At 44.3% G+C, this 107453-nt stretch overlaps 1 protein-coding gene across 6 annotated transcripts; it reads left to right on the top strand.

Moving 5' to 3' along the window:
* Positions 1-23062: 23062 nt before the first annotated feature.
* Positions 23063-102277, top strand: UACA (uveal autoantigen with coiled-coil domains and ankyrin repeats). 6 transcript variants are annotated; one of them, XM_070953775.1, is made up of 19 exons: positions 23063-23159; positions 35652-35785; positions 37453-37541; positions 38477-38541; positions 39091-39148; positions 39491-39561; positions 41004-41110; positions 47965-48146; positions 49570-49610; positions 49904-49993; positions 53298-53405; positions 74935-74967; positions 75290-75388; positions 89060-89096; positions 93028-93077; positions 94336-97044; positions 98081-98227; positions 99830-99895; positions 100076-102277. In XM_070953775.1, exons 1-19 carry the CDS (start codon positions 23094-23096, stop codon positions 100145-100147), a joined length of 4224 nt encoding a protein of 1407 aa, XP_070809876.1. In that variant the 5' UTR covers positions 23063-23093; the 3' UTR covers positions 100148-102277. The 6 variants fall into 6 exon arrangements, with proteins under 6 accessions (XP_070809876.1, XP_070809877.1, XP_070809880.1 ...); XM_070953776.1 differs by having other exon boundaries at positions 49573-49610; XM_070953778.1 differs by having other exon boundaries at positions 23159-23212.
* Positions 102278-107453: the final 5176 nt, after the last annotated feature.

Below are 107453 nucleotides of genomic sequence, written 5' to 3' on the forward strand. Positions count from 1 at the left end.
CTGGTTGGCTCTCTCTATTACCCGTTCTGTTGCCAGAAATCCATTGCTGGAAGCCTGGCTACCCCCTTGCCCACACTCTGAAAGGCAGGGACACTTCAGGGCTGAAGCACAGAGTGGAGCTGCTGGGGTGCCAAAAGCCTTGGTGTGATGAGCCCGTCTCAGCTTCCAGGCAGTTGGGGCTAATGTTTGTTCTAATTCTTCTGGGAGATGGGAAGAGACCAGCGAGCACACAGAGCTGCCTCTTTTCCTGGCTCAAACTGTAGGAGCAGAGAAGGAGGAGGGCCTCATTTTCCAACTCTCTCTGACTTTTCCCCTTAAACAGAGGCTAGCTGGGTTGTCCTCCAGTTGAAAGGAAGCCTCGAGGCAGTGCAGAAGCTTTGACCCCCAAAGAAGGATGCCTGGGATGGTTGTGGTTGTGTGTCACCGGCAGGTTAGGTTGCAGCATTTCACAGACTGCCTTATTTGTATTCTCCCCATCCTGGATCAGCATATCAGGAGAAGAAAAACAAACAACCCGAGAGACTGGAGGAGGCTGTCTGGTATGCCCCACTCTGGCTCCACTACAAATAGCCCACAAGGCATATCAGCTACCAGCAGGATGCTACTTTTAAAATGATAAATATCACGTCTGTAACCTGCTATAATTTTAGGTCATTCACAAGCATAGCCGGAATGCCTCGCCTGAAGGCATCACTGCAGGTATAAAATTAGAGGCATTATTTTTCAACTCCTTTGGGGCTGTAGAATATGGTTTTATTCTTAATAGCTACTGCTCAACTGGCAAAATTCTTAAGAATCTATTTGTAACCAAGGCATTTTCTGCTACAGAGAGAGAGAGAAAGAGATTTGCACAGAGTAGTTTGCAGGAAAGGGGATGGAAATCTGGGCCTCCCAGGCCAAAGCCTTCTTCCCCCAAGTGTACACTGCAAATCACACAGTTAGAAGACCTTATGAGGTTAACCAGTCTAGCCTCTTGCTCATTCTGGAAGATGACTGTGGATCGGGGACAGAGCAGGCAGAGGCGTGATGATGATGGTGGGCAGGGGGAGATATGATGGGAGATGAGGGTGGTTCCCTCTCAGGGAAGTGACTTCAGCGTTAAGCAGCAATGCTGCATTCCTGAGTCCTGTGCTCAGACCCAAGGCCCAGTCTTCAGACTTTCAGTGGTCTTACTCCATGTCTGCTGCTCCTGGACACAAGTCTGGCCTGTAATAGAGTCACCTCCTCTATGATCTAGTCATGGATATTCTCCGCTACTGAAATCTGGTTGAGCCCAGTTGGAGGGAGGCTCTCCTCTTGCAATTGTGATGTCAGCCATGACCCAAGCACAAGGGAGGAGGTGTAAGCAATTGTCATCCAGAAAATTCAAGTGGCTTTCAGGGCTGCTGTGCTGGACATAAAGCCATTTGTAGCTAAGAGTGGCACAAAGAGCCATGGGAAGTGTTGCATATTAAATAGGAGTGAAGCATAGGCTCCACTCAGGTCCACCAAACCGGCGGGAAAATACTTGAAGCTCATTGGCCAAGCTGTCTGACAGCTCCCTATAAAAAGGGAAGCTGTCCGATGAGCTGGCTGCTGGGTTACTGATCTTCTAATAAAGAGCTGTTGTTACTTTGAGAGCTGCATCCTGTCTCTTCTATCGTCTGATCCAACACTGGCAATGAAGGTGGGATTGGAATAACAAGAGGACGGACAAGAGCATAATTAGCAGATAATAGTCCCAGCGGAGGAGGGGACCACTGGGCGGCATCTACAGGCTGTCTCTGCAGCGAACAAGACCTGCATCAGCCTGCATGATGACAGCCCATGCCCCGCCAACTCCATTCAACCCAGCCATGGACAATTGGGACTCATACAGAAGGGGCTCGCAATCTGGGAGTCCTCCTGGATAGGCAGCTGTCTTTGGAGGAACATCTGACAGCTGTAATCAGGAGGACCTTTTGTCAGGTTCGCCTGATTCGCCAGTTGCGGCCCTTTCTTGATCGGGATTCCCTGTGCACAGTCACTCATGACCTCGTCACCTCTCGCCTTGACTACTGCAACGCTCTCTACATGGAGCACCCGGAGGCTCCAACTGGTCCAGAATGCAGCAGCGCGGGTAGTGATGGGAGCAGCATGGCGCTCCCATGTAACACCGCTCCTGCGCGAGCTGCACTGGCTCCCAGTGGTCTTCCGGGTGCGCTTCAAGGTGCTGGTTATCACCTTTAAAGCGCTCCATGGCATCGGGCCTAGCTATCTTCGAGACCGCCTGCTGCTACCATCGTCCCGTGCGCTCCCACAGAGAGGGCCTCCTCAGGGTGCCATCAGCCAATCAATGCAGGCTGGTGACCCCCAGGGGGAAGGCCTTCTCTGTGGGGACACCTACCCTCTGGAATCAGTTGCCCCCAGAGATAAGGAGAATCCAAGACCTTAGCGCCTTCCACCGTGCCCTTAAAACCCACTTTTTCCAGCAAGCCGGGCTGGCTTAAGAAAAAATTTTAAATGTTTTAATTGGTTTGTATTTTTAATTTTGGGCCAAATTTATATATATTTTAATTGTTTTTAATATTTGTATTCCATGTTTTTTTAATTCTGGCTGTACACCGCCCTGAGTCCTCAGGGAGAAGGGCGGTATATAAATTTAAAATAAAAAAAAATGATTCGGTTTGAGTGCTTCATGGAGGCCAACAATCTCCTTAGACTATCGGACAACAGAAAGCGAGTGCTGTTTCTCAGCTATTGTGGAACTGAGGTGTTTGATATGACCAAGGCACTCATAGCGCCAGCCGCAGTGCAAACTCTGCCCTGGGCCAATCTTCAAAATGCACTATAAGCACAGTGCAATCCAAATTTGTAAGAAGGCGGGGAGTTCCACAGCAGAATGCAGGAGGAAGGTGAAACAGTGAACAATAGTAATAACGTAGCAGCACTTAGAAAGGCCGCTGCATATTGCGAGTTTAGAGAGCTGGAGGACGTGCTGTTGGAACAGTTAATCAGCGGAGTGAGGGATGTTAGCTTGCAAACATTACATACGGAATATCCCTGATCTCCGTGCTTTCCGCCATGCCCTCAAGACCCTGATGTTCCAACAGGCGGGGCTAAACATACGAACATGTGAATGATTTTTTAAATGTTATCTAATTCTGGGTTTTATTTGATTGACCAAACTAAGTAATAATTTTAATTAGCAATTTTATGATGTTTGTGTGTCTATATTTTTCTTGACTGTACACCGCCTTGAGTCCTACAGGAGAAAGGCGGTATAGAAATATAATAAATAAATAAATAAATAAATAAATAAATAAATAAATAAATAAATAAATATACGTAACCGTGCAGATAGAGGGCTCAAACTGCGAGATGGAAATAGACACGGGGTCGTCCCTAACAATAGTTTCATGGGAAACGATAAAAAAGACTGGACCCGGCATCAAGAAGAGAGATCTAAGCAGTAGTGGGATTCAATTTTTTTAACAACTGGTTCTGTGGGCGTGGCTTAGTTGGCGGTGTGGCTTGGTGGTCATGTGACTGGGTGGGTATGGCTAGCTGGTCGTGTGATTGGGTAGGCGTGGTTAGTTGATCATGTGACCGGGTGGGCGTGCCTATGTGCAGAGGAACGAAAAAAGTCATTTCTGACTGATCCTCGCACTTTTGACCGGTCCTCGCACTTATGACCATCCTCACATTTATGCCCATTGTGGCATTCTTAACAACCGTGTCAATCATTTCACCACTACTTCTCTTCACCACCATGACAAGATAGGGCACAAAACGTAAAATGTGAGGACAGTTGTAAGTTCAAGGACTGGTCAAAAGTGCGAGGACCGGTTAAAAATAACTTTTTCAGCCCTCTGAGTAGTCCATATGCACATAGGGACTACCCAGAGGGCTGAAAAAAGTGATTTCTGACAGGTCCTCGCACTTTTGACCGGTCATCATTTATGCCATCATTTATCTTCTAGTCCAGAGATCTCCAACCTTGGCAACTTTAAGCCTGGAAGACTTCGACTCCCAGAATTCCCCAGCCAGCTATGCTGGCTAGAGAATCCTGGGAGTGGAAGTCCACAAGTCTTAAAGCTGCCAAGTTTGAAGACCTCTGAGCTAGGGCTTTGGGGCCAGCCTTTTGGGGAGGGGGTCCCATTCGGAGAGACCCCCTGCCTCTCAGGAAGCATCAGGCCCAGGCAGAGAAAGTTGCCAAGGTTGGAGATCTCTGGACTAGAAGACCTCCAAAGGTCCCTTCCAACTCTGTAATTCTGGTATTGGCAAGCAAGCACAGTTAAGCTACTTAAATCCTCCAGAGCAGGGGTCCCCAACCTTTTGGACCTCAGGGACCACCAAGTTCATAATTTTAAATTTTGCGGACCATTAATACGAATCCAGCGCGCCGCTTGCTGAAGCACCTGGACTCCCAGTGACGGGATAGGGTCCTTCAGGCACTCTCCCCCCTCTTTCTCTCTCTCTCTCTCTCATTCTCTTTCTCTCCTCCCTTTCTCTCTCCCCCACTCTTTCTCTCTCTCTCTCCCTCTTTCTCTCTCCCACTCTTTCTCATTCTTTCTCTCCCATCTCTCTCTCCCCTTTCTCTCTCCCCCTTTCTCTCCCCCTCTCTCATTCTCTCTCTCTTCCCCACTCTTTCTCTCTCTTTCTCTCTCCAATTCTTTCTCTCATTCTCTTTCTCTCCCCCTCATTCTTTCTTTCTCCCTCTTTCTCTTCCCCCTCTCTCCCACTCTTTCCCTCTTATTCTCTCTCTCCCCCCTCTTTCTCTCCCTCTCTCCCCCTTCTCATTCTCTTCCTTTTCTCTCTCCCTCTCTCCCCACTCTCTCATTCTTTCTCTCCCTTTCTCTCTCTCCCCCTCTCATTCTTTCTCTCCCCTTCTCTCCCCTACTCTTTCTTTCTCTCCCTCCTCTCTCTCTCCCCCTCTCTCTCTCCCCCTTTCTCTCATTCTTTCTCTCCCCTTCTCTCTCTCCCCCTTTCTCTTCCCCCTCTTTCTCTCTCTCCCTCTATTTCTCTCATTCTCTTTCTCTCTCCCCCCTCTTTCTCTTTCTCTCTCTCTCCCCCACTCTCCCCCACTTTCTCTCTCTCAACAGACTGAGTCTCAACAGACTCAGGCTCAACCCGTCCAAGACCGAGTGGCTGTGGTTTCCGGCATCCCGATATAGCCAGTTGGTGCCATCACTGACATTGGGGGCGAGTCGTTGGCCCCCACGGAGAGGGCTCGCAACTTGGGCGTCCTCCTGGATACATGGCTGTCCTTAGAAGAACATCTGACGGCTGTGACCAGGAGGACTTTCTATCAGGTTCGCCTGATTCACCAGTTGCATCCCTCTCTGGATTGGGACTCCTTATGCACGGTCACTCACGCCCTCGTCACTTCCCGCCTGGACTACTGTAATGCTCTCTACATGGGGCTCCCCTTGAGGAGCACCCGGAGGCTCCAATTGGTCCAGAATGCAGCCGCGCAGGTGGTTATGGGAGTGACATGGCATTCCCACGTAACACCTCTCCTGCGCGAACTGCACTGGCTCCTGGTGGTCTTCCGGGTGTGCTTCAAGGTATTGGTTACCACCTTTAGAGCGCTCCATGGCTCAGGACCTGGGTACTTACGAGACCGCCTTCTGCCACCGGTAGCCTCTCACCGGCCAGAACGCTCCCACAGAGAGGGGCTCCTCCGGGTGCCGTTGGCCAAATAGTGTCGACTGGCGGCCCCCAGGGGGAGAGCCTTCTCTGTGGGGGCATCTGCCCTTTGGAACGAGCTCCCTCCGGAGATACAGAGGATCCCAGATTTACGCACTTTCCGCCGTGCCCTCAAGACTTTTTTATTCCAACAAGCAGGGCTGGCCTAACTCTTTTTAATTGTTTAATTTTAATTCAAATTTGTTTTTAAAAATAGGGGTGTTTTTTAATTAGTATGGGCCAAATTTATTTAATATGCTTTTTAAATTGTTTTTTAAATTTTATATTGTATCTGTTTTATCTATGGCTGTTCACCGCCCTGAGTCCTTCGGGAGTAGGGCGGTATATAAAACTAAATAAACTCAAACTCAAACTCATTCTCTTGCAGGGGGCCGATCTGGTGTCTGCAATGGAGAGCAAAATCCAGCTTCTTCTCTCTGTTGTAAGTGCAGCATCAGGATTCCGCCTTGGTATATTTGCGGCGCAAGGCAGCCCTCATTTCCTGCCGACTTGGAGCGGTGAACAGCGTCTGGTTTGGGGAGCAGCCGGATTTTGCTCTCCATTGCTCTCTTGGCCCCCTGCAAGCTCTCATTTCTCGAGAAGCCCAACCAAAGTTTCCTGCACCACTTCAGGGAGCACTCCTTGAGAGACGAGAGCTTGCAGGGGGCCAAGACAGCGGAGAGAAGAAGCCGGATTTTGCTCTCTATTGCAGACACCAGATCGTATTGCACCACCTGCAAAAATTTCCAAATGTAGCCCTGCCCTCTAACAAATAATAATAAAGGACTTCCTGTTGGCGCCGCCGTCGTTGCTAGACGGTCTCTTTAAGACCGCCAGCCCCGCCGCCCGTAAAGAGCCACCCTTACAGCTGAGAGGCGGCTTGAAAAACTCCACGTTCTTGAGGAAACGGGAGGAGAGCCAGCAAGAGCAGGTAGAGCCCCCTGCGAAGTCCCCAGATTGTCTTTTTTGCTTCTGGGGAGGAAGCAGGGTGAGGCTTCCTATCCAGCTTGCCGAGGCTCCGGACTCCGGGGACAACTCTGCATCCAGCAGAGCCAGATGACGCGACCAACATAACCAGCGAAATCTAAGAGAATTATCAAAAATAAACAGGGTGGAATCTGGACTTGAAACTCAAAACTGCAAGTATTTGTATTAGCCCTGTGATTGAATTTAAGAACGGAGAAAAAGTGAAAGTTTGCTAAAATGGCATCCGGCTTCAGTGGTAGGAAAAAAGCTGAAAGCGAAAGTGGATTTGCCTGAGTGTTTTAATATGTTACAAAGTATCTAAAGCAACAGCGCTGGCTAGAAGAAAAGGGAAAAGTTTTGTTATTTTGGAAAAATAACAGAGAAGATTTGAGAAGGGTTTATGCTGATGCTCTGGCTGTGATGCTAAAGGTTAGCCCTGAGGAGATTTTGTGCAAGATGGACAAGGTCTATAGAGTGAATTCTTGGGTGGCAAGGGAGAGGCAATTGCCTAGAGATGTGGTGATCTACTTTACAGATAGAAGAATAAGAAATGATATTTTGCAAAAGTCTTTTGTTTCTACTATTCAAGTGGATGGAAGGGAGATTGGGATTTACAAAGAGTTGCCGCCTAAGATGCTAAGAGATAGAAAGAACTTTAGATTTTTGGTGACTGAATTAAAGAAACAACAAATTCCATTCAGATGGGATGCTCCAGTTGGCATAATATTGAGGTATCAAGGAGAGAGATATCGATTAAATACTATTGAAAAAGCGGAAGATTTTTACTTCAATGTTTTTAAAACTGGCGCAACATCTCCACATACATCCTCAGTGTTAGGTATAGAGGAGGGTGAGAAAGAGAAGCAATTTGAACAAGAGCTTGAAGAGCAGCGGAAACAGATGGAGGTGGAGGCAATGGAAACTCAAGGAGCAACAGGGTTTTTTTTTGGATGAACCTTTGCTGGATCTTCCTTTAGAGGCTTTAGGTGGACCACCCAAAAATACAAGAGAAGTGGCAGTGGATCTCGAGTTGATGTCGTATAAAGCTAAAGACCAGCGTATAACTCGAGCAGCTTATAAACAAATTCTAGAGAAACAACAACAACAGAGATCTAAGCTATTGCAAGATAAGAAGGGAGTCAATGGTAAAGCACAAAAATCCGAAGTTATGGGAGGAGCTAAGCTGAAGACTACCAGTCTGGAACAGAAACTTCAGCAAATGCTCTTAACGCTTCAGGAGACTACAAATGACAATTAAGTTTTTATCTTGGAACGTGAATGGATTGAATTCACCACAGAAAAGAAGGAAGATATTTCATTATCTGAGACAATTTAATAATGATGTTATTTGCCTACAAGAAACTCAAATTAGAATACAGGATCAAAAATATTTGATAAATCCTAGATTAGGAGCGCAGTTTATAGCCTCAAATTCGGAGAAAAAGAATGGTGTAGTGATTTATATAAATAAAAGATTGCCAGCAAAAATTTTAGAAGCAGATGACTGTGGAAGATATATAGCAATTGAACTTTCTACAGATAATGGTCCAATTTTGGTGATTGGAATTTATGCTCCTAATCAGCAACAAGAAAATTTTTATAAAATCTTGTACTCTAAAATATTACAATGGGACTACAGATCTATTTTACTTATGGGAGATTGGAATGGAGTAATAGATCCCAAAAAAGATAAGAAGAGTTTGGCAAAGTCATGTGTTAAATTACCACAGATTTTTTTTTATATGAAAGAAGATTTTGAATTGAAAGATATATGGAGAGTGCATAACCCAAAAGAATTGGACTTTACTTTTTTCTCAGACAGACATAGATCCTTCTCTAGGATTGATTTTATTCTACTTACGGCTGACTTACTCTTAAAAACAAAGAAAACAAAGATATTTCCGAGGACTTTAACTGACCATAGCCCGGTATGGATAGAAATAGAAATGGGAAAGAATGAGAGAAGATCGTGGCGAGCAAATGAAAACTTGTTTAGATATGAAAAGAACGTAAATGAACTTAAAAAACAAATGAAGTAATTTTTTGAAATGAACTTGAATAAGGGTACCCCTATTGAAATTGTTTGGGATGCGAGTAAGGCGTATATGCGGGGGGTACTGATCCATATGAATTCTAAACATAAATCAAATTGACAAAGAAAAAGATTAGAATTGGAAGGAGAGATAAAGAAAAAAGAACAATTGCTCATAAAAAACCCAACAGATGAAAAATTACAAGGAATTATAAAACTTTTGAAAGACCAATTTCAAATGCTCACAGCGGAACAAGCAGCAACTAATTTACAATTTGCGAAACATAATACATTTTGCAACGCTAATAAGCCGGGCAGGTGGTTAGCTTACATACTGAGGAAACAACAGAGTACTCGGACTATTGGCAGTATTGAGTATGGAGGGAAGGAAGTTTTTCAACAAAGACTAATCAAAGACTAATAATCTTAGATTATTATACTAAATTATATGCCAAAGATGATATACAGAATGAACTTATAAATAAATAACTAGAAGAAAGGAGAGTTATGAAAATTTCTAGTGACCAAAAGGAAAGAACGAGCTTACCAATAACAGCTGAGGAGATTATTGTTGCTATTAAACAATTGAAAACAGCTAAAGCTCCAGGAACGGATGGTTTAACTGCAGTGTATTATAAAACTTTACAAGCAGAAATGATTGAACATCTTAAAGACTTATTTTGTAGCATACAAGGGGGTAAAATACCCCCTTCATGGAAAGCAGCTTTTGTTTCTTTGATACCGAAAGAGGAAGTAGGTTCTATAAAACCAGAAAATTTATATCTCTCCTGAATACGGATTATAAAATTTTTGCAAAAGTATTAGCCAACAGATTAATGCCAGTTATTCAAGAGGTGATTCATCATGATCAAGCAGGATTTATAGAAGGCAGATACATGAAGGATAATGTGAGGCAAATTATAGATTTATTGGAATATCTTGAGAAGAATAAACAGATCTCTGCAGTGCTGGTGTTTCTGGATGCGGAGAAGGCCTTTGATCGAGTGAACTGGAACTTTCTATTAAAGACTTTAAGAAAGATGGACTTTGGGGATCAGTTCGTGCAGGCGGTTTCAGCAATTTATCAAGAGCAAACAGCATAAATTATCATTAATGGAAGCTTAACTACAAACTTCAGTATAGAAAAAGGCACAAGACAAGGTTGTCCGTTATCCCCGTTGTTGTTTATTCTAACTTTAGAAGTCTTGTTGAACACAATACGGGACTCGAGCACTCTGAATGGAATAGTTATAAGGCAAGAGGATTACAGAACAAGGGCATTTGCAGATGATCTGGTTGTTACCCTAACACAGCTGATGGAATCAATAATTCAGATGAAAGACATTATAGAAGAGTATGGTATGGTATCAGGATTTAGATTGAATCAGAAAAAAACAAGATGATAGTTAAAAATATGACAATTGATCAAAAGAAGGAACTTGAAAGGAAGGCAGGCTTTGAAATAGTACCAAAGGTGAGATATCTAGGAGTTCAAGTTGCAGATTCAAATATAAAACTGTTCCAAAACAATTATGAGGTGTTGTGGCGAAAGGTACAAAAGGATATGGAAACCTGGAAAAAACTGCAGCTGTCTCTACTTGGAAGAATAGCAGCAGTTAAAATGAATGTTCTACCTAGATTTTTATTTTTGTTTCAAATGATTCCAGTGCTTAAAAGTGATAAACAGCTGATGGAATGGCAAAAAGGAGTGAATAAGTTTGTTTGGAATGAGAAAAAGCCAAGAGTTAAATTGAAAATTATGCAAGATGTTTGTGAAAGGGGTGGTCTTAAACTTCCAAACCTACGACTGTACTATGAAGCAGCAGCGTTGACACAAGCAAGTGATTGGTTTGGAAAGACAAAGACTGGAATATTGAATATAGAGAGTTATGATCTTGAATTGGGTTGGCATGCATATTTATTCTACGAAAATAAAGTGGATAAAGTATTCAACAGCCATATGCTTAGAAACTCCTTGATGAGAGTATGGAAGAAGCACCGGTTCAAATGGGATTATAAAATACCATTGTGGTTGGATCTTGGTCATATTATACGGAATATAAATATAAAGTCACTCGGGGGGTTTTTATACAAAGAAGTACTTTTTAATGATGGGGCAGATGGCAACTAAAGACATTAAATACACTGTTGGAAGAAGGGATTAATTTAACTTGGTTACAGTATAATCAACTTCAACTGAGATGGAGAGAAGATCAAAAAACTGGTTTAATGTTGCATGAAGAAGAATTGGTTAGACAGATAAAAGAGAAAGGCCCAATGCATATTAAGAGGGTTTATAATGTTTTGTTAGAAAGAGACTCAGAAAATGAATTGGTTAAAGATTGTATGATAAAATGGGCACAAAATTTTGCAGAACCAGTTATGATGGAAACGTGGGAAAAAATATGGGTTCAGAATGTTAAATTTACACAGTCACAGAATTTGAGGGAAAATTTTTATAAAATGTTTTATAGGTGGCATTTAGATCCTAAGAAATTGTCATGCATGTATCCTAATGTTCAACCAAAATGTTGGAGATGTGATTGTTTGGATGCTACATATTATCATATATGGTGGACTTGCAAGAAAGTGAAGGCTTTCTGGATAAAAATTTGGTGGGTTATGCAAAATGTTCTGAAGAAAAAACTCCAATTTTCTCCTCAATTGTTTTTATTGGGCATAGTTAAGGGCTTTTCAATGGGTGAAACAAAATTGATATTGTATATGGTGACAGCAGCTAGGTTACTGATTGGTCAATATTGGAAAAGGGATGTTTTGCCTACTATTAAAGAATGGACTTTGAAGGTGGCCAGTTTTGCAGAAATGGCGAAGAGATCAGCATACTTAAAAGACTGGACTCAAGAGACTTATGTATGGGAGTGGAAGAAATGGATAGATTATGTGCAGAATAAATACCAAACTAGGAAGTACCAGATAGCTTTTAGTTGAATGTTGTGTAGAAATGTATAATATATAGGGGTTAGAATAGTTCAATGTCATGTAGAAATGTATAGTACACAGGGGGGAGAATAGAAGGGCAGTAAAGTATGATAACATATGATTTGGATTTGGATTTCATCTTGGGGAAGTCATGGGAGGAGGGGAGGGTTAGGGAGGGAAAGGGGGGGAAATGGAAAAATTTGTATTTGTAAAACTTTTTCAATAAAAAAAACCAAATAATAATAATAATAATAATAATAATAATAATAATAATAATAATAATTATTATATTATTATTATTATTTTATTTCTATACTGCCCTTCTCCCAAAGGACTCAGGGCGGCGTACAGCCTATTAAAAGCACAAGGACAAACAACAATTAAAATAATTTAAAATTATTAAATAATTTCGGCTCAATATTAAAACCCCCCAAAATTTAAAACATCCAATTTAAAACCATTACATTGATAGCCTGGCCTGGAGGAACAGCAGGGTCTTAAGGGCACAGCGAAATACCCTGAGGTCAGAGATCTTACGCATTTCTGGGGGCAGTTCATTCCACAGGGCTGGGACTCCCACAGAGAAGGCCTTCCCCCTGGGTGTCGCCAGCCGACATATCTTGGCCAATGGCACCCTGAGGAGACCGTCTCTGTGGGAGCGAACTAACCAGTGGGAGGCTACTGGTGGCAGAAGTCTGTCTCGAAGGTACCCGGGTCCTATGCCATGGAGCGCTTTAAAGGTGGTAACCAACACCTTGAATCGCACCCGGAAGTCCACTGGGAGCCAGTGCAACTCGCGCAGGAGGGGTGTCACGTGGGCACAACGGGTTGCACCCATAACCACCTGTGCAGCCACATTCTGGACCAGTTGGAGCCTCCGAGTGCTCTTCAAGGGGAGCCCCATGTAGAGAGCATTACAATAGTCCAGCCAGGAGGTGAAAAGGGCATGAGTGACCGTGCGCAAGGTGTCCCGGTCCAGAAAGGGCTGCAACTGGCGAATCAGGCGAACTTGATAAAAAGCCCCCCTGGCAATGGCCATCATATGCTCTTCAAAAGACAGCTGTGCATCCAGGAGGACACCCAAATTGTGAGCCCTCTCTGTGGGGGGGCAGCGATTCACCCCCAATAGTCAGCGATGGCACCAGCTGACTATATCGGGACGCCCTCCTGATGTTCAACTGTTGTCTCTCAAGGAGGATACTTGGCCATCTTCATGCTTGAAAGGATTCTATAGTGTAACAGCAGATGTCTCCCACCTTGGCAGCTTTAAGACTTGTGGACTTCAACTCCCAGAATTCTCCACAATTCCCCAGAATGGGCTAGGTGGGAGTTGAAGTCCACAGGTTGTAAAAGAGCCACAATTGCCCAGCCCTGGGCTAGGGTAGGCTGATGCCGCGGGGGTGGGAGGCGGGGCAGGGCAAGGGGCGGGCGAGCCAGCAATTTAACAAACGGTTCGGTGTGCTGCAAGGCCAATAAATTGCAAAAAAACACCAAACCATTTGTTAAATTACTGGCTCACCCGCCCCTTGCCCCCGCCCTGCCCCCACTATTTATTGGCAAGGGGCGGGGCGAGCCAGCAATTTAACAAACGGTTTGGCCGAACCGCCTAGAACCGGCAGAATCCCACCACTGGATCTAAGGCCCAGAGGGTGCACCTCAAAGACTACCAAGGAAACCGCATCCCTGTTCTAGGGAGTGGAATCTTTCAGGTCCAGTTTAGGGAGTTCTCAGTGCCCCTGAAAATAACTGTGGTCAGTGGGGCATTACCAAGCCTGCTCAGTTTGGATTGGATCGAGGCCCTGGGCATGGGAGTCACCAGAATCAATGCCATCGCCAATAACAGCACGGACGACCTGATCCGAGAGTTTGAGGACGTTTTCAGGAATAGCCTAGGCAAGTATAAAGGAATGCCTGTTTCCTTCAGCCTAGATCCCAAAATTGTCCCAATTAGATTAAAACCGCGGAGGGTTCCTCTTGCCCTTAAGCCTAAAATCGACAAAGAATTGGATGAACTAATTGGCCAGGGAATCCTTGAACCGGTTGATCATGCCCGTTGGGAGACCCCTATTGTCACGCCTGTCAAGGCTGACTGCTCAGTCCGCGTTTGTACGGACTATAAGTGTACACTCAATAAGGCCCTACAACAGAGTGCCTATCCTGTCCCCATCGTTCAGCACCTACTGCACTCGTTGGGGAAACTATATTGCTGAAACACCTCCCAACTCAACAGGGAAAATCTGGTCATTTGAAATAGGAGCCAAAGTTTATGCTCACAACTATGCCGGGGGAGCTCTCTAGATTCCAGCCACTGTGGTGGAACTGTCAGGTCCTCTCTCATACAAAGTAGAGCTAGAGGATGGGAGAAAATGGCAACGGCACTTGGACCAACTCTGAGGCCGTCTTGAAAGCTCACCGCTAAGACTACCAGAGATAGCTCAAACAGACAAGAGGCTGATCTCTGAAGACTCTCGCTAACAAAACAAACAAATATCTAACCATAACTCAAACCCAATTGTACAGCGGGAACACCCACCTGAAAAACCGAGACTCCAGCGCAGATTCCGGGAAGGGTTGGGCCTAGAAACTCCAGCCATGCCCCATGACGAAATCCAGATGGTTCCATTGGTGAGCACTGAGCCAGCAACAGGTCCACCCGCTCAGGCCGATGCCCAGGAACCAACTGAGCTGCGCAGGTCAACTAGAGCTCGACAACGCCCCGCCTATCTACGTAACTACGTTTGTAAATAAGTTACCTGATTGGACAATGTCTTATCCAGGAGGGGAGGAGTGTTGTATATTAAATAGGAGTGAAGCATAGGCTCTACTCAGGTCTGCCAAACTCGTAGGAAAATACTTGAACCTCATTGGCCGAGCTGTCTGACAGCTCCCTATAAAAAGGGAAGTTGTCTGATGAGCTGGCTGCTGGGTTACTGATCTTCTAATAAAGAGCTGTTGTTACTTTGAGAGCTGCATTCTATCTCTTCTATCACCCGATCCAACAGGAAGATACAATAGATGCTCAGCATCACAAGACAAGATGGAAAGACTCGCACATGGATTAGAGAACAAATGCAAGCATACGCCATAAAGAGAGTCAAAGAATTGCAATTGAAATGGGCTGGTTACAAAGCAAGAAGAACTGAGGCAGGTGGACCAAGGCAGTCATAGAATGGATCCCACTTGATATAAAGTGTTCACAATAGAGACCTAAAACAAGATGGATCGAGGACATCAACAAGTATTACGGGCCCAATTGGCAAAAGAAAGCTCAGGACTGTATTGGTTGGAAACGTGCGGAAGAGGCATTCATCCTGCAGTGGATAGACAATGGTTAAGATGATGATGATGAAAGCCATTCATGAAACTGTTCCATAAAGATCAGTTGGGATTACTGCTGTACTCTCTCTCCTGCACACTGGCTTCCCTGCCTGTGCTCGTTGACTGTGGGGCTCCTTGACATGGGGTTCCCTTGGCTTATGGTTCTGGGACACTTAAACCTGCCTTCTGTGGCTCCAGAGCAGAGGTGGTTTGGGAGTTCATTATTACCATGGACCTGCTCCACAATACTGCCCCCACCTCATGGTGCGGGTGTTTGGCATGCTCTAGATGTAGTTTTTGTTTTGGTCACCCAGAGCTATTTGCTTAAGGTCACGATTTTTTTTCTGAATAAATAAATGGATTACAATCTATATTCACTCAAGGAAGTTTTCTATCAACTGTGTATTGTCCTTCTCTATTTAAATTCAATTCTCCCTCCTGTTAATATTGCATCCTGTTTTTGTGTCAAATTCTCTTAAAGATCTTAAGATGATCTGGAATCTCACCTGGCCTAAAAGAAAGCAATTGGTGACTAACTGGGGCTTTTTGTCAGCTCAGTAGCTCCCAGTCAGTTTCTAGTCTGTTGCCGAGCTTTAAAAACATTAATAGTTGGATGCAAAAAGATTTATATCTGAGCAGATCCTTAGATCATGTTGGAGACCATCTAGAAGTCCAGACTGGTCCACCACTGGCAAAGTGCTCCTTTTCCCAGAGTTCCTTGCTTTTATCTCTACCAGTTGTCCCATCTTTTAGAACAGCCTGCCTCAACATGAAACCTCAGGCTTGTCAGACTAAAACACCCATAATTTCAGTCAATATAGCCTTAAGAGACACCAGCTGGAGGACAGCTGCCTTATGAGACCATTTCTCAACCTCTGCAAAAGTCTTTGTTTTAAAATCACTTGGCTCAGATACCACATAGGTAAAGATAGACAGGCTCCATAAATGAGCCACGTTAATGACTCCAAGTGCATTTTAACAGCTCCTAGCCAATTAATTCTTATTTGTCAGCAGCAACTTCTGGGATATTTGAGAAAGAGGAAGGCCAGGTGGATAAAACACTCTCGGCCAAGCAAGTTCTTCTTTTTGCTAGATGTTCAACCCTTTTCCTGCTAGTGCTTCTGCAGCTTGGAGAAGGTTAACTTGCTTTCCTCAGGAAACTGTCTTAATGTGAAAGACCATCCTGGCATGCAGAAAAAAGATTCTGCACTTTGAATATTTCCTTGATCTGGGATAGGTCCCTGGTTGCCCCATTCCCCAGCTGAAGAAAGTGCTCATATCTAGAGAAAGTTACTGGCATACCTCTCTCAGAGAGATAAAGGCTATATTCACACAACCCCATAAATAAGATAATCATATTTTAACCCATGGTGTTGTATGAATCCAGTGCATGTGTTTAAGTGTATGGTTAAATCAGGTATCCAATTTAATTATGCATGGGAGATTAGTTCAATGTATACAACGCATAGAGTATGCGGAGATAAATTTTGCAAAATTTTGTAAAAATCCTATTTACAAAAAACCACACCAAGCAATAATATTTGTTCTGTCTTTGGCTCTTTCCTCTCATCTACCACTATCCAAAATAGAACCTTTGCCCAATGAAGGCCACATTTCTTTGAATGATGGGATTGGAGGAGGTCTTGGAGGACTTCAAGTCCAAGTCCCTGCTCACATCAGGAATTCCCCTACCATTCTGGACAAATGGTATCCTGTTTTTTTCCTGGAAAGCTCCTGTGATAAGAGACAAGCTGCTCTATTGTTCATAACTCTCACAGTTAGAAAATTTCTCCTTATTTCAAGTTTAAATCACTCTCTTTAAAGCTGCCAATCATTTGTTCTTGGACAATCCACATCCTCTTAACCTTAATCTGTGGTCTTTGGGGACAAGATCTATCTAACAATCTATCCAACGATGCAGTTCAATGGTGATAAAGTTAAGTCCTGCACTTAGGCAAGAAAAACCAAATGCACAGGTACAGAATGGGTGGTATCTGGCTCAACAGCAGTAACTGTGAAAGGGATATAGTAGCCCTAGTGGACAATCATTTAAATATGAGCCAGAATTGTGCTGCAGCTGCCAAAAAAACCCCAATGCAATCTTAGACTGAATCAACAGAGGGATAGCATCAAGTACCATTTTATACAGCACTAGTGAGACCACCCTTGGAATACGGCATCCAGTTTTGTTCACCACGATACAAAAAAAGACCCTATAAGGTAGAGAAGAGCAACAAAGATAGTAAGGGGTTTGGGGTTAAATCATAAGATGAGTGGTTGAGGGAACTAGTATGATCAGCCTACCAAAGAGGAGGATTAGGACTGATGTGATAGCAGTCTTCCAGTTCTTGAGGGACTTAGAGAAGGGATTGACTTGTTCTCCAAAGCACCAGAGGGCAGGACAAGAAGCAATGGGTGGAAACTTGTTAAAGAAAGATCCAACCTTAAAGAGAAAATGAGAACAATTAATCAGTGGAATAGTTTGCTTCCTAGAATTGTGAGTGCTCCTTCTCTGCAGGTTTTCAAAAATAGACCGGACAACCATTATATGAGATTATATGAGGCTCCTGCTATGAACAGGGAGTTGGACTAGAACAACACCATGGGCCCTTCCAGCCCTATGATACTATGTTCTATGACATCCCTTCCTTTTCACAAGGACTTTGTGAGATTGGTGTAGTCAAGTGGTGTATCCCTCATGTTGATCTTACTCCTAAACTACAAAGCATGTTGTAATGCTGCCTACTGCAAGGGGTCTGTTGTGGCTTAATTTCATGGGTGTTCATTCTATCCCACAAGAAAAAAAAATGCTTCCAAAGAGGTCAGTTGTAAACTGTCCAATTGGTGAATTCCAGGAATTCTTGGAACATTATTTTACCAAGAGTATAAAACTTTACTGAATAAACCACATTGGCACAGAAGAAATGAAACCCCCGTCATTGCAACTGAGCGTCAATCCAAAGACAAAGATGGACCAGCGTATTGAGGTTTGGAGGAACATCAACATGATCCAGCTCGTCTTGCAACTCCTCCGACAACCCGTCTTGGAAAGCGTCCATAAGGGCAGCCTCGTTCCAGGCCGAATCTTGGCTAAGCAGCCTAAACTCACTTATATACACATGTAGAGGGCACCAGCCCTGCTTCAGGGTTTTCAGGCATTGGGTAGTGGTCTGAGTCTTAATGGGGTCCTCATACATGAGCCTCAGGTGGTCACAAAACCACCTGCAAAGGGCTAGCCTGGACCAGCAGGGGCATGGCACAGCGGGCCACAGCATCAGAAAGAAGGCTAATCATAAACCCGAGTTTATCCCAGTCAGTGGGGAAGTCTTCAGCTCTCAGGCTGATAAAGAGCTGGCATTGTCCCAAAAATGCTGGAAACATAGCTTGGTTGCAAATTTATCAGGCACTGATACTGGGCATTTCCTCCAGGAAGGTGGAGCAGCGTGAGCTTGAAGCTGCGCAACCTGTGCTGCCAGCAAGGCCACCTATTGGGTGAGCTGAGTGTTCTCTGCATGAAGCTGCTCCATTTTAGTAGAGGGTTGTTGAGGTAGGAGACAAACTATTCTGACCCAGCCTTAGCAGAAGCAAAAAGCAGACTCTTTGTCACAAAACAATCTTCTTTATTTACCTCTTGTGAATTAATTGCATTCACCCACCAAAAAGTCCAGGCAATAGTCCTTCAAGGATTTAACTGCAGTAAGAGACCTTATCAGTTCCTTGCAATAATTGCAAGGCAGTGAGCTCCCAGCTGCAAATTAAGTTCTGGCAAGCAGTCTTTGTGGCACGAAACACAATGAGCAAAATCTTCAGAAATATGAACTGTTGTCTCCTATGACAACCATTCCCATTTCCTTCTATTTATTCCCCAGCCAGGGAGGGGCCATTCAGCGTCCACGTGTGCTTTGCTTCCTGAGTTGACTCCTTGTCCTCTGTTGTTCACCTCTCCTAACTGCTCTGCACATACATGCATCTGGAACAGGCCCCAGCTGTTCTTCCTCCTCACTCATATCAGCCTCCAAAGGCAACTGCCTGGCAGGGAAATGTTGGACGGCCCTGGCTCTATCTCTGCATTGGACGCAGAGCATCCATCAGAGCCTTCCCCAGACTCCAAAACTGGCCCAAGTTCCTCCCCAACCTCCTTATCGTCCGAGTCTGCTGCCAGCTCCGTTGGCAGCTGGTGGGCCACAACAGGAATTTACTAACTTCTAAAAACTGCCTCCATGTCAGAAGGACCCATCAGACTGCATAAGCCTCCTTCTCCCAGATGGCCCAATGTCTCTCTGTGTCAGATAATTTGCGAGATGTATAGGCACAGGGTTGCAACTCCCCCTTTTCATTCATCTGGAGTAAAACCGCCCAAACTGCCACATCACTGGCATCTGCCTGGATCACAAAAGGCTCATCTGGGTTTGGGTGTTTCAAAACTGGCTCTGCAGCAGTGCTTCAGGTTTTTGGTACTCCATCAGGTCGAGATCCACATTCATGGCTAACTGGTACCACACTCGAAGGTCGTGGGGTATCCCCTGGGGTAGGCAGTTGTGATACAGCTCCTTCTTCAACCCCTCCTGGAATTGGTAGACCAGCCAATCTTTCAGATGAGCCACCAGGTTCTGAAAGTCTTACATGTACTCTGCCACTGTCCGCCTGCCCTGCTGTAGGGTGTGGATGCAGATCTCTGCTCACTGGGCTGCTGTGGGGTCTTCGAATCTGTCCCACAATGCCTACATGAAAGCGTCCAGGTCTTGCAGCTCTGGAGCCTCATTGTGGACAGATACCAGCCATCCCGTGGCACTCTAGGTTAGATGTAACAGCATTGACCTGGGCATGCTCATCCGATTACATTGCTCCTTGATGCTTCATTTAATTCCAGACCTGATCAGGAAATAGGCCAAGTTGTTGGGTTGCCCAATGAATCTGACCGCTAGGGGAGATGGCGGTTGGTATTCTTGCACCAAGACATATCCAGGTGGCAACCCCACTGCTGCCACCCCTGCCTGATTGGGGATGCCAGCTGCTGCTGGGTCTGCGTATTCTGGCCACTGCCCCACCAGTGGGGAGGTGGCAGGGATGGGAACCACTGTCCTTGGTGGAGGGCTCCCACTGCCCTGAGTGGGGTCAGCACCATCGGCTGCAGGAGGGGGGGGGGCCCGGGAAGGCAGCAATTTCATGGCACTCATCCCGGTTCCCGTGGTCATTGCCCTCTGTGAGGTGGCTCCTTGGACTTCCAGCCCACCAAACTTCTCCCTCAGCTGTTCCATTGACGGACTGTGAATTGAGGCTGGGAACTTCCTAGCTTCCATTTGCTCTCCTGGGTTACCGTGACCCCAGGGGGGATTGGTTGATTTTCTGATTCTGCTGCCTTCCTCATGTGACTGACTCACCGGCCTTTGGGGACTGGATAGGGTCCCTCTATTGCTCTCTCCCCCTTGAGCTTGGGCTGTTGGTCCAGCTTCTCCGCTTTCTGTTTGGGGCATGCGCTGGCTGCCCTCATCCCAGCTTTGACTTGAGCTGCCACCAGGACCTCTTGGGAGGGGGTTTCCCCTGGCTTGCACCCCCCCCCATCCATTTCTTTGTTGGCTGCCAACATCTCAAAGCTGCCAACCTCCTGGTGGAGTCCAGGTAGGCTCATAAAGCCTACATAGAGAGCTGGTTTAATGTCAATTGTCCAGTTGGCAAATCCAGAAAAAGGAACTCCTGGGACATTATTTTACCAAAAATAAAAAATAAAAACTTTACTGTATAAACCACTTTGGCACAGAAGAAAACCAGCTCTGGGTTTCCAATGCAAAAGCAAGTGTAGTTAATTCCCCCTTTTCCCTACAGGCCACCCATGGTCCAATATGTTTACCAATCACACATGTTCATTTTGTTATGGGAAATAGCCAGCCACACCGGGACATCTGCTCAGTGTGTCCTTGAGATGCCAGCAATGTCTCACGGAAGCCAACAAATCAGTGGTGAAATTCAATTTTTTTACTACCAGTTCTGTGGGCGTGGCTTGGTGGGCATGGCCCACTCCAGGGGAAGGATACTGCAAAATCTCCATTCCCACCCCCCTCCAGGGGAAGGATACTGCAAAATCCCCATTCCCACCCCACTCTGGGACCAGCCAGAGGTGGTATTTGCCGGTTCACCGAACTACTCAAAATTTCCACTACCGGTTCTCCAGAACCGGCTGGATTCCACCCCTGCAACAAATGCTTGATTACCATTCTCCCACCCCTATATTCTATCCACCCCCTTCTGTTATTGTCAAGCTACGAGTGAAGGAAGAATGTATATAAAAGTGCAAATCAGTCTTGATACCAGTCCTCCTATATTGGCACAGATCTGGTGATTTTTAGATTAGATTTTATTATCTGAAGTTACTATAAAAAAAACTTCTATGGATCAAAAATGACTGTAGCAGATGTTAGTAAGTTTTAATGAAAAGCATCATAAAACCAGAGCTCTGGTGCACTGATCCAGCACAGCCACTGGTAAAAATGGTGGAATGGGTTCTCATTGCACCTCATGGGCAATGAAGGTTTTTATGCAGGCTTCAGTTGAAACACGCAGAGATGCCATCCACTGATCCAAACATGAAACTGATATTCATGCAGAGGGGTATGTCACCATGGGTTAAGTAGGTGGTGATTTACCCCCTCTGTCAGAAGACATTATTGGACCCACCATGTTAAGAGAATGTCTGTCCTGTCTCCAATTTTTCCTTTTTAGGGAAGGATGTTGAAAAGATGGTTGCACTGCCATTTCAGAGAACCCTGGAGGAAGCAGATTATTCAGAACCCTTTGGTCCAGCATCAGGTCTGGATATGGGCCTCAAGCAGCATTGATCTCACATGCATTTACCTCTGGCAGGAGCTGGGTTTGGCACCTCTAACCTGGCTCTCCTTGATCTCTCAATTACTTTTGATATCCTTAACCATGATATCTTTCTGGGCCAGGTTTGGGAGTTAAGAATGGAGATATGGTGCTGTGCTGTGCTGTTCTCTTCCTTCCTTTGGACTAGGTTCCAGGTGGTGCTGATTGCAGAGAAGAGGTCTCACCTACAGGCGCCCTGCAGGATGTCTCAGGGCTTGACATTCTCTTCATCAAGGTTTTATTTTTATTAATTCAATTTGTATGCCACCCCTCTCCGAAGACTCAGGGTGTATGCCAGGGTGGCATACAAAAGTCACTCCATAGGCTCAATGTCACCCTCTTACCTCAGGCTGATCAAGTGATGTCAATTGATATTCCGTCTCAGTGTCTGTGAGGGTTTGGATGGGGAAGAACCAGTTTTAGCTCAATTCTAGGAAGACTGAATGGCTGTAGGTTTTAAGATTCCCTGGGTCCAATGATTTTCCACCCATAGTTTTGGACTGGCATTACTGCTAACAGAAGCAGCATGCAAACCGGGGAGTCCCCCTGAGCTCCTGTTCCATGAACACATGGCAGCTGCGGTCAAGAGGACTTCTGCAGTCTCATTTCCTGTGTCCACTCTGCCTTTTGAGAGATTGGGAGGCAGCGTTCATGGTCAAGCATGTCTTGGCCAGCTTCAGAGTGGATGACTGCAATGTGTGGCACACGGGCTGCCCTTGAAGAACACCCTGAAGCTGCAGATGGACGATGGGACCCTGCCGTTCGTTATGCACATATATATTTCTGCTCTGTGAACTGCAATAGTTCCCTGTGGAATTTGGAGTCTGGGTTGCCACAAACCCTTCCTCGCATGGAGTTGCAAGGCCACCGCTCTCAGGCTGATCCCCAGGCTGAGAGGAGCGGTGAGCTCCAGGTCTCCCCTACTAGCGTCGCCAGATGGGACTCGGCAAGCAGGCAGTTCCGGTCGCAGCGCTCCAGGCCCCCCGGAGCCCCCCGCTTAGTTGGTCCTGATCCTGCCGGCTTCTGGTTTAGAAGCTGGGAGAGCTCCCTGGGCCGCGAGTCAGGGCTGCCAGCTGCGGTTATTGGTGGTGGGTCCTCTGCCGTTGGAAGCGGCCGACGAGGCGCTTTCGAGCCCCGCTTCTCCCAAGCCCGCGGGGGGGGGGGGGGAGGGAGGGGCCGGCTCCGCCCGCAGACCAGCCAAGGAAGTTCCGCCCCCTTCGTGGCCCGATTGGCCGAGGCTGCCTGACACGGCGCCTGCGCTCCTCCCGCGCGGCTGAGGCAAGCGGTGGTGCTTGTCCCGCCGGGCGGCGGCACCGGCACCGGCACCATGAAGAGCCTGAAGTCGCGTCTGAGGAAGCCAGAGGCCTCGCCCTCCGGGAGCGGCCTCGGAGGGGTGAGCAGGGAAGGACGGGCGGGGATCGTTCTCGGAGCCCGGCGGCGTTCCCGGTACGGCTCGGCCGCCGGGGGTCCCTGGACAGGCGGGGGGTTGTCTCCGTGGCTGCCAAGAAGCGGTGCGCCCGCTTAGTCTGCTGCGCCGGAGGCCAGGCCTCCCCCCTTTCTTGGGGGGGCCAAGAAAGCCCGGCCGGGCTGGCGCGAAGGGGTCCGGGCGGCTCCTGCGGGTCGAGCAAAACGGCCGGGATCGCGGCGACGGGCGAGGCGAGGCAACGCGGCTCTCCTGGCAGCGGCGAAGCCTCTTCAGCCCGCCCCAGCGGAGGTTCCCCGGAGACCGCGGCCGAAGAGAGCCGGGCGGCGGGAAGGTCGGGTGGGGGAGGCGCCTTCTTTCCTCCAGGAGCCCCCTTCGTCTGCAGCCCGAAGGTCCCGCCTTTCAAGGAAGGGAGGCCGGGAAAGCGCTTCGCACAGCGGCAGCGAAGCTGTCTGTCCGAAGGAATTCTTCCTGTGAAACTTAGGCAGCCGAGCGGCTCCTCTTCCTCTGCGCGCCGGGGGGAAGCAGGCAAGGAAGAGGCCGGCTGGCTTCTGCTTTCCAGAAGTGCCTCCTCTTCCCGGCGGGAGGTTTCGCTGCAGCCCGTGTTGTGTTTCTGCCGTTTCTGAACTTTGGACTGACCGCTTAGCAGCTTTTATTTCTTAACTGTTGTCTGGTCAAGGCTGGATTTTAAACTCTTCTGTCTGGTGAAAAAGGGAGTTTGAGACTGTTTTTGAAACTTTTTTCTTAGGGTCTCTTGGTGTATGAGCTTTTTCTATTGTTATTGATCAAACTATCTCTATTACCTTTGCCCTAATCTTATCCATTATCGCGTGTGCCAATTGAAGGGAATCCAAAATCAAGTTTGGAACTTTTACATCTGGCTTCTTTGGAATGCCAGAATGTCTGTTTTTCATTCTACATCCCCTGTGCTTTAGCAGATTAGGGCTACATCTCGGGATGCCACCTTGTCAGGTGTGGATTAGAATGTTGCATGCGAATGTTGAATCTTCTCTAAGCAATGTCAACTGTTGTAAGCTGCCCATGGGATACAGCAGAATCTGAACGCTGATCACATCTGTTTCTCCCATGTAGAACTCTGGCCCATGAAGTTGAATTAGGCCGCAAAGTCCTCAGCACAATAAAGGGAGTATTTTTTGTTTTGTATTCAGTAGCCACGTAAATATTGCTGATGCTTGGCATACTGAATGAACAGGACAGGTACACCTTGGATGCATACTCAAAGTCTGATGTAAGAGCAAAGACAAGATTAACTCCCCAACTTGTCGTGTTCTACATTTGGTTAGCAGATGGCTGTACTGCCCAGAGTGTGTGGTTTTAATATTTTTGGAAGGTAGGAGTGCTGAGGTGTGTTTGTTGAGTTTTAGCTCATGTGCAGTAGATTCATTATTATACTCAGTAATCTTTGTCACAATTGATAGTGGGGTTTTTCCCCATGGCATTTAGGTTAGTAATGTTGGAGGTTTGTAAAATTTGTTAAATAACATCAATGTAGGGAAATTGGCTAATGCCTTAAAGGACAAAATCACAATTCAAATTGACCTTATAAATGTTTGAACATTATGACCAGTCCACTTTCACCTGTAAAGTGTGGGGGCTTGCCCCTGAATAGGAAAAACCAAATACATAGAGACTTGGGAAAAATGGTTTGATAACACACGTGAGAAAGATCGAAGAGTCCTTGCGAACTAGTGGATGAATTTTTCCGACTGATACATTCCATGCATTCTGTAAAAAGAGTACTCCAGCAAAGACATTGAACTTTTTCTTGTTGATGTTGATATAAAATTGCTTATTTTATTGGAATAACTATCTGAAATATGTAATCTTGCAAGGAGGTTCTGTACTACACTTGTAGAGTAGTATTTGCACCTAGGTTTATTCTTAGTACCTTCTGTGCACGTTGTGTAATAAATTGTCTTGTGTTGTCTGATATTTTAAATTATATTGCACTTTGTGCATAAAACATTCTTCTTGTATATTTTTAAAGTTCTATCTGGAATCTAGTGACTGGCCTGCAAGTGCTAGTTATTATAGATTTTCTGGAATTAAAAATGCCAACAAAAAGAATATAGGAAAAGTGAACTACAGGTGGCCCTGTTTTTAATGAGCAACAGTTATTCAGCAGTTGAACAAATGGTAATTGTGACTCGTCCTTATATCCTTATGGAGTATCCTACCTCATCTGTGATCTCTATTTGCTACGAGATTTGCTCGATTGGGGAAGCCATCAGGAGGTTGCGAATGGGGATCACAATCCCCAGTTGCCATCGTTATGTGAGGATTACATGTAGTTATGATTAATTACATTAAATTTCCTTTGAAATGTTTCTGTTCAGTTTGGGGACATAGTACTTCTGTATGTGTGGTTATATTAGTCTTTTTGATCAGTTATGTCACAATTTGAGTCTGGTTCTGAATGTGGCCAAACTATGACTGTAATTCCAAATTCTATAATATTCTGGTATATTTGGGGAAAATGAATTTAGCAATTCATGAGAAAGATTAGAATTTTAGTTTGCTTATAAGATGAACAAAAGGTGTGTCCATTTAATCAGCACAATATCTTGGTTGAGGATTATTTGTTGGAGAGTGCAATTGAATACATTACAAGCTCATTTTTTCAAGGAGTTTTTGGCTATAGGTGTTGCAGCTTTGAAATAGCTTCAAAGAGTCTTCTGTGAATAATTAGTTTCTTTTTAGAAGGCAGTCTTACTGGGTTGTTTACCTTTTTTTAATACAAAGAGTACATGTTCATCCACTAATTTATCCATTAATAATACTTCATAGTAGGTGTTCAGTTTTCTAACAGAGTTGCATAATTAGTGGATAAATGAGTTAGGACTTGCCTGTATTAATTACAAGGTGGTAAAGGAGGCTCATTCTAAAACCTGCTGTTCTAAAGTTCTGTTCAAGAATTTCAAAATTTTTCCCCTCCCCAGATGAAGAGCTATACTCTATAAGGAGAAGCCCTTTGCACCAGAAAGGCTTAATCCTTAAAAGGCTGTATCAGGGTGGCCCATTATTTCAGTCTGGGGTTTAGCAAGGGAGTGAAGCCATTTGTTGTGGGGGGGAAGGCTTTAAGCCTACCTCTCAACAGTCTCAGTGAAGAAAGATGGAGGAAATGGGGACAATTGTTTTCTTGATTGCAATAGGCAGGAAAAGAAACAATGGGTTATTCATCACGATCCTTTTAGCCATTGTCTATCCATTGCAGGATGAATGCCTCTTCCGCATGTTTCCAACCAATACAGTCCTGAGCTTTCTTTTGCCAATTGGGCCTGTAATACTTGTTGATGTCCTCAATCCATCTTGTTTTAGGTCTCTTGTGGATGCTTTTTATCAAGTGGGATCCATTCTATGACTGCCTTGGTACACCTCAGTTCTTCTTGCTATGTGACCAGCCCATTTCCATTGCAATTCTTTGACTCTCTTTATGGCCTCGTATGCTTGTGTTTGTTCTCTAATCCATGTGCAGGTCTTTCTATCTTGTCTTTCTAGGAAGTAAATTTCGCTTGGACTTCAGGAAAGATGTTTTACCACTAAGTGCTATTCAGTAATGGATAGTACACTGATAGTACACAAAGGAGATAGTACACTGTCCTTTGCGAAGAGCTTTAAAGAGAGGCGTTCTTGACTGGCTATTGTAGTCAATTCCTATCCTGCGCAGGGGCTTGGGACAACTCTCTTTGGCTAGCTCGCCACCACCAACTCGCCTCTGCCAAGTCACTATCACTAAGTCACCGCAGGACAATTCCTCATGGCCAACTTGCCACAGGCAGGTGGAGGGAGAACCAGGTGGGTGAGCAAGTAGGTGGGCAGAACACAGGGCGGGGTGGACGATGGGGAGGTGGTGGCTGAGGGCTTCCCATTTTCACACCCATCACTGCTGCTGCCACACTAGGCTGCTAGGGGAAGAGGCCCGGATGGTGGTGATGGCAGTTGTGGTGGGCAGCAGGGAGGCAGTGGAGGGCTTCCCATTTTCACACTCACTGTCATTGCTGCTGCAGCTGCTGCAGAGCTGCCGCTTCACCGAACTCACACAGCAGCAGCATTGGTGGCGGCTTTGAGCCTGGCACGGCTGTAGCATCAACAGTGGTTCTGAGCCCTCTGGCTGCCCAGGGTGAGTTGTCCCTGCGGCAAGTTGGCTGCATGGAATTGTCCTGTGGTGAATTAGTGGCAGGGACTTGGTGGCCACTGTGAGTTATCCCATTCTGTTTGGCAATGGGTTGGACTACCATAGTTGACACCCAAAATCTTTTCTAACTTTCAGAATCAGTAGAGAATAACCAGGAATCAAGATAATCAGAACAAGGTGTAAAGCTTACCCCTCCCCCCCCATTTTTAATGAAAATTATATAGGAAAAATTAGGTAACAAGGAAAGTTTTGATTTTGATTGTTTGCATAGAAGGTTCAGTTCTATCAAGTGAGACCGGGAAGCAGGATTAATTGCATTTGACTAGCAGAAAACTTTCTCAGTTGGGCAAAACACACACTTCCAAGTCCATTTGCCAGTAATCATCTTCTTAAAGGAATAGACACTCCTTTTGTATTTTGATTTATAGCCAAAAAGAAAGTTTTCATATAATCACAAGTGATGGTATATAACTATCAAGTGGATTTAGTTTTTCTTGTTCCTCAGAGTCAATGGGTGTGTTATCTGGTATGTGTTTGGAGGGTGTGTCGTTGTTTTTGGAAATAGATTGTAACTTTTCCGGTATACAGAATTGCCTAACTTCTAACTCCCTTTTCCTGAAGAAGTATGTAAAGCTATTTAGGCTCATGGGAATGCATTCCGCTCTCAAGCCATCTCTAATTGACTTCAAAAAAAATTTGTATAAAATAACAGTACTTTCCTTGTTCATAAACTTTTTTCTCAGTGGCATAGTTATGAAATTGGCAAAACACATGCTTAAAAGAGTCAAATAATAAATGGAAAAAGCTATCAACAGACCAGTATGTGTTGGTTGCTCTTGATCCCTCCTTTTCCTTACATGAGAGAGAATGATATTTATGTGTTAGGGATGCTTTTATAACTTCTAGAATGGGAAAGTAGCTTCACTGAAAAAATGATACTATGCCAGGCATGACAAGTCAAAGTGTTCACTTAAGTAGAGCAAACTTTGCCACCCTTCCGTCCTTCCAGAATATTTTCTCCCATCTCTACTTAATTTTGATTTTTTTCTGGATATATCATTACATCTCTAAATCTGATTAGCTGGATACATTTCAATCGGGTTCATCCGGGAAATGATCTTGAGACTGTTTTGTTCACTTGGTGGATGATCTACATTGGAAAATTGATGATGGGAGTGCATGTCAAGGCTCAGCCCAAGAATGACAGAGAGCAATACATCCAAGCTTCCGTTTGTATTTGCTCACATCCAATAGAAGACTAAATCTTTCCTACTCTCAGCCTAATAAGCCCTTTGAGATTCTTAGGGAGTGGCTATCCTAACACACTTCCTCTCCAGTTCCAGGCTGTGTTGTGTCTTGTCTGCTCCCTGCCTTGGAATGTGCTCCCTCTTTCCTAGGAAAGTGCTGCTTTACTATACTCCATCACAGTGCAGCTGTGTTAGTTCTGGACCTCTTCACTGCCTTTCCTATCATCAACTATGGTGTCCTTCTAGGTTGTCTGGTGGAGTTGAAGCGAATAGATATTTTTGCAGTGATTCCATCCATTCCTATTGGGACATACCCAGAAGGTGGTGCAGGGTGGGGGAACTCATGTTCATCCCCTTGATCATTGATTGGTGCTATCCCATAGATCTCTGTCATGTCCCTGGCCTGACATCTGTCCAAAACAATCTCAACAACTGCAAGAGGGCTTCCCTTGTAAAGTGGCCAAAATTGTATTTGGTGCAAAAGGCGGTGACCAGATTGGTGCAAGAAATGGGGATCATATAGCACCTATGCTGAGAGATTGGCAGAGGTTGCTGGCTCCTAAGATGCTGGTCTTTACCAGCATCTTACACATGCTTTACACATGCTGTGTGGCCCCATGGTTTCCCATGAAGCTGTCCATTTACTTGGATCAACATAAGAGGCCCTTCCAAAGACGACCCCATTGCCAGAAGCTCTTCTCTTGCCAATGAGAAGAAAATCCTCTCCTGTGTGGCTCCCAGGCTGTGGAATCATTCCTCAAAGAAGTATGTTTGGAACCACTTTTTGAATATTCAGGACAGAGACTGCAAAGCCAAGTCTTAACTGGTAACTGAACAATATAATGAGACCGATTTTAATTTTATTTTTGGCTTCTATTTTTGGATTCTTGTAAGGCCCCTTTGAGAACTAGTATGGTGCAATTGTTAAGATATCAGGCTAGAAGCTGGGAGACTGGGAGTTCTAGTCCTACTTGAGGCACAAAAGCAGCTGGGTGATCCTGTGCCAGTCCTGTTTTCTACCATCTCTTCTATCCTCTCTGTCTTTTTGTTATCTGCAAAATTGGTACTCACATTTTCTATTCTCTTAACCGTCTTTATAAATACAACAAATAGCCCAGGGCCTAGATGAGAGCTTAATGTTCTCCTCCTGGAACTTTCTTCCAGCTTGATCAGAAGCTATTGACACATGCTCATAGTTGGTATCCTCTAATGGTAGCATAGACAATCCATTTTTGCAATATTCCATGATAGGTTGTCATAGGGCTTTTGAATGCTTTGCTGAAATTAAAGTACACTGGGTCCACCATGTTTCTATGGTTAGTAAACTGGACACTCTTGTCAAAAAGGAACAGCAGCAGGTTAGTTTGCCATAATCTATTCTTGATAAACCCATGCTGGCTCTTGCCAAATTATCTATTGTTCTCTAAAGTGCTGAAAAAAATGACAATTTAATCTGTTATAAAGTTCTTCCTGTTATTGATGTCAAACTGACCAGGCTATAATTAGTCATTTTCTTTTTCTCCACTATTTGAAGACAGGAACATAATTTGCCCTTCTCCAATTACCTGATGCTTCATCCATTCTCCATATTTTTAAAATAACGCAAAAAGAGGCTCTGAGATAACATAAGTGGCGCAGTGGTTAGAGTGCAGTATTGCAGGCTATTTCTGCTGACTGTCGGCTGCCTGCAATTTGGCAGTTTGAATCTCACCAGGCTTAAGGTTGATTCAGCCTTCCATCCTTCTGAGGTTGGTAAAATGAGGATCCAGATTGTTGGAGGCAATATGCTGACTTTGCAAACCGCTTAGAGAGGGCTGTAAAAGCACTGTGAAACGGTATATAAGTCTAAGTGCTATTGCTATCCATAAGCTCCGTCTTGGATGGAATTAGTCCATTTCTGGCAATTTAACATTCATTCCCCTTTACTTTCATTGGTTCCCATTCCTTTCTTTGCCAGTTGTTCTGCTAAGTTTGATCTGAACTCTATTCCCCTTAGGAAAAAAACATAAAAGTTAATTAGGAGTTGATGGGATCTATTATTTTGGTATGTAGAATGCAGTGGATAAGAACAAGAATCAGTTATGTCAAAAAAGAGAATTCTTGTTACTTTCAGGAAGGGAGCTGATGAGCAAAAGGTGATGGTGATTGTGTTCTCCCATTGTGTAAGACTGTTGTGTGCTTAATGCAGCCAATGACTTTGGCCCAGTCTTTTCTGAAGTTCATCATTCCTAAAGTGTATTTTACTTTAACTGGAGACTGTATGCATGCAATTTTTTTTGACTCACAGACAGTTACTGAAAGGAAAGGTAAAAGGAGAGGAAGTAGGATAGGATGCTTTTAAACTTCTGAAGAAAAGCGAAGAGCACAGAAAGCGAGAAGCAGGGTGCCCTCAGTAATAAGGATCATTGATAAAGTCTGGAGTTTTCTCATTCTCATTCCTCAATTATCATGCAGCTCTTCATTGAGTCCATTTTTTTCATTTTGCAGATCTCAGAATCTGTACATTAAATTTTGACTAGAAATAACTATTTCATTCCAAGAAAAGTACCCCGTTTTCCTGAAAATAAGACACTGTCTTGTATTTTTTTGAACCCTGAAATAAGCACTTGGCCTTATTGCCATGCGCTGAAAAACCCAATTGGGCTTATTATCAGGGGATGTCTTATTTTGGGGGAAACAGGGTAATAGTACACCCTATTTTGCAAGATGTACCCCTCTTCAGCTATCAATACTGGCTGCTCAGAGGACAATCAGATACCATCTATCTGCAGATCCGTGAAAAATCCTAGAGAACAAGTGACAGTTGATCCGACAAGAGGAACGTTTTTTTAAAGACAGAAAAGAGGAGAGTCCTATCAGTCTGACATAAACACCTAGGAAGACTCTAGAACAGATAATAAAGCAATTTGATCCTATAAATAATGCAGTCATTCCAATAGTCAGTAAGCATTTACCAGTAACAAATCTCAGATTAACCTTATTAATTGTTTGACTGCTAATTTCCTAAGTAAGTTGTGGGGATTCTGTGGACATTATATACTTCAATTTCAGAAAAGCACCTTGAAATATTCCATGATAATCAAATTACAAGCCATTTAATACAGTTTAGATGGCATGTCTATTAGGTGGAAGTTCACCATTATGAGAGAGAGGAGAGAGAAGGGCTCCTGCATTTTTTACATTGAGTATTTTCACAAGCCTTTTCAACAAGTCTATAGAAAACTGCAACAGTATTTAGCTGAACTTTTCTTTCTGAATGGAAAGTCCTATGGAAACTTCTTTTTATTTTTTTAAAGGCAAAGGGACCTGGTACATTTTCTAAGTAAATTTCTGAGAAGTTTTTTCCAAAATAGATTTGTAGATTCCTTCTGTTAGATCAGAGGTGTCAAACTCAAGGCCCGCGGCCTGCTTAGATCTGGCCTGCGGGACTGCCCTGGAAACAGCAAAGGATCAGCCCATGGTGCCTCTGCCAGTGAAAAGATAGCTCTGGAGGGTCGTGGGTAGCCCTCCCGAGCTCCGTTTTTGCTGGCAGAGGGTTGCAGGAGGCCATTGCAGCCGAATACGAAGCTCGGGAGCCCATTTTCACAGGCAAAGCACTCGGGCCACCACAGGAGCCCCCGACATGAGTGATGTCAAGCTGGCCACACCCACCCGGTCACACCCGGCCCTCCAAGATCAGACATAACCCTGATGCGGCCCTCAATGAAATCAAGTTTGACACCCCTCTGTTAGATAGTCATAAGCCACTTTTTTCAGCTCTGTTGTAATTTGAATGGTCACTAAACGAATGGTTGGAAGTCAAGGGCTACCTATACCTGAAGGCCGTGCTGTGCAGGCCATCTGTCTGGTATTTAGAAAGCCAGTGGCTTCCCTTGGAGCTGCTCCTGTTCAAAGCTATTCAGAGGACTGACACAGCATCCCCTGTTTTTGGAGAACGTCGCCCACTTGTGGCGGAAGCAACATATGCATTCTTGCCTTACTAGTTGACACATTACTCACTGGTTGAGCATGCACTGAATATATTATTAGCCTTTTTTTTTTCTATCGTCCTATCAAGTACCAGGAGAATCAGAAAATAGCACTGGACCCATGTGAGACTGTCTGCATATTGTTTACAGGATATTTTGGACCAGGGTAATACTTACTATGTCAGAATTGCTGCAGCAATAGTTGGTACCACTGCCCAAAGGCTGCAAAAGAAAGCCAGACCCTCCACGTAGGTTTCCTTCCCCAGTGCCAGGCAGGACATGCTGGGGAGACTGTTGGGCTTGGCAGAGTTCTGGAGCCTTTTCAGTCATGAGGTCTGAAGAAGAACCTGGGGATGAAGAGAGCCTGGCTGAGGATCCAAGTTAAGAAAAGCATGGCCAGGATGCTTGCAGCAGGGCAGCAAAGTCCCAGATGACATCGTGTCTCCTCCTTGGACTCAGGCGGGCTGTTTGGGTTCTGTAGTGGGTGTATTGTTTGCTCTTGGCTTCAAGAATTTGGAATTCTAGGATGAGTTGCTGGTTTTCATGTGCTTTTAAAAACGTAGTAGGTACCATGTATTTGATAATAAACCAAGCAATTTTTGGCAGTGCAATCTTAAATTTGTTCCAATATGTATTATCCCTTTTTAATTTTGGTTGACTTACACTGTTATAAAGTTTTTGTTTATAATTTTCTTCAATTATTGCTTAATTTACAGCTACTTTTACATCAAAGATTCTGGATACATTTACATAATAAGCTATTTAGTGTAGAAAAAAAATGATTTTATAGACATGTGCTTCCAAGTGCTTGTAGAAAGTGTAATTTTTAAATGTATTCTAACTATAAACAGTTACTGTTACTGTGACAAACCCTCCAGAATATTTTTTTAAATGTTACTTTTGACATAACTGCAATTTTTTTTGAAAAGTTAGATCATTGGAACACTTATGAACTGTTGCAAAGTTAACTAAAGGAAGCATTTATTCCCCTAAGATTGAAACTCCAAGACACATTTTTGGAAGAAGCCAATATATGTGTTTAAGTCTGGAATATGTAGATAATATGAAGAGGAAAGTGGCTGAAATAACATCTTTCTTAGATTCAAAATGTCCTTGCCTTGCTGGGACTCCCCTATCTTGGAAGGATTGTGCTAGTGATTTCCCAGTCCAATTCAGCTATATATTTGCTGCAAGTGTTTAGTCCATGCTCAAAGCTACTGAGGCATTTTGGGATAAGCAGTGATTGGAAAACATAATTTTTCCTGTAGATGCTTGGTTTCTTTGAAGATTTGCTTTCAGAATTTGGCTGCAGTTTGAAAGGAATGGAAGGCAACCTGAAGGACAGTTTGGGAAGGCTCGTCTAAGTGCTGCGTTTTCCATCATTTCCTTGGTGCTGTGAGGAAGTGCGCATGACTTCCAGTCTCATGTTTGTGATGCTCTTGCAGTATCTGGTTTGGTTTTGAAAGGGTGATTTCAGATAACAGATTAACAGAGTTGGAAGGGATCTTGTAGGTCATCTAGTCCAATACCCACCCACCCTCGCCCAAGCAGGAGACCCTACACCATTTGATTTGATTTGGTTTGGCTTGGAAAGGATGCAAATGGATCTGAATGGTCTGTTTGGCAAGCAGGAAAGACCCTTTGAAAAGTGCTAGAAGGAGAAGGTTTAGAGAGCAAGAGGGCCGGGAGATGGAGTGACCCCAGGCTACCCTAGTCCAATAAAGGCCACCACTAGTTGTGAGATCATGCATCAGTTTTGCTTATTGATTTTGAGCAGGGGAAATTGAGCAGGCTCTTGCCTGAGTCTAAAGGGACTGTTGATCAACTTTTTATGCAGCAGCAACCACAGCCTCCCAGACACCGTTCAGAGAGATGTACTGTTTTCCTTCACCATAAATCTCCCATTTAAGAACCCACAAATTCTCAATAGGGTTTAGGTCAGGTGAGGAAGAGGGGCATGTCATTATTCTGTCATCTTTAAGACTTTTACTGACTAGCCACACAGTGGAGTATGTTGATGCATGTGATGGAGCATTGTCCTGCATAAAAATCATGGTCTTCTTGAAAGATACAGACTTTTTCCTGTACCACTGCTTGAAGAAAGAGTCTTCTAAAAACTGGCAGTAGGTTTGGAAGTTGATTTTGAGTCCATCTTCAACCCAAAAAGGTCCAGCTAGCTTATCTTCAATTATACCAGCCCATACTTGGTGGCATCCTGAGTAGAAGTAGAGCTCTGTGCCCCTTACTGATCCAGCCACGGGCCCTTCCATCTTGTCCATCAAGAGTCACTTTCATCTCATCAGTCCCTAAAACCTTTGAAAAATCTGTCTTCAGATATTTCTTGGCCCATTCCTGCCATTTCAACTTATGTGTCTTGTTCAGTGGTGGTCAGGTTTCAGCCTTCCTTACCTTGGCCATGTCTCTGGGCACTGAACACTTTGTACTTCTGGGCACTCCAGGTAGGTTGCAATTGTGGAGTATGACAGCACTGGAGGATAATGGATTCCTAGTACTTTCACATTTGATTCTTCTCAAATCTTTGGCAGTTAATTCGCGTCTTTTTTTCTCAACACATTTCTTTTGGTCCTGATTATCATTTGCAACAAAACATTTGATGGTTCTGTGATCATGCCCCAATATCTTAGCAAAAAGTGCTGCATCCCTCTGAAAGACTTTTTTACAATTTTTGACTTATCAGAGTCAGTTAAATCTCTTTTTTGGCCCATTTTGCCTGAGGAAAAGAAGCTAAACTAACAATAATACTAAATAGTACTAAAAGAAATAATATTAATAAACTAAAATAATAATCAGTTTAAGGTGGCTGCTAAAAATGTAATTGAGTAGATTTATTTCTTGTATTCTTAGACCAGAGTAACACCTCCTCCAGGGAGTTTCCCTGCAGAAGTGCTTACAACCTGACTTTTCAAGTGGTTTCTCCTTTTAGCAATGTGCCAGATGAGCAACAATTATTTTAGCTCATTCATTTTTATTGGAGACATTCAATACTTGCTTATAACAAATATTTTCTGGAATTCCTGCTAGATTTTCCAATACTGACATTTATTATATTTTTTCTGCATTTTTCAAACAGTTGACTGCAGATTGGAACAAATATGATGATCGTTTGATGAAAGCAGCTGAAAGGGGTGATTTGGAGAAGATTTTGTCTGTCCTTGCTAAAAAAGGAGTGAACCCCACAAAACTTGATCTGGAAGGGAGATCTGCGTAAGTAAAAGGATAAGTTTGATTGCCACTATCCCCCCAACCCTGGGTGATTTTTGAGGAAACCTACATGGGCAGCTCTTCATCTTAACTAGATTTTAGATGGATGTTTAGATGGAATAACAGAGGAATGTTATTCCTAATAGTCCTTAATATAAACTTGATTTAGTGTTTATTTCTTAGGAAACCTCCTTAACCCTTACAAAAAATGCAGTATATTTTTTAAAAAAATAAATAGGAAGTTGTTGGGGCTTTTATCTTGGAAAAAGAATTTCATATCTATAACTCATGTTGTGTTTTGGAATAACCAGCTTTATTTGAAATTCTGAAATTTAGAAATATTTAGAAAAGCATTGGAGGGAATCACTTTTGCAAATATTCTATTAAAGGCTGACAAAATTGATTAGCCTTAAAACTTTCTCTTTAAGCAACATCTGGAAATTCAAATGTTCTTTTATTTAAGCCAAACTCCTATTTCACAATATGAAAAGTTCTCTGAAAAAACCTCAGATGTTATGCAATGAAGGATACCTGACATGATATTGTGGATGAAAAGAATTTCAGGTTGAAATGAAGCAGAAAATGAGTAAAATGTTTTACAGGTAGTTCTCAGTTTATGTCCATTTGGTCAACCATGGCAGACCTGAAAATAGGAATGTATGACCGGCTGTGAGATTCCAGCTGTTGCAGCACCCACAAAGATGCTTGATCCTGATTTGGGTGCCCAGCTCATGATTACAACGTCATAGAGAGCCACAGTAACCTTTGCAACCTTCCCTGCTGACTCTCCACAGCCAAAGTCAATAGGGAAGTCCACAAGAAGTTTGCAAGTCCCTCCAGATTTTTCTCTCACCTGCTCTCCCTCCCCCAGGATTCCCAGGCAACCTGTGCCAGCCCTGCAGGCCCTCCCCTGAGACTCTCACTAAAAAAGGAAAGATTTTGGTAATTTCCAAATCTTCTAACACCCAAAGAATATCAGCTGTAAATGATTCCACAGAATGGCTTTCTCTCTGAAGTTGACAAGGGTGAGAATGATGATTGCTTGGAATATTCTATGCAAGGTTTCTTGAACCCTTTGTGGCAAGTGAGCCTAGGAGCCAGAGTTGGTTGGAATGGACTTGAGGGTAGCATCTCTTGGTAACATCAAGCCTTAGGGGGCTCAAGGGCCGTGGCAACTATTCAAAACTAAACAAGGTAGGAAAGGAAGTAAAACGTGACCACACTGCTCTGGGAAGACTCTAGGTCTGTGCGAGGATTCTGGCGCATCTTTTGCCCCCTGCGGTAAACAGAGCAACATCTCACAGGGCCACTTTTTGGTTGGTATTGGGCACTTCAGTGACATTCCCCTCCTTAATCTGTTGGGGTTGATCAGTCAATCCTAGCCAACACCATAAGCTTTACAAGCATGTTGTTGCACATATTAGTGCAGGATTTAGTTCTACTTTAGCTGGAGCTCAGGAAGGTCATGTTCTAAAGTCCAGCAGCTACTGGAAGGTTATTCATTTGGATATTTTTCTTGTAAATGTTTATCTCTTCCAATTCACATGTTGGAATAATTTCAGCTGTAGAACTGGGAGCAAATTCTCTTGGACTCGGTAAGATTTATTTGTACAGAATGAAATTGTGCAGATGATCAAGACATTATTTTTTTCCCCTTTTGTTTCACTCAGATTCCACGTTGTAGCCTCAAAGGGTAACCTCGATTGTCTGAATGCTCTCCTTGTTCATGGAATTGACATTGTCGCCACTGATATAGCAGGTATGATTTCCTTGTTTAAAATAGAACAATTGCATGTTGTTACTTAAATAGCTTTAAAAGACCTACTAATGCAGTGGTGAAATGCACTTAACTTCACTATTGGTTCGGGAATGTGAATGCGCGTGTCTCTTCTGCGCATGCGCAGAGGGTAAAAAATGTGATGTAATGACATCCCAGTGGGTGGGCGGAGCGTCCCGCCACCGGCGCTACCGGTTCACGCGAGCTGGATAGATCTGACCGGATTTCTCCACTAAACTACTGTATTGTGTATCTGGCCCTGTAAGCCTGTTGGGTTCCATGATGCTTGTTTTGTTGCTTTGAACTATAGTATCTTATTGACCAGCACCCCCCACCCCACCCCAAAAAAGAGAGGTGTGGAACTAAAAGAGCCTTGGTGGTGCAGCAGACTAAAGCACTGTTAAGTAACACCAGCTGCCTGCAATTATTGCAAGTTCAAATCTCACCAGGCTCAGGGTTGACTCAGCCTTCCATCCTTTCGAGGTAGGTAAAATGAAGACCCGGTTTGTGGGGGCAATAAGCTGACTTTGTATAAAAAAGAACACCACTTGGGGGGGGGCAAAGCCCGACTAAGCAGGTATATACAAAAGTATGAAGGCTTAACGCATTGTAAGCTGCCCTGAGTCTCCAGAAAAGGGCGGCATATAAATCGAACCAATAAATAAATAAATATTTATTCTGCACTACAAATCAATTTAAATTAATAAAAAAGCCCAGTTTTCTTTCTTTTCTTTGAGGTATATAATTCAGTTAAAGTACAGCGACCAACTTAATCTGCAATTGGAGCTACACAGGGTTATTATATATGTATAAATCTGGGGGTGTTTGGGGAGGGGGAATAGGCATTTCTTTGCGTATGTATGTAGCATATATATTCTGGCTATGTTCAGAATTTCCTTGTTAATTCTTCTCTTCAGGAAGGACTGCTCTACACTTAGCAGCAAAATATGGACATGCGCTTTGTCTACAAAAACTGTTGCAGGTATTAAATAGTTGACAAATTGTTAAATGTTATGTCGAAAAGAAAGCATGATAGGGAATTTTGTTTCTTTGAATGGGGAACATTCAGGACATTGATTAGCTATTTATAGTAGTTATCAAATGTCCAGTGGGATTTCAAAAAAATGTAAAAAAATTAAGCAGAAGCTGAACAACTAGAGGCTCTTTCTCTGCAGATGCAAGGTTCTTTTTCTTTAGGAGGTTAGTGGAGGTCAGTGCAGGTTTTATAGGTGGCAAATCTGTCCATGGGGTGGGAGGGAAAACGCTTAGAAAGGAAGCCCTGCAGATCAAGAGACTTGTGGACTGATTTTGTAGAAAGCTGCATTATTAGAGTAGGTAGGATGTTACCTAATAACATCTTAAATGAGCGTTCCTGATCCATGTATGTAACATTTTTGAATGAAAATGTATTTGAAGTGCCGCTTGAAGTGTTGCCAGGTTTAGATTCTGTTATTATTAAAATGTAATGGTAAATATTGAAGGTATTAAATCTCAACACAATGGTAATAAGATACACTTGGCTCTTCTATAGTACAACTGCTCAACAGAAAATGTGGATTTGCAAGGACGGACTGCTCTTCATGATGCAGGTAAGGGACAGGCTATATGTGCAACCAGGATTCCTAATGTAATGCGAAAACCAGCAGAGCTACTAACAACATGGAAAAACCAATGATTAATGCAAATGCTGCTTGTGTTTCACCAAAAGATGGATGACAATTGTTAAGGAACTTTTTTTTATTACCTCAGTACTTTGAAACGGATGCATTTTGATTGAGAAATTGACTATTAGATATTAGTAGCTTAATACTGTTTAATAATTTAAAACAGTCCAGAGACTTGTTCCATGGATCCTGCAGCCAATAAATAACCTGCCAGTAGTTAAACTTTGAATTTTCCACTAGTAATATCTGTTGTTTTGCTTCCCAAAGCAATGTCGGATTGTACATCCAGCATACAGTTGCTATGTGACCACGGAGCCTTGGTGAATGCCAAAGATGCTGTAAGTTCTTTCAGAGTCTTCTTTCAGGAATGGCCAAGTTCCTGGTGCTTTTTCTTTCTTTTTTAATAAAATTTTATTAAACAGTACAATTACAGTGGTACCTTGGTACTCATCGTTATAAGATTCTGGGAGGTGCGATGAGTACCAAAAACGATGAGTAACAAACAATTTTTTCCTATAAGGAATAATGTAGTGAGTCACAAGGCAGCCGATACTAGTTTGTGCATTGAGTATCAAATGAACAATGAGTACTGGAACAAGATTTTCATGTCAACATGCATCAAGTACCAAATTCGATGAGCTTCAAAGCAGTTGAGTACCAAGGTACCACTGTACATCAATAAAAACAAACATAAGCCAAAAAAAAAGAATAAAAAGAAAAAATAGGACATGTGAAAAAGAAAACAAAAATAGAACAGAAAGAAATAAGAATATAATAAAGGAATGAAGTAAATGAAAAAGAGACTCCTGCATTACATTATAAAAAATATAATTGTAGTAACTTAAATACAACAAATGATCTTTTCCTGTATTCCATCTTTTGTCTAAACAAATCCATAAAACCTCATTTCAGTCCTGATGTCAGCAAAAGTCCATTAAGGATTACTGGCGATAACAACTTGCCTATTTAACTTTGATCAAATAAACCAAATTATATTTCTTCCTTTTACTTCTAACAGTCTTAACCTTCAAATAATGTTGTTAAACTTGATTTCTTTTAATTTTTTCTTTGTCCATGCTCACCAAATTCTTCAAAATGTTAACAAGCTTATCTTGTAAATCCAATATAAGAAAATTTAAATCACTTTCTTGATCTGTTACTTATACAAGTATACAAGTATACTTATACAAATTTACAAGTAAATTTCTTTTTAAAGAAATTCAAAACAAAAGCATTTTCCCATGGGAAGGATTCTTTTATAATGAATTTCAAAATCTTATTTCAAATTTATCTGGACCATTTGCAACTTTCTAAAATTGAAGCCTTGCTTTTGCTGTTTGTTCCCAAAAGTCTTTTTTAAAAAAGTTCTTACTTGTAGTTAAAACTTTTTTCATTAAGGATTGAAGGAAAATCATCACTGTAAAACCTGTCAATGCAAAGACTCCCAATAGCTGAAAAGCAGTTAACAAACAGTTTCTGAAGGAAGTGTTGTATGTGTACTTAGTGATGTTTCAAAGGCACCAATTGTGCTTCAAGCAAGATGGCTTTCACTTTTCTCCTGGAGCTCTAAACGCACTGGAGATGGCTGTCCTGCATTTTCCTTGTGAGCTTTCTGGAGCACTTGTGGGTGATCTCAAGTCCACTACTTATCTGTGGAGGAATTCTCGAAGAACAGGTCTACTTGCCAGCACTTCATTCTGCCACAGGCATCAGCTCTCCTTTTCATGAAGCTGCCTGCCATTTCTTACCCAGAAGTCCAAGTTTCTTGTTCTTTTGCCAGGATGGAAGGACACCATTGGTGCTGGCCACTCAGATGTGCCGTCCAACTATATGCCAGTTTCTGCTAGATAGAGGTGCTGAAGTTAATGCAAGAGATAAGCAAAATCGGTAAGATATCTTCCTGCAAGTCATCTGCAGATAATTACCTATATGTTTCTGGAAGATGTTAGAGTTAGTTTCTCTGAAGTAAAACCCTACTGAGACCAAGAAATTGTGAGTTTTGGGCCCCATGGATTCTGTAACTGGAAATATTTCATACTTGACTCAGAAAGATCTTGACTTGCCTTCCTTGAATTTGGTGTCCAGTTTGGAGGTTCTCCTGGATTTACGGCTCCTGCTTAGAAGAGCAAGCTGGCAGCTGTGGCCAGAGGGGACTTTGTGTATTCCATCATATGTGCCACTTCTGCCTGTTCCTGGGATGGGGGCCCTGTTCTTAGCCATTAATGTCTTATTCTTGACATTAACACTATTTGTGGACTGCCCTTGAAGACTGTCTGGAAGTTACAATTGGTTCAAAATGCATTGATCAGGGTAGTTTTGGGTATCTTTTGTAATAGCCATGTGGCACCTGTATTCTATGACCTGCACTGGCTTTCAGTGGGCTTCTAAGAACAATCCAAGGTGATAATTACATCACTAAAGCCCTGTATGGCATATGACTAGGGCTTTTGTGGGGCCACATGCCCGGAAGCATATCTGAATGTCCCACACAATCCTTCCATGAATCAGGGCCACCTTACAGGGCCCAGGAGGAATGTCTCACTGGCAGCTTCTGCCTTGACCTATTAGCAGGCGGTCAAGATCTGGCTTGTTCCCTGGCCCTGTGGGGCAGGAAGAGCAGAATCCCCACTTTGAGCAGTCACAATTGATTTCTGCTCTAATTTCTGATAGTTTTTAGTAGTTCTAAGGATATCTGTTGTTTCTTTTTATAGTTGTTGGTTTGGCTTTTTTCCATTTTTGTACACTACCTAGAATCACATTGTCTGAGTTGGGAAGCCATATGAATGATATACGATAAAAGAGTGTTGGTCTTACCTGAACGCTTCTTCTCGTCGTGCTGAAGGATAATACAATTCATGGGTTGTTCCTCTACTTCCTTGCTTGAAGCTGAGTCAATCATTTCTTTAGTCCCACTTCCTTCTCCTGCACCTCCCCAGTTTTGACGAAGGCTGATTGATTGACTTATGGAGTTCTTCGGTGCTGTTGCTGATCACTTCCAGACCTAGGACCTGACAGTCTTCAGGATGGGATTGTATTATCCTTCAGCACAATGAGAAGAAGCATTCAGGTAAGACCAACACTCTTTCTCTGTCGTGCTGATTGGATAATACAATTCATGGGACATACCAAAGCTGGCTGTCCTAAGGGTGGGGCAAAGTCTGGTCCTGGGTCCCTGCCACTGTATGTACTCTCTGAAGTACTCTTCTGCCAAAGGCTGCCTCTGCTGATGCGAAAGCGTCCAGCTTGTAGTGTCTGATGAATGGTGACAGAGAAGATCACGTTGCTGCTCTACAGATGTCCTCGATGGAAGCCTGAGTATTCCATGCCACCGTTGTAGCTGCAGTCCTCATTGAATGGGCCATCACTTGTCTGGGCAGTGGCAACGACTGTAGTTTATAGATCTTAGTAATGCGTGCTCAAATCCACCAACCTATTGGTGAAATCTTGTTGCCCAATGAGCTTGGCCTAATTGAAACAAACATTGATTCTATCTTCCTGATAGAAGCCATTCTCTTTAGATAGATGTGTATCGCCCTTCTAACGTCCAAGGAGTGCCACTTCTTTTCTAATTCGTGCACCGGCTTAGGATAGAAATCCGACAGTACTATCTCCTGTGCCCTGTGGAAGGTGGAGTTCACCTTCGGTAGGAAAGTGGGATCTAGTCTCAACACTATTTATTTATTTATTTTTATTTTTATTTAATTTGTATACCGCCCTTCTCCCAAAAGGGACTCAGGGCGGTGAACAGCCAAAATTAAAATACATACAATACAAAAGTTAAGATAATTAAAAGAGATTAAATCAATCGGCTCCCAATTTAAAACCCCAAATCTATAAAATTTAAAAATCTCATTAAAAACCATTTAGGCTAGGCCAGCTTGCTGGAATAAATAAGTCTTCAGGGCCTTACGGAAGGTACGGAGGTCCAGGATCAGTCGTATTCCAGGAGGTAGCTCATTCCACAGGGCGGGTGCCCCCACAGAGAAGGCTCTCCCCCTGGGGGCCGCCAGCTGACATTGTTTGACCGACGGCACCCTGAGGAGGCCCCCTCTGTGAGAGCGTATTGACTGGTGGGAGGTTATCGGTAGCAGCAAGTGGTCTCGTAAGTACCCTGGCCCTAAGCCATGGAGCGCTTTAAAGATGAGAACCAACACCAACACTACCCTCTTTAGGTGAAAAATACATAGGTCCTCTCTTATGGACAGGGCTGCCAGTTCAGATATTTGTCTGGCGGAAGTAATTGCCACGGGGAAGACCACCTTCCATCTTCCATCGTAGATCCTGTTGGTTGAAAGCCTTCTAGAGGCTTTCTGTATTGTCTGAATAACCCTGATGGGGCACTTGAGTTGACCTAATCTAACCCGTTCAAGTGCCAGATGGTCAGTTGAAGCCACTGCGGTTCTGGGTGTAGTAGAGCCCCCTGGCTGAGGGATACTCTGTCCATGGGGATCCTCTATGGTCTGGCCACCGACAGGTTGACCAGATCTGCGAACCATGGCTGTCTAGGCTAGTGTGGCATTATGAGCAGGACCTCTGCCCTCTCCTCCATTACCTTTCTGATCACTTTTGGGAACGATGGGAGTGGTGGGAATGAATATAACAGTCCCCTTGGCCATGGGCTGTGGAGAGCGTTGGCTCTTTCCACTCCCGGAGTTGGGAATCTTGCGTAGAACCTTGGTAGGTGCATGTTCGCTTTGGATGTAAAAAGATCCAGGACTGGACTCCCGAATCTTTCTGCCAACTCCTTGAATAGGTTGGGATGTAGACGCCACTCAGCAGTCGAGTCTTTACTGTGTTCAGGACCCAGGCATCCTCTGTTACTGTTACCCATCGGTCGGCAAATGGGCCCAGTCTTCCACCGATGGGTGGATTGCTCTTGCTGTCACTTTTTGCGTCAGAAAGGCCTACTGGTTGAGCCCCGGAATGAACCTCTCCTAGGAAACCATTGTCCTGTCTTGTCTTTAAATCTGGTTCTGTCCGATTGACGGCTCATATGTGGAGCCTCTGATTCTGCTGGTGACCAAAACTGGCATCTGTGGCCAGAAAGGGCTGCCTGCATGTATAGGGTGAGAAGTGCTGCTGGGTGTGCCAATCAATGTAGGCTGGTGAACCCCAGGGGGAGGGCCTTCTCTGTGGGGGCACCTACCCTCTGGAATCAGTTGCCCCCAGAGATAAGGAGAATCCAAGACCTTAGTGCCTTCCGCCGTGCCCTTAAAACCCACTTTTTCCAGCAAGCCGGGCTGGCTTAAGAAGAAATTTTAAATGTTTTAATTGGTTTGTATTTTTAATTTTGGGCCAAATTTATATATATTTTAATTGTTTTTTAATATTTGTATTTTATGTTTTTTAATTCTGGCTGTACACCGCCCTGAGTCCTCAGGGAGAAGGGCGGTATATAAATTTATAAATAAATAAATAAATAAATAAATAAATAAATAAATAAATAAATAAATAAATAAATAAATAAATAAATATTTTAGGCAAAAAAAAATTCTTTTTTTCCTTTTAAAAAAGTTTTTTATTAATAATACAAAATTTAAAAAACATTGGACATAGATATGACATCACTGGTTCCATACATCTTCCGTCACTTTACAATAATATTAGTACTCATATAAACATATAGTTCTTTAGTTTTGTTCATTATTTAAACATAATATGATAATACTTTTCGCCTTATTTCTGTATATTTATTCATCTCTTAATCACCCATTTATCTATAATATCTATATTTTTGTTCTAACACTATACATTTGTCTTGGCTATCCTCTTGTTATCTATCCAGTCATAAAATTGTTCCCAGATTTTGTAGTACTTAGTTTCGCTTTTATCCATGAGTTCCAAAGTGAGTCTGTCCATTTTTGTGCAGTTAAAGATTTTCAGTAATATTTCTTACTGGGAATTATTTTATTTTTATTTTATTTTTATCATACTTATAGAAAGAAAGAATTAGAAACAAAATATAGGAAAGATACAAATTATTTATTACTGCATATATTCACAGCGGCATGAATAGCCTTTGCTCAAAAATGGAAAGAGAAAAATATTCCAACTGAAGAGGAAAAAAAAATTCTTGTCCCTGGTTTCCACCGATATAGATTCTATGGATTCCCCAAATAGCTTGTTCCCCTTGACTGGGGCAGAAGCTAGCTTCCATTTATGTTTTACATCCGCCTGCCAATGGTGGAGCCAAACCAAGCGTTTACAACTACTGATGCTGCAATGGCTTTGGAAGTGTACTTAGCGCCATTGAGAGTGGCGTCTGCTGTAAGTTCCAGTGTAGCTATTACTTTGTTAAAATCCTGTTGTGATCGGAGATCACCAGGTGGTGCCTTGTCCTGCATCTCCCGAAGCCAGATCAGAGCAGCTCTGCTGAAAAATGAGGCGGATGTGGTAGCTTTGACTGCCCATGCTGCCGCTTGGTGAACCTTATGAAGGGTCTGCTCCACCTTCTTGTCCTCTCCTCCTCTGCCTAAGATGGTTGAGGATGTTGAGGCAGCCACTGGGCCATCAATTGTTGGAGGTTTTAGAGACTGCAAATTCTGGCTCTACGTTATACATCTTCTTTTCGTTCCCACTTGGCATTGGGAAAATCACTGGTTGGACCATTTGCCCATGCACCATCTCTCTGAACACATTGGAAGAAGGAACCGTCTCACATTCCACCGTTGGGCTTGCAAAGAGCCTATCCTTTGGGTCTGTCACAGATAATTTTACCCTAGATGTCATCGGGTCAGTGCCCATGCCAGTTGTTGCTTTGGCCTTGCTTAGCAGTAGCTTAAACAGACTTGTTCGAAACAGACCATTAAATGCTGGGGTATCTTCCATAGTTTCCTCTTCATCAGAGAATTCTGTCTCCTTTTGTTCTTCCTCTCCTGAAAATGACACCTCACTAGGAGTGGATGAGATGCAGGAGTTAAATCTTTGTAACGCCAGGCCCCTTTTTTGCCTCCTTGCTGGCAAGGGGCGATCCTGGTCTGATATTCTCTCCACGTTTATAGGGCTGGTCTGATCCTCTTGCTCAGACATGACCTGCATTAAAGTCTCTGATATTAGAGCCTTCATCTTACTCATAAGTGCAGGAGATCTAGCTCCTGCAGTTATGGGAATGTATGTTGTCTCTGGTGCCAGTCTCATCCTCTGGATGAGGTTGCCACTGATTTCCAAAGTCCTGAAACTTTCCTTGCAATCCAAGCAATGATTCATCCTCTCTCAAACAAAGGATTGTTTGGTTTGATTGCTCACCAGCTCCCTCTGGTGTTGCAGCTCTGGCACTAATGCCTTGCTGCTCCATCTCTATTGGTTGAAATACTGAAGAGTGGGAAATCCCTTTTGCTCTGCCTCCTTTTCAGCTGTAGCAAAACTTTTCTCAATGGCTTTCTGCCTCCTCAAAGCCTCTTTCTCCTCAGCTTTGGAGTACTCACTGGAAAATGGAGACTTTCTTCTTATCTCTAGTGTAGCTGCTTCTGCAGCAGCTCTGGGCCCTTCTGAGCTCATTTCTTGGGCTGGGCTTAGCAGGGAATCCCTGCTCCTCCCCACTTGCCCCTGTCTCGGAGTTATCCTCCATGTTTGTCCCTTTTGTTCCTGAGAAACAGGCAGACTCACCCACTCAGGGGCTTTGCTGCATGGCTTTTTCTTTGGCTGTTAACTGAGCAGAGACTCTAGGTCCTTTATTATTTAAATGATGTCCTGGGGCCTTGGCTTTTCAATTTAAAGCCGCAGCAGGCAGAAAGCTGATGCTTTCAAGGGATTGCTGTCGGACATGCTGCTGGACAACTCCCCCCCCCCACCAAGGCTGCAGAGACAGCCCAGCTTCTATTAGTTGGATCCTGGTCTAAAACTTTTTTCCTTCTGAAGCACCTCTCCTTGTTGCTTCTTGAATGAAAGCTGAGTCAAAAGTGGGGAGACGCAGTGGAAGGAGGCAGGACTAAAGAAATGATTGACTCAGCTTCAAGCAAGGAAGTGGAGGAACAACCCATGAATTGTATTATTCAATCAGCACGATGGAGAATAAATAACAAGGTGCTTAATATAATTAAATATAATTAAAAAATTACATGAAAAGCCCACCTTCTGGACAGTCACCTGACCTGGGGGGCCAATAAGGGGGAAGAAGACTGTAGTCAGGAGTTGACGAAGGAGGCCTCGCCTCAGGCAGGTTAGTTGAGTTAGTGAGGGTCTTTTGTATTTAAACGGCATTTAAATTTCTGCAGATTTCTGTGTTTCTGTAAGCCGCTCGGCATCATTGTGGGCGGCCACATAGATTTTCTTAATTAATAAATAATACATCAATGATGTGTGCACGGGAAGCCTTTGGATTTTGGTTGACCAGATTGAGCTCTCAACTCCCACAGTTGCTGCTGACTTTGGGAATTTTTTCAGGTTTCTCCAGCTCCTAAAGTGGGGAAGCGAGGAGAAGCAGCAGCGGCACTTGAGGGCCCCAGGTGCCAGGTGCTCTCTCTTCCCCCCCCCCTCCATATATAGGGAACTCAATCCAAAGGGGCATCTGCCTCTGGAGCACTTCCCCCTCCCATTACAATATTGAAATTTTCTTTCATAGTTTTTTCATAGTTTTATTTCTTCCAGTTCTGTTTGTTTAGCGACCACTCAAAGCTACAGTGGCACTGAAAAAAGTGATCCTCACTCTTAGGACTATCATAGCAACCTCATGGTCACATGTTCAAAATTCAGGGACTTGGCAACCTGTATTGTATTTGCATGCTTTCTTCTTTCTTCTGCAGGACCGCTCTGATGTTGGGCTGTGAATATGGCTGTAAGGATGCTGTAGAAGTTTTGCTCAAAAATGGAGCCGATGTTACTTTGGTTGATGCGCTAGGCCATGACGGTTTTTATTATGCACGAATTGGGGACAGTGCTGAAATCCTGTCTCTAATAAAGGCTGCCTTTGAAGAATCCAGCAAAGGTGCATCAGCTTTCTTTATATTTTCAGGGGAAATTTCTTCTTTGCTCATGATACTGCCATCTCTTGGTTGTTTCTGCCCATCTAATAAGATCTGGTGGGAGAGGTTACCATTCGGTCCTTTTGTTCATTGTCAGAGGCTCAGAGGTTGTTTTTTTTAGTCGTTGCCCTCCTTTTTTGAAAGTGCTCTTGCCCTAAGATCCCAAAAGCCACCAAAACTGTTTTTTTTCAGGAGTTAAGTGACAAAAACTTGGTGACTCTTGTAATTTGGGGGGTTAATTGATATAGAGCTTGTCAAGATTGAAAAACACTTAAGCTTCCTGTGACTATTATTGCTTTTCAGCTTGCCAAAGAACTGGCGGGAGGGAAGGGTGAGATGGAATGTGGAGGCTACAGTCTTCAACTCTGAGAGCCAAGGACACTTCTGCAGGTGTTGGGCAAGATGTGGAACAAAAGGCTGATTCCTAATTGGACAATGTGACCTGTTCCATGGGAGGAGGGAATGAAACTCATTTTTAACTATGCAGGGTTGTGCGGGAAAATTTAGAGTTGGTTTTGCTTTCTTCAATGCCGAAATTATGTACTCAATAAAGTTTTGCTTTTGGGATTTTAAAGTGCCTGCTTTTATTGGGTCTCTTAATCAGATGGTTGACAGAGCTATTTTCTTTCTTTCTGCCATGAAACTTTGTAATTATTTGCTTAATGATTTTGTGTTTTATGGTTCTATCATTTTATTGTTGCTCTGAGCCGCCAAGACTTTAAAATACACAAATGAAATTAAGCAAGCAAGCTGGTGGTTTATATATGTAAACAGGGTTTGTAAGCTGCTCACAGGGCACCTTGTGATGGAAGCAGGAGTTAAATGATATGCTTTTAATGCAAAGAGTCCAAGAAGAAGGCATTCTGCCTTGAGGAACTCACTAATCAAAGACAACTGGAATCTCCTATTACATTTTTCAATTTTTCATTATTACAAGTTCCTCAAGGCAGAATGTCTTCTTGGACTCTTTCCAAGCCAGGCTCTACTGATACTTTTGAGATGAACTACTAATTAACTTCTTTATCATTTGCACATTGTTTATGTCTAATATTTCTCCAGTTCCTCTTGAGCTTTAGAGGCATTGTTGATGTGAGGGGCACATAAGCCCTTTAAATAAACCAGCATATGTTCTTTTCTTGTTTGCCCTTCAGGCTTTACTCTCAACATATTCAGCTCATGTGGCTAGTGGGTATATAATCCATTGAATCCCAAAGGGTTTCAGTTTGAGGCAGCTATTCTAAATCATCTTTAGAATTGATGTTCTGTATTGTTGGATATAAAACATTAATGAAGATGCAGACTAGTAGCTTCTAAAGAATAAGTTTGTTTTTCTTCATATTCTCCCTAAGCTTGGATGGAATATCTAAACAGAAGCTTTGTTTTTAGCAGGTTACGAAGTAATGAAGAAAGGGCAGCAACTATTGAAGGTAAGGATTCTAGGTGATGTTCAATGTAAGCCTCTAATTTCTGCCCCTTGGAGGTGGTTTGGAGGAAGATCTGCCCTCTGGGGAAGATATTATATTGTTGGCGTTATCAGTGATTGTGGTCTTTCTCAATGTGATCAGCTCTCTTTATCAGCATCTGTGGTCAAGCTTGCTATCTCTGTCTAGTCTGCAGTTGCCTAATGTGACTGTAAGGAATGGGGAACTTGTGCAGATGAGGTAATTAGTATTTCTTGAAATACTTCCTTACTGAAGATGAACTTCAACATTCTTTTCAGGTGCCCAGCATGCTACCCAAATGGACTCAACCTAATATCTTGGATGAAGTGAGCAATAAACCATTTCTGAAGGAGCACCAGAATGTACAGGTGAAGGAAGTACCTTTGGCTCTGAAAAGAATATGCCACTTAATCTATCACCTCTTGAAAACTCTCACTTTGTTCCTAAACTACTACTTAGAGTCCTGCAATGCCTGGTGCAAACGGTAGACAGTTGCTCGCCTTGCAGGATATTTGCACAGTCCTGCAAAAGAAACACGTACAAACGAACCACCAAAAGAGAAAGATAATAATGGTCTTTGCCAACATGTGTAACTTGCACAAATACATGGGGCTGCCCTTGAGGACCATTCAGAGGCTTCAACTGGTACAGAATGCGGCCGTGGGGGTTGTGATGGGAGAGTCTTGATACTCCCATGTTACACCCCTCCTGCGTGACTTGCATTGGTTGCTGGTTGCCCTCCGGGTAAGATTCAAGGTGCTGGTGATGACCTATAAAGACCTACATGGCTTAGGCCCAGGATATTTGGCGGACCATCTGCTGCCAGCAACAGCTGCCCATCGCCTGGTGCGTTCTCACAGGGAGGGCCTGCTCCGGGTGCCATCAGCTAGACAGTGTCGGCTGGCGACCCCTAGGGGTAGAGCTTTCTCTGTGGGCACGCCCACCCTTTGGAATCAACTCCCCCTGGGGCTCCTGACCTTCGCATCTTCCACCGCGAATTAAAAACATAGTTGTTCACATCGCCCAGCCTGGACTGAGAGGGTTTTTAGATTTTGGTGGGTTTTAATATAAATTATATACGTATATTTATGTATTTTATATTTTTAACTGGTGGTTTTACTGTTGTGAGCCGCCCTGAGTCCTCGGAGATATGGCGGCATATAAATTTTATTGAATGAATAAATAAATAAATAAATAAATAAAATGTCTCATTGATGGACATAAAAGAACAAGATAACATCTTTTGAATTCTTGGAATGGCATGGTGCTCTTCTGGTCCACGGCAGGCCAATTACATACAAGCAGAAACTCATTAGTTAGCCTGACATTTTTCCACATGGGGTGTGATGGTGGTGATGGAATAGTACCTGCTGCCAGAGCACCATTTTAGGAATACCATTGGTACAATTTCTTTATGGCTCAATTATTGGTCCTTAGTCCATCTGAAGGTCCTTGAACAAATGAAGCTCTTTAGAGCAGATTCACAATTGCTTAGATGTACCCCAAATGCTGCTTTATCATTGAAGGTTGGTCTTCAGAGAGTGAGAACAAAAGTTTGGTTAGCAATTGGTAACTGATGAGTGAAAATACATGATTTCCACTAGGTCAGGTCTCACATGTATTTTCAATAACTATATTACAGTTAGGGTCTTTCTTTTTTTTTGTAAACAGGTTTTATTAAAAATTTTCTTTCATCATACATATTTTATGAACAGAGTGTTGACTGGGTCACATCTTACACATCTTATATATCTTTTTTTTAATAATTTAATAATTTATTTTTATAATCTATTCCAGTCTTCCTGCTTTCCTTTTTCTCAAGATTCTGATAGGACCGTGATGGTGAACCTATGGTACGCGTGCCACAGGTAGCATGCGGAGCCATATTGGTGGGCACGCGAACGTTGCCCTAGTTCAGCTCAGGCGCACGCCAGCTGATTTTCAGTCCTTCCGGGCCCACTGGAAGTCAGGAAACAAGCTGTTTCCAGCCTCTGGAGGGCCTCCAGGGAGGTGGGAAAGGCCCGTTTTTCGCCCTCCACAGGCTCCAGAACCTTTCTAGGACACAGCCCGTTTGCTGACTTCCGGTAGGATCAGAAGGCCGTTTTCACCCTCCCCAGGCTCCTAGAAAGGCTCTGGAACATGGGGAGAGCGAAAAAATGGGCCTTCCGGTCCCACTGGAAGTCGGCAAATGGGCTATTTCCTACCGGGCCCACCATGCCATCGCGTGCCAAAAGCGGGAACTCAGTGGGGGTCACACGCACATGCGCGGGAGGGGCGGGGCTCATTGAACTATGAGTGTGGGCACGTGTGCGCACGACCCCCCCCTGCGCTCCCCTCACTTTTGGCACCCGATGGCAAAAAGGTTTGCCATCACTGTGATAGGAATTTCCTTCAAAACAATTATATCTACATTTTCCATTCTTAATTTAGATTTGAAGTGGCAGTCCAAAGCATGTTCTCTTGTAGTTCTTAAAAAATGAACCTTGATAATTTTCTTATAGCAAATCTGGAATTTACTCTATAAATTTTATCTATTTCAAAGTTGAGGGTCTTTTTTTCCCAATTAATTAACTGGGCCAAGGCTTTAATCATCCTTACTCTAATATCCTTTCCAGACTGTTCAGGAACCACTCAATATCTTAATTGGAGTTGTTTTGCTGCCTCTGTCTGTGGAAACTTTAGTTTTCCTGCTCCATAGGTCAATTGAGGATGTATTGAAGTAACCAGAGCTAGCTCCCCAATAGGTTACATATTCCTGAGGAAAGCCCACCAACCATATTTCCCCTTCTATTTCTCATAGAGCATTTATTAAAGAAAAATGAGTGCAATGTTCTTCCTTTCGCAGTCATTTAGGACTGATTCCAAAACATCCCCTATAAGAAATGCACTTCCTCTTCTGGATTGGGAATTACAAGCAATGCCAACCTTGTTTATTCCACTGGCTGCCTGTACACGTGCGCTGGGTTCATTACAGTCTTCTTGTTGCATTGTCCAGACCAACCAGAATAATTCTATGTGTCTCTGCTGCTTTCAGATTTAAAAAATATATTACTTACAGTCAGTGGTGGGATTCAAATAATTTAACAACCGGTTCTCTGCCCTAATGATTTCTTCCAACAACCAGTTCACCAAACTGCTCTGAAAGTTAACAACCGGTTCTCCCGAAGTGGTGCGAACTGGCTGAATCCCACCACTGCTTACAGTGCTGCAAAGTTTTCTGCAATAGCATGTAGGGTTTTTTACTATAATTATTAAGAATTTTAATTACAATAGTAAAAAATCAATACAAATGAAAGTTAAAAGACAAAATGGAAAGGAAGAATAAAAAGTGCAGGAAAAAAAGAAAAATATAATAAAAATATAAATATAAAGAAATGACTTTCAATATTTTCTGGGGGTGGGGGATGGGGATGAATCAGCCAGCAGACTGAAAGTGGCCACTGGCCGCTTTCTGCCAGGGGGAGTGGGGGTGGGTGGGGGTCCTGTTTTCCTCTGCTCAGATGTAGCTTCAGGGAGAAGTCCGGTCTTTTGCCCTTGGCAAGTGGCCAACAGGAAAACCGGAAAGAGAATCTGGATGACTCTAAAGGGGAAGGTCTCATGTGGGGTGGGAGCTAAGATTAGCTGCAGTGTCTGATGACATCCTCACTTTGAATAAGATTTTTTTGTTCCTAGGAATTAGAAAGAGAAAACGAAGACTTAAAAGGAAGAGTAAGGGAAATCCAAAAGGAACAACGAATCTTACTAGACAGAATAAATGGATTGCAGTTGCAGCTGAATGAGGTAAGAAGCCTCAGTTTGTGCCGCATGCTTAACATTTAATTGAGATTGCTGATATAAAATACCAAGCCTCAATCCCCAGGCTTTCCTTACTTTTTTTCTTTTTGCCTACCATCCCTTTCTGAATCATGGTTAGAATAAAGGTGATGACATTTTTTCTACTCTGAGGCATGTTATCTGACAGAAGAATTCCCAGTCTGCCTTTTGAACTGGAGTCCCCATTGCTGGAATCTGGAACCACTTTCAGCAGCAGTGACAATAAAGCTGCAGCAGTGGCCAGTGTGCCCAAGGAGAAGCTTTGCCTTCTGGAGAGGGATGATGATTTAGCAGTTGAGGCCAGGAGACATTTCTGTGGTCACCCCGGCTGCCCTCTGCAGGATGCTTCTGGTGATGATTAGAGTGAGGGATATATTCATTTTCTCTGGTTTTTCATTTTAACAGAGTGATCTAGAAGTTTATTTATTTATTTTGGTTTTAAAAACAAAACTTTATTAAACATATAAAAGTAAAATACTATACTATGTATATACAAGATACATATATATTAATACAAACGACAATACATAAAAAGAAAAAGTGACTTTAGTCACACGTCCATTATCTTATTAACAGTGCATATTTGTTAATTATTATTATCATATAAAATTTTTCATTTACCGTATTTTCCGGCGTATAAGACGACTGGGTGTATAAGACGACCCCCTACTTTTCCTGTTAAAATATAGGGTTTGGGCTATACTCGCCGTATAAGACTACCCCTCTTCCAACACACACCAAATAAAAATTAAAAAACATCAGATTTGATTTCAATATGGTAATTTTAATTCAAATGCTTATGATATGCAGGTACTTAGCAGGAAAACTGTCACTTATAAACATAAGGCTGTCATCAAACATGTAAACATGAAACAGTGCAATTGGATTAAACTTTTCCTAATTCACTCTAAAGCTGAAAGGAAGGATAAGACAATAAACCCATGGGAGCTGCCATGCTGTTTGTTTTCTAAGCTGTCAACCAAACTGGAACTGATGATGATAGGAGGAAGATAACAAACAATAGAGAGCCAGTGCCGGGCAAGTCCCTGGCGAGTCAGCAACTCCCATCATAACTGCAAGCTATTTTTACAGGTTTTGCTGGCATGATAGTTTCCCTTTAAAAGCCTTCAAAATCCTCCTGTTCGTCATCTGATATCATAAGTACATCAATGACATTTTGTGATACATTTGTAAGGCAGTCATCATATGGCTCTAATTCCGTATCAGATGGTGTGGTCTCAGCTTCGGCTTCCTCTTCATCTTGCCACAAGTAGTCGTCCTCCATACCATCTAATGAATTTGATATGCCACACTTCTTGAAAGACTTGATTACAGTTTCTGCATCAATTCCAGGCTTTTATGACAAACTTGCACAAAACATCCAACTATGGAGCACGCATGTTTCCTCCTTTTGTGAATGACGTTTCACCGCTAACCATCCATTCATTCCACTGTTCTTGAATGCGATCTTTAAATGGCTTGTTTAGGCACACATCCAGTGGCTGTACCAACGATGTCAATCCTGCAGGAATAACTGCCGCATCTGTGTTTATTCTTGCAAGCCTTTGCTTGGTGCTGGGAGTTAAATGAGCCCTGAACATATCCCACACCAGTAGACTACGTTTTTGAATAAGTCCACCTGGTCGCCTGCTCCATACATTATCAAGCCATAGCTTTACCCCTTCTTCATCCATCCAGCCTTTTTCATTCACATGTACAAAACAACCAACAGGGAACTTTAGTTTCGGCATTGTTTTTCTTTTAAAAATAATCATTGGTCTCAGTTTGGAGCCATCAGCTGTGCGTGCTAGTACCACTGTAAAACTGGACTTCTCATGTCCTGTTGTTTTAATTAAAATTGTTTTTTCACCTTTTGGGTGGACAGTTTTATTTCCAATCATATTAAAATTCATTGGAGTTTCATCCATATTTCCGATACTACTTAACGCATAGCCATGTTTATTGCACTGTTGTATTACGTAACGATGGAAACTATTTACTTTGGCATCAAGATCTGCAGGTAATTTTTGTGCAATTTTTGTCTTTTGCCTCAGTACCAAATTATGCCTTTCCAAGAATCTAGTACGCCAGGATACAGTGGCGTTAAATCTGTTGCTGTGATCTGGGTTAGATTTGGCCCACTGAAGTGCAAACAAACATATTTTATTTCGTGTCACTACATAACCGTTTTGGCGATGCTCATTCATCATGTCTGCTACATGTTTTTCGAGTTCTGGCCAATGTGGGGTGCCTCTTCTTAATGCACACTTACCCCTTGGCATACTCTTTAATGCTTTTACATTTGCTTTCCAGTCCCGAACCATCTTTTCTGTTACTCCATATTGTCTTGCAGCAGCACAGTTATTATGTTCCATGGCAAAGTTTACAACTTTAAGTTTAAAACTGGCTTCATATTTCTTTCTTCTTGCTGGTGGAGCCATGATGGGATCTTGACTGTTAGCTATTTGTATACTGTAATGTATGTACTGTTGCTGTACTGTATGTATTGTTGCTGTACTGTAGAGATACTTATGAGCCAGGCTAAGGTAATGGGCTACGCTACGTGTAGTGGCAAGAGGGCTATTTTGTACCAGTTTTTTTTCCTTCACCCATGCAACCTTGACGAGATCGGCACAGCTTCATGAATCTGAGTTGCTGGCGCTGACCGATGACGCTACGGGAGCGCCGACAACATTTTATTGTAAAAGTTTTACAATTACATTTTCACCCCATTTTCACCCCCCTAACCCACCCCAAACTCCCCAGCCCACCCTCCCTAACCCCCCCTAACCCTCCCCTCCCCCCCGGACTTCCATAGAATATACCCCCATTATTATCCCCTTTATATAAAACTTGAACCCCCCCAACCCCCATATCATTTTTCATCTTCACATAATTCAAATATTTCTATCTTAATATAATATAATACTATCAATGAAAAGCTATTTGATACTTCCTAGTTTGATATTTGTTCTGCACATAATCTATCCACTTTTTCCATTCACATTCATAAGTCTCTTGTGAGCGGTCTTTTAAATATGCTGAAATCTTCGCCATCTCAGCGAAACTGGCCATCTTCAGAGTCCATTCCTCAACAGTGGGCAAAGCTTCATTTTTCCAATATTTGCCTATCAGCAATCTCGCTGCTGTAATCATATACAAAATCAACTTTGTTTCATCCACTGTAAAACCCTTAGCTATACCCAATAGAAACAATTGTGGAGAAAATTGAATTTTTTTCTTTAAAACATTCTGCATGACCCACCAAATTTTTATCCAAAAAGCCTTAACTTTCTTACAGGTCCACCAAATATGATAATATGTAGCATCTGTACAATCACACCTCCAACATTTTGGCTGAACATTAGGGTACATACACGACAATTTCTTAGGATCTAAATGCCATCTATAAAACATTTTGTAAAAGTTTTCCCTCAAATTCTGCGACTGAGTAAATTTAACATTCTGAACCCAAATTTTTTCCCATGTTTCCAACATCACTGGTTCCGCAAAGTTTTGTGCCCACTTAATCATACAATCCTTCACCAATTCAGTTTCTGAATCCCTTTCTAGCAAAACATTATAAAGCCTTTTAATATGCATTGGACTCTTTTATATGTCTAACCAATTCTTCCTCATGCAAAATAATACCAGTTCTCTGGTCCTCTTTCCATCTCCATTGAAGTTGATTATACTCTAACCAAGTCAAATTAATCCCTTCGTCCAACAGTGTCTGTAATGTCTTCAACTGCCATCTGCCCGCATCTGCAAAAAGAACCTCTTTGTATAACAACCCCCCGAGTGACATTATATTTGTATTCCTCATAATATGACCAAGATCCAGCCATAGCGGTATTTTATAATCCCATTTGAATTGGTGCTTCTTCTAAACTCTCATCAAAGAGTCTCTAAACATATGGCTTTTAAATACTTTATCCACTTTGTTTTCATAAAATAAGTATGCATGCCATCCAAATTCAAGGTCAAAACTTTCTATATTCAATATTCCAGTCTTTTTCCTTCCAAACCAATCACTTGCTTGAGTCAAAGCTGCTGCTTCATAATATAACTGTAGGTTTGGAAGTTTGAGACCTCCCCTTTCGGGAACATCTTGAATGATTTTCAGTTTCACTCTCGGTTTTTTCTCGTTCCAGACAAACTTATTCACTCCACTTTGCCACTCTTTCAATTGTTTATCACTTTTAAGCACCGGAAGCACAACATTGACGGAAAGCTGTGCCAATCTAGTCAAGGCTGCATGCCGCTCAATGCTGGAACCAGCTGGTTGCTGCACGGAGCTTCCCCCAGGCAACCAGAGGGATATTACCGACGCTCCGACTTCCCCAGACAGGTGGGGGTCAGCTGGGGAAGTCGGAGCGTCGGTAATATCCCCCTGGATGCCTGGGACAGAGGGGGAAGCTCCGCATAGCAACCAGCTGGTTCCAGCATTGAGCGGCATGCAGCCTTGATGAGATCAGCACAGCTTCCCCTCAATGTTGTCGGCGCTCCCGTAGCGTCATTGGTCAGCGCCAGCAATTCAGATTCGGGTACCCGGCGTATAAGACGACCCCCGACTTTTGAGATGATTTTCCTGTGTTAAAAAGTCATCTTATACACCGGAAATTACGGTACTCTCATTTCTACAAGTTATCCAATCATACCACCTATTCCATGCTATATAACATTTTGAGTCTACCTTGTCCTTCATTTCAAATGTTAGTTTGTCAATTTCTGCGCAATTATAGATTTTTTGGATTATCAATTGGTCTGTTGGCAGTTGGTCAGTTTTCCAATCTGGCTGCAGTGACTATGTGTAATATTTATTTATTTTATTTCTTTCCTATAGTTTTCTTTAATCATCCCTAGTAGGAAAATCTCTGGTTTGAGTTCTATTTTTTCTGACGTTATTTCTATTAGCCAAATTCTTACTTTTTCCCAATACTTCCTAATTTTTGGGCAAAGCCACCAGACGTGGAAGAAAGTACCCTGTGCCTGTTTGCACTTCCAACAGGTTGGACTTAAATTTGAATACATTTTTGCTAATCTCGAAGGGGCCATATACCACATTTTGTATTGATTCTCTTTATAAATTTAAAATAGATTAAAACAAATTAAATAATTTAGGCTGAATTTTAAAATACCCCATAATTAAACAAATTAAAATTTGTGTTTAAAATTTAAATTTAAAAAAGGAGAAGATTTAAGCCAGGCCAGTTTGATGAAATAAAAACGTTTTAAGCGCGCAACGGAAGGTGCGAAGATCCGGGATCCTCCGTATCTCCGGGGGAGCTCGTTCCAGATCACTCTCCCCCTAGGGGCCGCCAGTCGACATTGTTTGGCTGACGGCACCCGGAGGAGCCCCTCTCTATGGGAGCGTACTGGCCGGTGGGAGGCTATTGGTGGTAGCAGGCGGTCCCGTAGATAACCAGGTCCTAAGCACATATCTTGTTTTTATCTGAAGATAGGGCCATCAATCTATCTGTATCCCTTGATCTCTGAGTTCCTCTTAATGTTCCTTGAGAATCCAAAATTTCATAGTATCTTACCATTTTTTGAATTTTTAAGGTGTTGGGGTGTATCATCACCTCCATTGTGGATAACCATCCAGGAACTTTCATATAGTGTTTACTTTTAATTTCCTGCCATGTATAAATTAATGAATCCCTTAATATATGATTGCAAAAATACCTATGTGTTTTGTTCCTGGTGCTCCACAAGAAGGCGTGCCACCCCATCAACAAATCATGTCCCTCCAAGGTTAACAGTCTTTGATTTTTCAGATTCACCCATTCCCTGATCCATGTCAAACTTGTTGCTCTATAATATGTCTCCCATGCTGGGAGTCCAAATCCACCTCTGGCTCTATCATCCTGCAAAGTACTTAATTCTTGCCTTTTTTCCTTCCCACACAAATTTTGTAGTTATCTTGTTCAAATTTACAAAAAGATTTTGCAAATACTGGAATCGTCTGACATAAATAAAGCAGCCTCGGCAGAATGTTCATCTTTATAGCTGCTCTCCTTCCTAATAATGATAATTTCAGTTTCCCCCATTTTTCTAAATCCTCTTTTATTTGTTGAACTAAAGTTACATAATTATTCTCCTTTATAGTTGAGCATTTAGCTGTCAAATATATGCCTAAATACTTAACCTTTTTTACTACTTGTAATCCTAATTCTTTAATTAATTCCTCTGTTTATTTATTTATTATTTATTTATTACGTGTATTTATATGCCACCATTCTCCCAAAGGACTCAGGGCGGCGAACACAAATTAAGAAACAAGTACAATAAAATCATAACTTAATCCAAATAATTAATTAGTAGTAAATAATAAAGCCCGGAATCAGTCTCAGCCTATTTGTTTGAAAAGCCAAGTCTTCAAGTCCCGACGGAAGGAGCGGAGATCAGGAGTCGTCCGGAGCTCAGTAGGTAATTCATTCCAGAGGGTGGGAGCACCCACAGAGAACACCCTACCCCTGGGCACAGCAAGGTGACATTGGCTTGCCGTCGGAACCCTGAGGAGAGCGGCCCTATGTAAGCGAACAGGACAGTGAGAGGCAGGCAGGAGAAGGTCATGCAAATATCCCGGACCTAAGTCATGAAGGGCCTTATAGGTGAGGACTAGCACCTTGAAGCGGACCCGGAGAACCACTGGTAACCAGTGCAGCTCACGCAGGAGGGGTGTTATATGGCAGTAACGAGGGGCTCCCATAACAACCCGTGCAGCTACATTCTGGATCAGCTGGAGTCTCCGGGTGCATCTCAGGGGCAGGCCCATGTAGAGGGAATTGCAGTAATCCAAGCGGGAAGTAACCAGGGCATGAGTGACTGTGCGAAGGTCATCTCGGTCCAGGAAAGGGCGCAACTGGCGCACCAGGTGAACCTGTGCGAAGGCCCCCCCTGGTCACGGCCTTAGATGGTCTTCTAGGGATAGCCGAGCATCCAGGAGGACACCCAAGTTGCGAGCCCTATCAACAGGTGCAAGTTTTTCCCCATCTATCAAAAGTGATGGAGCCTCTGAAACCCGAGATGCCGGCATCCATAGCCACTCAGTCTTGGAGGGATTGAGTTTGAGTTTGTTTCTGCCCATCCAGGCCCGTACCTCCTCCAGGCAACGGGACATCACAGAAAGGGCATCTCTGGGGTGGTCTGGGGTGGAGATGTATAATTGGGTATCATCAGCATATTGATGATATCTCACCCCAAAGCCACGAATGATCTCACCCAGTGGCTTCATATAGATGTTAAAGAGCAGGGGGGAGAGAACCGACCCCTGAGGCACCCCACAATTAAGGGGCCTCGGGGTGGATCTCTGCCCTTCGGCCATACAAACTGAAAGTGACCCAAGAGGTAGGACGAAAACCACCGTAAGACAGTGCCTCCCACCCCTAACCCCACAAGTCGCTGCAATAGGATACCATGGTCGATGGTATCAAAAGCCTCTGAGAGGTCAAGTAGGACCAGGATGGAGGAACAACCCCCATCCCGAGCCCGCCAGAGATCATTCACCAGAGCGACCAATGCCGTTTCCGTGCTGTGACCGTGTCAGAAGCCTGATTGGTACGAGTCAAGGTATTCCATTTCCTCCAGGAATTGTGGGAGCTGTTGAGCCACTACAGTCTCAACAACCTTCGCGATGAAGCGAAGGTTGGAGACGGGATGATAGTTATTAAGTGAGTCTGGATCCAGGGAAGGCTTCTTGAGGAGAGGTCGAACCACTGCCTCCTTAAGAGAGGCGGGGAAGTTCCCCTCTCTCAACGAAGCATTGACAATGCCTGGATCCAGTCTCTAGTCACCTCTCTGGCAGCCGAAACCAACCAGGAGGGACAAGGGTCCAATAAGCAAGTGGAGGAACTAAGTTTGCCCACAATCCTGTCCACTTCCTTAACAGAAACAGGGTCAAACTCAATCCAGATATTATTCTCAAGACCCACCCTAGTCTCCCGATTGGATTCTGCCCAGTCAGAGTCCAATCCGATCTGGATCTGAGCGATTTTATCATGCAGAAACTGTACAAAATCCTCAGCTCTGCCCTGCAAAGGGTCTTCCCTCGCTCCCTGATTGAGGAGGGAGCGGATCACATGAAACAGGGCCGCTGGGCGGTTTCCTGCAGATGCAATGAGGGCGGCGAAGTAGTGACGTTTCGCCGCTTCCATCGCCACTAGATAAGACCTAATATGGGTTCTTAACTGTGTTCGGTCAGATTCAGATCGGGAGGACTTCCAACTCTCCTCTAAGTGTCTTTTCCGACGTTTATTTCCTGGAGCTCCATGGAAAACCAAGGAGCAATCCGGGATCTGCGTCAGGTTAGAGGCCGCAAAGGTGCGATTCTGTCCAAGGTGTCGGTAGCCACCCGTTCCCAGGATGCCACCAGAACCTCAGCTGAATCGCAGGATTGAGAGGTGGGGAATGTCCCAAGCTCCTTCAAGAACCTTTCTGGGTCCATCAGGCGCCTAGGGCGGAACCAGCGGCAGGGGTTGACAGATTGAAAGTCTAGTCTAAGGAGGGAATGGTCAGTCCATGACGGGAGTGATGGAAAGTTCCCCCTTACCATGACCATTTATCCATTGCCCAGAGAGAAAAACCAGGTCGAGTGTGTGTTCTCCCCTATGAGTTGGGCCCTGAATAACCTGAGTCAGGTGCATGGCTGCCATGGAGGCCATGAACTCCCGGAGTGTCTCAGATGACTCACCAATCGAAGGCAGATTAAAATCTCCCACAACTAAAAGGTTGGGGAGTTCAAGTGCCACCTCAGACAAGACATCGAGCAGTGCGGGCAGGGCTGTGGCAACATAGCTGGGAGATAGGTATGTGACCAACAAGCCCGACTGAACTCCAGGGTCCCACTTCAATAGAAGAGACTCACACCCGCCTATCTGAGGGACAGTGACCTCCCTAGGACTCAGACTTTCTCTAACAACTACTGTCACCCCCCCGCCGCTTCCCTGGTGTCGCGGCTGGTGCAGGACATGAAAGCCTGAGGGGCATAAATCAGAGAGAGGGATTCCCCCCACTTGCCCCAACCAGGTCTCCATGATACAGGCCAGGTCCGCACCCTCCTCATCAATAAGATCTCGTATGAGGAGAGCCTTATTCATCACGGACCTGGCATTCACATATAATAGACGGAAACCAGGGTCCTTAGCTCTCATATCCCCAGGAAAGCAGGGTGAGCAGGAGGTATGGGAGCAAGTCACCATCCGAATGCATCTGGTGTGATGCTCCCCACCCCTACTTCGATTTCTTCTGCCCCTTCCCACCATCACAGGTATAGCTTGTCCCACCCTCCTCCTAGCATCTCCTACGACTCCCAACCTCCCCAACCCGCTGGGACTGTCAAAATGGCATGGCTGCTGATCCTTAAGAGACCCCCCAGTCTCATTTTTATTATTAAAAACCACCCTCCTGGATCCCCTTAAAATTGGATCTAAAAATCTATTTAAAAAACCCCAGAGTTTCCGTTTTTTAGCGTACCACCTCTCGGGGTTCCAAAACCCGTCATCAAGGGCAGCCCTCGATAGTTGAGAGGGCCAAACCTGCGAGAGGAGGGAGTCTCGCAGTGCAAGGAGCTCCGCAGTTGAATACATTAAAGAATAGTAATGAGCTGAGAGTGATGAAGGATCATTTTCTATTAAAGGGTGTTAGAGATGGTAAAAACAGGTAGATTAAATAAGGGAGGAAAAGATGTTAAAGAGAAGACAATATGCTAAAAACATCAGAACATTGGGACATCATCGTCCTATCATGACGATGGTAAGTCTTGTGATTATAATAAGTCTATTCAATGGTGGGGAATAAAGTCTCAAAGGCCACCCTTTCAAGGTGACCCAAACCAGAGTCATAAGGTCAAATGAGAGATGGTCCGTCCCACCATAGTCCAAGACTCTCGGTGTCTGTGCCTCCTCCTGTTCTCACACCAGCGATAGCCGAGGCTTAGTTCAGAAAAAAGCAAGGTGTAGTCATAGGATGGAATAAATGATTGAATAATCGAATAATCTGGGTAACCCAGGGAGGACAAGATGGTCAAAGAATGGTCAAATAAGGCTGCAGATCAATCAAAAGTTGTAAATTTATGCTGAGTGGCCCTATTAGGCCTAAGCCTAATAAGTGCGGGGGGGAGCAGTTAAGGGGGAGACCAACCGTCATCCCCAACTGACAATTCTCAGTTCCTTCCCCATAAGCTTGATCTTCAGGCCATTCAGCCCATTAAGCCCCTTCCATGCTTCAGAAAAAAAGGGGGGGAGTGTCCAGATCCCTCAAAAACTGAGAGATCCTAACGTTTGTAATGCTGCCCTCTTCTCCACCAACAACGTCTTTGCAGCCAAGCCTCCAGGTATTGCCGCCGTCCTCTAACCTCCTCCCCGAAAGTCAGCTGTTCCTCAGGATCCATCCATGGCTCTATCGAGCCGGCAACACCTCGGCTCGCTGGGAGGGGGTCAAAAGATTGTTAACTGACCCCCGGCACCCCTGAAAATGTCGAACATCGCCTCCCTAAGCTCGGGGTTCACTGCGGAGCTGCCATTTTGGTTTGCTGCCCAACGGAATATTGTAATATTGTAATAAAAATTACATTTTTCGTTAACATTTTGGTATTATCTTTATTAATTTTTAAGCCAGCTACCTTCCCAAATTTCTCTATCTCTCTTATCAATATTGTCCTGTTTCTAATGGTTCTTCTATGAAGAATACAAGGTCATCCGCAAATGCTTGGGCCTTGTATTCCTCTCGTTTTAAATTCAATCCTTTTATCTTTTTGTTTGATCTAATTCTTATCAATAGATTTTCCAATGTCAGGATGAAGAGTAAGGGTGAAAGCGGACATCCCTGCCGTACTCCTTTTTTTATGTCAAAAAATTTTGTAAAATCTCCATTTACTATTATACTTGCTTTTTGTTTTGTGTATATGGAGGCTATTATATTTTCAAATCTCTCCCCAAATTTCATGTTTTTTATTTGCTGAAGCATAAATTGCCAATTGATCTGATAAAAAGCCTTTTGGGCATCCAGAAAGACCAGAACTACCTGCCTCTCTGGATGCACCTCATAATATTCTAATACATTAATTACAGTTCTTATATTATTTTTTATTTGTCTTGTTGGTAAAAACCCATTTTGTTCTGGGTGTATTCTACAATTTAGTATTTTTTTCATCCTGTTTGCCATTATATTCATAAAAATTTTGTAATCAGTGTTAATAAAGAGATTGGTCTATAATTTTTTATCTGTGCTATATCTGCTCCTTCCTTTGGTATCAACGAAATGTATGCTTCTCTCCACGAATCTGGTAGCTTTGCCTCTATTAATGCCCCATTACAGGTTTCTAATAATATCCAATCCAATACTTCTCCTAGTCCTTTATAGAATTCACTTGGTAGTCCATCCGTCCCTGGGGTTTTATTATTTTTTTGTTTCTTAATCGCCTCTCTTAATTCTTCTATAGTGATATCTCTACTTAATATCTCCCTTTCTTACTCTGTTAAAGCCAACATTCCCTCCCCATTTAGATATTGATTTATTTCCTCCTCTGTCACTTTATCTTGCTCATAGAGTTCTTGAAAAAATTGACATGCTATCTCCTTTTTCCTTTCTAAACTATATTGCATTTTACCCCTTTTATCCTGTAGTTGCTGAATTGTTCTTTTCTCCTTTTCTTTTCTTAATCCATAAGCAAGCCACCGCCCTGGCTTATTCGCATGTTCAAAATAATTCTGTTTTATAAAATTCAATGTCTTTGCATAATTTTCCTGTTCCAATATATTCAATTTATGTTTAGCTGCTATCCATTTACCTCTAATTTGCTCATCCCCAGGTTTATCTTGTAATTTTTCTTCCCAATTTTTGATCTCTTCCTGGACATTCTTATATTCTTTTTCCCTTTCCTTGTTTCTTTTTGCACTGTAGGCTATTGTTAATCCTCTCACATAAGCTTTCATTGTATCCCACAGATTCTGAAGGAAAGTAAGGTATTTTGTATTGTCTCTAAAAAACAACTCTAATTCCTTTTTCATTTGCTCTATATATTCCTTTTCCTTCAGTATCTGTGGACTCAATGTCCATCTCCTCTTTTTCCTTTGATGTCCTTTCCATATCAACATTACCAGGTTTATTTATTTATTTTATTTATTTTATATTGGATTTCTATACCGCCCTTCTCCCTGAGGACTCAGGGCGGTGTACAGCCAGATTAAAAAACATGCAGAACAAATATTAAAAACAATTAAAAGATATATAAATTTGGCCCAATTAAAACTCATTACCAATTAAAAACGTTTAAAACATTTAAAAAACAGTTAAAAATTTCATCTTAAGCCAGCCCGGCTTGTTTAAATAAATGGGTTTTAAGGGCGCGACGGAAGGCACTGAGGTCTTGGATTCTCCGTATCTCTGGGGGGAGCTGATTCCAGAGGGTAGGTGCCCCCACAGAGAAGGCTCTCCCCCTGGGGGTCACCAGCCTACATTGTCTGGCTGATGGCACCCCGAGGAGGCCCTCTCTGTGGGAGCGCACGGGTCGATGGGAGGTCGTTGGTAGCAGCAGGCGGTCTCGAAGATAGCTAGGCCCTATGCCATGGAGCGCTTTAAAGGTGATAACCAACACCTTGAAGCGCACCCGGAAGACAACTGGGAGCCAGTGCAGCTCGCGCAGGAGCGGTGTTACATGGGAGCGCCATGCTGCTCCCGTCACTACCCGCGCTGCTGCGTTCTGGACCAGCTGGAGCCTCCGGGTGCTCCTCAAGGGGAGCCCCATGTAGAGAGCGTTGCAATAGTCAAGGCGAGAGGTGACGAGGGCATGAGTGACTGTGCACAGGGAATCCCGATCAAGAAAGGGCCGCAACTGGCGGATCAGGCGAACCTGACAAAAGGTCCCCCTGGTTACAGCCGTCAGGTGTTCCTCCAAGGACAGCTGCCTATCCAGGAGGACTCCCAGATTGCGAGCCCTCTCTGTGGGGGCCAATGACTCGCCCCCAATAGTCAGTGATGGAGTCAACTGACTATATCGGGATGCCGGGAGCCACAGCCACTCAGTCTTGGAAGGGTTGAGCTTGAGCCTGTTCCTCCCCATCCAGATCCGTACAGCCTCCAGGCACTGGGACATCACTTCAAGGGCATCATTGGGGTGGCCTGGGGTGGAGATGTACAGCTGGGTGTCATCAGCGTACTGGTGGTATCTCACCCCAAAGCCACGGATGATCTCACCCAGCGGCTTCACATAAATGTTGAACAGGAGAGGCGAGAGGACCGATCCCTGCGGCACTCCACAAATGAGAGGCCTCGAGGTCGACCTCTGCCCCCCTGTCAACACAAACTGCGACCGGTCGGAGAGAAAGGAGGAGAACCACCGCAACACGGTGCCTCCCACCCCCAACTCTTCCAGCCGGTGCAGCATGATACCATGGTCGATGGTATCAAAAGCCGCTGAGAGGTCTAACAGGACCAGAACAGAGGAACAACCCCTGTCCCGAGCCCTCCAGAGATCATCAACCAACGCGACCAATGCCGTTTCTGTGCTGTGCCCAGACCTGAAACCCGACTGGAACGGATCTAGATAAGATGTTTCCTCCAAGAATTGCGGAAACTGTCGTGCGACCACACTCTCAACAACCTTCGCCATAAAGCGAAGGTTGGAGACAGGACGATAGTTGGCCAATATTGCCGGATCCAGGGACGGCTTCTTGAGGAGAGGCCTCACCACCGCCTCTTTCAAGGCGGTGGGGAAGTAACCCTCACTCAACGAAGCGTTGATAACACCCTGAAGCCAGCCTCGTGTAACCTCCCGGGAAGCCAGTACCAACCAGGAGGGACACGGGTCCAGTAAACATGTGGCCGCACTAAGTCTCCCCAAAATCCTGTCCACATCATCAGGAGTCACAGCATCAAACTCCTCCCAGATAACATTCTCAAGACTATTCCTCGTCACCCTGCCCTGATCTACCCAGTCAGAGTCCAAATCCCCCCGGATCTGGGCGATTTTGTCATACAGGTATTGTCCGAAATCCTCCGCCCTGCCTTCTAAGGGATCCTCCCGCACTCCCGGATGGAGCAGGGCGCGGGTCACCCTAAACAGGGCGGCCGGACGATTCCCTGATGACGCAATAGAGGCGGAAAAGTAGTTAGACTTTGCCGTCTCTATCGCCACTAGGTAGGCCTTAATATGCGACCTTACCAGTGTTCGATCAGATTCAGCGAGACTGGCCCTCCAACCGCTCTCCAGGCGTCTTTTCCGGCGCTTCATTTCCCTCAGCTCCTCAGTAAACCAAGGAGCCGCACGGGATCGGCATCGGGTCAGAGGCCGCAAAGGCACAACTCGGTCCAAGGCCCCACCAGCCGCCCGATCCCAGGCGGCTACCAGGTCCTCGGCCGAGTCATGTGCTAGATCCTCAGGAAATGGCCCAAGCTCCATCTGGAACCTATCAGGATCCATCAGGCGCCTGGGGCGGATCCATCTAATTGGGTTATGATCAGCCCAATTGTTTGACATTATTTCTACTGTTTCTATCTCTTGAATAAGTGTCTTAGTTATCCATACCATGTCTATTCTGGACCAGGACTTGTGAGGATTGGAATAATATGTAAATTTCTTTACCTCGGGATTATAGAATCTCCAACTGTCTATTAAATTTAATTCTTCTACTAGATCCATAAAACTTCTAGGGAGTACATTTTTCTTTTTTTTATTATTCTGATCACTGCTATAATCCTTTTTTACATCTACAATTGCGTTGAAATTGCCAATTAAACATATATTCTCTGTTTTTTCTTCTAATATTTTTTCATGTACTTTTTTATAAAATTCTAACTGTCCATTATTCGGCGCATAGATGACCACCAATAAAACATTTTTATATTCTAATTTTACTTCTATCATCAATATTCTTCCTGTTGCATCTGCATATCTCAAATTACCCTCTATTCCTTCTCTAATGTACACCACTATTCCTCTTTTCTTTTCTTCCGCTAATGCTACAAATGATTCTCCTAAGTATTTTTCATCCTGTTTCCTTATGTGCACCTCTTGGATGCACACAATATCCATTTTTTGTTTTACCACTTTTCTAAAAATTTGATGTTGTTTAGCCAGAGAGTTAAGACCATTTAAATGATAAAAATTTTAAATTCTGTTCCATTTCTTTGTGGTTCTACTGCGTGATATTCTATTACTTCCTGTCCCTTCTCTTAGCTCTTGTTCTCACTCCTTCTTCCTCTTGAAGTTCCCTTTCTTCCTCTTTGTCTCCTTCCTCTAAAACCTTTTCCTGTTCTTCCTGTCTTTGGGCCCCTTTAGTCCTCTGTTCCAGCTCCTCCCTGTTACTATTTGCTCCTTCTATACCCATCACTTCATCATGAAGGTTCTGTGCTTTGCTCTGTGAGTCCACTTTAATTTTTTTTCCTTGCCATGACACCAACATTCCCTCTGGTGTTATCCATCTAAACGGTATGTGCCGCTTATTTAATAATGTGGCTAGGAACCAGTATTCCTTTCTCAGTTCTCTTATTCTCTTAGGGACCTGCTTTAATGTGGTTATTTCCTTGCCTCTATAGAACATGAGTCCATTTTTCGTTATTTTATACACAATGTCTCTTACTTTTCTTCGCACAAACCTTACATGGACCTCCCTTGGAAGTTTATATTGTCTGGCATAGTTCGTGTGGACCCTATAGACCTCGTCCAGCTCATTTATTATTTCGTCCTTATCTCACTGAAGGGCCTCCGCAATCACTTCCGCCATCACAAATGTCAGGTCCTCCTCTCTATCTTCGACAACGTTCTGAAATCGCAAATAAAATGCAGCTCTCTCCATTTCCAGGTGGGCCACTGTATTTTCCAGTTCTTTATTTAGTCTCATCATTTTCTGGTCCAATGAGTCCAATTTTTCTTCTGTCTGTTCTGTTCTTTTCTCTATGACTGTTATTCAATTATCATTTTTTTGTATGATTTCTTGTATTGAGTCCATCTTTTCATCTAATTTTTGGATATCGTTTTTGACTTCCCTCTTGATCTCATCCATATCCCTCCTCACTTCTTCATGATTCTTTGTCATACATTCCTGCATTTTTATCATAGTCTCTTGAATTGTTGAGAAGGTAGCTTGCATGATTTGCATAGTCGAAGTAGGGGGTTGTTTTTCTGATGGGAACATTCCTTCTATTCTCTGCGCTGCAGGAGAAGCTGATGGTCCAGTCAATGTTGAAGTAGTTTTCTTTCCCGTCTTCACAATAGTTGTGGTGGTGCTGGTCATTTCCTTTAGTATTCTATACTGTTCCCCTAAAAACCTATCTATCTTTTCCCAAATCACCATCCACTTCGCTATTCAACTTCCTTTCCTTCCTTCCTTTCCTTATCCCTTACTCCCAGATTATAAACCAGTCCACTACAGTTCACAATGCGTTATATCCCAGAAAACCTATCTATATAATATAATTTCTAACTTAATTAATAGAATTCTATTAAAAAGAGAAATTCATTAATACCTTACTTAATAATCGAATTACTAAAATTATTCCACTTTTAGTTTAAACTAATAAATAGATAGTTATACAATTACTAATTTAATCAATTAAGAAGCTCTAATATTAATTTTAAATCTTTGTTTTAAATAATAAATGAACAAGTTAAGAGGAAAAGGTAAAGAAAAGAGAGCGATAAAAAATATAAAAAAGAAGAGAAAAGATAGAGGATAGGATAGGATAATTTTATTTCTATACTGCCCCTCTCCCAAAGGACTCGGGGCAGTGTACAGCCAGGTAAAAACACAATACAAATATCACAATTTAAATTTAAAAATTATTAAAAGTATTACATTCAAGGCCAATTAGCTAAAAAACCCAAAAATTTAAGAATTCCGAATTTAAAACTCAATTATGAAGCTAGTCCTGCCTGTCGGAAGGAGTGAACTGGTCGGTGGGAGGCTATCGGTGGCAGAAGGCGGTCTCATAGGTACCCAGGTCCTGAGCCATGGAGCGCTTTAAAGGTGGTAACCAGCACCTTGAATCGCACCTGGAAGATCACTGGGAGCCAGTGCAGCTCGCTTAGGAGAGGTGTTACATGGGCGCAACAAGTTGCACCCATAATTACCCGTGCAGCCGCATTACAGTAGTCCAGCCAGGAGGTAACAAGGGCGTGAGTGACTGTGCACAAGGCGTCCCGGTCCAGAAAGGGACGCAACTGGCGAATCAGGCCGACCTGATTAGAAGCCCCCCTGGCCACGGCCGTCATATGCTCTTCTAAAGACAGCCGTGCATCCAGGAGGACGCCCAGATTGCGAGCCCTCTCTTTGGGGGGTAGAGATTCACCCCCTATAGACAGCGATGGCGTCAGCTGACTATACCGGGACGCCGGTAGCCACAGCCACTCGGTCTTGGAAGGGTTGAGTCTGAGCCTATTTCTCCCCATCCAGACCCATACGGCCTCCAGGCAGCGGGACATCACGTCAAGGGCATCATTGGGGTGGTCTGGGGTGGAGATGTACAGCTGAGTATCAGCAGGGTACTGATGTATCCTCACCCCAAAACCACGGATGATCTCGCCCAGCGGCTTCACATAAATGTTGAACAGAAGGGGCGAGAGGACCGACCCTTGCGGCACCCCCCAAGCGAGGCGCCTCGAAGTCGACCTCTGCCCCCCTGCCAACACAAACTGCGAGTGGTCAGAGAGGAAGGAGGAGAACCACCGCAACGTGGTGCCCCCTATTCCTAACTCCCTCAACCGCTGTAGCATGATACCATGGTCGATGGTATCAAAAGCCGCTGAGAGATCTAATAGGACCAGAACAGAGGAACAACCTCTGTCCCGAGCCCTCCAGAGATCACCAATGCGACCAATGCCGTTTCCGTGCTGTACCCCCATCTGAAGCCCGACTGGTAAGGGTCCAGATAGACAGCTTCATCCAGGTACTGGGGGAGCTGTCGTGCCACCACACTCTCAACAACCTTCACAAAGCGAAGGTTGGAGACCGGACGGTAATTTGCTAATACAGCCAGGTCCAGGGAAGACTTCTTTTTTTTTTTTTTTTTTTTTTTTAATTTGATTTATATGCCGCCCTTCTCCGAAGACTCAGGGCGGCTTACAATGTGCTCAGCAATAGCCTTCATCCTTTTGTATATTTATACAAAGTCAGCTTATTGCCCCCACAACTGGGTCCTCATTTCACCTACCTTAGAAAGGATGGAAGGCTGAGTCAACCTTGAGCCTTGGCGAGATTCGAACCCTGCAGTAATTGCAGGCAGCTGGTCTTAATAAGCTTAATAACAGGGTGCTTTAAACCCCTGTACCACCAAGGCTCTTGAGTAGGGGCCTCACCACCGCCTCCTTCAAGGCAGCAGGAAAAGTCCCCTCACTCAGAGAAGCATTTATAATCCCCTGGAGCCACCCTCGTGTAACCTCCCGGGAGGCCAGTACCAACCAGGAGGGACACGGGTCCAATAAACATGTGGCAGCACTAAGCCTACCCAGGATCCTGTCCACATCCTCGGGAGCCACAGGGTCAAACTCTTCTCAGATAATGTTCTCAAGACGTACCCCCATCTCCCCCCCTGGACTCACCCAGTCGAAGTCCAAGCCTTCCCGAATCCGAGTGACTTTATCATGCAGGAACTGCACAAACTCCTCAGCACGACCCTGCAAGGGGTCTTCCCGCGCTCCCCCCCGAAGAAGGGAACGGGTCACCCTAAACAGAGCGGCTGGGTGGTTCTCTGCAGATGCGATACAAGCGGAAAAATAGTTAAATTTTGCCGCTTTTATCGCTACTAGGTAGCTCTTGATATAGACCTCACCAGTGTTTGGTCGGATTCAGATTGAGTAGTCCTCCAGACACTCTCTAGGCGTCTTTTCCGACGTTTCATCTCTCTCAGCTCCTCGGAGAACCAAGGAGCCAATTGAGATCGACATTGGGTCAGAGGCCACAAAGATACGACGCAGTCTAAAGCCCCAGAGGCCGCCCTATCCCAGGCGGCCACCAGGTCTTCAGTCGAGTCGTGTGCCAGAGTCTCAGGAAATGGCCCAAGCTCCGTCAGGAACCTATCAGGGTCCATCTGGTCGGTTCCATCTCCCTGCGGCGAGGGGAAGCGGCTCGGAAGTCTAAGTGAAGGAGGGAATGATCTGTCCATGACAAGGGCTTAATATCTAAATCCCCTATTCCTAGATCATTCAACCACTGACCAGAGACAAAAATCAAGTCCAGAGTGTGTCCTCCTGTGTGAGTGGGGCCTTGAACTAACTGGGTCAGGTCCATGGCCGTCATGGAAGCCATGAACTCCCTAGCTGCCTCCGACGTCTCACGGATGGATGGCAGGTTGAAATCCCCCATGACAACAAGTCTGGGGGTATCCACCGCCACCCCGGCAATAACGTCGAGGAGCTCGGGTAGGGCTGCTGCCACGTGGCAGGGAGCTAGGTACGTAGTCAGCAAGCCCATCTGCACCCCACGACTCCACAAAAAGGGACTCACATCCGGCTATCTGAGGAACAGTGGCCTCCCTCGGACAAAGACTTTCCCTAATAATCGCCGCCACCTCCCCACCCCTCCCCTGGGCCCTCGGCTGATGAAATTCACAGAAACCCGTTGGACACATTTCTACGTGGGGGACCCCCCCTCCTGGCCCAACCAGGTCTCCGTAATCCCTGCCAGGTCCGCACCCCCCTCCAATAAAAGGTTACAAATGAGGGGGGCTTTATTAACCTCCAACCTGGCATTACACAACATCAGCCGAGGACCCAGGGCCTGATATTCTGTGCAACCCGGGAAACGAGACACGCATTGGGGGCCGGAGTACGCAATAGCTCGCAAACAGCACGTGCGTACCCCCCGAACATGATATGGCCCCCTGCGTCTGCCATACCTGCCCCTCCCACTCAGCATTTCAAGTGAGCTGCCCTTCATCTCGCCCTCCGGCACCCCATCCCCATCCCCTCCGCTGTGCCCATCCGACCCACCACCCCCTTCAGTGGCTATATGGGCCCCTCCCAGGTCCACCTCTACAACCCCCTCCCCCCTCCCAGGTCCCCTTAAAATTTTCGTTAAAAATTTTGTTAAAAAAACCCTCAATCTATGTCCCTTAAAATCCTTGTGCCACCTCTCGGGGTCCCAAGACCCATCATTAAGGTAGGTCTTAAGTAGAAAGGTAAAAAGACAATAAATTTACCAATAATTAATACTAAACTGCTATTAATTAATTATAAATGTAAAAATGTAAATTCTATTTGTTACTTGATAAATAAGTATATCAGTATATAAATTTTGTATAAATGTACATAGTACTTTCAGTTCTTGTGAGTTTTAAAAGTTCAGATAAAATTTTTCCTTTGAAATTTTAGTCCTTCACTCAAAAGTGACAATCAGCTGGTTCTTGTCTTCAAAACGGCGATTTCCAATCTACACTATCACACTCATGCGCCCTTTACTTTTTGCCAATCCACACTTCTTCCGTTAGAGCAGCAAATATATGGGTAAAAGCAGAACCTCGTATTCAGGTTCACTTCTCTTTCCCAGCTTCCTGGAACACTCACTTTCCTTCTGATCGTCTCCTTTTCCACTCCCCTGGTGTTCTTCTGCTGGTCTGCAATTCGCCCTCTTCCCGTTTTGCTCTCCTCACTGTTTGCCGCCCGTTCACACTTGGAGTCTTTCTTTCCTCTCTGCTGCCCCTCCGGAAAATTCCTATCCAATAGTCCAAAAACTGGAAACTTTTATTCTTTGCTCTCACCGCTGAATCTCGCACCGTACTCTCTCTCCACTTCCTATTGCTCTAAACCGGGATGTCAAGCCTCTGGGTCAGCCATGCCAGCTGGTTTCCTCTGCGTCTGGATTGAGGGTCCTTCTTGGTGTGGTGGGAGACTGCACCTCTCCACACCTCCTCCGAAGATTCCCCTCCTTCTTGCCGGTCCCACCAGGACCGATCCTCACCCCTAAGGGGCACCAAAATGCCAGAAAATCGGCACTGGGAACGGAGCGATTTTTCCAGTGCCGCCCAGAAGTCAGATCTAGAAGTTTAAATGCTACTCTGCATTTGGGGATCAAGCCATATTGTGTTACCAAATACTTGTCATTCTGGTTTTGATTGACTGTTCTACCTCTTGTGTCAGAACAGTATTTTTAAAAAGAAGCTTTACTGGCATGGCTTCCAAGTCAATTGATGTGCTTTATTAAGCTTTTCTTTATTATGTGGAAGGAAAGAAGGTCATTTCAATAGAGGCAGATCTCTTTCTTGCTTTCCCTCTTCCCTTTGGTCTCATAATTGTGGCTTCTTTGAACTGTCAGAAAATTGGCATTGGAAAAAAGGGGATTTGTCCTTTGTCCACAAGTCTAGTTCTTGTGGTTATTTTTGTGGGGGTATGAATGCAAGGCAGAACTCTGTGTAGAGAATATTTTTGGCCAAATCTGGGACAATATATGAAATACAGAGGAAAAATATCCTTTGCCAGGTGAATTATAGCACTAGCCATTCATGAATGATAGAAGAAACAATAATTTCAAATATCTGAATATGTGTACTGTTCTGTTTTTAGGAGCAAATGGTTGCTGATGATCTTGAAACTGAGGTAAAAAAGGAAATTCTTTCTATTGTTCACTTTCATTAACTTGAAAGGAAAACATTTTTCCATCTCCTTGGATAATTGCCCAATAGATCTAAAATCATAAATTAGCAGGAATGGGTGTTTTAAAAACATTTTGGGTTGATTGTGCTAACGTACCAGGATATATGTAATGGCAGCATATGTTAAGTCTCAAGTAACTTTAGCCTGCTTGACTGCTACACACTGTGGGATATTGGTGTATATCAAATCTATACAGGTATATTATCCCAGAAAGAGAACCAGACATTTCTGGCTCTCCATAGCAGTGACTGTTGTTCTCTTCTAGAAAGATGAACTGAGGAGACTTCTGGCCACAAAGGAAAAGCAACAAGAAGAGAGTCTGCGAATGCTTGAAGCTCTGAAGTCAAAACTCAGGTTCCATGAGGTAATGTCCTTTAATATGGAAGGCAGTCTTCATTTCTAGCGGTCCTTTGCAGAACCAGAAAACGTGTGTGTGTGTGTATGAGAGAGACAGGATGGGGGAGGAAATGATTGGGTAAGAGGGAATCACAGAATGTAAGGGTTGGAAGGAATCCAGGAGATCATCTAATCTGATCCACAATTACAGCATCCTCAACCGTTGACCTTGGTTTCAGTACTTGCAGTGAAGAAGAGTCCACCCCACCCCCGCCCTAACAAAGCATACTGTTTCATGGCTGAATGGCTCTTGCCGTTACATATTTTTTTCCTGATAAATCTACTTCTTGTATTTTAAACCATTGTTTCTTGCCTATTTTCTGGATCAATTCTACCCAATTGCCTGTATGATAGCCCTTCAGAAAGAAATTGGCCTTTTCTTTCTACAGTCTCCTCTGTCCAGGCTAAAAGCAGCCAATGCGTTCCTCACCCTGAGCCTCTTGGCTGTTGTCCTCTAAGTGCGCTCCAGTTTGTGAATATCCATCCCCAAATGCAGAGCCCGGAACTGGGCATACTAATCTGGCTGTGTCTGACTAATGCAGAATAGGGTGAAACTGTAACTTCTCCATTATAGGTGGAGGTATCATCCAGGAATGGGTTAACTTCGTCTCCTCGCTGATTGGACTGAATCTGTTTTGAGCTGTGAGGACACGCCTCCTCTACCAGTGGTCCCCAGCTTTTGACTCAGTCCCTCAGCAAGGACGGACGCTTAAAAAGTTTTCCTCTACAGCTTTAATCGATAAAATTAATTCAACAGATTGGAGACACAGAAGGATTGCTTGGCTGGCTCCCAATCGCTGGTAGAGTAGCCAGGCTCTTTTTGGCGGCTGGAGCTTCGGCTCAGGCCCCGGCTGTTCAGCGGGCTCCCAACAAGGCGATCGTGGGGTTAGCGTGCACGTGGTGATTCCACGCAGCTACCCAGGGGTTCTAAGACCGTCGAAGCTTTGCGCTCCAGTCGAGCTCAAGCAGCCAGGACTTCCAGGAGCTCAGAAAGGAGAGCTGGTTAATCAGAAGGCTTCGGAGCTACTGTGCTCCGGTTTGTCAGCCTCAGCAAGCCCAGCGTTGCCAGGAGCTTCGTGCTCCTATATTTGGGCCAATATAGCACAAATAGACCCCTGAGCTTGCTGCAAGATTGGTGTGAAGTTTCCGAAAGATGCCCTAATTAATTCATGAGCCATGAGCCAAACTTCAAAAGAAATACAGTCATTTATTAGGAGCACCATTTCGACAATATTCGGATGCAGTTAGAACCAATCCCATGTAGATTTATGTTCCCCTATGACCCTGTCTCTCCCCTCCTCTCTGGCCATGTCATAAATCACATTCTTCAATTAACCACTTTGGCTGGCTGTAAAATCCAACACCCTTCTTCTGATTGTGGAAAGAAAGCATGTATGGAATGTAGCTTCAGTTAGGGAAATCAGTCAGCTCTATCAGTTCTCCCTCCCTCCTGCTCATGGCAACTTGAAAGCTTTGCAAGTTGACATTTGGAGCTTCTGCGCTCCATTTAATTCAGCCCAAAAGAACGCCGCAGTACTGTCTGGGGGCAGGAAGCAGCCGAAGCCGCCCACATCTTTGGGGAGAGGTGCGAAGAGGCAATTAACAGCCACCTGGGAGCCCCAGCCTTGGGAAAAAGGTGTGACATGCCCAAACAGCTCTGGATTGCCTTTAAATAGGCATAGGCTCCCGAGAGAGTGATTTATCACTGTGGGAGAAAGAGGAGAACTGGTTAATCACCAGCTAGATATTGGCAATAGCAGGAGAGCTCCCTGGGGAGTCAGGCTGCGTGCATGCCGCTTGCAAAATGGCGGACAAGGCCCAGGTGGAGGCAGCTGAAATGAAAGGCCGTATGGTGCAGACTAGATCTACATCCACACTAAGGAAGGAGCAGGCCCACTTTGCAAAAGCCTCAGGAAGGACCAGAAGTGCTAAACCTGGGAAGAAATCTGCTACCTCTGACAAGGTATCTAAAGCAGAACAGAAAGATGCGCAGAGGAGGCAGAAGGTCATAGAGAGGCAATTTGCCTTGGGCCAAAAGGAAGCAAACAGGTGGTGCCAAGAGGCTCAGCCCAGATGTGAACATGAAACTGCCTGCCAAGAGGAGCACAGTGAGACATACAAGTAGACCTTATTCAAGTGGCCTGACACCAGATGGTGATGCTGAGCTTGGATCTCAGTGTGGTTCCTTTGTGCCTCTCAGCAATGAAAAGTACTTAAGCTCCCTGGCTGATCTGCCTTGCACAGCTGGAGAAGGGGAGCAACTTCTAGCAGAGGGGTCAGGTTGCTGAGGCAACTTTTACACCAACTGCTGCAGGGCTTAGAGCTGAGATGGCACCTGAGCTTGATTTAACTCCCAATATGCAATGCCTGATTGTGGAAGCTATCAAGCAGCGAATCGCTGCAGGCTTGCAGCAGAGCAGGATGGCTGCTTTGGTAGCCTCAGAAATTTCCCTGCAGTTAGGTCAAGGACAGATGTCCCGACAGATAGGGGATTTGTCAGAATTCACAGGGTCTTATTCCCATGTTTCTTCCAGACAGAGCCAGTCTATGCTCTTGGAAGGTGAAGAGCGTAGGATTTGAAGCTCTCTGAAGATGAGGGCTTAGTGCTGGACAAATTGGCCTTCTCAGGGCTGTTCCAACCCTCGTTATTTAAATCTCTACTCTTCAAAGCCAAGACTTCGGCCCACCTGGGGATGGATCCTGTAGATCAAGATCCTGTAGTGGATCCAATGGATCCTACGGAGTCCCTATTTTCAGAGCTGGCCGCTACAGCGGAGGTGATTCCATCACCTAAACTGTTCCTGGATGTGGTCCAAAGGCAATGGACCTCTCCAGGAAGAGGAGATTTTATAGCGTGGGTCCAGAATTGGACTGAGCGCTTCAGACACTCAAGGTGGATGCACCAGTGGCGGCCCTATCCTCCCCCTTGGTTCTACCTGGTGATCTGGAGGAGACCTTGAAGGTGGAGGACAAAAGGGCAGAGCAGACCTTTCAGAGAGGCTACCAGGCGAATGCCTGGGCTATCAAAGCCTCAACAGTGGCTTCCTTCTTTACCACAGCTTCACTGATCTGGCTTCTCCAGGTGGAGGACTGCATTCTGGCTGGGGATGTTCGGATACACCAAGATATCAATAAGCTTGATATCAATAAACTCTGTAAGCAGAGTTTACAGCAGACGTTACTCTAAATGTGGCCAAGTACGCATCTAAGACCATGGTGTCTTCAGTGGCTACCGACACCTGCTTTGGCTACAGCAGTGGCAGGCGGATGCCAGGCATAAATGGAAGCTAGCCTCAGCCCCATTCAGAGGAGAGACGTTGTTTGGGGAGGTTTTAGACCCTATCTTAGTGGAGTCCAAGTACAAAAGGCAGGTTCTACCATCCCTTTCCAGGCGAGGCAAGGTTCGCTCCTCGCCTTATTTTCACCACCCTACCTTTTGCTTGGGGAACTCCGGCTTGGCGTTCCAGAGAACCCAGATCTCCAGATGCTTGCTTCCGAGTTTTACTTGGAGTTGGGGGGTTTTCTGGAACACTGATATCAGAGACACTATTTTCCAAGGCAACAACAACAACAGGATAGGTTGGCCAAGGGCAAGCAATTCCAGACCAAGCGGCCATTTCGTGGTGGCTGAAGTAGGTCCTTCCAACGCCCAAAGTGACTGCCTATTCAACCCTCCCATTGGGAGGTTGCTGGCCCTCTTTGCAGAGTGATGGGAGGAGATCACATTGGATTCATGGGTTCTAAGGACGATCAGGTCAGGCCTCTTGAGTTCCTCTCTACGCCCCCGAGGCTTTTCATTTGTTGCCCCGTCTCGAGAGAGTCCTCAAAGAGGGTCCTCATGGAGACAGCAATACAGCACTTGTTGGACATTCAGGCGATTCAACAAGTTCCAGAGGACCAAAAGGGGCAGGGGGTCTACTCTATTCTTTTTGTAATCCACAAGACCTCGGGGGGTGGGGGTAGAGGGCGATTCTTGACTTGAAGAGGCTGAACCACTATTTAAGATACTGGCGGTTCAAGATGCAGTCCCTCCAATCGATCCTAGAGGGCGTTCGGGAAGGTGACTTCCTCACATCCATTGATCTGATGGATCACTCATCAGTTTCGGACTTAATAAAGCCCATTGAATTTAGTTTGTCAGTAAGACATAAGTACCACATTAAACCAGACTGTTTCAGACCATAAAGTTTAGGAACCAGGTATCCCCTTCTTGCTGTCGGAATCCTGGGGGACTTCTCATGTAGATCTCTTCATCTAGGTCTGCATGCAGATAAGCGTGTCAACATCGAACTGGAAAACTTCTAGACCAAGGATAGTTGCAGTTGCTAAAACAATTTTTACACTCTCAGTTCTGACTGTCGGTGAGTAAGTATTTGTGTAGTCCTCAGGATAACGTTGCGCGAAACAAGTCTGGCCTTGTACAGTGACTCACCATTTGGTTTCTTTTTGATTCTGTAGACCCATCGAGTGCCAATGACCTTTTTGTTTGCTGGAAGTTTTGTAGGTGTAAATACTTTAAGTTTCTTTAGACTGTCCATTTCAACCTGCATTGCTTCATACTATTTGTCTTGCTCTGAATCAGGGAGCTGCTTGATTTGTGTGAAATTATCAGGTGGAAGTGTAACATTGCAAATCAAAGGCAAGGGTGTTTTTGTCAGTTGCCAAGAATATCGTTGTGGAGGGATTCCTTTTGTGGCCCTTTTGGAACGTCTCGGAACAACTGTCCAGTCTTCTTCTGCTTCGTCCTCGTCCTCACTTTCGTTGCTAGCGTCAGCATCCGCAGCTTGCGAAGACGGAATATCCGGTTGAGAAGAATCAGTGGAATCTTGGTCATCAATCTGCGTGGCATCAGCAGTATCATCTCTAGGAAAATAAACTCCAGGATCATTGGAATGAATCCTGGATCAGTCAATATCTTCCTCAAAATTAGCAGATTGGGAAATCACAATTACATATTTAGAGTCAATAAATTTGCTCCATTTTGAGTTATCATCAATACCCATAAATCTCAGCCTTTTTGCTGCTGGACTGTCTTTTCTTCTTTGAGCTAAGGGAATGTTCACCATAGCATATGAACCAAAAATATGGATGTTTTTAAGATCGGGCTTGTATCCATACAACATGAAGAAAGGAGTCTGATTTGTTACACTGCTCCAAGTACGGTTGACAATGTCATTTGCATACTTCATAGCTTCACCCCAGTATATCTTACCAAGGTTGGCGTCTTCTAGGAGACAACGCATCATGGTTTGCAGTACCCCTTGTCTTCGTTCTGCGACTCCATTATGAGCCAGTATGTAAGGGGCCGAAGTCTGATGAATAATTCCATTCTTATGCATCCAGTCCTGGAAACGCTGAGACATGAATTTGGCACCATGATCACTCTGGATTCTGGCGATGCGAACTTGATGTTGGGTAGAAACAAGGGCTGCAAAGTTTTTAAAGATCTGAAAGGTCTCTGATTTTTCTTTCATAGGATACACATATCCATATCTAGAGTAATTATCAACAATTGTTAGAAAATATTTTCTACCACCAAATGATGGCGGGAAAGGACCAACTATGTCAGTGTGAACCAAATCAAAAATGCGTGTTGACAGGCGTGTAGCGTGTTTGGGAATGACTGCTGCTTTGGATTTGGCCTTCTTGCATACAGCACAATCCAAAAACACCTTACACCCCTTTAGATCCAAACCTTTTGCGAACTCCGGCATCTTCCTAAGAACACGGAAACTGGCATGCCCCAATCTTCTATGCCATTTATGGATACACCTGGAATGCAAAGATTTACCAGTTAGTGAATTCTCAACATTAACAGTTTTATGAGGAACCTCAGGCTTGCTCTGAGCAACCTGTTTACCAACTCTCTTTTTGTTGGCTTTAGGACCCTTTGGAATAGCAACAGGATCTCTCTCTGGAGCATCTCTCTCTGGGCCTGTGCTCTCCCTTTTTGGAGTTTGTATACTTGCCTGTGTTTGGTTTTTAGGCTTTGGCTTTAAGTAATAAACACCACCAATTAATATGGTTCCAGCAACAATATCTCCATCTTTAACTATGTAACTTGCATTTTCAAGGTGGTGAACCTGGAATTTTAACATTCTAGACAAGTGACTCTGGCTAAATAAGTTACTGGTTGCTGTTGGTATGTAATAAACATCAGGAATGAATGCATCGAGCTCTTCAACATAAACAGTTCCTTTTCCTTTGACCTGACAAGGATGATTTGAAAAAGAATAAAGTTCATGTAGTTCTGGTTCAGGCTCGTGCATCTCTGTGAAAAGTTCCTTTCTGTAGGTAACATGCAATGCTGCACCACTGTCCAAAGTCCGCAGGAGTCATCTGTCGTATTCTGGTTGAGGTTGTGGATCATTGGTTAAAGCCAATGTGGCGAGTGGAGTTTGTGGATCACGCCGGGGACCACGACGACCTTGTCTTCCGCCTCTGCCTCTGGAATCTGTTCCTCTGGGCTGGTACATGACGGGAGCTGGAACTCGTTGGGGACAAACCCGGGTGGCGTGTCCCACACGATTGCAGGTGTTGCACCTTGGCATCCTTGGAGCATAGTTTCTTCCTCGGAAGGGGCGCCTAGCTGGAGCTCTTGATGCGGGTGGTCCTCTCAAGTGTGGCGTGGCCAACATGAATGCCTCTTCTTCAATTAAAAGTCTACAGACATTGTCCACTGTGTGTTGAGCAATTGGGACTTGGTTAATTTTTGTAACAGCATCTTTCCATTCATAATTCAAAGAGTTAATAATGATGCTGATCATTTAAATATCTTCAATGTTATGGCCTCTTTCTCTCAATTCTGTTCTCAGTCCTTTCAGTTTGGTCAAATGCCCTCCAATTTGTTCACCAGGTTTCAATCTCGAACCGTGGAGTTCAGACATGAGTAAACATGAAGATTCAATTGAGACAGGCCTGTAGCAATTTTCCAATTCAGCCCAAATTTGACGGGCTATTGTATTTGGTGGAAAAGTGACCTGCAGTTCAGTATCCATGGATATCAATAATGTTGTGCGAGCCCTTATCTCTAAATCTCTTATTGCAAAAGTCCAAGGTGGTCCAGGAGGGTTGAAAATCATGCAGTGAGTGCCTTCTCTAAGAAGCAATAGTGTAATCTCACTGACCCAGGCTTTAGAATTGTGTCCTGACATTTTTAGTTTTGACTCACCAGTTAGTGGAGAGACAGAAAATGCCTGGTAAGGAGCCTGCATTTGGTATGCTGGCTGTGCTGGCAGAAATGCCTGTGGTATTTGCTGTGCCTGTTGTGGACCTAAAAATGGTCTTGGTTGTGCCATTGGAGGTGGACCAGGAGCTGGCCCTATTTGCACTTGTGGCTGTGGCATATATGCAGGCATTTGTTGCTGGGGCACCTATGGAATGTGCTGTATTCCAGTTGCCATTTGTGCTTGAGCTGCAATATTGGCATGACCTGCTGGAGATGCAGTCATTTGCCTTTGTTGCACTAAGCGTGGTTGTGTTCCATCTAAAAGGACACCAACACCACCAGGGGATGTTGGAGTTTGGGCCTGTGGAAACACTTGTGGCATTTCAGCATCCTGTAGTAAATTACTTTCACCAGCAGATGGTGCTGCACCTTTAGCTTCGGGCAACCCAGTTACAAGAAATGACTGCGTGGCAGGTTTATATGTAACTTGATCAGGGAGACTTTCATGTGACGTATGCAGTGCTCTTTGCCTTAATTGGCCTGACACAGAATCCACCAGGGGGAATGTCTTTGGCTCCAGAGAAGAAGGCAATATGGTGCTTTTTGAAAATCTTAAGTCACGAGATTCTCCTTATCTTGCTCAAGCATAGATATAGCCATTTTTGCCTGGGATAGCTCCTGTTCATAGAATTTTATACAGTCACGATAGGCTTTCATAGCCAGCTTATTCAGGGTGAGCTCAAGAGTACGAGGAGAATAATGAATTATTTCTCTCTCTGCGTGGGAGTAAAAAGGCTTTGCCGTTTGTGGGGAATCTGGCTCTGCACCAAGCGTTACAAATTCAGAAGGTTCTGGGAGGACTTTTTCAGAGCTTGGAAAATCAGAAGAAAATGCTACTGACCTCAGTCGTAAATCATCATCTTCAAAAACAGCTTCTGTCTTATCTCCCTCTATTTCTGCTCCCACGGCTTTTTGTTCCAGGCGTGTGGCTGTAGCAAGGGGCTGGAAATCTGAAAATCTCCTGTCTGCCACCTCTTCGTTGGAAAGATCAATCAAATCATTTACGAAGAGTGGTCTTAGTTTCATTTTGCCTTTTTTCTTCTGTTTCGGCATCTTAGCAAAAATAATTATGCGCCTATGCGCTCTTATCAGAAATAACAAACAAGGAAAAAAGCCATAAATCAACTGTCCGAGCTACCAGATGTCAGAGCATTGATTAATCCCATGTTTGGCTCTGGGACAATCATCCTGATTTAATTAGAGGATGGATCGAGGCTTCTCCAAGTTGCAATATTCTGAAAAGAAAACCCGAAGAAATATTTTCTAATAAAACTCATTTATTTGTTGTAAAGAAAATAAAACACCTCACTAACTAAGAAAAATAATTGCTACATTTTGAAATAGTTCGGGCCGGCTGCTTTTCAGCAGTCGACACCTCCATGGCAAGAGAACAAAGGAAAGAGTGTGTGAAGGAATGTGGGTGGATGGACATGCGTAGTAGCTTTTGATAACAATTCTTGGCAAGATACGGAAAATCTGATAGTCCAGAAATATGAAGCTCAGCTGGGAAATAAAATAACGCAGTGACAAACAGGAACATAAGTATAGCTCCAGGATTAAGGTTTATCAGGATGTTTGGAATAAAACAATTGCAGCTGCTTCGGAGCCCTAACATCTTGCTCATTTACCCATTCAGACTGAGCTAAAGGGAAATGTTTCCAGGCCACCAAGTACTGCAGTTTACTGCGATATTTCCTCGAATCCAATATTTCTTTGACCTAAAAATGCTGTTCCCTTTCAATGAGTATGGGGACAGGAGGAAGTTCTTGGTCCGGACGCAAAGGGTTTCACCAAACTAAAATGAAACATCGGATGAATCCTCCGCAAGGTTTTAGGTAGCTCTAATTGCACTGTAACTGGGTTAACTATGCGTACGATAGGGAAAGGACCCACGTATTTGGGCCCAAGTTTTTTCGACTTTTGGATAGTTTGCAAGTACTTGGTGGAAAGGAAAACCCTATCTCCTACTTTATAATCCCTACCCTGAATTCTTTTCTTACCAGCTTGGGTTTTATGAGCTTGGTGAGCCACGTCCAGGGCCTTACGTGTTACAGACTAGGTACCACGTAGTTGTTCAATCCATTCAGCCAAAGAAGGTATCTGTGGTTTTTCCTGAGGCAACTCTGGGATGGGCACAAAGTCTTGGTCGGAGGCTTGGTCGGAGGCTACCTTAAACCCTGTACTACTGTGTATAGGCGACCTCTGCAAACGGCAACAAGTCCATCCAGTTATCTTGCTGATAATTTATGTAACATCTAAGGTATTGTTCCAACACTGAGTTAGTTCTTTCACAAGCCCCATTGCTCTGATGTGGTGGGTGGAGCTTAACCCCTGGGCGGAGTCTAACAACCCCAGGAATTCCTTCCAAAAGTGGGAGGTGAACTGGACCCCTCTGTCCAAGATTATTCGCTCTGGGGCCCCGTGTAATCTATACACATGTTGGACAAACAATTTAGCCAGAGTTTTAGCCGAAGGGATCTTGTGACATGGGACAAAATGCACTTGTTTAGAAAACAAATCAGTAACAACCCAAATGACTGTATTCCCTCCACTTTCGGGCAACTCAACAATAAAATCCATGGAGATCTCCTTCCCTGGTGCTCCCAGCCTGGCTACACTGAAGTAACCCAGGGGTTTTCCCCGGAGGCTTCTTTGCTAACGTACATACGGGGCAGCTCGCCATGTAGGCTTCTATGTCTGTCTTCAGCGCCTGCCACCAGAATTGTCGTTTAACTAAATGTAATGTCTTCACGAAACCAAAATGCCCGATTTTAGCATCATTGGTGTATTGTAATACTGCCCCCCTCAGGCTGGCGGGGACATACAGTTTCGCGAGACCCAGGCGAGACCCTCCCGAAGCATACACTCATTGGAGTGGGCTAAAAACCACTCATCAGTTTTTAGTGCTTCTTTTAACTGCTTGCTCAAGTCGCCAGACAAGGTTAGGTCCCCTTTCGCCTGGGCTCTGGTAACCACTGGTGCCGCCAGCTGTTTTGAGGGGATAACTGGACAAATCACTTCTTCTCGGACACTATTGTATTGAGGCAGTCTCGAGAGGGCATCTGCCATAAAGTTCTTCCCTCCAGGAAGATAGCGCAGGGAGAAATTAAATTGGTTAAAGTGTTGGGCCCAGCAGACTTGCTTAGGCGACAGTTTTCATGGTGTTTTAAGACCTCTAAGTTTTTGTGATCGGTCCACACCTCAAAGGGGTGTTTCGCTCCTTCCAGGAAATGCCTCCAGGTTAACAGCGCCCAACGAACAGCAAAAGCCGCCTGACATTCCATAGTCCACTCGAGAGGCTGGGAGGGCTTTGGCACCTCTCCTTTTGTTTTCAGAAGGTTAGTAATTGGTGAGGCAATTTTTGCAAACGAGGGGATGAACTGTCGATAGAAGTTAGCCATGAACTGGTTATACAGTAATTTTTCATCAGAGGGGAATCTTCATTATGGAGTCCCACCATCCACTCAGCTGCCACCCCCTCCAGGGCCTCGGTAACGCACCTCATGCATGCAGCATCTGAGGGGAAATCCTCCCCCCCAATCTTGCATGTGGTTCCACACTTGGGTTAAAAAGAATCCCAGTCCTTTCGGATCTCTCCCGTATCTTACTGATAGCAAGGGAATTTTGGGCTTTTTACGCCTCCGTGGCAAGGCCTGCCCAGCAGGGGGCTCCTGGATTGCAGCAGCCGCTTGAATTCCAGAGGCCTGAGCTGCCTCTTCCCGGGCTTAGACTCTCTTTTCCACACAAGCAGCAGCCTCCGTTTCAACCCTGGGGTGTTCATCCTCCCCCTGGCAGGCAAACCATACCTTTCATGGGCTCTACGATTCTCACAAGCCTCTCTCAGTAGCCTGGGTGATCAGATTTTCTTTCTGCTCTTCCTGCCAGGCAGCATCTCCGCCTCGGTGTCTGGTAGTTGTTACTCCTTGGGAGGTCTTCTCCAGCTCCAGTAACCTCCCCACGCCCAGCGACCATTTGGCTCTCTCTGACTTTTCCTCAAGCTGTAAATCAGCCATCCACTCTGAAGCCTCCCAGCCGGGGTGTGACGGGGAGGTCACGGAACCAGAAGCTCCAATATTTTCCTGGTCGCTGTCATTCTTTGCTTAGCCCCCACGGTAGTTTTCCAGGATGGCTGTTAATTGCAGACCTTGCTTAATGTCAGGTATGCCTTCTTTCAACACTCAAGAAAGAAACACTCCGACTCCATTTTCATGGAGAAAGGTACTTTTACTGAATGCAACCAAAGAAAAGCAAGGTCTGAGGCAATAGGCACGAAAATCACATATAGAAAGCATCCTTAAAGCCCTCCTCCCAATCGTCCAGTCAGGATTATCCAATCCACATCCCCCCAAAGGGTCATGTGGGGTGCAGCTTCCGATGGCTCCATCCTCCTGGTATGCCATGACAGTTGATCTTGAGTGGTTATCAGCGTGCCTCCCAGCTGCAGAGAAACACTGAGGAAAACTTTCTCCCATTTACTCCACCAGCTCACTTCCACCCCCCTGACATCCAGACAGCTCCCCCCTCCCCCTGTTACAATGGCAGCCGAGCAAGCAAGCAATATAAAGGTGAAGGCTGACAGTGCCATTGGTCCTTCTATCACAGCTCCTGGGCAAGATGGTCTCATATATTTCCATCATCCCATTGGCCCAACTGCACACCAGGAGCTTGCAGTGGTTTCTCCTACCTTATCAGCAGTCCGGCAGGAGCAACACACTGGCCAAGCTTCGTGTTCCCCCAAAGGTGATCCAGTCCTTCAGCTGGTGGAGGTCTCTAGCCATCACCAGGGGCTGTCACTTCAAAGAACCAGTCCACCTGACTGTCACGACAGACACCAGCATCTTTGGATGAGGGGCTCACCTACAGTCCTTGATGGCTCAAGGTCAGGAGGATCAGAAACACAACATAAACTGGCTGAAACTGAGGGCAGTCCACCTCGCCCTCAGGCAGTTCAGGGACACGGTTTCCGGGAAGCATATTCTGGTTTTAACGGACAAGGTGGCCACCAAGGCACACATCAACTGCCAGGGGGGAACCCGGTCCAAGTCCCTGATGCAGGCAGTCGAGCAACTGGGCATTTGGGGGGAGAGCCACCTTCTCTCCATCAGAGCAGAACAAATCTCTGGAGTCAACAACAGACTGCAGGTGGATCTCTGGAGTCAACAACAGACTGCAGGTGGACTGGCTCAGCAGGGCTTACATCGACCAAGCGGAGTGCACCCTTCTCTGTTCTGGGAAATTGTGGAACGATTCAGCCTCCCAGTCATGGACTTGCTTGCTACTTCAGTCAATAGCCAGCTGCCCAGATTTTTCGCACTGTTTGCGACTCCAGGGGCGGAAGGTGTCGATGCCCTCCACTGTCAGTGGCCTCCAAGATTGCTGTACGCCTTCCCACCTCTTCCACTTATCCCAAAGGTGATCAGGAAGATGTCAGAGAGGGTGGAGGTCAGAACCAGACTACAGTCCACCCGTAAAGCAGCCAGCTTTGGTATGTGTCAGCATTCCAGAAAAAAACCCACTCCTAGTAAAGACGCGGAAGCAAGCATTTTCCAAAGTCCTGTTTACTAGAATAGGCAAATTGGCACATCTGGGGGAAACCCGAATCTGAAAAGCCCGGGTTTTCCTTCAGTAAGTCAAAGCTCCCAAAACCATCCTCTTTTCCACCCAGTCGGTCACATGCTCCAATCAACGTCCGTTCCATCCCAATCCAGCCCCCTGACCATTCCTCCAGATGCTGGATCGCCCTGACCTTGACCAACAGGAAGAATGCTATTATGTCTACTAACCCCCTCTCCTACTTTCCCACACATGAGAAGGTGACAGCATTGGAGCTTCCGGCCTAATATGGCTTCCAAAGCTGACAGTATGTCCCATTCCTGGATGCTATCTCCACCTATAATGGAGAAGAGGCATTGGTCTTACCTAACAGTCCTTCTCATTTGGTGGAGTCCTTCTCATTTGGTGGAGATAGCACCCAGCCACACCCTGGAGACCATCTGGTCCTGGGTACAGGGGCTTAAATCATTGATTATGACGCGTTAAGTCTGTTGCTTCACCTTCGCCAAAAGTTGGGGACCGTCGGTAGAAGAGGCGGGTCCTCACATCTCAAAACAGACTCAGTCCAATCAGCGAGGAGACAAAATTAACCCATTCCTGGATGTAATTTCCACTAAATGAGAAGGAGCGTGTCAGGTAAAACCAACGCCCCTTCTCTTGATCTAGTTAGAGAGCTCAGTTGTGTGCTACTATCTCGTGCATACATTTTGTTGATATGAATGAAAGTTCTGTACATTCTACTTTGAATTTCATTGGTAATTCTGAAGGAATTTTAAGGAAGGAAAGAAGTATCATTTAAAGCTCCTGATTGGCAGCCAATTAGCTATATGAAACCATGTCTGTTTTTTGTGATTTCAGGGTGACCATGCTGGATCTGGAAGCAACCCTAATAACAGTAGGTAGCTTTTGATATCTTCTTCAGCATGACAGGCAGTCTTTCTGTAGTTTTGCAGTTGCTTATTTGTGCAGCCTGTAATTGTGCATCCTTGTGTTTGTCTTCCAGGAAGCAGATGAATTCCTGGCAGACTTCTTCCAAAACAATGTGTGGGTTTTTTTCAGTAAGCAGGCAGTGGGAGGCAAGTTGAGGAGGATATGGGTTTGGTAGGCTTCTCAGTGGAATTGAATCCATGTGCAGAGGGAATATGGATGTGCCCATTACAGTCAGATGCTGGTGAAGTCTCCCAAGGGATGGAAAACAGGAGGATGCTCAGATAGCCCAGAGTTGGACATTTTGTACCTTTAAGAGTTGAGAGAAGGCTGGTTCTTCCAACACCATATGATATTCTGCCCTCCTTGCCTCTCCTTCATCTTCTGCTCTCTGCCTCTTTTCTGGAGGAACGTTTCACCCTCAGTGTTGATGTTCATGAATCTTGTGACATCTGTTTTGTGTATGTGGAAGCTTCCATTTCAGATAAGTGATTGTCCAGTTTCTTCTTAAAAACCACCAGTGATGAAGCACCCAAAAATTCTGGAGGCAAGCTGTCCTCACTGTTATGAAATTTCTTATTTATTTATTTATTTATTTATTTATTTATTTATTTTTTATTTTTTATTTTTTTATTTTATTTTATTTTATTTTATTATTTTATTATTTTATTTTATTTTATTTTATTTTATTTTATTATTTTATTTTATTTTATTTTATTTTATTTTATTATTTTATTTATTTTATTTTATTTTATTATTTTATTTTATTTTATTTTATTATTTTATTTTATTTTATTATTTTATTTTATTATTTTATTTTATTTTATTTTATTTTATTATTTTATTATTTTATTATTTTATTTTATTTTATTTTATTTATTTTATTTTATTATTTTATTTTATTTTATTTTATTATTTTATTTTATTTTATTATTTTATTTTATTTTATTTTATTTTATTATTTTATTATTTTATTTTATTTTATTTTATTTTATTTATATACCACCCTTCTCCCGAAGGACTCAGGGGTCTCTCCTTGATTAGTTTCCATCTATTGTTTCTTGCCTTGCCTTCTGGTACTTTGGAAAATAAGTTGACCCCCTCTTCTTTGTGGCAGCCTCTCAAATACTGGAATACTGCTATCATGTCACCTCTAGTCCTTCTTTTCTCTACACTGGCCATGCCCAAATCCTGCCTCCATTCAAAACTCAAGAAAGAAAACCCCCAACTCTATTGATTTAGAGAAGAGGTACTTTTACTAAGTTTGAAATGTTAGCAGCGAAAGTGAGGCAAGATCTGATTCAAAACACTCAAAGGTTACAGATTTAAAGTCACCCCAAATCCCTCTCCCCAGGGTCCAGCACTGGGAGTCCAATCAACGTCCAATATGATGTTGTGACAAGCCCGTCTTCAGGTATTTCTCCCATTTGGAGTCTTAGGATGGTTGACCTTGACGGAGTGTAAACAACTCCACTCGGCAGTGCCATAATTCATGAGTACAAACTTCCCTTTCAGTTCTTATGGGACTACACCAGTTCACTTCTCCATCCCAATACCTGAGCCGCCCCTCCCCCCCTTGTTACTATGGCAGCTGATAGCAAGCACACTGAAGAAACCCATGCTGGAGATCCAGCTGACACATTCGTCGTATATTTTAGTCTCCAGGCCCTTAATCAACTTAGTTGCTCTTCTTTGCACTTTTTCAAAAGTCTCAATGTCTTTTTCGTAATGTGGTGACCAAAACTGGAGGCAATATTCCAGGTGTCGCCTTACTAAGGAAATAAAAACCTGGACTTCCCTGCTCCTAGTGCAATGTCTCAAATGCCACACCATGCTGGCTCAGTTTTAAGAAAGTGTTGTTCTCTTCTTTCTGTGGCAGCTTTATAATAGGCATTCCGAGTAATGAAAAGATACAGATTCCAGCAAAGGAAGATTGAATTATAGAATAACAGAGTTGGAAGGGACCTTGTAGGAGATCCTACACCATTTCTGACAGATGGCATGCCTTTGTTATCATGGCAATATTCAGAATTTGAAAATGACCTTTCATAGAACATAGTGTAACAAGGTTGGAAGTGACTTGGAGGTCTTCTAGTCCAACCCCCTGCTCAAGACAGAAGACCTAATACCATACTAGACAAATGGCCAACCAGTCTCCTCTTGAAAAACCTCCAGTGATGGAGCATCCACAACTTCTTGAGGCAAGCCATTTCACTGATCGTTCTCACTGTCAGGAAATTTCTCCTTAATTCTGGTTGGCTCTTTCTTTAATGAAGTTCCACCTGTTACTTCTTGTTCTGCTCTCAAGTGCTTTGGACCCCTTTCTTCTCTGTGATAGCTCCTCAGATATTGGAAGACTGCTATCATGTGGATAATTTTTCTCTTCATTGGACTCGGTTTAACCTGCAGACCTCTTTTTGTCTTTATTGCTCTTTGTACTCTTTCTAGGGTCTCAACATCTTTTTTGTATCATGGGGATCAGAGCTTTATGTAGAATGCCAAGTCTGGTCTTATCAATACAGTATAAAGTGGCACTATCACTTCTCGTGATCTTGATACTATTCCTCTGTTGATGTATCTTAGGACTGCATTGGCTTTTTTGGCAGCTGCACCACATTGCTGGCTCATACTTAATTGATTGTTCTTTAGGACTTCTAGATCTCTCTCACAAATACTGCTGTTCAGCCGTGTGCTACCTATTTGATACCTATGCATTTGGCTTTTCTTGCCTAACTGTAAAACCTTACTTTTCTCACCACTTAATTGAATTTACTATATAGGGCCCAGTCTTCAAGTCTGTCAAGATTCTTCTGGATCTCGAATCTATCTTTTAGAATGTTAGCTGTTTCTCCCCAGCTTGGTGTCATCTGCAAATTTGATGAGATTCCTTTCTATCCCCATAAATTATTTACCTAATTTATGAAGATGTTGAAGAGCACTGGGCCCAAGACAGAACCTTGGGGTACCCCACTGCATGCTTCCCTCCATGTAGATGTAGTTCCATTTATGACTGAGTGTGGTTGGTTAATCAACTTGAATCCATCTGGTTGTAATGCTGTCTAACCCATATTATTAGCAAGAAGTAGACTATGTTCTACTTTGTCAAATGCCTTGCTGAAGTCTAAGTAAATTACAGTCCACAGCATTTCCTTGATCTACTAATTTAGTTACATTGTTGAAGAAGGCAATAAGGTTTATCTGGCATGATTTGTTTTTTTAAAAACCCATGTTGGCTTCTAGTAATTGCGTTGATAGTTTCTAGGATTTCACCCAGGTATCAGTGTCAAGTTGATTGGTCAGTAGTTTCCTGGATCCACACCTTTTCCCTTTTTGAAGATTGAAACCACATCAACTCTTTTCCAGTCCTCTGATAGTTCCCCAATGCTCCAGGAGCTCTGAAAGATACGGTTCAGTTGTTCTGAGATCACATTTGGCAGCTCTTTCAAAACCCTGGGATATAATCCATCTGGTTTCAGCTGCTAACTTTAAAGTAGCCATTCATACTTGGAGTCTCAGAGGAGATTCCACTCTGAAACTGCTAAACTATCTTGATTTTCAGATCTGTCACCTGTAGCCAAAATAAAATAATATTTTATATCTCACAATAGTAATAGCTTACTATTGCCAGGATATTTGTGGTAACAACTCTTCTGTATAAAGCCTGTGCTAGATTATTAATATTGCTTTAATAAGCTTAATATAATTAGTTCTGTGTTTTTCGCCTCCCAAATGTATGTGCAAGCATATGGAAATACTTGGTGCATCTGAAGAGATGGAATACCATTTCAAAATTGTTGGTGCAACCAGTGTATGTGTTTGATTTTCTTTTCTTTTTTTAAAATAGAATATATGGACATTTGTTTCATATTAAAGAAGGAACGTGTTTTGTTTTTCTTAAGGGAAAGAAAATGTACTGATGATGGACCCAGGCTATTCTGCAGGATCCCAGGTACTTAAATATTCTTGGTTCCAATGGAACTCCAGTTTGCTTTCCAAGTGCGATCCATGTATTGGCGTCTGTTATTGGGCAGCCCCTGGAGATGCCGCATTCCTCAGCAGAGCTTCCTGTAGCTCCACCCATTAGGAGGACGGAGCTTTCAGAAGTTAGAACATGCCCCCAAAACGGCCGTCTTCCCCTGCCTTATTTTTTTTTTTTGCTGTCGGTCTCCCCCTGCAACTGTGGTTGTCGATAATTGGCTTTTCTGCCCTTTTGAGGTGGGCAATTCATAAAAACTATAGATTCACCACAAAAATAGCGCTGAAATGTTGGCTTAATGCTATTTAAAAACAAGGCCTTTTCAGAAAAGGAAAAAAAAGGAACATAATCTAGGCCAGGGGTCAAACAATTTCATTGAGGGCTGCATCAAGGCTGTGTTTGACCTCATGGGGCTGGGGGTTGGGCCTAGCCAGGGGGCGTGGCTGGATTGGGGATGGCCAGCTTGATATCAGTCATTGAGGCTCCGTTTTTGGCCACAATGGCCTCCTGCGGCCCTCTGCCAGCAGAAAGACCCTGGGGAGGACGCGTGTTGCCTGCCCGGGCTCTGTTTTTTGCCATGACAGGCTCCTGCAGCCCTTTGCCAGTGAAAATGGTTCTCAGGGGGGCATGTGGCCCCCCCAGGCTCTGTTTTCACTGGCAGAGGCACCACGGGCTGGTCCTTTGATGTTTCCAGGGCACCCCCTCGAGCCAGCTCTAAGCATCCCGTGGGCCGGATCCAGCCCAGGGGCCTTGAGTTTGACACCCCTGATTTCTTTTCCATTGTGGCCCCACTCGCTGCAGCCTCCAAACCCTTCCCAAATGTTTTGCATGGCTATTGGCTGCAAACATTGGCCCACTTGTGCTCTCTGTGAGCTGGGGAGTTGCTGAACTTCACGCTCTTCCAGTGCTGACAATTTAACTCTGGAAACGAGGATGCTATTTTAATCTTCAAGTTAGTAAAATTTAGAGGCAATACATTTATGTTAGTGGAGGGATGTCCTTACACCTATTTTCTGTGATCCAACAAGTCATCATATTTTTCATCCTTCTAAGCAACATTGGCTTGCCTTTTAATCTGAAAAATTACGGAATGAACTTGGGAGTGTAGCATTTAAAGCACCATAGTTGAACTAGATGGAGGCTTTTCCCTTTACATAAAAAAACTGTTAAAGTTACTGTTTTATAGAAACGATTGTATGAAACTTAACGAATACCTTTGTTTTGTTTAAAGCAAACCCTTGCTTTGGCGCCTGCTAATCTCCAGAGCCGATCAATGGTGAGGCCTTTGGAGCTCTTAAGCCCAACACAATGTTGCACCTCAGAGACTGATACTCTCAAGCGAGAGCTCAGCAGCATCAAAAGCTGTTATGAGGCAGCAAGAGGTGACCTCAGCAGGCTTCAGGCAGAACTGTCCCACAAGACTGCAGAATGCAAAGCCCTGGTCTCCGAGTGTGAAAGAATTAAGCAAGAGTCAGATCAGCAGATAAAACAACTGGAAGATGCTTTAAAAGATGTGCAGAAGAGAATGTTTGATTCAGAAGGGAAAGTGAAGCAGATGCAGACCCACTTTCTTGCCTTGAAGAATCACCTGACAAATGAAGCTGCTGCAGGTAGCACTAAGGTGGCTGAGGAGCTGAAGGACGTGAAGGCTAAGTATGAGGGAGCTTCAGCTGAAGTGGGCAAGTTGAGGAATCAGTTGAAGCAGAATGAGCTATTAGTGGAAGAATTCAGACGAGATGAAGCAAGGCTTGTGGAGGAAAACAAAAAGTTGCAGAAAGGACTTGGCATGTTGAAAGTGGAACGTGAAAAAAGGGAGAGGACTTTTTCTGAGGCAGAAGAACAGCTGAATGAAACAGCAGTGAAATTGGCTAACAAATTTGAAAAGATGAAGAGTTCTTTGTCCAGTGAAATTGATGAGAAGGACTGGAAGCTAGCAGAGTTGGAGAAAGAACGTGAAAAGCTGTGCATAGAAGTTCAGCATCTTAGGACGGAGCTTGAGAAGCAAAAAGCTCAGTTTGCTCACTATGTGAAGCCAGAGGAACATAAGCATGTCAGAAGCAGATATGAGCAAAGGGCCCGTGAGCTTGAGAAGGGGCACTTGGAACTGAAACAGAAAAACCAAGCCTTACAGAAGGCAGTAGAAAGGGCTCAGATGGACCATAGCCTCCTAAAGCAGCAGATGGAGACCCTCAGAGGTGAGGTGAAGACCCAATATGTTCCTTTGAAGATCAGTGAAGACACAAGGAAAGTGGTAGGCGAGCTGAACAAGAAGGTGACGGAAACCACTGAAAAATATCACCGGTATAAAGGAGAAACAGAGAAACTACTAGCGGAGAAGCTGTGCCTGCAGGAGAAGGTCAGTAAGCTTCAGACAGTTTACATTCCTCCTGAAAAGCATGAGAAGGAAATAGGAATCTTAAAATCTACCTTGGCAGACTTGCAAAAGCAGCTTAATGAGCTTAGCAAAAGATACGAAAAAGAGCAGGCCAAAGTTTCTGAATTGGTAACTAAAAATGCAGCTCTCCAAGATGTCATGAAGGAGCAGTATGTCTCTTCAGAAACTCACGAAGAGGCAAAAACTGCCTTGAACATCATGCTGAAAAGAACAGATGAAGAATTGTCAGACCTGAAAGAGAAGATGGAAGAGGTGAAGCAGGAATATTTGAAAGTAAATGAGGAGAACAGTGAACTGAAGCAGAAATTGAGGGGGCTGCAAAGTCAAATGCAGGCTGAATATCTCAGTACAAAAGACCATGACAGTAAAGTCGCTGTTCTGAATAAAAATATTCAGGACCTTCAGAGAAACAACTCTGCAATGCTGGCAAAGTACCAAGAAAAGCAAGAAGAAGTGGCCCAATTGCATGCAGAAATTGAAGCCCAGAAGAAGGAGATTGACTTGATTCAAGAATGCATCAAGTCCAAATATGCTCCCCTTGCCAGTCTGGATGAAAAGAAGCGGGACTTTGAGGCCACTGTGATGGAGCTGAAAAGCCAGCTCTTGGAACAGGGGGAACAGCTCAGAATAAAAGAGGAAGAAATCCAGAAACACATTGAGGAAATCAAAAAATTAACAGCTGGAATCCTGACTGTCCAAACTGATCTGCAGCAAAACTATATCCTTGCAGAGAAGTATCATGAAATGGAGGGAATGTTGGCAAACAAGGTGGATGACCTGAAGAAGGAGTTAAGGGAGCTGCAGCAAAAGTTTGCTGAGGTCACGGGAGAGAAGGAGGGGCTTCAGGAGGAGAGTGCCAGGCAGCGCTCAGAGGTGCTCCTCCTGCAGAGCCGCTTGCAGGGCCAGTATGTTCCTCTGGAGCAAGTGGAGGCCCTGGAGAGGAAGCTCAGCTGCACTATTGAGGACCTGAAAGCAAAACTCGACAGCCAGGCAACCAGAAACCAACAAGAGCTGCAGAGAGCTCAAGAGCTGCAGCAGGAACTGGTCCATCTACAGGCCACCTCGGTGCCTCTGGCAGAACACTCCCAAATCAAAGAAAGGCTAGAGAAGGAAATGGCAATTCTCCAGTCTGGATGGAGAGAGAAGGAGGAAGAAAACCTAACCAGAAAAGAAGAGGTCTCCCAGCTGCAGTCTGAACTTCAGAGCACGAAGCAAGCACTAAGCAAGCTGGAGAAGAGAGAGGTGGTGGAGGCATCTGAGCACAAGAGGATGAGAAGCAGGCTGGAAGGCCAAGTGAGCAGCATGGCTGAGAAACTGGCTGAGCTGACTAAAAAGATGGAGAAGCTGCAGGACGATTCGCTGAAGGCAAATGCAGAGGAGCCATCCTTGAAGGATGAGAAGGAGCTGCTTCAGCCAAGAAACGTCAACATTGAGCAGGAAATCAAAGACCAGAAAGAGCGGTGTGACAAGTCTCTGAGCACCATTGTGGAGTTGCAGAAAAGGATCCAGGAGTCTGCCAAGCAGGTGGAGGCCAAAGATAACAAGGTGAGCCAGTTGAAATGGGGAAGCTAAGATGCCTGAGGAGGCGCAGAGGAGAGCCAGACTGACTCCTCCCAGATTTCCTTTCAGTAGCTTTGGAATGGAGTCACATTAAAGAAGCATTGCTTGTTGCATCTAGCACACATGATTACACAAAGCTGCATTTATAAATCCCATACAAGTACTTTATGGAAATCCCCAAGGACATTAAATTGCCAGTAGCAAAGGTCTTGGGGACCTTTACAGGGATTTCCAGGTGAGCAAAAGCTGCACCATCAGGTTTTGTGCTCACATGGAAGCCACTGGATGTGCCAGGATTACATACATTTTCCTCTGAGACATTTGGGGTCATATGTGGGGAATTTGAAGGAATTCAATTTATGGAAGCCCTTCCTGGAGTTTTTCCGTGATGAAAACATCTAGCTTGTGAAAGGCTGAATAGGTCCCTACTCTAGGTTAAAAGGATTGTCTAAACCTGCCATTGTTTTTTCACGTATTTTTTAATTACAGTAGTCATATGCCCACCGTCTCCATTTAGACTCCTGGTAGCTTACATGCAGTCACTGTAGCATAGCTGCTGGCAAGCTCTGAGGGGACATTGCATTATCACAGCATTGCCATTTAATAAAAAAATAGCATTGGTCAGTCATCATCTTAAAACTCTCAGGAGTTTGGTTTTCTGACCTGAAGTCTCCCTGGAGTTGGGTGGCCTGCTTTCCTTCTTCCTTCTGCAGTTGGGTTTGGTGGTGTAGCAGATAGTCATTCCAAAGCTGTTGATGTAGCTGACAAGAGCTGCTCAGTGTGGAGATGTCTGCAGTTGTTTCCTACTTCCTGCCTTTTTATGTTATGCAAGAATTCCATGTAAAACTGGGATCAGCCCTCTTTTGTGGGCAAAATTGAATTTCTGTCCTCTTCTAGTTGAACGTGCCCAAATCCCAGGGATTGGGTTGTATTTTTTCTCCTTATGTGTGGGCCGGGGATGATGGGAGGGCAGGGCTTTCCTGTTCTTTTCATTGGAATTTTATCAATATCTCTCTTGAAGATAACGGAGCTTCTCAATGATGTAGAACGGCTCAAACAGGCTCTTAATGGCCTCTCACAGCTTACCCACAACATTCCTGCAAAGAGGCAAAATCCACAGATGGAAGTGCTCCAGAACCAGGTGAAGACTCTGCAGCAGCAGCTGGCTGTAAGTAGGGAACTGGAATACAGCGTGTTAGGAATTGCAGCGTGTTAGGAATGCCAGGCTTAAATATGGTGGGAAAATAATCTCTCAGTCCTTGCATGACTTGCAACTCTGCACATCTGCAGAAGAAACCTGAATGTGAGTGCATGGCCCCTCCCTTCCATTAACACATATTTCCTATATATACTGCTGTGCTGCCCCTCTCAGTCACACACACACAAAAGTGTGGTTGTAGAGAGTTTATTAATGTTCCCCAGCAATTCCCTTCACCTAGCCTCAGAACTGTCCCAATAAATCCAGCCACAAGCAGGCCAAGGTTAGTCCACAAAGCAATGGCCATAAAACAGTGGAAAGTTGCTCCAACAAATAAGTCCACCAAACAAACAACTCCATCAGGCCAAACTGAAATACACCCACAAGAGCTAACTTGGTGAAAGACATTCAGAGTCTCCAAGGCACAAAGTCAAACAGGAAGCACAAGGAACGCACAGCCACAAACGCAACGCTTCCCTCTGCCTGCTGTGATAAATAGCTTTCCGGTGCAACCCATCAAGACAGGCAAGGACCTTCTCCCAAGTAATCTGGCAGATCTCTATTGCTCTTGTCTTTCCTCTGTCTTGTGTGCTCTCGGATCCACCACGGAAGGTAGCTCCTCCTCATTGACCTGCAAGCTGTCCCAGCCAAAGCCTCCTGTAAAACTCTTTTGGCTGGCTGTTCAGAGTCATGTTAACCCAGTTCTGATGTGCTAGGAATGAGTTCATCCTCCCTTGAGCTGACCTCCAAGGAAGAATCAGAGGAGTTGTCCAAGGGAGACATCACAATAGCTTAGGTGGAGCTGTGAGTCCTCTCTGACCTTGGTTGTTCCTTGCAGACGTTTCATGACCTGACTAGATCCCATCAGTGCCCTGCACTAGTTTGCAAGCAAACAGCCAAGCTCAGAGCACCAAGGGTTCCTTGACTGGCTGATTGGCTGTCTTGTTTGTCTGTCTATCAAATTTATTTGCCGCCAATCTTATAGTCAACAACTTTGAGTGGCTTACAGCATAAAAAAATTAAAAACATTAAAATCAACAATCATAGAACACAGTGGATAAAATCATTAACAAATACAACCATTAACATCAGATGGGAAAGAGCAGGGCCGGACACACAGGGTGGGGAGGTGGGATTAAGTTTTAATTCAACAACCATCTCCAGTATGAAGCTCCTCCATTGGATCCCCAAGCCGTCTGGGACAGCCAGGTCTTAAGGCTCTTAAAAAACGTCAGGAGGGAGGGAGGGAAGGGGGGAAGATGTTCCAGAGGGCAGACGCCACTCAGAAGGCTCTTCTCCTGGAGTCTGCCAGCTTTTTAAATCTTTTCCTTTTAAATATGATTTATTTTCTGGTATACCCCAGTATTTTACTCTGCAAGAAAAGAAGCAAGCTCAGAGAGCACCAAGGAGTGCTCCTCACTGTGAGCAGTGGATTAAAATCTCAGGAAGAATTTCTAGAGGTGTCAGAAGCATCAGTCCCTTGTGCAACATCTCACCTCTCCTCAACGAGAGTGAAGCCAATCAGTTTGATCGTTTCAGGTAGAAAATTAATGGAAGATTCCTTTGCTTTAGGATGCTGAGAGGCAGCACCAAGAAGTCATCTCAATATACCGGACACACCTTCTTAGTGCTGTTCAGGTGCGTGACCTTGCAGGGACTTTGGGGAGAGGGTTCGCTTGGCCTGGGTGACAATTGCTCTCATGCTTGAGTGTGACTGCTGTCTCCTTTAAGGAGAGACAGCAATCCAACTTCAGAACAAGAATGGACAAGAAATGTTTAGTAGTTTCCTTTTTTAAAGGTCTCCTTTTAATTTTGCAGGGTCACATGGATGAAGATGTGCAGGCAGCCTTGCTCCAGATCATCCGCATGCGACAGGGACTGATTTGCTAGGGGAATTGAAGCTCTGGCTGGCTCCTCAGGCTGCAGGCAACTTTGCCAACTTCTTAATGTCCCTTAATGCTTAGGAGTTGGTAACCCGCCCTTCAGCTGCTTGTAGCAGGAATATGGAAAAATATTTACACAAACTCATTTTTAAACAAAAATGAGAAGATCACTTGTAATTTGAAAAATTTATTTATAGGTAGTCAAAATGATGACCAAAGCGAAGTTCTCCTGAATGTTGGATTGACAGCCCTGAAAGAATGCTAATCCTGCCCTGCCCAGACATCTCCCCTCCCACTCCTTGTAGATGTCAGGCTCTGAGCCAGGGAGCTCAGAGAAATGGGCCTGCATCTTCTGGGGTGGGGGCTGAACCAGACTGAAGGTGTCCTCCTGGGATTGGCCTCGAGGCTCCCCCTGTGTTCCACGGTGGCTTGGCTGGCCAAGCTGCCTCTTTGAAGACTAGCTAAAAGTAGTAATGCCTTTTTATTGCTATTTTCATGAGAGAAAAATACATCAGACAATATTTTGCTTTTTACAAGATAGTTTTTCACAGAGTGTTCATTACTGATTTATTTGTAATTTTAAGGACAGCAGGACTGCGATAGATAAAAATGAAAAGCTGTTATGAAACCTTGAAATACAGTAGCCTAAGATTTGTATTTGATCATTCATTACTTTTTTAAAAAAGAAGAAATCAACTGTTTACAGTTAAGCTAATTAACAACTAAAGTAGTTGGGAAAATTAAAAAAAAGTTTTTTTTAAAAAAAATGCAGAAACAAAAGGATACCTGTGCCTCTTGTAGTGGGCTTGGCTGTAGTGCTGGACCCCCCTTTGCAGCCACGAGTTGGAGGCAGGTCAAGGGCCGAAGACCAGTTTGTCCTTTCCAGGTCTGTGGCTTATTAGGCAGGGGCATCTGTCTTCCTAGAGCAGCAAGCGCATCTATTCAGTTACCCAGGAAACTTAATTGTGTTCTTATATATATTCAATGAACTGGTGGCCGTGGCTGTCAGTTGTGGCTCCATTCAACTTGGAGTGGGGAACTCTGCTGAAAGGAGCTCTCAGAAAGACCCCTTTGGGGAAATATTGCTCCTGCTGTGAGGTCTGTGCCTTAGCTTGTGCCAGTTGGATTCAAACAATGGACCCCAATCGCTCAAATTCTTTGATTTTATGCTAAGGTGATTTAATAGCATCTTAAAATACAGTATTTTGTAAATTATGTATAATAATCCACTATAAAGGATATTATTTATGCAGGAAAAGCCTTTTGGTGAGAAAATTAACTTGGCATAGATGTTATGTGTTTTAGGAATAAATATAAAGGAAAGTTTGGTGTTGCTTTTTAAGTAACTTTGGAATAGTTCCAAAAGCAGATATATGGAGTTCTGGGTTTCTGGAAAAAAAACCCACCTTTTTACATGGAAATATTAAAAGCAGAGTGCTTCAAAAATGCCAGTTACTTATGTTAAGCGTCTGAAGTTGAGCATGATCTTGAATAATTGCAAAGCCACATTGTGCCTGTTGTGCGCTAAGACAGGATGTTGCCCTGATGGACTTCTGAAGATGGCTCCTTGATTGGCAAGAGTCATTGTTGCTACGAGCATCTCAGTTGGAGATTGACTGTGGTGCTGCTTCAACAAACTGACAGCTGATTCTGCCATCCACAGTGCTGATCAAACACAAAGGCCTGGGTTTCCAGAGTTGCAGATAACTGGGCATTCCTGCCCTTTGCCTACTTACAAAGAGGACCTTTCAGGCACAGGGAACTAGAGTGTGTTGGATTGCAATGGACTGCAGGCTCTGTTGCCATTTTTCTGAGGTGACAGGAATTGCAGCTGATTGTAAACGGAAGGAATGGGGAAGGTTAACCTGTGCATAGATTGGGTGGGCTTAGAATGTCTTTGTGGAAGGTTGACTGAGAACTTCAGAGCATGCCTCTTGTTTTGCTCTTCTGGAAGGCTTAGATTAACCAATTCACCAAGTGCTCTTGTTCTCAGCAACTTGAATAACTGACAATAATTGTCTGGTTTTGATGTACTAATACTTAAAAGTATTATCATTCTCTTTTCTCTGGGAGACATTTATGTATTTCTAGTCTCCCTTTTACACTACATATCAATAAAAGTTTATTTTCTGTGTCACTTCTCCTGTGCTTTATTGAAATGACATGCTGCCATTTTGGGTGGGTGAGCTGAGATACAGCAAAAAATCCTGGAGCATCAGGGAACTATCAGAGGACTGAAAAAGAGCTGATGTGGTTCCCATCTTCAAAAAAGAAAAGAAAAGGAAAGGAAAAAAAAACAAACAAACCCAGACCCAGGAAACTACAGACCAATCAGCCTAATATCAATACCTGGGAAGATACTGGAAAAGATAATCAAACAGATCTGTAAACATCTAGAAATGAATAAAGTAATAACTAGAAATCAGCATGGATTTGTTAAAAACAGATCATGCCAAACCAATCTTATTTCATTCTTTGACCTAGTGACTAAATTAGTAGATCAACGAAATGCTGTGGACATAATATACTTAGACTTTAGCAAGACGTTCAACAAAGTAAACCACAACCTACTTCTTCGTAAGCTAGAAAAAAATGGGATAGATAGCATCACCATCAGATGGATTTGTAACTAGCTGACAAATCATTCTCAATGAGTAATCCTTAACGATTAATAATCGTTACGTAACAATCGTAATTAGTAATCGTTAAGTTAATCCTTACATCTACATGGAGGGAAGTAAGCAGTGGGGTACCACAAGGTTCTGTCCTAGGTCCAGTACTCTCCAATATCTTCATAAACGACTTAGATGAGGGAATAGAAGGGGAACTCACTAAATTTGCAGATGCTATTAAGCTGGCAGGAATAGCCAACACTCTAGATCTGTGTTGGCGAACCTATGGCACGTGTGCCGGAAGTGGCATGCAAAGCCATGTTGCCCGGCACGCATGGCGTTGCCCATTCCTCTTCCGGGTTTCCAGGGCACGCATACGCACCAGCCAGCTAGTCTGCTGATTACTGGTGCGCATGTGTGTGCAACAATCAGCTGGCCTTTAGCGCGGGTGCGCACCGGCCATACCATCGTTGCCTGCATACAGCCCTGGATATCCACCCTTGCCAGCCAGGAGCGCTGCCACCAATCACTCCCCTATGCACGTCTGCCTGTTTGCCTCATCACCGCCACTGCGAGGAAAGGCCCCGAAGCTGCGCTGCTGGGATCCATGTGGGCTGCCACAAGGGGAGGCCAGGTATGGCTGCCTGGATGCTGCCCGGTGTGCGAGGGTGGCAGGAGGAAGAGCCACCAGCCAGAGTGACCAGCCTGCTGCTACAGCCTGCTGCCACCCTCCCCCACCACCTGCTCCTGCCACCGCCGGGGAAGGGGAGCGCAAGAAGCGCTGCCGCCAGGTGCGAAGGGGTGGTGGGAAGGATGTGTGGTCTTCTTAAAAACCTCCAATGATGAAGCACCCACAAGTTCTGAAGGCAAGCTGTTCCACTGGTTAATTGTTCTCACTGTTAGGAAGTTAGCAACCAAATCCAAATCCTGCAGCCGTCCTTCATATGTTTTTGTCTACAGGCCTTTAATGATCTTAGTTGCTCTTCATTGCACTTTTTCCAAAGTCTCAACATCTTTTTTGTAATGTGGTGACCAAAATTGGATGCAGTATTCCAGGTGTGGCCTTACTAAGGCTTTATAAAGTGGTACTAATACTTCATGTGATTTGGTTACAGGGTTACAGCTCCCACTTTTTGTTCTTCTGGAATAAAACTGCCCCTACTGCCACATCGCTGGCAACCAAGAGCCTTGGTAGTACAGTGGTCTAAAGCACCCTGTTATTAACACAGCTACCTGCAATTACTGCAGGTTCGAATCTTACCAGGCTCAAGGTTGACTCAGCCTTCCATCCTTTCTAAGGTAGGTAAATTAAGGACCAGTTGTGGGGGCAATAAGCTGACTTTGTATAAATATACAAAAGTATGAAGGCTATTGCTTAACGCATTGTAAGTCGCCCTGAGTCTCCGGAAAAGGGCGGCATATAAATCAAATTTTTTTAAAAAAATTGCTTGGATCACGAAAGGGTCATCTGGGTTTGGATGCTTCAAAACTGACTCTGCAGCAAAGATCTGCTTTAGCTTCTCGAAAGCCGTTTGGCATTTGATTAACCAGTTTAGTGGCTGACTCGGCTTGGACTTCACCCCTCCCCTTCCTGTCTTGAGTAAATTGGTGATAAGCAGGGCTATCTGGGCAAATGTGGGGATGAACTGCTGGTAAAAGTTCACAAATTCCAGGAAACTCTGTAAGTGTCTCCTGGTTTGAGGGGCCTCCCATTTCAGAATTGCCCTCAACTTACCTGGGACCATTTCCACCGCATCCTGAAAGATGGAATACCCCAGGTAGTCTAGACTGCTCTTGTGGAAGTGTTACATATAAATGCCTAACATTGCTTCCCCATGGCAGAGCAAGGGTTAACCCCATTCACCCACCTGGCCCTTCTTACCTTAGCTCCACCTCCCTGGTATATAAGGTGTGGTCCAGAGATCCAGATGCACTTCCAGACGTTCACCTGTAATAGAAATAACTGATCAATAAAAAACTTTGATTTAAGAACATTTCGTGTTGGAGTTATTGGGTAAGATCCTTGGAAACACGTCACAGATTGGTAGCAGAGGATGGTTAACCCACAACTCACAGAAATGGCAGAATCAAGAAAACAATCCGAAGCAGAAAGCAGGATGTACACCAGAGCCTATACCAAGCAGATGGAAGAGCTGCAGGCTCTCGAAGGCGCCACAGCAAGAATTGCCACGAGCGAGTGTGAGCAAGACTACGACCCGAGCCCACTACTCTGGGATGAGGAACCAAGAGAGGAAACCTGCAGCCACGAAAGGAGTGAGCCACCAAGCAGAGACGACTTCCGATCAACCATACTGAAGATGCTGGAAGCGCCCATCAGCAAAGAGGACCTCATCGTAAACTCCAAGGCCTCCTAGAAAGCCATGGAGCAGCGATGAGCACCCAGGAACAAAACAATGAAGTCGCCAGTCCAGCAAGGGAAAGGCATTCCCAAGCTGAAGCTCCGGACATGGACGATTTCATTTTCACGCCATGCTCCCGGTGGCCATCTTGGAATGGCCAACAATCAATGGGGAGCCAAGATTCAAATAAAATGGCGCGAAACAACGAAGACCCCAATACAAATGGGGAAGAACCCGAAAACTGCCCAGAAGTAATGGCACAAGCCTGCAAGAGCCCACCTACTGGGCCCGAAGTGGAAAAAGCGATCGAGACTCTTGCGGCAGCACTCAGCTCCACATTCAAGCCTCCCACGCTTGCAAAAAACCACCCCAAGGCACCCCAAAGCCAAAGGGACAACAGGGTGGCCAACGGAAACCACGCACCGACCAGCCAACCCTCTGAGAAACAACGCGCCCAGAAAGCGAGCACCGGAACCTGATCACCTGCAGGATCAACCGCAAGATTCGCACTCACCACCCGCTGCACCAACAACGCAAGACCCGGGAATAGAAAGGCAAAACAGCTACTCACCAACCATACGACCTCCGCCAGGCTTCTCTACTTGCCCGGAGACCAATCAGCGCCGACCAGGATCCACCGCCGCTGCAGTCGCTGCACCGCCGAATCCAGGAGATCCTCGACTTACGTCCATCGCCGCCGCCGTGCCGCCGAGCTTCAGAGGTCCTCGACCTACGACCGCTTCACCAACTCACCTCCCGTTCTTCACCAGGGGTCCAGCCATGGCATCCGTCATCCAGGGAGGGCTACGGACCCGCCTAGGCCTGAGAACAGCAGCAGAGAGTTCCTCACCCGACGACCTCCGGCGCGAAATGAGCTTCGCACATGCTCAGTCACCGCCTGTAAGAAGAGAGAGGAACATAGAGATAAATCCATACAGACTAGCAACAAGCATTCCCCCAGCATATTGTGAGTTCCCTCACCTACAAAACCATGGACAGCTCCAGACTGTGAGTAACTTACCATACAGCTCAATGACTTTACCAGCTGATTTCCACAAGCTAAAACTAGATGGGACTAATTTCTTAGAGTCGAATCATCAGCTGCAAATTATCTTTCTAAGAGAAAATATGTTGTTTTTACTTAATGACCCACCTAGAAAACCCTGGACCTTTGATGTAGATTGCCTGCACCACAGGGCTTATTATTTGTTAATGGCAAGCTTATCACCCAGCATCTATCCCAGTCTTGACCACTACTTGACTGTGGCAGAAATATTACAAAAAATATTCAACTTATTCTATAGCAAGAGTGCAGCCACAACCACCAAGATCTCTAGAGAGTTCTACTCAGCCAGGCTGGAACAAGGCTGGAACTCCCATGGGTGAGCATATCCTAAATCTGAATGCTACCAGGGCAGAACTTATACAAAGGGGGGAGACCATCTCTGAAGATAGCATGAAAAGTATAATTATAAATTCCCTGGATTCTAGTTGGGAAAACTTTATAATGCAACTGGATAGCCTCAACATAGAGCACCTCTCCCTAGAAACACTCACCAACAAGCTGATAGCTGAGGATAGCCTAAGAAGGGACCGCTCCATGAGCCGCAGAGAGGGTAGATCAGTAAAAAGGGTAGAGTTTCAAACTAGGTATCACAACACTCCCGAACGCTTTATCTGCGGCTCCAAGAATCATTATAAGAGAGACTGCCCCAGAAACTCAAGGGACAGAGACTACACCACAGGGAAAGGCAAGACTGGAGGTCAGGGTTCCCAGACAGGCACTCACCAGATAACAGATTCAGACGCAGAGACTCCCCCAATCCCAGAGACAGGAGGGGACAGAGAGACAGCTCCAGGGAAAGCCAGCCAGGGTCACTGTATGGCCTTGGAGACCATCAACCCACACACATGCAGCCAGGGAAAGGGAACACGTGGCTCATCGATTCAGGAGCCACCAACCACACTACCAACAACAGGAACATACTTACATCATTCACAGCAAAGAAGTACCACATTAAGGTAGCAAATCAGGATAAGGTCCTGGTAACAGGGGAAGAGAACACATACATAAATGGGATAGGAAGAATAGAGGTATCTCATACCTGAGATACCTCACAATATACTAGCCACACTCAAACTCAGCAAAGACTTGGGTATCGAGACAACCTTTAAAGGAGGAAAGGCATACATGACCAAGGGTAATAAGGATGTAGGCAAGATCATCATCGAAGGAGGGCTCACATACCTACAACCCCAAGAAGATTATTATCCAAGCACAGACGTAGAACTAGAAAGTAGGAAAGGCAAGACAGGTACTCCTGGGGAGACAAAAGGGGTT

The sequence above is a fragment of the Pituophis catenifer genome, unplaced genomic scaffold, assembly GCF_029215685.1.
Source record: "Pituophis catenifer annectens isolate HBS135680 unplaced genomic scaffold, rPitCat1.0.hap2 SCAF_14, whole genome shotgun sequence".
Taxonomy (NCBI): Eukaryota; Metazoa; Chordata; class Lepidosauria; order Squamata; family Colubridae; genus Pituophis; species Pituophis catenifer.

Bases quoted from the DNA above. Each gene is read 5' to 3' on its own strand.
- UACA (XM_070953775.1), top strand. From the start codon at position 23,094: ATGAAGAGCCTGAAGTCGCGTCTGAGGAAGCCAGAGGCCTCGCCCTCC. The intron at 74,968-75,289 runs GTAAAAAAGGAA...GTTCTCTTCTAG, and splicing joins CTGATGATCTTGAAACTGAG to AAAGATGAACTGAGGAGACT. The intron at 89,097-93,027 runs GTAGGTAGCTTT...GTTTTTCTTAAG, and splicing joins TGGAAGCAACCCTAATAACA to GGAAAGAAAATGTACTGATG.